The sequence below is a fragment of the Humulus lupulus genome, chromosome 3 (genome assembly GCF_963169125.1).
Source record: "Humulus lupulus chromosome 3, drHumLupu1.1, whole genome shotgun sequence".
NCBI lineage: Eukaryota > Viridiplantae > Streptophyta > Magnoliopsida > Rosales > Cannabaceae > Humulus > Humulus lupulus.
In genome coordinates this window covers 280,530,298-280,652,193 of record NC_084795.1, presented here as the reverse complement: position 1 = coordinate 280,652,193, position 121,896 = coordinate 280,530,298, and the positions used below count along the sequence as shown (strand labels likewise).

The window sequence follows — 121,896 nt, the reverse complement described above, 5'->3', positions numbered from 1 at the left end:
GGCGGAGCCTTGTAGCTCCACCACTCCTCATTCTTTATACACACATTATGCACCCACTTAACCCATAGATTGTCTTTTTTTGTTGCAATTGACCAGACATTTTTAAACATAGCTGCTTGGTTCCACTCTGAAATGCTCATGAATCCTATTCCTCCAGCCTTCTTAGGCTTACAAAGCCTACTCCAGGCCACACTTCCAGACCCAGCCATGATACTCTGCCCTTTCCAGAGGAAACTTCTACAGACCCTTTCAATTTCAGACATAATTTCCTTAGGTAGGATCATGATTTGACTCCAATAGGCATGAATAGAAAGCAGTACCGAATGAATCAATATTGATCGACCAGCAAATGATAAGTTCCTGGTACTCCAACTCTTAATCCTGGCTGTCATTTTCTCAACCAGCAGTTTACATTCAACAGTTGAGATTCGCTTGGCACAGATTGGTATACCAAGATATTTAAATGGTATAGTACTTCTACTGAATCCTGACATATCAATTACTCTTCTAATTTCCTCCTCACTTATACCACTACAGTAGATGGCAGATTTTTTGAAGTTTGGGATCAATCCAGAGGACTTTGAGAACAACTTTAGCCCCTGCAACATTAGATATATGCTCTTGAAATCACCCTTGCAGAACAATAACACATCATCGGCAAAGCTGAGATGGTTAAGCTTTAAGTCCCTGCATCTGTCATGAAACTGAAACTCCTCCTTCTCCCCAACTTTTTGCATGATTCTACTCAAGTATTCCATTCCAAGGACAAAAAGCAAAGGGGACATTGGGTCCCCTTGCCTCAAACCTCTTTTCGCTGCAAAGAAACCATGCATAGATCCATTAAACATTAGAGAATACTTAGGTGTAGATATGCAAGCCATTATAAGCCTAATGAATTTTGCAGGGAATTTAAAAGCTTGCAATATCTCTTCTAAGAATCCCCATTCCATGGTATCATAAGCCTTTTGTAAATCCAGCTTTATCATGCAGTTGGGCCTACTTGATTTCCGTCCATAATGCCTAATTAGATCCTGACAAATCATAATATTATGAGAAATTATTCTGCCTTGAATAAACCCCCCTTGGTTTTGAGCCACAAGATCAGGAAGGACTTTCAGCCTACTGCAAATCAATTTTGTAGCCACTTTGTATAGAGCATTGCAGCAAGATATAGGACGGTAATCACTGTAGAATTAATCTCTTTTAACAGCTGCCCTGTATGTAGGAATGATAATATAGCTTCACTTATCTCGTCACCAACTAACTCCCAATTGTCTTGAAAGAAGTAGCTGCAATAACCATCAGGTCCTGGAGCTTTCATACCAGGGATGCTAAACACAGCAGCTTTAATGTCTTCCTTAGTAAACTCAGCTGAAAGAAAACCTACCTGTTGCCTAGATAGCACAGGTCCGTGAGCCATAACTGAGTTTTTAACTTGATGCCTATTGTCCATTTGAGTACCCAGCAAGGTCTGATAATAGGAGAAAAAAGCTTCAGTAACCTCATCAGGATTCTCCACCCTAATCCCTGCATTGATAATATAATATATCATATTTTGGCACCTTCTTTCTTTGATACTAGAATGAAAAAATGCAGAGTTTTCGTCACCTTCTTTGACCCAAGTAACCTTAGCTTTTTGAGACAAATATGAGTTGTAGTTTTTCTGTACCTCTGCATAATGTTTTCTGGCTTCCAATTCTTGACACTGTAGAACCACATTCAAAGGGTCTCGATGCATTTTATTCTGACAATCACTCAACTTCTCTTTAGCTTGCACATAAGCCATATGAATCTCTGAAAAACCCCTCTTGTTCAGCTCTTTAAAGATGGACTTAAGATTCTTAAGTTTAGACACAACTTGGTACATTTTAGTCCCTTTAACCATTTGATGCCACCCCCTACACACTTCTTGATGGTATTGAGGATGAGAAGACCACATTCTAAAATACTTGAATGGTTTCTTTCCATTAGGAATGTCAGAATGCACTATAAGAACTGCTGGAGTATGATCAAATATGCCTTCATTAAGGAAAATAGCTTCAGCATTTGTAAATTTGTCCATCCAAGCTTGATTCGCCATAACTCTATCAATCTTGGAGTAGATTTTATCTGATCCCTGCTGTTTATTACTCCAAGTATAGAAGTTCCCACTGTATTTAACATCTTCCAACTGACAGCCATAAACACAATTAATGAACTCATTATTCAAGTTGTGTCTTGCTCTATCCCCAATTCTTTCATCCCTGTTCAAGATGTCATTAAAGTCCCCAAGCACAACCCATGGGTCCATTCTAGCCAAATCCTGTAATCCTTTCCACAAGCTTTTCCTCCCCTCCTCATCATTAAATCCATATACAAAAGTGGCGAAAAAACTATGCTTATTGTCCACAGTAGTAACAGACAAATCAATAAACTGGTTTGAACAACTTAGTATACTTACATTGAATCTCAAAGGGTTCCAAGCAATTATAATTCGTCCTCCCTTATGCCACGCACTGTTGGATGTGAAGCACCAACCTGAGAACATATGAACATACAAGGCTCCAAGCTTTGGAGCCTTCACTCTCGTCTCAAGCAGACCAACTAACCCAGCTCTCTGATGGGCAATAAATTGCCTTACTACCTTTTGCTTATGCTGGGTATTGATCCCTCGGACGTTCCAGCATATTACCATATCCATTGGAAAGAGGAGGCCCTCCCCCTCCTCCCGTTATTCCCAGTTCCTCCACTCTCTGTTGGTTCTCTTGCATAGTGTCATTCTGGCTCTCCCCAGTCAGAACACATGTTGAGACCGTAGACTCTGTTAACGCCTGAAATGAGTTCAATGTGGATGGACCAGCCATAGAAGCCTTGTCTTTGACCCTCCACCCTTTCGTAATAGCCTGAAACCCATCATCTGTTTTTTTAGGTACCTCCGTTTCTTTTTCCTCTGATTTCTGAATCACCTCTTTAGCTATCCACTGTTGCTTTCTGCTTTCTTTCCTTCTGCATTCTTTAGTAGCATGCCCCATACCCTTACAATGCCCACAAATGATTGGTTTCCATTCATATGTGACACCTACTGTAACATTAGATCCAAATTCATCCTCAAATTCAATACAACTTGGAAATTCCTGCTGGAGACTAACTTCAATCAGAACACGAGGAAAATTAAGTTTATCTCTCTCTTGTGTAATCACATCTACCATCAAAGGCTTCCCCACTTGACTTACAATCTTGAATAGAGACTTTTGACCCCAATATTTCAATTCTAAATCCTCCAACTGAACCCAAATTGGAACTGTTCGTATATCCTCTTTCTTGAAATTAGTGTTCGGATCCCAAGCTTTCATAACAACAGGCCGCTTATTGAAGAATATGTATCCCCCCGTGAGTATAGCATCTCTAAATTCAATACTATCAAATCTAATAAGGAAAATGCCATATGAAAGCATACCCACTTTATCCACTCTGTCATTCCATAATCTTCTGGCAAAACCTTCAATCACGGAGAGAGGCGAATTGGCTCTCAGAACATAACAGACGATTGAAGAATTCCAAAAAGAAATCTCCTCTTCAATGTCTTCCATAGTGATTTTAATCTTGTTAGCCTTTTTCTGAAAAGAATTTTCTAGATTCCGAACCACATTCCCAGATCTAAGAACTGGAGGAGTAGCAGAGATACCTTTCGATAGAGCATTCGAACACTTTTGAGTAGCTTCAAGGAAAGCAGCAAACTCAGAACGAACCTCATCTTGCTGCTGCATTACCTTCAGAGATGATTTCGGGGACAAAGGAGCCTGAAACACATCCTGTAATGCAGGGTCATCACCTTGGTCCTCCGTACCTTCATCCTCATCTGTGAACTCAAGTGGCTCAATTCCTAAAACTTCCTCCATAGATTTAGTTTTTTTCACGTCCGCAGTAGAATTAGGACCTCTTTTCTTCTTCTTCTTAGCAGAACCCTTCAGCTTCCCCTGCATTTTGACTCTTGTTTTCGCCATGGCACCAGCCCACGAGAGAGCTGCAAAAGCTAAAAGGCGGGAAAACCCATATAATTTCTTTTATAAAAGAATTAGTGCACATTTTTTTTCATTTACATATTTGGTGTGACGGTGTATTAGAATACAAATAATATGCATGCTATGTCGATTGACAATCTGATCGATATGTTCTCGTCTCATCTTAATAATTCATCTATTACTTAATTCGTTATTTAAGTGATTATTTCTAATAATGGTTTTTTTATAGAATAATTTAAGTCTGAATATGAATTCGAAACGTGTTAAGTATAAAACTATAACACTAGCCGACAATACAAATATATATATATATAAAGAATATATATACTATAACACTAACCCTGCAATTATTTAGATCAAATAATATGCTTAATTATGATCTAGTAGATGGTGACAAGGGATGGTAATATTAAATAATTAGCTAAAGATATATTATAAGATATTTTATATTTGTACTTTATCTATATATATGCTAGTTAGTAGTGGACTATATAATATATCATATATATATAATCTTATATATTGCTACGTTATTTATGTATATTGAGGGCACATATCATTACTAGTTTATATTTTTTTAGATTTTGTGTTTTGGCTTATTACTTGTTTGGATTCTGTGTTTTGACAAATTATTTTTTGGACCTTATATTTTATAAAATAGTTCAAATAAATCCTTAAATCTGATTTTGATGAACAAAAAATTTAATATAACAACATAATTTTTAGGCAGAATGACTGTATTTTTGTTCTGAGTTGTTAGTTTGATGAATTATTTGTGATTTTAGTTCAAAAAACGTTGATCAAAATCAGATTTAGGGATCTATTTGAACTATTTTAGAAAACATATGGTCCAAAAAATAATTTATTAAAACACAGGATCCAAACAAGTAATGAGACAAATCACAAATTCTAAAAATATATAAACCCTATCATTATTTATTATTACACATAAATTTAATAAATTTCATATATAAATTTATTTGCTAGAGAAATATAATGAAGTAAAACATATCGCCGTTTTGTGTAAACGCAATATCTATTCTTTATAAGTTTGGAAAAAAGAATATCGGGCCACTGAAAAATACATGTAAATGATTTGGGTTGGGTTTTTTTCTTAAATTTTTCCTTGTTCTGTCATTTAGTCCCTAAGAACTTTGTTGTTTTCATTCAAGTCTTTAGATTTAAAAATAAATAAATAAGACCTTCTTGTTTTATTTTTCAGCAAAACTCTCAATTTTCTAAAGACAAAATTGATATTAGTTTATGTAGATTATACTCTTATAAAAATAATTATTTATGAAAATTAAAAAAAAAAATCACTCTACATTAAAAAAAAAATTGTTGAAAATATTCATTCAAAAAATATATACTTAATTTTAAAAAATATTCTGAAAAATTATACTACCGAACAAAAAAAATTAAAAAGTATTTATGGAAATAATTTTTATATAAAGCAAAATATTACATAAATTTACCCTTTATCTCCAAATCTCAAAGAATAGTTTAACATTATTTGTATACTTGATTTGATAGACAACAAGAGAGCAATGAAAGAAGTGTTTGTATTATTGAACCCCTAAATGATACAGAGTTGTGTTTTTATATATTGATTACAAAAGGTAATAGGATGTTATATAGTCTAACAGAATGGTAACCAATATAACAGATAAGTTAACAAAAGTAAACTTAGTAACTAATCTACACTCTCCTTAATAGCCCCCCTCAAATTAAGTGTGGATAAAGATTGAACACTTAGTTTGTCTCGAAGTAGTGGAAACTTGGAGCTTGAAAGGGCTTTAGTCAGGCAATCGGCCAATTGAGCAGGAGCAGGTATGTGGTTGACTTCAATCTGATGTTGCAGCACCTTATCTTGAACGAAGTACAGATCAATTTCAATGTATTTTGTGCGAGCGTGAAGCACAGGATTAGCTACCAACATGATCGAGCTTAAGTTGTCACACCATATCTTTGGAACCGTTGGAAGAAGAAGCTGAAGTTCTTGAAGAAGTGACTGAATCCAGGTGAGTTCAGACACAACCGTTGCCAAGCTTCTGAACTCTGCTTCAGTAGAAGACCTGGAGATTGTTTGTTGTTTCTTTGATTGCCACGTGACAAGGTTTGGCCCAAAGAAAACACAAAAACCAGAGGTGGACCTCCTGTCATCCGGGTCCGAGGCCCAATCAGCATCACAAAATGCGTCTAAGGAGTAAGAATAAAATTTTGTATACGTAAGACCATAGTCAAGAGTACCAGCTAGGTACCGTAGTATTCTCTTGACAGCAATCCAGTGGGATAGCAGTGGAGCATGCATAAATTGTGCTACTTTGTTGACACAAAAAGCTATGTCAGGTCTTTGTTCCCAATAAGAAGAGACTCTAGGGTACTCTGATCCTTAAAACAACAAAAAGAAGGATGAAATTCAAAAAACACATTATTGTCTTTAGAAAATTGGGAAACACTGAGCAGATTCTTTGTTATAGAAGGAACATGTAAAATATTCTTTAGCACTAAAGGAGAAGTAGAGTTAGGTGTAAGAAAGGAAGAAAAACCAATATTATTAATGCGCAAACCTGTCCCGTTTCCATATGGATCTGCTCATCATCATAGTACTCAAAGTTGGTGGCAAGATTGCTCAAATCTGATGTGAGGTGATTGGTTGTCCCTGAATCTGGGTACCAACTTAAGTATGAGACTGTTTCAGGGGTAGCAGACATGGCTTGGAGCTCGGCAAGAGCAGCCGTGGCTTGAAATGGTTGAAAAGATTCTGGTCCGGTGAATGACTTGTCAAAACGGTAGAAACACTGTCTGACTATATGCCCAATTTTCATACACATGGCATTGAGGACGTTGCCCCCATGTGTGAGTCGGACCACATCCAGAAGAGGAACTGCCTCTGAATCCAGGGGGAGGGAAAGAGCCACGAGTAGGACCAGGGACCTGACCTCGAAAGGAATTAGAGGAAACACCTGCATTGTATTGTGGACCACCATGAAAACTACCACGCAAGGAGGAACTGCCATAGCCACCACCTTTGTAATGTGAGTTTCCATGTTGATTGTACCCTGAGCGATGACCAGATGAACCAGGATTGAAAGCAAGATTTACCTCAGATTTGTTGATGTCAAGATCTTTAACATCCTTGGCAATCTGATACTCTTGTGCCATTAGAAGCGCTTAAATCTCAGCTACCGTGTAGTCGTCTTTCTTAGTGCTGATTGAGGTGATGAATACGCCATAGTCAGAAGACAATCCATTGAAGATTGCTTCTATGTGCTCCGAGGGAGATAGTCTGTGTCCTATCGAAGCAAGAAGAATCACCAATTTCTTGATCTTGAGCAAAAAATCGGTGAGAGATCCAGTCATTCTGGTATTACGAAGGGCAGTCTTGAACTGTCCTACTTTGGCACGATTTTGAGTTGTGTAGTATTCGTTCAAGGCTTCTTGTTTGAGCTGTGGTATTACACCCCACCATTCTTGTGAGGGTGTTCTCGGACATGGACGAAAGGAGCCAAATGACGAGACAATTGTCTTGTTGCTCCCAATCTTGATACTCCTCGCTGGGATTATCGGCAATACGATCAGCTTCTGTTGTATACATAGGAGGTGCAGAGTCTGCCTTGAGGTATTTTTGAAGACGACTCCCTTTGATTGCGACAAGAACTTGGTGACGCCATTGGAGATAGTTGTGTTCGTCGAGTTTCACGGAAAGAGAATGAGAAAACGAGAAGGAATTACTTCTAGGAAGGCCAAATTGGTTCGAGGTGTTTTGGGACGAAGTTCCGCCATTGACAGGGGTGGTATTCCAAGCTGCTGGGTTTTGGGTTTCCTCCATTGCCGAAGAAATGTGCTCTGATACCATGATAGACAACAAGAGAGCAATGAAAGAAGTGTTTGTATTATTGAACCCCAAAATCATACAGAGTTGTGTTTTTATATATTGATTACAAGAGGTAATAGGCTCCCTAATATGATTCCATCACTTTATTATTATTATAATGATAAAAAATTAATATGACCAAAATACCCCTAATTTTATAAATTAGTTAATTAAGAAAATTATGGGATCCAAAACACAGGATAATGTCCCACTTGAGTACTTCGCGATGAGCCGGGTGGCAAGGGCCCCACAGAACGTTCCAACATGAAAGTCCCTATAAATAGGGAGCACTTTCTTAAATATTTGAGGGGACGAGTAATGTTTTATTGTAACTAATATTAACTGTCAAACAAAGTTCTTTCTCTAATAAATATCAAATGTTAAAAAGATATATGCAAATGTCTCCATTGGTCAACAAAATCCTATATGGTATTTCATCAACTTTTTTTGGTAGATTTTTGCAAGTATTCCTGTTATCTCCATATTATCCACATTTTACCACATTTATTTTGCTTTGTTTGTCTACCACGTGTAACAACCCCATTTGTTGTTCCCCATGTTATCATGATAAACAGTAATATTTAATGACAAAAAGAATTATTAATCTTACTTTTACTAGATCCTCAAAATAAACAATAAAACTTGCTAAAAATTCTCAAATTTTAAAAACCTATATTTAAACATGAAATACTCACAAAATTTGTTTCAAAAAGTGTATACATGCAAAAGGAGATTCATAATTCGTTACCCAATCAAATTGTGCCCCAAAAATATAGTAGAGTGAGTCATCACCTGTTTAGTTATAAAACACGTGTTATTTCCCACGGTCGGGTCATATGTACATTCCACAATTATAATCTCTTGACGCTCACTTGACCATTTCTATAACGTCCCAAATTTCCTAATAAGACTCAAGGCCTTGATTAGGGGGCTAGGATGACAAATTTTGAAATTATGTGATTATATGATATTTATGTGTTTCATTATGTGATTATGTGAGTTATATTATAATATAACTTGATATGCATGTTTAGGTGTATTAATTATGCATACGAGCCGATTTCTGTTTAATTGGATAATTTTCATAATTTGACCCGTTTTGGGTATATTTGGCATATATGTGATATGTGTGTGGTACTTTATTATTATTTGGTTAGTTTGGGTTACTTAGCACGAAACGATCCTAGGAGGCAAGCTAGTGGGAAAGTCACAACAGGATCCATACTTGACTGGGAGTGAGTCAAGGGATATTTAACACATTACTGGGATATTGGGTAATGGGAATAAATATTTGATGATAAATTGTGAGTTAGTGAGATTATGAGAGAATTCTGGGAATTTTGACTATTATACCCCCGGGGGCTTTTTTGGGACCCCGAGCATTTGGATTTGCTTGAGGTTACTTAAGCTTGAAGTAACCTATCAGAAAATAAAAAGAATGTTCTCTCTCTCTCTCTTGTTCCCTTTTTGACAAGAAAACTCGAGTTTTAGGACTCGGATTCAAACAAGGATCAAGGCATAGCAATTCTATGAAAAATTATAAGCTTATTAGCCGAATGATTTAGTTGGGAAATGACTTAATCAGAGGTAATTGTTGCGATATTTTTTCTATGCAAGTGCACACACAGTCGCAATTCGTAATAAAATGGTAAAAACCAAGTATCGTCCTCAAGGACTGATTTATCAATTACCAATCAATCAATCTTTTTAATTCTATTTGATTAAACAATTTCAGAGATTTCAAACAAAGAAGAATACTAACCAAGCAAAATGAAAATTTAAACAAAATAACAGAGAAAATGAAATTAGGACAATTATGATCTATTTTCCACACTTTTATTTCCTAATGCAATAATTTATATCCCCTTCTCCCTATTCAAGAATAAGTTGCAAAAACAATTCATAATCTGGTCAAGATTTACAAAATTCAATCTAAATGACAACTTCCTATATTTCTATGGTAATTTGAATCATGAAGAAGGCATTAAACACGCAACTCAGTAAAATAGGCAAACAATTTAGATACTTTCGTTCTAAATTGAATTTGCATCCAAACAATCAAAGCATATCAAATTTCACTTTTCAGATTTCAATTTGATTCATGAAATAACAATTAGAGGTGATCAATCAATAATTGTACAAGTAACACAGATTGTAAGAATTGAAAGAGATGAAGAAGAACATGAATTCTGCATTAATCCATAAAAAAGAGTTTTCAAAAGATTCACATAATAGCCCTAAAGGAGAAATTAGCCCATAATATTCATTCTAGCAATCATAGAATTCAATTACAAACATAAAAATTGAAGAAGATGATGAAAAACACAAGAATGGATCCTCCAATGGGGTTCTCCACTCTCAGCCTTCGTCTCCCTCTGTTCAGCCCCTTCCAGTCGCAACATTATGTTTCTTAAATAGCCCTCCAATGTTCCCAAGTGAATAGACCAAATTGCCCTTCAAAAAGTGGTTTAAAATCTGAAAAATACGTAACCAGCGCTGTAGCGCTATTTACAGTGCCAAAATGCTTCAAAATCTGGTGCACTAGCGCTGTAGCGCTCTTATTATGGCGCTGTAGCGCTAAAGTCAGAATGGAACGAAACTCGTTTCGAACAGCCTGCAGCGTCATCTCATCGTATTTTGATCATAACTCCTTCGATATAACTCCGAATTGAATGATTCAAAAATCTATGAAAAGATAGGAGAAATATATACAAATTCTATTTCTAGAAGTGTTTCCAGAAAGTGAATAAATCATGGTCAAAATGCGGCTTGAAGTTTTAGACTTGCGTTATAGAGCATAAACGACGTGTGTTGAGCATCTTCAATGTAGTATTTTCCACACATAATGTCTTGAAACTCCACAATCAACACGAAATCCATCTTATTAATCATATTTAACATGTTTCTTCTCATTTCACTCCATATTATGCAATTGACCATTAAAACCTGAAACAAGAAGAAAACAAGCATAAATCTGCACTAAACAATCCTAAATAACTAAAAACACAACCTAAAACGATCTCTAAAACAAACCTAAAATGACCCTAACAGTAATCCAAGTTTTAAGTTTTCAAGTTTTTAAGCTTTGATTGGACTTTATGTTTTGATGAGTTTTTGGATGATTTGAGACTTGGGTTTTAATGGTTTTGGATAATTGGAATGTTTGGGAACTTTGTTTTTGGGATTTGGATATGTTTGGATAGGTTTTTGGAAGGTTTTAAGTGGGAGAAAACAAGGCTTTTGGCTAGGTTCGTGGTCAGGCCGCGACCCTATTCTTGGGCGCTGCAGCCCAGGCTTGATGAAGGAGGAGGCTTGCTATTTGGGCAGTTAGGGCTACGGCGCAAGGTAGGAGCGTCGCGGCGCTAGGCATAGGCAGAGATGGGTTCAGCCTATATTTGGAGGAGGGCTGCAGCGCAAGTCTGGTGTGGGGTCGCGGCGCTTAAGGGCAGTTTTGCCCATATTTGGATTTTAGCCGTGGGAACTTAATTCTAAGGGCCTGGGATCGATCCTACTACCCAGTTGAGTAGGATTCGATGTCCCGGAGGCTAGGATTGAGTTTGGAAGTATTTATTTACTCATTTTTTATGAGGTTTTATATTATGGTTGTGACTAGGTTATCACTAAGGCTTCAAAACCAGGATCGTGCTCGAAGGTCGTTCATTAGTAACATGTGCTTGGTAAGAAAACTATACCCATTATGTGATGCATATGATATATGTGATTATGGCATGGCATGAATGTGAAATATGGAATTTGCCAGAGCTTGAGTCCCTGTAATTGTGCATGATTATAATTATGCTTGTGATTATTGATTAAGCATGTTGAATGTCTTATATCTGCATATTTGACATATGATATATGTTTGTTTGCATTACCTCATTGAGGAAGCACTGACTTATTAGTCAGGGAACGATAATGGTGTCAGTATTGATTGCGAAGCTATGACTTATTAGTCAAGATCAGCAGTAGTATTGAGCACTGGTCGTATGGTATTGGCTTATGAGTCAAGAACAGTATTAGCGTGTTTAACGCAAGCCGAAATTATTAGATCTAATCAACATGAGCATTAAATACTTGACCGACCCCAAGGTCGAAGAAAACTAAAGCGCTTGTCTGGTCTAAAGGCTAGTTACTTAGAGCCAGGGCCAAAAGGCTCAGGTGACTGAAACGTCACATGGCTTAGGGAGCAGATCCCCAGAGATAGACTTATCAGCCATCTATACAGAGATAGACTAGTCATCTATAAGGAGATAGACTTATCAGTCATATTTACAGAGATAAACTTATCAGTCATCTATACAGAGATAGACTTATCAGTCATCTAAACAGAGATAGACTTCATCTAAACAGAGATAGACTTATCAATCATCTAAACAAAGATATACTTATTAGTCATCTATACAGAGATTGACTTATTAATCATCTACCTCAGAGAGACTTATTAGTCAACTACCTCAGAGAGACTTATTAGTCGTCTACTCAGAGCGCAGGACTCCACAATCATTGATTTGTACCTTCCTGCATGCATGAATATGGTTATTACTGCTAGGCATACTTATTATGATTTGGTGACATGTTATTATCTGCTTATAAGAATGTGTTTGAGTTTTCTTGCTGCGCCTTGGCACATGGGTGCTATGTGGTGCAGGTAAAGGCAAAAGAAAACTGGATCATCTTTGAGTTGGAGAGCTTAGGTGACTATGTGTACACATGCAGCTGCTCGAACACCACGACCAAGGGTTTAAAGAGGAACTAGGGTTAAACCCTATTTTGCCGCTTAGGTCGGCTGGTTGTAAATCTTTTATTGTAATTAACATTTAAAAGATATTTTGGGATCCCAATATATACAGTAAACATTTTAGTAAAATGTTGTATCTTGACCAAAAAATTTAACCCTAAACCGTTAATTACACTTAGTCATACGATTATGGCCAAATGACTCGGTTAGCGAGTTTAGCACTGTTTAAAATGCACAACGTAATGGTCCCTGGGTAGTAGGGCGTTACAATATCATCCCTACCAGAACCTACAACACATATAAACTTAGGTAAGCAAAAACACTTAGTAAGTCAACACTTACAATAATACTAATATTTCAAAGGAATTCACTAATTTATAAAATCCTAATCTTGTAACATCAATTGTCCCTACCAATATGTTCCCAGCTATTTCTATCATTATCACCCATTTAAAGATTAGACGTTAACTCTAATAAGCCTTGGTTGTGTTTTCATTGAAGAAGAAGAAGTTCAAAGTGGTGTTTGCATCCTCTAACTAATCCTTTTGTTGGTCTTTGTCAATGACAATTTTGTGTAGATTCTTAATATTGTGGTGGTATAATCTCACTCTCTCCCAACGTAAAGGTGTTGATGGAGGCCATGGCAGCACATATGAGAATCAAAACTCAGAATATGCACCTGCTGAAAGAAGAACAATTTCTTTAGGTTTCCTTTTTTCTTATTAATTGTGACCCTTAGATTTCATTTGATCTAAGGAAGTGATATTGTTGTAGAAAATAATGTATAAAATGATGTGCATGGAACATGTCCCAATTTTCAAAGCGATAAAGTAAATGAAATTCTTTGAAAAAAAATAAATGTTAAAAGATTAACAAATGTCAATGTTATAAAAGAGAGTACGTTTAGAGTGCACCCCAATACGGGAATACCAGTGCACTCTTTCTGTTTTTTGATATTATGATAATTTTTGATAATTTTTTTTATGACTATATATATTATAATTATTTAAAGCATCGAATAAATTTTTAAGTATTATTGCATAAAGCATTAAAATAAGCTTTATTAATTGTTGTTGTACTAAAAAAGGTTGATACAAGAATACGCACCACATATGGTGCAAGGCATTTAGTGCTGCAAAAGCACAAAGCCTTGCACACAATTCATGACACTTAGTCACATAATTATTTCAGGGAAAGCCAGGAAATGAAAGATAAAAAGATAAAGGAAAACAACAACAACATCAATACGATGAGACAAGTTTTAGATTGAGATGCTGTTAGGAATTCCCCTGGCAGTGAGCCCTTGATCACTCGTAGGCATGAGCAAAGCATATGGGAAATTGACTGGGCCAACTCGATTCTTCATATTCACATCATTATTTCTCGTTGCAATTTTGTCTTCAATTTGAGCAAGTTTGTTTCCAAATCTTTCAAAAGCTTGCAAGGGATCAGCTTCTGAAGTCCAGTCAGGATTTTCTCTCTGACCAAGATAGAGCTCATCTGAAGCATGCCTCGAAAAAATCTCAACAAGGGAAATCCCAATAAGGCTCTGGAATTCTGGAGTAACTGTCAATAAGAAAGCCTTTTCAGGGTCAGATTTAAGCTGCTCATATTCTGGAGTACCCTCTTCAGGCATGAACCGTCGGCTTAATGTGGGACGGTTTGGAAGGTACCCTGTAAAAGCATACTGGCCAAAGTTGACAGCTGCATGAAGAGCAGAAGATATCCATATGAGTATAGTGCATGACTCAACCAGTTCCGCACGAGTTTGCATTTTCGGCCACCAAGCTTCATTTTTCTTGTCACCATGACCCACTTCCCTAACTTCCTTCCACCATGCCTGAAGCTCTGTGTCTTTTTGGATAGCAGCATCAGTCTTGTAGTAGAAGGAGCAGTATTCTTTAACCCATGTATTGATTGCAGACCAGATTTCCAGCCCATCGACAGCATAAGGATAATCCTCTACTAGCAAGCGAAGCCCATGAGGAGAATTCTGATCTTTTACTGCCATTCCTCTGCATAAAGTCATAGAATAGTATATTACTAAAAGAAAACATAACCAAAACATTTTCGGATTTCTTAAACAACCTTAATCTCTAACATATTATGTCCCCTAAAGTAATTCTCTCAAGGCTGAATTCATCAAAGATACCAATTTCTATTATTTACTTTAGATTTTATAACAGTTCATAAGACATGATTTTTGCCATCACCTAAGTCTAATAGATCGACTTGCCTTTTAAGGAGATCTGCTGGAAGTGCTTGATCAGTAAAAACCCAATCCTTATAAACTACTGCTGACGATTCCAAAGCATACTTTCCCTGAAAAAATGTGGACTCTATGATGCCATCAGCACTGACGAGACTCTGCCTAGCAAGGGCATTTATGTTCATGGTATCACGGTAATGGGGGTGCAAAAGTTTGTAGATTGGGTGGAGTGCACTTAGCTGCCTGTTCGTTGCTATCACAAACGGCTCAATCACAGCGTGTGTATTCAACCTGTATACCAACCAAAATTCAAGACCTTAAAGAGAATATTTCAAACTGAATAAAACTTATGTGATAAACTTTCTTTGACAGTTTCGTACCAATGACTATTGAGTTGATGGTAGCCAGAATCATTTACAGCCGCATAAGCTTTAGCCAGTTGCCAAATGGTACCTTCAGCACCTTCTTCAGCAGGGGTATATACTTTACTCACCACACCAAATTGATCGCCATCCGGATGTGGAAGGCTTAATTCGATGGCAACAGGCTTCAATGTGCCGTCATTAGTCAAAAAGAGGAGAGTTCGAGTTGCATAAGCCTTTGTAGAAGTTGTGTTTATCCTCCTCAGGTAGGGAATAAATGAATCGTGGTGATTCAATATAAATAATTTATTTTCATTGAGTGCCTATTCAGCCATATAATGAGGAATTACATTAGTTAATTAGTTCGTAGTAAGATTAAGATTAGATATTAATCTATAACTGCAAGCCACACTTATGAAGCTCTTGTACGAAAAATATCTTGCCAAGAAATATACCGTAAGTACGTCGAGCCCCTCCAAGTAATTCTGAATATGTTCTTCAGTAATTGTGCTAGTCTGATCACCATATAATTCTGGGTCTAGCTTGCTGGTCGGTGGGAATTTCTGTAGTCAAAATTAGGCCAAATTATATGACCAAATATGAAACAAAATTCTGTATTTGATATCACTTAACAATAATGAAAAAGTTACCTTGAGGCATTGAATGAGGATAGGGTGAACTCCAGCAACCATTTCTCTTCCAAATTCTTCGTCAGTCCTCCATGCAGATTTACTCTCTACTCCAAATCATTGAAACAATAAAATTAGAGGAAATAAAATAGACACTTAACTCTCAAAAGTATAATAATTGGATAATTGTATGAACTATGGAAAACTCTAACTTGGAAACAAGATTGGGTACCTTTAATAACGTCAGGCATAGGAAACTTAAGGAATTGTTCACCGTCGGATCGGAGTATTTCCCTGAACAGGTCAACAGGAACATTTTTCCTAATATTGTCAAGTACTGACGTTGGTAGCTTAATTCCTCCTTCATACAAGTCATGTATTTCTTTGAAGTTATCAAACTCGTTTCGGGTCTGGTCAAAGAAATGTTTCAGCGCAGGTACGATGGCTTGAGACAAAGACTTAATTGCATAAGCAAGAAAATCTGCCATCTTCAAGTGACCAAATCGTTCATCTCGTGGAACATAAATGTCTAACGATTCAATGGGATCCAGTGGTTTCATAAGGTTCACTTGTTTCAGCCTGCTCTCACTTTTAGAATCTACAAAATATAATTTAAGAAAGAAAGAAAGAAAAAACATTAGTGTTTAGAAAAAGAACCAAAATCCCAAATCAGCAATACATATATCTGAAAATAAGATACACAAATGCCTTACCTGTTTTGGTGGGTGCTCTGCCCGTTCTTCCTCTACGAGGGTAAGGGAACTCGCTATTCCCTCCAAGGGTTTTACGAACAAAGTTTGAACCTTTGTCAGGCTCACCCAAATCGTTGTACACATCGTAGTCATAGACTCTGTCCCACTCTTTGCGCTCTCCTTTTCCATTTCCTCTCAAGTTCGCAAGCTCTTCCCTTCTGTACTTGAGCAGCGATGCTGGTGTTTCATTTGGAAGATATGACTACAAAAAATAAGCACAATCAACTTTACTTGTACTAATACCTTTGTAAATAATCTGTAAAGAACAAAATTCTGATTCTTATTTATTCATTGCGTACTTTAGTCAAACACATTGCGTAAAAATTTCATGAAAAGACTACTATCGACTAATTAAAGCAACTTCAAATGATCATCAAAACACTAACAACCACTTACCTTGTTTCTGAAGAAAATACGATCATAGTTGTATTTTCTAGCTGAGTAAACCCATGAATTACAGATGAAGCGAACGACACCATGACCAGGAACGTCATCAAGGGTAATGGTCTTGAGGAAGAACTCGTCAACGTGATTGTTGTTGAAGATGATAGCTTCAGGAACTCCAATGGATTCGTCCCAGTCGAAAGTCACTCTGAACACCGAGTCTCCTGGTAACAAGGTTGGCAGAGAAGTAATCCAGTTCTCCAAGTGAGCTTCTTTACTCAACTTCCCCGCTGCAACAAAAATTAATAATAATGGCACCAGAAAAAAAAAACTATCAAGATCATATGAAACCTTAATTAATTATTTTACGTAGATATAATTAACAACAGTGATTAATAGTAATAACTTTATATATATTGACAAAAATGAATGGGATTGATCGATCGAACAACAGAACCATATATATATATATATATATTACGTACAATAGATAGTACCAACACATGCATATACTTATATATATATATATATATATAAAAGTAGGAACGTACCGACGTGACCACTGACGAGCTGTAGAGAAACTCCACTGCCTAAGAATTCGCCTAAACGATCGAAAATAGCAGAGCCAGCGTTAACGGTGGCAGCCAAAGGATTGAACTCCAACACATTCTTCTTGGTCAACACAACCGTACCCTTTATCTTTTTTCCATGGAGACCCCCAGTCAGAGTGTCCACCACTTTCCCGGCTAGAAACATCTTACTGACTTTATATGTAATTGATCAACTCTTCAGGGACCAATAAGCAATTAATTATGACTATGACAGTAGTAATAGTAGTAGTAGTAGTAGTAGTAGTAGTAGGAGTTGTAGTGAAGAGCATTACTGGAGATGGATGGTATATATAGGTAGGGAAACCATCGAGACTTGTGGAATCGATCAGATCAATACGTTTTGATGCCTTTTACAATATTATACACATGTTAATATAATGCACATGTTAAAAATATATTTATATTTATATTTTTCTGTATTATCTTCAAGACATATTTAATAATGACAAAGAAAATGGAAGTGTGCTGCCAAAGAAAATGACAGAAATTAAGATAAACGTGGATCAATTGTTTGATATCAATAAATATATATATATATATTTATACTACATATTATTTTTGTTTCTTTTTTCTTTTAGAAGTCACAAAATAGCTATACAAAAATAATGATAAATTCATCTTAATATATTTATAGAATCTAATTTATATCTAACGATGAAGATATAAAAATCTCAAAATCTAAACTTAATTACTCTTTTTTATTATTTTTGCATAATATATATTTACTTTATAGTTGAGCATAAAAACCGTTTATAATATGCATGGTAGGTATGTTCCTTAAAAACTCACATATCATACTTCTTTTTGACTAACATGATAGGTCGGTTCCTTAGGTACTGACTTATTAACATATGTTAAGTTAGTTTTTACATAACCGACCTACCATAATTGATGTTTGATGTCCAGATTGTAATAGTAAGTTCAACATTTCTTGCCATCTCAGCCATCTACATTGTCTCCAAACAACTCATCTAATAACTCTTTACTCTCTACAGCTTTTGTAGCTTCTCATAATGTACCTAATGTTCAAAAATTAAATTACCAAACAACAAAAGTTTAAAATGCATTTATGCTAATTATACATTTTATAAAGCAAAATATTTTATGTCATATATATATATCTTCTATATAATAAGTGTGTAGATAACAATTTTTTTTTATTTTAATGGTTTTTTATTTTTTTTAATGTTAACTTTTACAGAATATTCTTATATTTAACAGAATATTCTTATATTTAAGTGTAGTTTGTAAACACTTAAACTTAAATAAAATAAAATAAATAATTAAAAAAAATTAAAATTTGATATTTTTGAAATATTTTACAAAGATAATTATTTTAAAATAATAAATAATTAAACAAATTAAAATAGGATATTTTTGAGATATTTTACAATAATAATTATAAAATCATACGTTTTATAACTTAAATAAAATTTAATTAAATTTAAATTCACTTATTAGAATAATATCATATTAAAAATATAATATAATATACTATGAATTAGCAACAAATTATTTTTTTTTTATAAAAAATAAGCAAGAAACTTAAATTTAAAATCCATGTATAATATTTAAAATTACATTAAACATATAATATATAATATGTTATTATTACTCACAAATTCAAAAACTAAAACAAACATAAACTTAAACAAAAATAAATAAATTATTTAATTAAAATAAGATATTTATTTGAAATTTATATGACATTAATATAAATTTAATAAAAATAATTAATAAATTCTATAAATAAAACTAAAATAACACTTAACCAATCGTTTATAAGAAAACATATTGGAAATTTGGAATTATTAATTAAACAAGAGAGAGACAATGGAGTGCTCATACAAATAACGAAGGATAATTATTTTACATTTAATTTTCTTTTACATTAAAATCCTTCTTGTTCCCAAATCCCAGCCATCGACATTCTACAGTACTCAAAACTAAATTATTCTATGTCCCTACAGCTCTTTTTGAGTACAAGAGAAGAAATCACTCACTCACGGCTTGGACCTATATATTTTGAGTAGTTGAAGATGTGGTTTCAAGAAATGGATAATCAGTATAACCTTTAATAGGATCAGACAAGTAGAATGTGCTTCTGTCATACTTATTTAGAGGGCCATTAAGCTCAAATCTCTTTGGCAAATCTGGATTAGCCAAGAAGTGACGACCATAAGCAACAAGATCAGTACGATTTTCAGCTAAAGCATTGTTCCCATCTTCCTTGCCATAACCCCCAGCAACAATGAATGCACCATTGAAAGCCTTTCTCATGGGGACAAGACTATGAGGGGTCTCATCAATATCTCCAAGACTTTTCATTCTTGGTTCAACCATGTGGCAATACAGGATCCCATTCCCATACTTGTTCAGAGATTCCACCATGTGAACCCCCAAAGCCTCTGGGTTGGAGTCATTTGATTCCATGTAGTTTGCAAATGGTGACAATCTCATTCCAACTTTATCAGCACCTATCTCATTAACAATAGCTTCAACCACTTCAAGAGCAAAACGACACCGATTCTCTAAACATCCACCGTATTTATCTGTTCGGTCATTCACTTCATCTTTCAAAAATTGGTCAATCAGGTAACCATGAGCTCCATGGATCTCAACTCCATCAAAGCCTGAATTCAACATGTAAGACAATTATGTCAGTCAGTTGCAAAAGTTTGAACAAACTTCCTTATAAAATCACTGACTCTCTACTTTATCAGAAAAAGGAATCTACCAGCTTCCATGGCATTCCTCGCAGCTAGCCTAAAATCATTGACTATTTGAGGAATTTCATCTGTGCCAAGCCGCCTTGGAGGATCGAATTCTTCGACACCAATGCCATTTAATCGAATTTGGGGAGTCAATGACTTGTCAGTGGAAGATATTGGAGCTTGGCCATTTGGTTGGAAACCTGTTCACACCAATAAGGTAGGACACATCTGAATCAATAATTAATGATCAATTGAAAGAGAAAATCCATGGATATGACTAGAAGCACCAGAGCAACACTAAGAAAAAAAAAGAGAGTAAATTTGCCTAAACAGTTCATATATATTATTTTCTACTAGAGAATTCTGCATCTTTTTTTCTACTGGTAATTAACAATCAAGTGTCACAATTCCATTCACAATCTCATGATATTGTATATTAAGTGCTTATAGCAGATTCTAAAACGCAACGCACCTGCATTTGAAACTCTGCCCGCATGCCAAATCTGACAGAAAAAGATACCACCTTTAGCGTGAACTGCATCAACAATAGGCTTCCAAGCTTCAACTTGCTCTTTTGTCCATATACCAGGTGTATCAGGGTACCTATATATATAATCAAATCAAAACCACACAAACATTTTACAAATTTAAAGTAAATGCAAAGCATGATGAATTTAAAAATATTGTAATACATCAATAGAAATAGAATTACCCTTGAGCAGTATTAGAAATTCCAGTTGCTTCTGAAATGAGAAGACCCCCATTGGAGGTTCTTTGGGAATAGTATAAGATGGCATGTGGCTGAGGAACATTGTCGTATGACCTTTGTCGAGTCAAGGGTGCCAAAACAACCCTGGAAGTTATCAACGACAAAACATGAATCATAAAGCTTAAGAATTTATTTAAAATTAAAAAAGATGATTGATTACCTATGAGAAAGATTGAACTTTCCCATTTTGCATGGCGTCATAAGAAGATTTGTGAGAACTTGAGCAGAAGCCATTTTGGGTATTTGGGTATGTTGTTTACCAATTGTCGCAATACTAAAACGTTTGAGCTCTTTCTTAATTTATAGTTGTCGAATGACTGAATAAAGACCCAATTTGGCTATATATACGAAAATATAAGTGGCCCATTTTTTCTACAACGAAGAAAATTAAGAAATGGAGAAAACGAGTAAACGATTATTCAAAAGGGGAAAAGAAGAGCAAAAATCAACGCAATGAATTAAAATGTCAAACTTGTGGCTAATTTTTAAGCTTTAATAATGATGCTGACGTCTGTGCGTGCGCGGGCTGTAGGGGAGAAGTTAGTTTGTGATTCTTACTACTAAACTTGCTCATTGCCATCGTCATCGTCATCGTCATTGACCACCAAAAAGTGACTTGTCTCGTGGCTTTTGTTATGTTGCCGGTTTTGGATTTTATTCATTTATAGAACTGATTTTGCTTTACATTAATGAAAAAAATATTCTATTAATAATAATTTTATTACTTTTACGAAAATTTAAAAGGAAAACAAAGAGTCAGCCTACAAAGAGGCAATACTAGTATATATCTATTTATATAATAAGTGTGTATATTTATATAATAAGTGTGTAGATAACGAAATTTTTTTATTTAATGGTCTTTTATTTTTTTAAGGTTAACTTTAACATAACATTTTTATATTTAAGAGAATATTCTTATATTTAACAGTAGTTTCTAAATACTTAAATTTAAATAAAATAAATAATTAAAAATAGATATTTTGCAATAATAATTATTTAAAAATAATTAATAATTAAACAAATTAAAAATAAGATATTTTAGAATGATAATCATTTTTAAATAATAAATAATTAAATAAATTAAAATATAATATTTTTGAGATGTTTTACAATAATAATTATTTAAAAATAATAAAATCATATGTTTTATAACTTAAATAAATATTTAATTAAACTTAAACACACTTATTAAAATAATATCATATTAAACATATAATATAAACTACTGTAAATAACACCAAATTTTTTTTTTTTAAAACTTGAAAGAAACCTAAATTTAAAATCCGCATATAATATTTAATTTCTTGTTGTCACTCCCAAATTTATAAACTAGAACAAACATAAACTTAAACAAAATAAATAAATTATTTAATTAAAATACAATATTTATTTCAAAATTTATATAACATTAATATAAATTTAATAAAAATAATTAATAAATTCTATAAATAAAACTAAACAAAAGAAAAATTTTGTATCTAGTATATATATATATATTACAAACATCATAAAAATGTTATAGAAAACAAATATATATCTTATAAAAGGATCTTCTGGAAGTTCAGCCTTTATCTCAAAATCTCACTCTTCTCGTTTAATACTATTCGTAAACTTGATTTTTGAACTTTTAATATTATTATTATTATTTTATTTTTTGTATAAACAATTCCTACCTACCTTCAAAACAACGTGAACGTGTGGCTATTTATTATACATCCCTTTGAGATGAAAAGATTCGTAATTCATGTAGTAAACACAAGATATTTTCTAGAGAAGTTCATTAGAGAAAAATCCCAATTAATCACATTTAAGATTCGTAATTATTATTATTATTAGTAGTAGTAATGATTTAAGACATGTGATACACTTTCAAGAATTAATCAGATTTGAATGTATAACTAATGGGCATAATAAAACTAAAAGTAAAAATTTTAAATTGTATTAATTATGCGAGTGAAGAGCAATTATCTGAATATGATAAAAGTCAATACAAACAATATTATTATTTAATATAGCAAACTAGCTAACTCGATTAGTAAAGAATTAATGTTAAATTTAAACTATTTGAAAGATATCCAAATTTAAAAATGTGAAACTGAAAAATTAAAAGAATTTTTGTAATCTCTTCTATATAAAAAGTGTGTAGAGAATGATTTTTTTTTTTGTTTTAACGGTTTCTTTTCCGTTAATTTTAACCGGATATTCTTATATTTATCGGTAGATTATAAATATGATTTAAACTTAAATCAAATTAAATAAATAAACAAATTAAAATATAATATTTTTGAGATATTTTACAATGATAATTATTTAAAAATAATAAAATTATATATTTAATAACTTAAATAAAATTTAATTAAACTTAAACTTGATATTATATTAAACGTATAATATATAATCTTTTGTTGTCACTGCCAAATTAAAAAACTAGAACAAAAATAAATAAATTAATTAATTAAAATATAATATTTTTAAGATATTTTATGATAATTTAAACAATTAAATTATACTTATTTAAAAATAATAAAGACATACATATCATTTTTTTATCTTATAAATTTGTGTAATAATTTATTTTTTATCAAGTGATTAGAGTTTTTTTCTTCATTAAATTCACAAAACGACATTGAGAGATAAGTTAGAAACTGAAAATAGTTTATATATGTATATTTCTATCTACACTATGACTTTTTCTATTTTTATTTTATTTCTATTATTAATTTCTTTATAAATATTATTGTATTTTATCATGTTGTTATATTCCCTTTATTTTTACACTAAATTCAGCATTTATATCGAATTCTCGAATTCTCCCCATAATAATAATAATACCCACCTTCAAACGTGGCATACTTAAGTTTTTGATTAAGTATAATAATAATACCCACAATAAATTAATTTGTATTGTTACCAAAATGATACTGTGTAGTATACTACATAATTATTTTTAATAGTATCATAGTTACTTTTAAATGAAAAATTATAATATATTTTTTAGTTACTCATGTTGTTTACATGTGAATTATGAAGCTTTTTTTATTGATCAGGTAGAAAAAAACTTAGAAATTACTTTAGAATCACATTAAAAAAAGACACTAAAAGTATAAGAATTTATAGCTTATTAAAAATGTTACAATTTAATACACTACATAATAATCTTAAAAATGTAGCATTAAAATTCATATTTTAGTCACCCATGAAATCGTTTAGAAACTAAAATGTTACTTTTAAATTCGGTAACGACGAGAAAACACATGCTTCCTTCCTACTTATCAAAATGAGTACTTTGAAGAGTAGGTCGCAATGGTACCACTCTTATGCTCAAACGACCGGAGGTGTGGCCAGAATTTTGTTTTAAATATTTGGAGAAGAGATAGAATGTGTTTGAGAATGGTACGATAAGTTTAAAACTCATATGTAATATACGATAAAATCGTAAATAAAATAGCACAAGTGAATATTGTAATTAAAATACTAAAAAATGTATTACATGTAAATTTTTCATAGGGTCTTGGTGCAAAATAACTCTTAATGGTGTGTGAAAATAATTATATGTTCATGTTTTCAATTTTCTAGGAAAATAGCCCAACCACCTTCTTAATATTATATATTACCAAATATGTCATTTACTAAATTACATTAATACTATTCAATTCTAAATATATTAATATCATGGTATATGTAAATTAGTTTTGTTTAATTCATTTTTATGATTTTTTTTCATTTTTTTATGTATTGTTGGAATATTATTTTTTTGCAAAAAGAAAAAAAAAACGTGGCATACTTAAGTTTTTGTTAAAAACAAAAAAGTATAGTTGTAATTTTAATTCATGTGGGGCACACAAGATGCTTTCAGTCACCTAATTAAAACCAAAATATATGTATTTTCAATTATTTCAACATACAAGGTTTGAAATATTATATATTAATGCAACTACATGTTAGAGAAAAAACCACAATAAATTCTAAAATTGTAATAATTGTGGGACTGATGCAATTATCTGAACATATATGATGATGTTTATTTAACCATCTATATTTGCAAATGTGTTAGTTAATTCAAAACACAAAATCAAATAAAACCTAAAGCACAATTAATAATATCATTAATTTGGACTGAAAATCCAAAAAGAAACACTACAACAAAAATACCTTCTAGCTTTGCTTTTTTGCGTCGTTTTTCCACATTCTCCGTCGTAATTAGCTAAGTCAGCTTAGTAGTGTCGGTTTTAAATGGACGCTAATTTTTGTTAATTGCATCAATATCTTAACCTACGATGTTAATAAAGACTATTGGCGTCGTTTTTAAACCGATGCTTCTGATATCAATCGTGACGGTTTTCAACCAACACTTTTTGATATCAAAACGATGGTTCTGATATCAAAAAAGTATATTTGTAATTTCAATTCGTGTGGGGCACACAAGATGCTTTCAGTCACCTAATTAAAACCAAAATATATGTAATTTAAATTATTCCAACATACAAGGTTTGAAGTATTATATATTAATCAACTACATGTAAGAGTAAAAACCACAATAAATTCTAAAATTGTAATAATTGTGCGAATGATGCAATTATCTGAACATATATGATGATATTTATTTAACCATCTATATTTGCTAATGTGTTAGTTAATTCAATACACAAAATCAAATAAACCTAAATCACAATTAAAAATATCATTAATTTTGACTGAAAATCCAAAAAGAAACACTACAACAAAAATACCATCTAGCTTTGCTTTTCTGCGTCGTTTTTCCACACTCTTCGTCGCAATTGACTAAATCAGCTCAGTAGTGTCTATTTTAAACGGACACTAATTTTTGTTAATTGAATCAGTACTTTGACCGACGATGTTAATAAAGACAGCGTCAATTTTAAATCGACGCTTCTGATATCAATCGCGACGGTTTTAAACCGACGCTTTTGATATCAATCACGAAAGTTCTGATATCAATAGCATCGGTTATGCAGTGACGCTAATCAGCTAATTATAAATTTTTTAAAAAAGGCCTAAAACTAAAAAAAAATTATTATTAGCGGTGGTTCTAAACCGACGCACTAATGCTAATGGACTAAAAAAAAAGGCCAAAAGATGGGTCGAAGCCCATTATCCCTCAAAACCCTAAGATTTGTCTCAAACACTCTCATTCTCTACTACCAGCCGCCCCTCTCTCATTCTTTCTCTCTTCTCTCCCTCTCCCTCGTTCTCCATAGATCTTTCACTCTTACTTTTCTATATTATTTTTCTTGTTTTGTAGATGGTTATTTAGGGCAGTTGTGGTGGTTTAAGGCGATGGTGGGCTTAGGTATTCGTGGGTCTCGGCATCAACGACTCATGGTGGTGCTCATGTGATGCCGATGGTTTGTGGGTTTATGCAGGGCGACGAGAATCAACTATTAGTGGGTTTGGGTGTTCTTTTTTCAGTTTTATAGGTGGTGGTGCTTGCCCGGTGGCGATGGCTTGCAATGGTGATGGTTTGGGGTTAAGGGGGCTCGACATCCATTTTTAAACTCTCTCTATCTCTCACTCGATCTCTATTTCAATATGGTGGTTTGTGGTGATGAAAATGGGGCTAAGTGTCAGATTTGCGATTTTTTTTTTTTGTAATCAAACTTCAGATCATATTTTTTTCATATGTGTATAAATCTTAGATTTGGTTCACTACGCATTGATTTGTAATCTAGATTGTGTATTTTTTATTTTTTTATTTTTAGTATTAAATGGCATTGGGTTTGAGTTTTCTACTTTGATTTGTATTTGGTATTAATGTTGATTCCAACTAAAAATGGATATGGTATTTTTTTTCTAAGCGACACTTTAAAATCAACGCTATTTATATCAATAAGGTCGATTCTAAATTGACACTATTTATATCAATATCATTGGTTCTAAACGGACGTTTTTTAATGTATCAATCGCGACACCTTCAAAAGCATCAGTTTCGAAACCAATGCTATTGGCAGTAGCTTCAATTCTCCACCGATGCTAAATCTCAGTTTTTTAGTAGTGAAACAAGCTCTAAATCAACTAGAGGTATTAGCACAAAGTGGAAAAAAGATATTTGTAACACCCCAATTTCTTAGAGCATTAAATACGTGCAATTTACAAACTTATTAAAACTAAATAAAATAAATATTATTAAAATAAAGTAACTAACAACCTTAAAAACAAAAGAAATTACGAAATCTCATCATTTTGAAAATAAAATAAGTATTGTAACAAAACTTAAATAAAACATCTTTCCTAATAAAAAAACTGAAATAACATAGTTAAGCAAATAGGTATGACCTCTAACGATCGCTAAATCCCTAACATGTATACCCTCCATCAAAGTTCTCCAACTTATTGTTGTGTTGCTAACTTTTTACCTACAACACAAAGTACCCGTGAGCTAACGTCCAACAAGAAGAACTGTGTAGGACATAACCCTCTAACTTAGACTAAAACAACATATAGCCAAAACCACATATATTCATAACGACACTATTCATACATGCCATAACATATTCAAAACCTAACCATAATCATATCATAAACATAACCAGACCATTAACATACAATACTGAAATCATTTCAGTCGCAAACTAGTGTTATCTGGTCAGATGTGCAACCGAGCATGAAATAACGTAAGCATGCATTTTAATCATAACGTAAGCATGCAATTTATTGTAACGTAAACATGAATTTTCACATCGTAAGCATGTCACGCAAACATACAACATATTCACACACATCATCATCATACTTGACATAACACAATTATGCAAGACAATATAACACTTAATATGGTATTGTATAACTGACACAAACATAATCTCATCAGCATACATAAGTACGTCGAGCGTACACCATGTGTGCAGGTGTCCACTCTTCTTACCTCAGGTCCAAGCAGCAGCAATAATTCTTGTTTCCTTCAAATTCTCTTACCGAACCCTAAGTCACATAACATACAACATCACGAATCTTAAATTCCATGTCAACCCAATAACATGTTATGAATTCACTCATGCACTTCCTAAGATTGATTCATACTCAAAATATCATTAAAAAAGTCATAAAATAGTTATACACAAAGCCTCTAACCAGAAATACCAAATCCATAATCCAAAAAAATCTTGTTTATAGGCGAGTGGCGTGGTCGCACCTGACGCTAAACCCAGAAATCCCAGGTGCGATCTCATCTCGAGTTTTCCCCATAAACACGAACCCAAACATTCTTAAACTCATATTAGACCATATAATTAACTCCAAAATCAAACGACAACATCCATAAACATAATTAATCATTAATACATCATTAATTCATGCATTCATCCAAAATCCCCATAAATGCATGGTTAGGGTTCTTGACCCTAACTTCATCTTCAACCTCTATACAACTCCTTAAATTTAACCTAACCTTAATCAGTTACCACAAATCAATCCCTAACATATTTCTAACATCAAATTAATAACCACAAACAACTTAACATGCAATTCTAACAATTAATTCACAACATCTACCATTAAACCCCACGAACAAACATAAACATAACCTAGGTTCTAAAGAGTAGTTAGATCTTACCGAAAATTATTCTCTAATCATCCAAGCCCTTCTAGATCTAAATGAGAGAGTGAGAGATAACTCTAGCTCTCTCATTATTAGGATTAAATTATTTTAGTGATTTCACACTAAGCTAATAGTTTTCAAATCTCTTCATTAACTCATGGCCCAAAAATCCTCTAAATTATAATATGGCCCTTAATTACATAATTTGTGACAATTATGCCCTTACTACTTGAAGGAATTATTGTTGTTGCTAAAAAACGTACTCAAATTCAACAAATGCTCACCTGACATTTATTAATCATAATATAGTCAAATAGACATGTAAACTTGTAATCACATAAAATTATAAAAATACCCCTACAAGTTACTAGATTACGAAAAATACCAATTTTTTAAGGAAAGAGATATTACAATATTGAAAGTCAGTTAAGTATTTTTTTTTTTGGTGAAGTATGAGTATTTAGATTCAATTTCAACAATATTAAAATCCTTAAGAATCAAATATGGAAAAAAATTAAAGCAAGAACACAATTAATGGAGATGTTTGTGGTCCCTTCCCTCAAACTTTTGAAATCAGACAAGGAGATTCTCTTTCTCCTTCTTCTTCTTTTTTTTTTTTTTATCTTGCCTTATTTCTAGGGTGAAGCATAAGGAAAAATCCACATGCTTTATTTTGGTTCAGGTTATAGTTTTATTTCTCATTTGCTTTTTGTAGATGATAAGTTTTATTCGTTGAGGTCAATTTTGAGAATTGTAAATGTCATGAAAAATATAGTAATATGTGCGAGTGTATTGTTAGAGGAATATAATTTTCAATGGAAGAAATAAGACTAATTACAACTCAATAACAAGAATACAAATATGACCAATAATAGATAAAATAATGTAACACCCGCATTTATCCAATAAAATAATATAACAAATTTCAGCGTTGAAAAAAAATAATAAATGTTGTCATTTTTATTATAAACAATGCAATGGGGTACCCAGTAAAAAATAAAACATAATTTAGAATCTTTAATGCATAAAGTAATGAAAAATAAGCAACATTTATTAATCCCTATCTTAAAATAAATAAACAAAGGTAAAACCAAAAATCATGTGTGCCTTTAGACCACCATCGGCTATATGATCCCCACGGATACACACACTGTTGGCTGGAATCAACTTGCACTCATCAATCTAAGGTTCTAACTGGTTTGATCAGCACATTTAAAAATATAAGGAGTGAGCTTCTAAGCCGAGTAAGGAAACACAAGTATTACAATCACATAATTATTTGCAAAAAGTAATTTTAATATGTCTTATATCACATACAAATACCTATTAAACATAACCATGCAAAAACATACATAAACCTTACTAATACCAAAACTTAATCCAAAAGTGACCCTATGAAACCAAGGATATCCTTACATACATAATAATGAAACAGACAGTTTATGAGGGTAGAGATAACTGTAATAGGCAAACCAAAGCCACATTACCTCACGTACATATCCTTCATGTTCCTACAACGTTAGCCATACATATACCATACCATACACATCACACTTTACATATTCTAACGTAAATATCTACCTAACTTCCTTACCTTGAAAGTAGAGACAAGAGAATGATTATGCTAAGTTCCTTGATAGCCTTAGAACCACATGCCCAAAATGCCCTTTAAATCATAAATTTTACATAAACTAGCATTAGAGTCTAAACTAGCATATATATATATATATATATATCTTCAATCGAACTCTACACCTTAACTTCATGAATCAATACTCTAGTCGGGACTATGAATGAATCCTGAAACCTTGAAGAATAATGTTATCTCTCAAATGCTTTGAATAAACTAGAGTTTTAACCACTTGGAGTGTTAGGGTTTCAAATTTTGTGAAGTTAGGGTTTCAACGTAGAAATGTGTTTGCAAAGATGTATGTTTCAGATTTGAAAGAAAATGGGACAAGTTCTATGGTTCAAAAATATGATGAAGGCTCAGGGTGTAGGGTATCTCGGCCAAGAAGACTAAAAGATGAAAAATGAAAAGTGTTTATGCACCTAAACTTGTTCAAAATGGTGAGTGAAATGGAAAGCTTAAGACTCTATTTATAGGCTCCAAGCTCAACCTTTCCACATTGATGCCTTCGCCTTTTTTTCTCAAACTCTATTCAAATTTTGAAGACTTCTTCAAACCTTCCAATCACCTATGTTTCAGTCACCTCTTGTTTTGTTGAAACCAAATCCTCCATTTTCTCTTTTGATGCCACACGCCCATCACTAGTGTTCAAGACCATGTCAAGTCCGCTTAGTTGCTTGATTCTAGCCCACATGCCACTTAGCCTACTATTTATCCTAAGTTCAAGCTTTCAAATTTATTAAAACTTCCCTCCATAAAGCCTACATACTAAAGTCTAGAAATTAAAATTTAAATCGTTCAAATTTAGCTTAAATCTCTCCCTTTTTCTCTCTATGACTCACGACTAGCTTAGGCTAATTCAAAAATCAAATTTTGTCTTCTTAAATCAATGCACATGTGTATAACTAGGGTTTTTATCTATTTTGACCACCACGACCAAGAAAAAATGATTCCTTATGGAAAGTCCAAATAGTTACATTACATGTCTACTGATACTTATATTGTCTTAGATAATATACTCTTATTCTAACTAATAAAGTCCAAACTTATCATGGGCTTTAAATTAATACCATAATTAATCATAACTTAGAAAATTATCATACTTAAGCAATCATCTCATATCCACATAAAAAGTAGCGAAACATAAATAATTCTTGAAAGTAGACAAATAACTTGGTTATTACAAATAAGGTCGCAACACTTACGAATAAAATACAAATATATAAGATATATGTAGAAGATGAAGAGAATAAGAATACAAACTCAAAGCAATAAGATTACTAATAAAAATAAGAATAGGAGATATGTTACACACACAACCTTGAGTGTAGAGTAGTGTAGATCACCAACTTGAATAAGACTTTATACCTATGTCCAAAAGCTTATTTACCCCTAATCTTTAAGCACTAAGGGACTCACAAAATGGAAATAGCTATATGGGATTATCAAGATTGGTGAATTTCTAGCTGAGTGCTTTGTGGATAGAAATGGTGTATCTTACAAGTGAACACAAGGCTCCTATTTATAGAGTTTTGGATCACTCTTTGATTTTCAAATGCCACCAACCTCTTTGGATGTTACCAAACTTAATTTGGATTGTTATGGTGATAAATGGAAGATTTGGGAGTTATATGAGTTGTTTGAATTGTTGGGAAGGTTTCATACCAAGTGATGCATCGCCTGGTACAAGGTAACATGTCGCCTATCACCAAACAATGTGTCGCATGTTGTGTAACTTCGCCAATATCAGCACCCGCGATGCATCGTCTCACAATGGGAAACACGACAAATATGTCTTTGATTTGCACACCTTTTTTACACCTAAAAATTGTCACACAAAAAAAATCCCAAATCTTTCTAATATGATTTTATAACTTTCATTATCTTCATGTCTATGCCAATCTAACTTCAAGAATAATTATTCAAGTACCATTTCCACAAAAATTATGCACACTAAGCGACTAGAATTGAATAGTGTAATTGAGATCCCTCAATTACATCCAGTTGCTTGGTCAGAAAAATATGTCAAATTGAGTAATTAGTCTAAATTACACCTGATTCCAATTACACGGTGACTTTCCAACTGCACCCTAAAAGCCTTAGGCTTAACCCTTATGTACAGTTGCAAAGGACTTAGCTTGGGGAAAAGAAGTTTGGTATGGGATGGCGTGATGAGAGGACCCCCACCAATTCTTCTCGGAAGAGTAATGTGACATCTAACAATAAAGAAAAAGGTGAGGGCCCTTCGCTCAAGAACAAGAGCTAAAAAAAAGATGGAACGAGTTGTCTCAAAAATTCGAGCTAAGAGGAGCTCGAAATAACTAGATACACCTACCAATGGTAGGTGATCGATTCCCTTTTTGGGCTATCTCGATTTTCTAGGAAAAGTGACCAGTTACCAAAAAAGGAGTTCCATTGATTTTTGAGAGAAAAAGGGGGAAACCCTAATGGCAAAATACCCTATAAATCTTGTACTGTACGAAACCTATAACTCTATAGTTATATATAAAAAACCATTTTTATGGGTCTTTTTTTTTTACAAAAAATCAAATCAAACAACTATTTCCCCCCTAAAATTCTCAAGAACACTTCAAGAACCAGTACATGCATAATAGGAAAAAAAAAACAATGCAATAGCAAATGGCAAATTTGCGACAGAAACAAAGAGGAAAAAGTTAATAAAAACTTACACGAAGGGAATTGATAATGGAACTAGAGTGATGAGCGCCGCAAATTGTGAAAGGAAGCTCTTGGAAATTCTTCATGAAAAAACAGATGCTTTATGGGAAAGGTAGACTCTGGTTTTTTCTTGTTTTGAGGAAAAACATGCAAAAATGGTTGAAGTGAACAAGACGGTGGTTTTTATAAAGGAAAAAAGAAAGGTTTTGATGATTTATAATTACATGATTAAGGTTCTTTTGATCTTACGGATCTAAATTGATCTCGAAATGGTGGTAATGAGAAAGTCAAAAAGACATGGGCAGTAAGACTGTACTCGAGTACTGGGATTCCCCATTCACAAGCTGACACGTGTACACACTCGAGTGTGGTAGGTGTGGGCACGTTTTCCGATTAATGAAGTTCAAAAGTTTCTCTCTTAGAGATCGAGTAGATACTTTTAAGGGGAAAATGTTATACCCTAATTTTGTGACAAACAAATTATCTCGAAATGTAAGCTCGAAAAATAGTTTGATGAGCTCGAATGCATAAACAAATTAGGGGAAATATTGCTAATATGAAGTACTAAACCAATTCTGATCGAAATGGAAGATTAGCTCGAAAGGTCCAACCGCTATGAAAGAGCTATCTTGAAAGGTAATTGATTGCTAACTCGTATAAAGTAGGTATTAGCTCAAAGATGATACGTATTGGCTCGAAAGCGTATTTTCAAGATATCAATAAACGATTCATTTGTAATTCAAATTCTTTCAAATTTGAATATGGATTTTTATGTAACTTCCCCCTAAAATCATGGGGAAGAGTATCAAAACATAGTTTATAAATACATGAGATTAGTCGTTTGCATGGTTCACGCACAATTCTTGTACTCAAATTTTGGAAAATTGCTTTCTTAAGCTTGAACTCAGATTAATCAATAAAAGTGACTTGTAGACTAGGTAGAGTTAACTACTGAACCATGTAAAAAATCATTGTTTTTCTTTACATTTCTGGAAATCATTTTCTTTTCTGCTTAATTGCTCTTTAATTTTAGTTGACGAAAAACTGCGTCAACAAACATAGTTATGTATTTGATAAAATTTTTATGAATTTAAATTTCATCTCTTGGATCTCATTTCAACAATTGAGATTATAGTTTACTACATATTTTCTTTGACCCATTTTGGAATTAATGGGAATAATTAATGTGACCATTATCTTTCCAACTAATGTTTATTGCCTAATTAATCTAAAAAATTTGAAATTATTGATTTTATATATTTTATTTATTTATTTTCATTATCATTATAATCATTCCTCATCAAAAACTTGTTTAGTGAATTATGGTAACCATCGATAAGTCTTCTATATATCTCTTCTATATAATAAGTGTGTAGATAACGAAAATTCTTGGTTTTAATTGTTTTTTATTTTTTTTCTGTTAACTTTAACGGAATATTTATGTTTAACATAATATTTTTATATTTAACGGTAGATTGTAAACATAACTTAAACTTAAATAAAACTAAATAATTGAATAAATTAAAATATGATATTTTTGAGATATTTTACAATAATGATTATTTAAAAATAATAAAACCATATATTTTATAACTAATAAAATTTAATTAAACTTAAACTTAACATTATATTAAACATATAATATATAATCTTTTATTGTCACTACCAAATTCAAAAACTAGAACAAATATAAACTTAAACAAAAATAAATTAATTGAAAAATGATGTTTTAAAGATATTTTATGATAATTTAAATAATTAAATCATATTTATTTACAAATAATAAAGGCATACATAATTTTTTTATCTTATAAATTTGTGTGATGGTTTGTTTTTTATCAAGTGATTGATGTTTTTTTTCTTCATCAAATTCATCAAAGGACATTGTGAGATACATTAGAAATTAAAAATATTTGATGCATATATACTACTGTCTACACTATGACTTTTATATTCTTATTTTATTTATATTATTAATTTCTTTTTAAATATTATTATATTTTATATATATGCCATGTAGCTATGTAAATATATATTTATGTCAACGTTGTGTTTAGATGTCATATATGTAGAGATTATTGATATAAATATTTATATATACTATAAAATTATAACTCATTCTATTATATATATATATTTAAAAAAAAACAGTGAATAATTTTTTATTAAAATTATAGACAATGTTTATAACTTTAAAATTAAGCAAACGCGCATTACACGTTGCTTGTATCTAGTATATATAAATATATGATGAGTAATAACTATCCATGAGTAAATATATAATATTTATATATATAAATGATACATGCACTCCTAATTTGCACACTCAAATTACACACTATAATGTATAATTACCATAATCATGAATATTTTTAAGTGGGGTCTACATAATATTTTAATTATATAATTAAGATTACTTACACAACACAATGTGTAAATTGGGAGTGCATCTATCATTACTCAACCATAAATATTTTTAAGTGAGATCTACATAATATTTAATTATATAGTTGAGAATCGACCGAGGGATGGCTAGAGGCAAGAGTCGACCCTAGCACATATAATTTTTTTTGGAATATTTTTACAGTAATTTGGAAAATATGATAATGTTTTATTAGTATGAACTAAAAAAAAGAATTATAAAGTAATATTTAAGTAAATAACAAAACAAGATAGATGATGTCATATAATTTCTTTTATAAAAGAATCAGTGCACATTTTTTTCATTTACATATTTGGTGTGACGGTGTATTAGAATACAAATAATATACATGCTGTGTCGATTGACAATCTGATCGATATGTTCTTGTCTCATCTTAATAATTCATCTATTACTTAATTCGTTATTTAAGTGATTATTTCTAATAATGGTTTTTTTACAGAATAATTTAAGTCTAAATATGAATTCGAAACGTGTTAAGTATAAAACTATAACACTAGCCGACAATATAAATATATATACTATAACACTAACCCTGCAATTATTTAGATCAAATAATATGCTTAATTATGATCTAGTAGATGGTGACAAGGGATGGTAATATTAAATAATTAGCTAAAGATATATTATAAGATATTTTATATTTGTACTTTATCTTTATATATATACTAGTTAGTAGTGGACTATATAATATATCATATATATATATATAATCATATATACTAGTTAGTAATGTTCAGGTGAGTACACATATCATTATTTATTATTACTCATAAATTTAATAAATTGCATTTAGAAATTTATGTGCTAGAGAAATATATCGTCGTTTTGTGTAAACGCAATATCTATTCTTTATAAGTTTGGAAAAAAGAATATCGGGCAACTGAAAAATACATGTAAATGATTTGTTTTGGAGTTTTTTTTCGTAAATTTTTCCTTGTTCTGCCATTTTAGTCCCTAAGAACTTTGTTGTTTTCATTCAAGTCTTTAGATTTTAAAAATATAAATAAATAAGACCTTATTGTTTTATTTTTCAGCAAAACTCTCAATTTTCTAAAGAAAAAATTGATATTAGTTTATGTAGATTATATACTCTTATAAAAAAATTATTTATGAAAATTAAAAAAAATCACTCTACATTAAAAAAAATTTGTTGAAAATTTTCATTCGAAAAACATATACTTAATTTTAAAAAAATATTCTGAAAAATTAAACTACCAAACAAAAAAAATTAAAAAGTATTTATGGTAATAATTTTTATATAAAGCAAAATATTACATAAATTCACCCTTTATCTCCAAATCTCAAAGAATAGTTTAACATTATTTGTATACTTGATTTGATAGACAACAAGAGAGCAATGAAAGAAGTGTTTGTATTATTGAACCCCCAAATGATAAAGAGTTGTGTTTTTATATATTGATTACAAGAGGTAATAGGCTGTTATATAGTCTAACAGAATGGTAACCAATATAACAGATTAGTTAACAAAAGTAAACTTAGTAACTAATCTACACTCTCCTTAATAGCCCCCCTCAAATTAAGTGTGGATAAAGATTGAACACTTAGTTTGTCTCGAAGTAGTGGGAACTTGGAGCTTGAAAGGGCTTTAGTCAGGCAATGGGCCAATTGAGCAGGAGCAGGTATGTGGTTGACTTCAATCTGATGTTGCAGCACCTTATCTCGAATGAAGTACAGATCAATTTCAATGTATTTTGTGCGAGCGTGAAGCACAGGATTAGCTGCCAACATGATCGAGCTTAAGTTGTCACACCATATCTTTGGAACCGTTGGAAGAAGAAGCTGAAGTTCTTGAAGAAGTGACTGAATCCAGGTGAGTTCAGACACAACCGTTGCCAAGCTTCTGAACTCTGCTTCAGTAAAAGACCTGGAGATTGTTTGTTGTTTCTTTGACTGCCACGTGACAAGGTTTGGCCCAAAGAAAACACAAAAACCAGAGCTGGACCTCCTGTCATCCGGGTCCGAGGCCCAATCAGCATCACAAAACGCGTCTAAGGAGTAAGAATCAAATTTTGTATACGTAAGACCATAGTCAAGAGTACTAGCTAGGTACCGTAGTATTCTCTTGACAGCAATCCAGTGGGATAGCAGTGGAGCATGGATAAATTGTGCTACTTTGTTGACACAAAAAGCTATGTCAGGTCTTTGTTCCCAATAAGAAGAGACTCTAGGGTACTCTGATCCTTAACACAACAAAAAGAAGGATGGAATTCAAAAAACACATTATTGTCTTTAGAAAATTGGGAACCACTGAGCAGACTCTTTGTTATAGAAGGAACATGTAAAATATTCTTTAGCACTAAAGGAGAAGTAGAGTTAGGTGTAAGAAAGGAAGAAGAACCAATATTATTAATGCGCAAACCTGTCTCGTTGCCCATATGGATCTGCTCATCACCATAGTACTCAGAGCTGGTGGCAAGATTGCTCAAATTTGATGTGAGGTGATTGGTTGCCCCTGAATCTGGGTACCAACTTGAGTCTGAGACTGTTTCAGGGGTAGCAGACATGGCTTGGAGCTCGGCAACAGCAGCCGTGGCCTGAAATGGTTGAAAAGATTCTTGTCCGGTGAATGACTTGTCGAAACGGTAGAAATACTGTCTGACTGTATGCCCAATTTTCATACACAACTGTTATTGAGGACGTTGCCCCCAGGTGTGAGTCGGACCACGTCCAGAAGAGGAACTGCCTCTGAATCCAGGGGGAGGGAAAGAGCCACGAGTAGGACCAGGGACCTGACCTCGAAAGGAATTAGAGGAACCACCTGCATTGTATTGTGGACCACCATGAAAACTACCACGCAAGGAGGAACTGCCATAGCCACCACCTCTGTAATGTGAGTTACCATGTTGATTATACCCTGAGCAATGACCAGATGAACCAGGATTGAAAGCAAGATTTACCTCAGATTTGTTGATGTCAAGATCTTTAACATCCTTGGCAATCCGATACTCTTGTGACATTAGAAGCGCTTCAATCTCAGCTACCGCGTAGTCGTCTTTCCTAGTGCTAACTGAGGTGATAAATACGCCATAGTCAGAAGACAATCCATTGAAGATTGCTTCTATGTGCTCCGATGGAGATAGTCTGTGTCCTATCGAAACAAGAAGAACCGCCAATTTCTTGATCTTGAGCAAAAAATCGGTGAGAAATCCAGTCATTCTGGTATTACGAAGGGCAGTCTTGAATTGTCCTACTTTGGCACGATTTTGAGTTGTGTAGTATTCGTTCAAGGCTTCTTGTTTGAGTTGTGGTATCACACCCCACCATTCTTGTGAGGGTGTTCTCGGACATGGACGAAAGGAGCCAAATGATGAGACAATTGTCTTGTTGCTCCCAATCTTGATACTCCTCGTTGGGATTATCGGCAATACGATCAGCTTTTGTTGTGTACATAGGAGGTGCAGAGTCTGCCTTGAGGTATTTTTTAAGACGACTCCCTTTGATTGCGGCAAGAACTTGGTGAGACCATTGGATATAGTTGTGTTCATCGAGTTTCACGAAAAAAGAATGAGAAAACAAGAAGGAATTACTTTTAGGAAGGCCAAATTGGTTCGAGGTGTTTTGGGACGAAGTTCCGCCATTGACGGGGGTGGTATTCCGAGCTGCTAGGTTTTGGGTTTCCTCCATTGCCGAAGAAATGTGCTCTGATACCATGATAGACAACAAGAGAGCAATGAAAGAAGTGTTTGTATTATTGAACCCCTAAATGATCACTACAAGAAAAAACAGTATTCATAACACTTAAAAAGTGCTATCTGGGACTATTGATAGCACTTCTGAAAATGCTAACGTAGCCCATGTTATTAAAAGTCCAGTCTTTTCTATAACATTTTTTGAATGTTATGTTCGGTGTTATCTTAAACTATTCAATAACACATTTTTAGGTGCTATAATATTCAAATAATAACATTTAGATAGAGTTTTTGATTATAAATTTGAAGTTTAATCTTGTATTTTTTTCATAACACTTTTCAACTGTTACATTTGATTATTTTGATAACATTTTTAGTTTGTTATATTATATAAACCATAACGATTTTTTACGCTTATAATATGCTTTTAAATCATAACATATAGTAATAAAATTTTAAATTTTATTTTGATAAGTATACTTATATGTTTTTTTTTTAATTAAAAGATTTTCATTATTGTATTTTGATAAAAAAATTCAAAATTAATCATAAAATGTAATTCTCAATAGATTGATAAACCATAAGTATTACATTAAACAATAACTAATTCAAACCATAAATGTGTCTACTTCATGAGATCTTAGTTCTAACTTAAGTTTGAAAGCATAACATAATAAAGTTTTATAATCTTGAACAATTTTTACTTCAAAAATGAAAAATAGAAACAAAACTTTATAGTAATTTTCCTAAACAAGAAAAGTTTTTGGTCATTGAAGATGAGAGAAATACAATATCCATAAAGTTGACCATTACAAAAACAACAATAACAACAACATGATACCAGCCTGCCATCATTTAATTTGGAAAGGCTGAATATACATGCCATTCTCAACATAGAACAAACACTTGTGCAACATTTTCTCAGTAAATTCCGAGGATGACCCTGTACCGAACCTTCTCGCAGTACGATTTCCAGTATTTTCCATACCTACAATAACAATCACATGTCAAGATTTTATGCCTTTATCTGTATGAAAACGCGCAAACCATTATTCATTTCGTCTACTTATTTATTTTTCTCTACACTGGCATCGGTTTGTAAATTGTCTACACCTGTTGGACCAGAAACCACTAACATGATCAGAGTTTGTCTCTCCCATACAAGCAAATAAACTAGTAGCACTCGTAAGGTAAGTTTTAACTAATGAATTACCTCAACTTCGGGATCTATTTGAAAAACTAAATTTGGAAGGTTTACCTTTTCAATTTTTAAGGGACATAATTTTTCATAAACAAATGATGAGATTGTGCTTGCTTACTTGGATCGGCACCGATCATCATCCCTTTTCGCCCGGTCGAGGAGAAGGATTGTAAGAAACACCACATAAAAGTAGGGTAAAGCCTGCAGGACAAAAGTGATTCAATTCAAACACAACTTCTAACAACATAAACAAATCTAAACCCCAGAAGGAAAATTACTTACGTGGTTAAAAAGAGCTGGAACAGTCCAGAAAAATGCAGCTAATATTTCTGGGACATAGTGGAAATGTCGAGCTAATCCCCACCTGCGTGAACCAGAGAACTTTGTTTTTAGAATTTTAGCATTTGACAAATTAGGACAATGGCTCATAGAAATAGAAGAAGAAAGCACCCTCTATCAGAAAACCAAACCATCCACATGGTTAGAATGCTCATTTTATATACATAGTGTACCCATTTCAAGGTTTCCAACATCCTGTTGGAGCAAGTAGGCCAACAACAGCATGCTCACCCCCCCGCATTCATAACCAAGAAGAAAAAAAAATCCAGTTAGTTCATATTTACATGGCAGAGCCTGAAAACGTACCATCCCGAAGTTAAAAGAATGCTGCTTTTTGTTTCCCCAGTTGTGGTAGTGTAAGTGGCAGTTATCTGTGAAACAGAAAGGGAAGAATTATGCAGGATTTAGCAGCAGATATACAGAAAATTGTATGTATAATGAGAACCAAATAACGAGTTTCAGAGAACCATATACCTTTGATGGAGCTTTACCCCATACCAAAGCTTTGCCATTTGTTCTGCGAAACTCTTGCCTTTGCCTATCACAGTCGTAGTTGATGTATATGCAAAGAATGCCTGCTACTAGGATGTAGAGTGCCAACTGTGACAAAGCAAAGTAGACAACTAAAATTAAGAATTAATTTAACAGGGACAATGGGGAAATAGGACAGAAAAGAAAGTATGGTTGGTTGCAAAAAAAATCAAGTCTACGCTCATCTCATGGGCTTGGCAGCTTACAAACAAAGTTACAAGCATTCAACTTTTGCATTTGGCTGGTAGAATAGATTTGCAGCTTCTAACTCAAATCTAGAATCAAATTGCCAATATACAGCTTTTACAAGCTAATAATAATATTACTAGTGTATACCAAGGGGAGTTAGCTCAAATGGGAAGACATGTGGTTTGCTTCCATAAGGTCTAAAGTTTGAATCCCACCAAGGTATCTACATAGCCATTGCTATAGTTTCCTACTCTCTAGTAATGCAGAAAAGTGTTCACATTTTGAAAAGGTTGAAAAACATTTTGGAACTGTTCCTGAACGAAAGCAGTAATATTACATTTTATCGACCAAATAAACTTAGAATAGAAAACTTTATACCTGAGTTCCAAGGTGTACAGGATGATTGACCAGGTACATGCCAGGAGAAGTATATATAGAAGGCACCCATACAAGGCATCCCCAGCAAATATAAAAACCAGCTGTCAAAATGATAGGTACAATGATCCAAATGAGAGAAAGTATGAACAAACCAAAAGAACGGGAAAGAAGCAATAGATAAATTTAACTAAACAAGAAGACAAAACAAATAAACTCTTACTACTAAACAATTACATAGTGAACTGAGCTAGTAAACGATTATCCTGGGCAGAAAGTTTCTTTTTGCTAATACTGATAAGCCTATGATGCAATAAAAGTTTAACTTCAGCAGCTAAACTAGAAGCAGACCGAGAGCAATGATAAAAAACACAGCCATTTCAATTCCTCCAAATGCAGTACACTAGTTGCAGAGCATAAAAAGCATAAAAAATGTAGAGCATAAAAACATAAAACAAAACTAGTTGCAGAGCATAAAAAATACCACTAACAGGAGCCTGAAACAGAGATCAAAATGTAGCTGCAGGCAAGCTGTAAACAAAAGCAAACCCTACAAGCAAACAAAATTAACAGAAAACAGATGGAAATACTGAATACACCATAACAGAAGGAAATACTAATCATTTAAATGTCGCAATCTAAAAAATAGGGGACCGCCATTGATTAAACTAGAAAAGTCTGTCGCTCCTATGAGGGAAAAAAAAATCAGAAGACAAGAGAGAGGGAGAGAGATTAGAAGAAATACGTACCATCGAGCCTACACCTCGCCTTTCCAAGCCCTGCCACCATCAAACCTCACAGACACTGGTGCACCTGCAAAACAGAAAGAAATAAGCATAGCTAAGTGTCTAAGTCATTTGTAATTTATATTATGCACCCAAAAGCAAGCAATTTCTTCCACATCAATAAATTTATTGTGAAAAGCATTCTATAAATGAATAATAAATGATAGTATTCTCCATGAAACTAGAAAAGACTCAGATCATAACATTACATTATAACCAGAAAGATGCTACTTTAGTATACCATGAGAATCAATGGCTAGTTAATTACTTCTGATTTCAATTAAAAATGCATTCAAGCACAATAAAAGTTAAAGAAACCAACACTACTCAAGGCCACCAATTATAAAACTTTCAGTAAGGTTAATGTAAGATCTGGCTGATCAAATTCAATATAATTGAATATGTATGCAAACCGCACCAAATGAATCCCTCCCTACATATATTTACACATTGAAAGAATACGTGCGAGGTTTACTAACTAAAACAACTAAAATCCTAAGATACATGTCAAATCCAATGCTATAAACAAACTCTTATTTCTTTACAATCTCTAATAATAACAAAAGTATAACCTGATGAACTGTTAAGCAGCATTCTTTACAAGCTCAAGCCATCATAATGTGGTAGCATGACAGCCAATACGTGTATATTTAGATCAGTTTCATCTGCCTCACTGACCATCTTGTAAAATTCTGTCAAAAACAGAGAAAAATTTGACATAAAAATATAGCAAAACATAGATGAACCCTAACAGAACATAACTAATAACATAAATACACACAAATAGATTATAAATACATTTTTGATTGTTCAAGAGAATCAATTATATTTGTTCACCAATTTACATAATAAAATTGATAATAAAAAAATGTCAAAAGAACAGAGAAAACAACATCAATATTATTATCTCTCACATAATTCAGACTCAAAACAGAACCATTAATTGCTAATTTATTTTAAGAATTAACTACAAGCACTAAACGAAACCAAAACTGTAATTTAAATAAATAAACTTATCTTTTATCAGAGGGTAATCAAATACAAAATAAAAGGCTATGAAACTAACCAAAGCTACATTATCAAAAGCTATGAAACTATCAGCTTTCATAAACCCAATACAAAATATATTTTACATCATCAAGTTGTAATCTTTGCTTGATCAATCCCAAACAAACAATAATTCCATAAAAGGGAGAAACAGAGAACTAACATAGATATTAAAAATGATAGGTTCATATACAGTTGCTTTACCACCATGGACTGTCTTGACTCTTGAGACCAATTTTATCCCCATCTAAGCCTTTCAATGAATACTAATAATAGCCAAGTAGAAAAGAAAATGCAGAGAACACCTCCTACATTCAGACCCAGAAGAGACAGATTTTTTGGGCTGTTGTTCATACTTGTATATAAAACACAGTAAAAGCAAATTGGTATAACAAAAATGCAACTTTTTAATCCTAAATCAAAGATCAGTACAGTAAAGATCAGTACAGTAAAGATGGAAATCAAATCAAAAAAAATATTTTAATCCTAAATCAAAGATCAGTACAGTAAAGAGTTTATACTGTTCTTATTTCAAAGATCAGTACAGTTAGTTTTAATCAGGCATCAAATGCTCTTTGACAATGTAAGTTTCATTGAACAGGTTGACTCAAGGTTTCACGTATATTACTTCAAGAGTCAATCAAATTCCAGTTAATTACTTGGTATCACTCAAGATTTCACAGGTTGGCTAAAACGTAAGGAGGTCACCAACTATATCATTAATCCACATAAATAATGGAAAATCCATATAAAAATTATTTTAATAAATAAAATAATAATAATAAATTAAAAGAAAGAAAAGGAAAGGAAAGAAGAAACTGGCACAGTTGGTGTCTTTATTTCTACTTCTTTGAAAGTAAGCAAAGATAGAAATAACTTCAATGAAGAGACAAGGCTATAAGATTGAAGCCATAGGGATCAACTACAAGATTCAAACAGAAAACACATTAGAGAAATCAGGTTCTTGGTCTAGAACCATAATAGTCACTTGAAGTAATTGAAAATTCGCTCAATAAAGGAGGCAGACAAGTGTCAAAAGGGTTGTGAGCTATTAAGATAAAAAGAATTGAAAATCTAAATCATGCCATACTTATGGTTACTTCAAGGACATTTCAATTCTGTTCACACTACGATTGGGCATTCTTATGGTCTTTAGTAGAAATATCACCCAAAAAATTTCTTGTAGTAAAATTAATAAAACAGTTTCAAGGCAAATGAATGAAACACCCAGAAACAAAGCAAGTTATAGAAAAAATTATGGACTGTCCAATACTCAAAAATATAACTTATATACATTTATGGATGGAATCTTATGAAATGGAAACAAACGATACAAACACTTAATAAACTACCTGCCAATTTAATTTTCAAGATGAGATTACAATAAACAACTTTACACCTCACTGCATCACTTTTGGCAAATAAAGATAGAGTAAACATATATGTTTAAAAGTTGAAGTTGACACCCCACTGGTGAGTATTGACTCACTCATTCAGTCTATGTTTAAAAGTTGCATTTACATGCATTAAAGTTAGTGTTCCATAAAAAAAGTCAGTGTTCATAACATGGGATTTTGTCTTATCTGCAGGGTCGTTATGGAACTAGGAGCAGTGCTGCTTTGACTGCAAAAACAAATGGTGAAGTTACCTTTTACGAGACTTATCTGGACAAAGACATGTGGAAGGAACAATCTGTCAGTTACCAGATTCAGAAGCTTCAGCAGAATGGAACCAATCCAGATTCAGAGGCTCTGGCTCATATATAATTTGCTTGTTTGTGCTGTGGACTGTTTGTGAATATGTATATGCATATCTATTATCTACCATATGACTCAAGTCATGCGTATTTATGTTCTAAAAGAAAGCCTTGTCAAGGCACATTTATCTATATTAATATTAAAAAAAATAGCCCAGATTCATGTTTCAGAATGAACAAGAGTTTAAAGTATCATCAGCCATCAACTAGAAAATGATTCTATCTATTAACTTGATAATCAAAACAACCGAACACAGTCATCTGAAAAAACTATAAATGTTTGTTACACTGAATTATTATTATTTTTTATTCTTGCTGCAACTATGGTATGTTAAATTAACATCACTTTTGAAGCCTAGACTCACTTATCTGCAATTATACAAAGTACCTCAACAATCCTGAGGACTATACATCATCTGCAGCAGAAAGTCCTTGCGTTCATCAACTGGGCATCCAAAGAAGGCTCTCACCCTTGCAGCATTTGCAATTAGGAAAGTGTAGCCTAAAAATCATGACAGATTACATTAAGAGGGAGAGAACTTGAAAACAAAAATTATTACCACAATCAGATTAAGAACAAAAAATCATCACAAACTTTCTTTCTTGCTTCAAACATAGTACAGTATATTCAATCCCTAATTTAAACCAAAATTCCCACAAATAATCACAATATTATAGTTATATATACACATGAGACAAAAAATTGCAGAAATCAAAATTGATGGAGCAATATTGAGAGATGAATGGTGAGGTTTTGGAACGGGGGAGGGAGGCCAGAAAGATGACAATGGAATGAGTGACTAGGAAAGAAGAACAACACCCAGATTCAAACTTCATTAAACTCATACTCATATTCAAAAATCCACATATAATAACTAAAATGAAAGACAAAACATATACTATGAAGAAAACCTATAAGATTATTAAACACACAGTAATTAAAATACCCCATTCTAAGGCTTCGACTACCATGAACCAACCATCAACAACAAAAATAAGTCGAGAGGAAACATACCAGATCTCGCCTCCGTCGTGTGCTGAGGAGAAGAAGACCCACGCATCGTCGAACCCGTGACCTCGCCTTTGCCTCTGCCTCCGCCAGGCGCCGTCACCTATTCTTCCAAGAAAAAGAAGAATAACGGATAGGAGTGAGAGGAGGAGAGGGCAGCGGCTTAGGGCTCTCTCTCATTTACTGAAGAGTAGGAACCATTACCAGAGTGAGGTCAGGACAAGAAAGAGTACCTTTGATGTTTGCTAAGTCGAGCCGATGGGGTGGAGAGCGACTTCGTGATGTTGGAGGAGAACGACGCCGTGTGGTTTGAGCACTCTCTCGTGGAGGCTAGAGAGAATCGATGAAATGAATGGTGAGAATGAAGGGATTTAGGCGTTTAGAGAGAACCCATATTCAGAATGAGAGTGTTGTGTAAAATAATAAAAAAAATGAAAAGTAAAGGCGCCATTAATTCACTTGGCGCTAAATATTTCTCCCCAAATATTTTAGAGCTAAATCATTAATAACACTTTAAAAAAGGTGCTATATCTTAACGTAATATTTACTCAAAATTGTTGTAGTGGATACAGAGTTGTGTTTTTATATATTGATTACAAGAGGTAATAGGTTGTTATATAGTCTAACAAAATGGTACCAATATAACAAATTAGTTAACAAAAGTAAACCTAGTAACTAATCTACAATCTCCCTAATATGATTCCATCACTTATTATTATTATTATTATAAAAAATTAATATGAGCAAAATACCCATAGTTTTATAAATTAGTTAATTAAAAAAATTATGGGATCCAAAACACAGGATAATGTCCCACTTGAGTACTTCGCGATGAGCCGGGTGGCAAGGGCCCCACACAACGTTCCAACATGAAAGTCCCTATAAATAGGGAGCACTTTCTTAAATATTTGAGGGGACGAGTAATGTTTTATTGTAACTAATATTAACTGTCAAACAAAGTTCTTTCTCTAATAAATATCAAATGTTAAAAAGATATATGCAAATGTCTCCATTGGTCAACAAAATCCTATATGGTATTTCATCAACTTTTTTTGGTAGATTTTTGCAAGTGTTCCTGTTATCTCCGTATTATCCACATTTTACCACATTTATTTTGCTTTGTTTGTCTACCACGTGTAACAACCCCATTTGTTGATCCCCATGTTATCATGATAAACAGTAATATTTAATAACAAAAAGAATTATTAATCTTACTTTTACTAGATCCTGAAAATAAACAATAAAACTTGCGAAAAATTCTCAAATTTTAAAAACCTATATTTAAACATGAAATACTCACAAAATTTGTTTCAAAAAGTGTTTATATGCAAAAGGAGATTCATAATTCGTTACCCAATCAAATTGTGCCCCAAAAATATAGTAGAGTGAGTCATCACTTGTTTAGTTATAAAACACGTATTATTTCCCACGGTCGGGTCATATGTACATTCCACAATTATAATCTCTTGACGCTCACTTGACCATTTCTATAACGTCCCAAATTTCCTAATAAGGCTCAAGGCCTTGATTAGGGGGCTATGATGACAAATTTTGAAATTATGTGATTATATGATATTTATGTGTTTCATTATGTGATTATGTGAGATATATTATGTTACACCCAGATTTCGAGCTATGTTAAATATGACCTCGAAAGTTGGATTCGCAAACAAGTGGACTCATAAGGTTGGAAATATGCTCCAGGATTAAATATCGAGCCTACAGGACATAGACGACCTCGAATATGGTGACCTCGGAGTGATCATGATCTCGAAAGGTAGCTCCGGAGACGCATCCATCCTCAGGGATGACTTCGGATCGGGGGTCCCGAGCTCGACGCACATATAATCTCGAGAGCCACGTGACCTCGGGAGGTGTCTCTAGTTCGAAAGATGACGAGAAACCTGGAAAGCTAAAGCCTTGGAGATACCTGATAACCACCTTGAATATATATAAGTGATGTCTATACGAAATGTAATCCTCATTTATTATTGTAAATCCCCTAGAATGGTGGGATATTATTTGGTCAGTTATACGTCCCCTGGTCTTCAGGGGACGTTTCCTTTTATATCTGATTATAGGCATTTAAAGCCATTTATTTGATTTACACAAAAAGAGTAACTACCCAAAATATGTGGGATAGTATTCTTTGATCTTCTCTATAAATAGAGAGGCCATGCACCATTGTAAAGGACCGAAATTTTGAACCTTGAGAGAAAACTCTGGAGAATTCGTTCCTGAAGAATTTTCAGAGATAATCTTGAGTTTAATAACAGAGACTCGTGGACTAGGCAGATTTAACTGCTGAACCACGTAAAAATCGTGTGTTTGTATTGTCTTATTTCAATTGGCCATTATCAGTTATTATTTATGTGCTCTTCTTTCACTGTTTGACGAAAAACGGCGTCAACAGTTTGGTGCTTTCATTGAGAGCCTTAAGCATTCATCCCTGAGAAAATCATGGCCACAAACAATCAGAACACCCCTGAGGAAAATTACCCAAGACGTCCTGGAAAACAACCAATGGAGAACCCGGATGTTGAAGAGAGAAGTGGGTCCTCTGATTCCCGGGGACCACCTCCTCCACCAAGAGATGAGGATATGTACTACAATCCTGAGCGGTACGTTCCTATTGTGGAGCTTGAAAACCGACAACTGAAGCAGCTGTTGGCAGAAGCCAACAAACGGAATGAGGAGTTGATAAGGATAGCCGCAGAGGCGCAGGTGGCTCAGCCCCCGCCTCCGCGTGAAAACCAAGTCCCTCCTCCAAGGGACGTACATGTTCCTCCCCGGAGGCCCCGTGGGCGTCCGCGAAAGGATGCTGCCACAAGGAGGCCGACTCAACCTCCGGCACCAGCAGAGCCATCCGCTCCACCTAGGCCCTAGAGGAGTACTCGAACTCGGGCCCCGGCTAACCCGCCTGTAGAAGTGCCTGTAGGAGCTGAAAATAACCGAACCCCTGCAGAGGCTCGGACTCAGGTACCTGGGAGCGCACCTAATGCAACTGACCCATATCGGGAAAATTCTGGACCCTCCAGGCCGCGACAAGGGTGGCAGCCACCGTCGCCTATACGGTTCCCTCCGTCACCCATAAGATATCCTTCGCCCCCACACAGAAACGCTCAACCTGTTCGAGATCAGGATCAAGGGCGTGCGGGGGAAAGACAAGGAAACAGAGAGACTTTCCAGGAGCGGAGAGGCGCTCCATCTGAGAGAAGTCAGACGTCTCAGTCTCGCACTGCGGAGACGAGGCGACGTGGAAAGAATCCATCGCGAAATAACCGAGCAATGAGTTTAACCAGTGATGAGTCCGGAGAGACCAGGTCCGTCAGTAAACACGATCGAGGTCGTAAGAATACTGGAAGTCGCAAGAATCGTCCCGACCTGCGAAATCATCTGAATCAGAGTCGGGGGAATGGAGATCAAACAAATCCAAACCCGAGGGATCGCTTGAATAAACGTAGAGATCCCTTGCGGAGACGCGAGCTTGGAATCACTATCAATGACAGTCAATTCCAGACAACACCTCCTACTGACCCATTCCAAGAAAGAATCGATCAGCTCGAAAGAGCCTTTAGGATTTTAAAGAATGAACGAGGAAATGGTCGATATGAGGACTCTGATGAGGAGCTCGAGCCGTTTGCCCCCCATATTTCTGACACTCAATTTCCTCAAGGGTTTCGGATTCCTCACGTCCCTACTTTTGAAGGAAAGGCCGACCCGTGTAGTCACCTGAGCACGTTCAACACTATCATGAGAGCCAGTAACATGGGTTACGAGCTCAGGTGCATGTTGTTTCCAACATCATTGGCAGGACCTGCCAAAAGTTGGTTTGAAAAGTATAAGAGACACTCAATAACCTCATAAGAGCAGTTGTCTAAAGACTTTAAGAAGCAGTTCAGAGCAATGGTAGGGGTCAAACTAGAAGTATCCACCTTAACTAACGTCCGGCAGTAACCGGGCGAAACATTGAAGAGTTACTTAACAAGATTTAATCTGGAAGTAGCCCGAGCTCGGGATGTGGATGACAGTGGACACCTCATGGCTATCCGAGCTGGCGTATTACCGAGAAGTGCCCTTTGGGACGACATGCAAGGGAAACCAGTAAGGTCAATAACCGAGTTTAACAGACAAGCGCAGAGGTTTGTCAATGTAGAGGAAGCGAGGTCGACGCTCAAAGCGACCTCCCAGTCCGAAACTACAACGATAAACATCAACTCTGCCTCAACCTCGGCAGACCCAGCGGCACCAAAGCCTGCCTCGGAGAACCCATCCAAGAGGAAAAAGAATGAAGGAAGTAACCCCGAAGCTGAGGGAGGAAAGAAAAAGAAAGGGGAGAGGTATTTCTCCGTGTATAAGGTATACACCGAGCTCAATGAGTCTCGGGAAAACATATATCTGGCTAATGAAAACCAGGTCCCCTTTAGGCGTCCGAACCCGATGAGAAATCAAAAATCCAAGAGGGATTCCAGTAAATATTGTTAGTTCCACAGAGACACCGGACATACAACCGATGAATGTCGACAACTGAAGGACGAGATCGAAGGGTTGATCTCGAGAGGTTACTTCCGGCATTATGTCAAAAACCAGAATACTGGTCAGGCGGCCGCGAGCCAGAGAGTAACCGCGCCTCCGACCACACAAAACAATAACTCCCGATCTCGGGAAGAAGATAGGCCCCCGCCGATAGATGGAGAGGATGTAATAACCATCTCGGGAGGGCCTCATCTCGCAGGAGGGGGCAGGAATGCCCAAAAGAGGTATGTTAACGAGTTGAAGACAGGGGACGGGTCTCCTTATGAACCCGAACCCAGGGCACCAAAAAGCCAGAGGATTGAAACACAATCAATAACCTTCACCGAGGAAGACGCCTCCCATGTTCAATTCCCTCATCATGATCCGCTAGTTATTACTCTTCAGTTGGCCAATAAAAGGGTCCACCGAGTTCTCATAGATAATGGGAGCTTAGTCAACATCCTCAATAAAGCAACCCTCGAGAAGATGGGACTCTCCCTTCGCGACCTGAAAGCATGTGCAACTACTTTGTACGGCTTTTCAGGAGAAGGAACTGCCTGTATGGGATCCATTGAGCTCCCCATAACCTTGGGAGACTATCCAGTCTCAGTAACCAAGATAATGGAGTTCGTAGTAGTAGACTTACCATCTGCCTACAATGTGCTGCTCGGGAGACCCGCCCTGGTCGGGCTGGGGGCAGTTTCATCAGTAAGGCATCTGGCCCTTAAGTTCCCGACCCCTAGCGAAGTCGGGACGTTGAAAGGAGACCAATTGGCAGGGAGGGAATGCTATAGCATCTCCATGAGAGGAAAGAAACAAACGAATGCTCAAGCACTCGTCATCATACAAAACAAAGACGGAACGGTCTTAGAGGTTGACGAAGAGATCGATCCGAGGATTGAGGAGAAGGTTGACCTCGAACCTTTAGAGGAGCTCGAAGAGGTTCAGCTCGAGGAAGCTGATCCCTCGAAGAAGGTGAAGGTCGGAAAACACCTCCAAGACGAGGCCAAATAGCAATTAATCTGTTTTTTGAAGAAAAATCAGGATGTCTTCGCATGGTCACACTCAGACATGGTGGGGATAAGCCCGAATGTGGCAAGCCACGCACTAAACATAGACAAAAGCTTTCCCCCGAAGCAACAAAAGCGAAGACAACTGGATGAAGACAGAAAGAAGGCGTTAAAAGAGGAGGTTGACAGGTTAAAGGCAAACCAATTCATTAGGGATGCCTTTTACCCTGACTGGGTAGCCAATCCGGTGTTGGTCCCAAAGCCCAATGGGACGTGGAGAACCTGTATTGACTACTCAGATCTCAACAAAGCTTGCCCAAAAGACTATTTTCCGTTACCAAGGATTGACCAGCTCGTAGATGCCACAGCGGGGCATGGCCTGATGTTGTTCATGGATGCCTATTCTGGATATAATCAGATTCCCATGCATTCCCCCGACCAAGAACACACGAGCTTCATCACGGATAAAGGGCTATATTGCTATAATGTCATGCCATTCGTGCTCAAGAATGCTGGAGCCACATACCAGCGGCTCATAAACATGATGTTTTCAGAGCAAATAGGGAACAACATGGAGGTTTATGTTGATGACATGCTTGTAAAGTCTCAACTCAACAAGAACCATGTTGATGACCTCAAAGAGTGCTTCAGCGTGCTCAGGAAGTATAACATGAAGCTAAATCCTCAGAAGTGCACTTTTGGGGTATCTTCAGGAAAATTCATGGGCTTTATTGTGAACTCTCGAGGAATCGAGGCTAACCCCGACAAGAACAAGGCCCTGACTGACATGCCCTCACCTCGAAGGCACAAAGATGTCCAAATTCTGACTGGCAGGATGGCAGCCCTAAGCAGATTCATCTCGAAATCTACAGATCGTGGTCTTCCATTTTTCAACTTACTGAGAAGAGGTAAGAAATTTGAATGGACAGAGGAATGCGAGCTGGCCTTTCAGGAGCTCAAAAAGCACCTTGCGAAACCACCCATCTTGTCAAAACCTGAAACGGGAGAAATACTGTACCTATACCTTTCGACTACCGAACACGCAATAAGTGCGATGCTCGTCCGAGAAGAAGAGAGGGTGCAAAGACCTGTTTATTACATCAGTAAAAGATTACTGGGGGCAGAGTCAAGGTACCCATTGATGGAGAAACTCGCACTCAGTCTAATTCATTCATCCTGTAAGCTCCGCCCCTACTTTCAGGCACATCCCATCCATGTACTGACTGATCAACCACTTAGGCAATTCCTGTCTAAACCAGAAGCTTTAGGTCAGCTTCTTAAATGGGCTGTTGAGCTCGGAAAGTTCGAGATCACCTACCACCCGAGAACGACCATTAAGGCACAGGCATTGGCGGACTTTATAGTGGAATGTACTGGTATAGCCGACGACGAGGTAATAACCACGGCCCACGAGCTGTGGAAACTTTACGTCGACGGCTCGTCAAATGAAAATGGAGCGGAGGTAAGGGTCATTTTAGTTACCCCCGCGGGAAGCATATTTCATTCTGCCCTAAGATTTAACTTCAAAGCGTCGAATAATGAGGCCGAATACGAGGCTTTACTCGCGGGACTTCGAATAGCTAAGGAGCTCAAAGCTAAAGCTATACATTGCTACAGTGACTCCCAGCTAGTGGTTAATCAAATCTTGGGTGAATACCAAGCTCGCGGCACGAGAATGGAAGCTTATTTGGAGAAGGCAAAGTCAGCATTAGAGTGTTTCGAATTCTATACAATCGAACAGGTTCCCCGCGAGCAGGATTCAAATGCAGATGCCTTAGCTCGACTCGCTACGTCCGCCGAAAATGAAGAGCTGAATGTCGTACCCATAGAACACCTATCAGCGCCTAGCATTAACGAGCCAGAAGAGGAAGATGTGTGTATGATCGAAACAGATCCGACCTGGATGACCTCGATAGTTGATTATCTCGAAAATGGAGTTCTTCCAAAAGATCGGAACCAAGCTCGAAAGTTGATGTATCAACTTCCCCATTACACAATCTTGGATGGAAGGCTGTACCGAAGGGGATATTCCATGTCGTTACTCAAGTGCGTAACCCCTCCCGAAGCTAAGAAAGTCATTGAAGAAATTCATGAAGGGTTCTGCGGAGATCACACTGGGGGGCACAGCCTGTCCAAGAAGATCATACGCCAGGGATATTTTTGGCCAACCATTAAAGCGGATTCTTTCGAGTATGTGAAGAAATGCAACAAATGCCAGAGATTCGCCACGATACCTCGAGCCCCACCATCCGAACTGACCATGTTGACATCCCCATGGCCTTTCGCGGTATGGGGCATCGACCTCATAGGCTCTCTCCCGACTGGCAAAGGCGGAGTGAAATATGCTGTAGTCGCTGTGGATTACTTCACAAAATGGACGGAGGCTGAACCGTTGGCAACTATAACCTCAAAGAAGATCCTTGATTTCGTTGTAAAGAGCATCGTGTGTCGATACGGAGTGCCGAGGAAGATCGTATCCGACAACGAAACCCAGTTCGATTGCGACCTATTCACCAATTTTTGTGAAAAGAACGGTATAATAAAGAGTTTTTCATCAGTGGCTCACCCTCAAGCGAATGGCCAGGTCGAAGCTGTGAACAAAACTCTCAAGAGTTCTCTAAAGAAAAAGTTGGAGGAAGCAAAGGGACGGTGGCCCGAAGAATTGCCCCAAGTCCTTTGGGGATACAGGACAACAGCTCGAACCTCGACAGGACATACCCCGTTCTCTCTAGCATACGGCTGCGAGGCAATGTTGCCCATAGAAGTCGAAATCCCAACGATTCGAACTTAGATTTACGACCAAAGTTCAAACCATACTCAGCTCGAGGAAACCTTAGACTTGATTGAAGAAAAAAGAGAAGAGGCCCAGCTGAGAAACGCTGCCTACCAGCAACGAACTACCAGATATTTCAACAAGAGGGTTCGAGATCGAAAATTCGGAATGGGAGATCTGGTGTTAAGACGCGTATTCTTGGCAACTCGAGATCCGGCAGCGGGAGTGCTCGGGCCGAACTGGGAAGGACCATGCTAGATAGAGTCAGTCATCCGATCTGGTGTGTACAAACTTGCGAGATTGGACGGGAGCCTAGTACCGCGAGCATGGAATGGTGAAAACCTTAGACCTTACTATCAGTAGTGTAGGAAAAGTGTTGCCTATAACCATGAGTTTCTATTTGTATTAGCTTATTTGTTTTTGAATGTCATCAAATAAAAGACCCATTTCGTTCAAATATGTTATTTCTTTTTATTTTTGCAATCTCTCTTAATTTAATAACCTATGGTCACACTCATAGGATATTAAGGGGGCATCATTGGTACATATACCATCAGCTTAAAAAATAAAATAACATATACAAAAAAAAATATAAAGTATTTGGATGTAACCAAATACGCGAGCCTAGATAGTTCAGACATAACCGAATCATCAAAAACATATAAAGTATTTGGATGTAACCAAATACGCGAGCCTAGAAAGATCGGACATAATCGAATTATCAAAAACATATAAAGTATTTGGATGTAACCAAATACGCGAGCCTAGATAGTTCGGATATAACCGAATTATCAAAAACATATAAAGTATTTGGATGTAACCAAATACGCGAGCCTAGATAGTTCGGATATAACCGAATTATCAAAAACATATAAAGTATTTGGATGTAACCAAATACGCGAGCTTAGATAGTCCGGACATAACCGAATTATCAAAAATATATAAAGTACTTGGATATAACCAAATACGCGAGCTGAGATAGTTCGGACATAACCGAATTATCAAAAACCGAAAACGTTTGGAGTTAACCAGATGTGCAAACTTAACAGGTTTGGAACAAACCAGCCAAAAGAAAAAAACTAATCGATGGTAAGTAGGAACCTAAACCTATTTCGAAATCGAGGCTGGAATATCTTAAAGAAAATAGTTTCGAACTCTTAACCTTGGAGCGAAAACCGAGGATGAGAAAAAGTGACTAAGCAAAAAAGATATAACCAAATTATCCACATTACATACCATATAAGTACTTTTGGGTTCATGGTTGAAGTAATATCCGACTTTGAAGAATAACGAGGTCGGAAGCGGATAATTTGAACAAACTGTGCATGAATGCATTGAGCTTCGAACCTAAATCCACAATATGTTTGCATGACTAAATAAACATAACTGATTCATCAATATAAAATGTGCCAAATATTTCGAGCCAAGAAATGTAAAGCATATATAAGTAATATTTAAAGAAATTGTATCAGCCCCGAGGGCATAAATTAAAATAATTACAGAAATAAGGGGACGCAGCCCCAATAAATGGTTCCCCCGAGATCAGAGTCAAGGAAGAGGAGTCTCCTTGGCCTTCTCAGCAACTGCAGCACCGGATTCCTCAGGACGAATAACATGGCTATCCTCCTGGGCTCCCTCCGAAACGGCGTCCCGAGCAGCCTTTTCCTTCTCGAGCTGATCAACCTTCTCCTTCTCGAGCTGCTCAGCCTCTTCCTTCTCGAGCCGAGCATTCCACCTTTCAAGAAGCGGCGCCTCGTGAGGACCTAAGAAGCTGGTGTCCAGATCTTCATTGTAGGCCCACATTCGGTACATAGCAGAGTCAACCGCTTGATCCTTCTTCTCTTTGTATTCAGCAAGGAGGCGAGCTTTTTCATCCTCCATGATGTCGAAGGTGGCAACCTTTTCCTCTTCAAGCTTCTTGTTGGTCTCCTGAAGCTGGGTAATCTCCTTCTTATGCTCCTCGAGCTCAGCTTTCAGCTTCCCGAGCTCGGTGGCCATGTGCTCACGTTCCTTGACTCCTGCCTCAAGCTTCGCATTCGCTGCCTTCAGATCATCGCATGCTTTGAGCTGAAGATCCTTCGCCTCCTGAGCATGAGACTTGCTCGAGTGGATCTCATTGTTCAGCTTATAGTTGAGCTGGGCAGTGAAGGCAAGAGCCTGAAAAAGGAAGAAACCATCATTAGCTCCAGGTCAGTGTGATTATAAGCAGAAAAGGAAGGACTATAGAAGGATACTCACCGCGGCAGTATGCTCGATACTCTTCTCGTAGAGAACAGTGCAGTCTCGGGTGTCATTTAAGCACTGCCATTGGGGAGCTTCGAGACTGCCATAGCTCTGGTCGATCCGGGACATAACATCCGAGACCAGAGTAGATCCGTGGGACCCAGCGGCATTATCAACCACATATGCATCCATGTGGGTGGAAATTGATAGCTTCTGAGTTCGAGAAGCAGGAGGCCTTCTAGAAGGCGGACCTAAGGATGACTGACCTACCACAGGAGGTTGGGACTCAGCCATAATGGAGGGACCAACCAGCGAAGTCGGCACCACAGCAGAGGCGACGACCTGCGAGGACGGCGCCGTTGTGGAAGCGCCAGCCTGGGAAGTTGCCGCAGCGATGGAGCTCGAAACCGGCGGAGCAAAGGGAGGTGTTTTCTTGGACCTCTTAGGGCCTTTTCCCGGCTGGTCAGTCTTAAACGACCCCGCTCTGGGACGCTTGCTCCTCTTGGCGCCAGCACCATCGATGATGTTGTCGAGGTCGGAGTCCATCTTGCCTGCACAAGTGACAACACATAGTGAGCCAGTAAAAGAGAAGCATACAAGTTGTTTCAGTATCACAGACATATAAAGTGATGATAGAAGAAACCTAACTGGAACTCTCCCCCGAGCTCGAGCTAGGGGACCATGAAATTCCCCCGTCTTCAGAGGAGGCGGGGGGAGTGCCTTCCCTATATGTAGGTGATAACCTCGAAAGGTCCCTATAATCGTTGGTCCCGTACTGAACAGCTATCCCGTTCCACACCTCGTCCGTGATATACATGGTGTCGTATTTCCCGAGCCCACTATCAAACCTATGGACACAGTCATCTACCCAACTCCATATGTAGAAGTGGTATCTATCCTGTGGGCACGAGACTAACCTATTGGGCCTGTGTTTTAGTAAGGTGGGGGACCACATTCTCGAGGTAGGGAGGACTTTACCTTCATCCAAATCCGAGCTAGAGGCTTCATCATTAGCCTCATTCCCAGACAGCGGACTCCTCTGGCGAACTGGAAGTGGTGGCCTCGTTCCTCTCCTCGGAGGGAGGGCGCCTGTGGGCAGGGGCACCTGCTCCCAGTGTTCATATTTTATATTGGACCAGTCAAAGGTGGATTGGCCCTCCTCCAAAAGTCTGCACTTTCGGAGCTTATCCTCGTGCAAAAGGTATAGGAGAGACCTCCTGCCACGGGGGAGTTGGAGCAGGGTCTCCCTATGCTCCTTCATTGTATCGTCAGGAGTGGGACGCTGAAAATTGGCTGAAAGATAACATATTTCTACTAAGTACGGATCTAAGAGCTAAAATATCGAGCACAGAAATAAAGATAACAAGAATACTTACGAATCCGCCTGAACGAGTAGTGTCGAGACGGGGACAGACCGTCTGTCCAGAAGAAGGCCCTCTTGAAATCAGGCGGATGATTGGGAAGATCTCCAAAGACCTTCTTCTCCTTGGGATAGCTCGAGAGGTAATAAAAGCCATCCCCTCCCCGAGCTCGGGAGGGGTTACTTTTCAGGCAAAAGAGATACAAGATCTCTTGAGGCGAAGGTCCTTTCCACCCCATCTCGTGGTATAAGGACCTCAGGGCAGACTGTACCCTGTAAGAGTTGGTGTTGAGTTGGAATGGGGCCAACCCAACGAAATCCGTGAAGTCCTTGAAAAAAGACTTCAAGGGCAACAGAGCTCCTGCCCTCATGTGTTCCTGGCTCCAGGCCGCGTATTTCACACTGGCGTCGCAGCCCCCAGGGGCGAAACAGCTTCGTTCATGGTCGACCGGAGGTCGACACTTCAAGGAGCCTGACAGGCTAAGGCCATGGAAAGCTAGGATGTCAGTTATCTGACTAGTTGTGGTAACCAAGCTCCAGTAGTGCTCGGCCTCAAACATTTCTCTCCTCGGCTGCGAGGAAGAAGGTTCCCCCATTAGTGAAAATTTGAGCTCTCCTGGATGGTACGCGACAGTAACCTTTAATGCAGGATCGAGAGGAATCGGCCTAGGTCTTGAATAGGATTCCGGATAGAGGGCCTCCCGAAGAACTCTCTTCTTTCCCTCTATGACCTCGTCTATCTGGCGGCGGTAGTGAGCTCGAATGTCCTCTTGCTCGCGCGCAAGCTCGTATTCTCTTATCCGACGTTGATTCCTGGCGAACAGCGATTCTGGGCTCAGAGATTTTGGCTCGTAAGGGATTGCCAGCAACGACCCCCACCGTCTTTCCAGATTCTGTGACATCTAGCGAGAAAGAAAAAATGGTGAGGGCCATGCATGCAAGAGTTTCGAGCTCGAACTTACGAGCTCGGGGTTAAGGAGCAAAACAAGCTATATATTAAGACCCTTATTAAAGAGTCAGGACGTGCATTCCACGGGAAAGGAAGGAGAGTGGAATTTTTTTTTTAAAATCCCGAAAATCAAGGGAAAAGAGAGTGGCAGTTAACCAGGAAAGGCAGCCTTGGGTTTCGTGCATTTGTCAAGGCCTATGTTTTTTACTCGAAAACTTAGTGTACAAGAAACGTCGCCTAAAAAATTTCAAAACCCAGAAAATAGGAACCTCACTCAAATATGAAAACTGGGTATAAGCCAGTGATGTAAATCCAGTATGGAAGTCTAAAAAGCATAAGAGCTTATCGGATCAAAACCTCCTATCATATTATGCTAAGGATGTAAACTAGTATATACACATACACAGCAAGAACAGCATGAATAAAAACTGACAAAATAGAAAACAAAGATTGCATACTTACACAATAATGGCGATTGCAGAGAGATTGTCGATTGAAGAAGAGGTTGCAAATAAGAACTCACGGACTCGAACAGACCAGGGTTTCTTTGTTTCTTTGGCCGAGAAAACATGCACAGAATAGAAACTTTATAAAGAGGTCTCTGGTTTCGTTTTTCTTCTTTTCTTGCTTTTGGTGAACGAAGGTAAAAATGAAGATGATGAATGGGGTCTCGTACATATAGATGGAAAAAGGGGGATTAATCCGGGGCGTTGAATGAAATCCTTGCTAGATCGGACGGATGGGAATCAATGACAAAATGGCGCCGAAAAGGTGGCAGACGGATGATCGTGGGCATGTTTCCAAGGTACTCAAGTACCAAAAATGAGCAATACCCAGCTGACGCGTGTCCATTTTCAAAAGTGTGACGGTACAGTTCTCAAAGAAAGTAGTTCAAAAGTTTCCTTCTCTTAGGATTCGAACAAATACTTTTGAGGGGGCAAGATGTTACACCCAGATTTCGAGCTATGTTAAATATGACCTCGAAAGTTGGATTCGCAAACAAGTGGACTCATAAGGTTGGAAATATGCTCCAGGATTAAATATCGAACCTGCAGGACATAGACGACCTCGAATATGGTGACCTCGGAGTGATCATGATCTCAAAAGGTAGCTCCGGAGATGCATCCATCCTCAGGGATGACTTCGGATCGGGGGTCTCGAGCTCGACGCACATATAATCTCGAGAGCCACGTGACCTCGGGAGGTGTCTCTAGTTCGAAAGATGACGAGAAACCTGGAAAGCTAAAGCCTTGGAGATACCTGATAACCACCTTGAATATATGTAAGTGATGTCTATACGAAATGTAATCCTTATTATTGTAAATCCCCTAGAATGGTGGGATATTATTTGGTCAGTTATACGTCCCCTGGTCTTCAGGGGACGTTTCCTTTTATATCTGATTATAGGCATTTAAAGCCATTTATTTGATTTACACAAAAAGAGTAACTACCCAAAATACGTGGGATAGTATTCTTTGATCTTCTCTATAAATAGAGAGGCCATGCACCATTGTAAATGACCGAAATTTTGAACCTTGAGAGAAAACTCTAGAGAATTCATTCCTGAAGAATTTTTAGAGATAATCTTGAGTTTAATAACAGAGACTCGTGGACTAGGCAGATTTAACTGCTGAACCACGTAAAAATCGTGTGTTTGTATTGTCTTATTTCAATTGGCCATTATCAGTTATTGTTTATGTGCTCTTCTTTCACTGTTTGACGAAAAACGACGTCAACATATTATAATATGACTTGATATGCATGTTTAGGTGTATTAATTATGCATACGAGCCCATTTCTGTTTAATTGGATAATTTTCATAATTTGACCCGTTTTGGGTATATTTGGCATATATGTGATATGTGTGTGGTACTTTATTATTATTTGGTTAGCTTGGGTTACTCAGCACGAAACGATCCTAGGAGGCAAGCTAGTGGGAAAGTCACAACAGGATCCATACTTGACTGGGAGTGAGTCAAGGGATATTTAATACATTACTTGGATATTGGGTAATGGGAATAAATATTTGATGATAAATTGTGAGTTAGTGAGATTAGGAGAGAATTCTGAGAATTTTGACTATTTTACCCCCGGGGGCTTTTTTGGGACCCCAAGCATTTGGATTTGTTTGAGGTTACTTAAGCTTGAAGTAACCTGTCAGAAAATAAAAAGAACGTTCTCTCTCTCTCTCTCTTGTTCCCTTTTTGACAAGAAAACTCGAGTTTTAGGACTCGGATTCAAACAAGGATCGAGGCATAGCAATTCTATGAAAAATTATAAGCTTATTAGCCGAATGATTTGATTGGGAAATGACTTAATCAGAGGTAATCCAAGTTTTAAGTTTTCAAGTTTTTAAGCTTTGATTGGACTTTATGTTTTGATGAGTTTTTGGATGATTTGAGACTTGGATTTTAATGGTTTTGGATAATTGGAATGTTTGGGAACTTTGTTTTTGGGATTTGGATATGTTTGGATAGGTTTTTGGAAGGTTTTAAGTAGGAGAAAACGAGGCTTTTGGCTAGGTTCGTGGTCAGGCCGCGACCCTATTCTTGGGCGCTGCAGCCCAGGCTTGATGAAGGAGGAGGCTTGTTATTTGGGCAGTTAGGGCTGCGGCGCAAGGTAGGAGCGTCGCGGTGCTAGGCACAGGCAGAGATGGGTTCGACCTCTATTTGGAGGAGGGCTGCAGCGCAAGTCTGGTGTGGGGTCGCGGCGCTTAAGGGCAGTTTTGCCCATATTTGGTTTTTAGCCGTGGGAACTTAATTCTAAGGGCCTGGGATCGATCCTACTACCCAGTTGAGTAGGATTCGATGTCCCGGAGGCTAGGATTGAGTCTGGAAGTATTTATTTACTCATTTTTTATGAGGTTTTATATTATGGTTGTGACTAGGTTATCACTAAGGCTTCAAAACCAGGATCGTGCTCGAAGGTCGTTCATTGGTAAGAAAACTATACCCATTATGTGCTGCATATGATATATGTGATTATGGCATGGCATGGCATGAATGTGAAATATGGAATTGCCAGAGCTTGAGTCCCTGTAATTGTGCATGATTATAATTATGCTTGTGATTATTGATTAAGCATGTTGAATACCTTATATCTGCATATTTGACATATGATATATGTTTGTTTGCATTACCTCATTGAGGAAGCACTGACTTATTAGTCAGGGAACGATAATGGTGTCAGTATTGATTGCGAAGCTATGACTTATTAGTCAAGATCAGCAGTAGTATTGAGCACTGGTCGTATGGTATTGGCTTATGAGTCAAGAACGGTATTAGTGTGTTTAACGCAAGCCGAAATTATTAGATCTAATCAACATGAGCATTAAATACTTGACCGACCCCAAGGTCGAAGAAAACTAAAGCGATTGTCTGGTCTAAAGGCTAGTTACTTAGAGTCAGGGCCAAAAGGCTCAGGTGACTGAAACGTCACATGGCTTAGGGAGCAAATCCCCAGAGATAGACTTATCAGTCATCTATACAGAGATAGACTAGTCATCTATAAGGAGATAGACTTATTAGTCATCTTTACAGAGATAAAGATATCAGTCATCTATACAGAGATAGACTTATCAGTCATCTAAACAGAGATAGACTTATCAATCATCTAACCAGAGATATACTTATTAGTCATCTATACAGAGATTGACTTATTAATCATCTACCTTAGAGAGACTTATTAGTCAACTACCTCAGAGAGACTTATTAGTCGTCTACTCAGAGCGCAGGACTCCACAATCATTGATTTGTACCTTCCTGCATGCATGAATATGGTTATTACTGCTAGGCATACTTATTATGATTTGGTGACATGTTATTATCTGCTTATAAGAATGTGTTTGAGTTTTCTTGCTGCGCCTTAGCACACGGGTGCCATGTGGTGCAGGTAAAGGCAAAAGAAAGCTGGACCATCTTTGAGTTGGAGAGCTTAGGTGACTATGTGTACACATGCAGCTGCTCGACCACCACAGCCAAGGGTTTAAAGAGGAACTAGGGTTAAACCCTATTTTGCCGCTTAGGTCGGCTGGTTGTAAATCTTTTATTGTAATTAACATTTAAAAGATATTTTGGGATCTCAATATATACAGTAAACATTTTAGTAAAATGTTGTATCTTGACCAAAAAATTTAACCCTAAACCGTTAATCACACTTAGTCATACGATTATGGCCAAATGACTCGGTTAGCGAGTTTAACACTGTTTAAAATGCACAACGTAATGGTCCCTGGGTAGTAGGGCGTTACAATATCATCCCTACCAGAACCTACAACACATATAAACTTAGGTAAGCAAAAACACTTAGTAAGTCAACACTTACAATAATACTAATATTTCAAAGGAATTCACTAATTTATAAAATCCTAATCTTGTAACATCAATTGTCCCTACCAATATGTTCCCAGCTATTTCTATCATTATCACCCATTTAAAGATTAGACGTTAACTCTAATAAGCCTTGGTTGTGTTTTCATTGAAGAAGAAGAAGTTCAAAGTGGTGTTTGCATCCTCTAACTAATCCTTTTGTTGGTCTTTGTCAATGACAATTTTGTGTAGATTCTTAATATTGCGGTGGTATAATCTCACTCTCTCCCAACGTAAAGGTGTTGATGGAGGCCATGGCAGCACATATGAGAATCAAAATTCAGAATATGCACCTGCTGAAAGAAGAACAATTTCTTTAGGTTTCCTTTTTTCTTATTAATTATGCCTTAATTGTGGTCCTTGGATTTCATTTGATCTAAGGAAGTGATATTGTTGTAGAAAATAATGTATAAAATGATGTGCATGGAACATGTCCCAATTTTCAAAGCCATAAAGTAAATGGAATTCTATGAAAAAAAATAAATGTTAAAAGATTAACAAATGTCAATGTTATAAAAGAGGGTACGTTTAGAGTGCACTCCCTAAATATGGGAATACTAGTGCACTCTTCCTGTTTTTTGATATTATGATAATTTTTGGTGATTTTTTTATGACTATATATATTATAATTATTTAAACCATCGAATAAATTTTTAAGCATTATTGCAAAAAGCATTAAAATAAGCTTTATTAATTGTTGTTGTACTAAAAAAGGTTCATACAAGAATAAGCACCACATATGGTGCAAGGCATTTAGTGCTGCAAAAGCACAAAGCCTTGCACACAAATTCATGACACTGTCACACAATTATTTCAGGGAAAACCAGGAAATGAAAGATAAAAAGATAAGGAAAACAACAACAACAACATCAATACGATGAGACAAGTTTTAGATTGAGATGCTGTTAGGAATTCCCCTGGCAGTGAGCCCTTGATCACTCGTAGGCATGAGCAAAGCATATGGGAAATTGACTGGGCCAACTCGATTCTTCATATTCGCATCATTATTTCTCCTTGCAATTTTGTCTTCAATTTGAGCAAGTTTGTTTCCAAATCTTTCAAAAGCTTGCAAGGGATCAGCTTCTGAAGTCCAGTCAGGATTTTCTCTCTGACCAAGATAGAGCTCATCTGAAGCATGCCTCGACAAAATCTCAACAAGGGAAATCCCAATAAGGCTCTGGAATTCTGGAGTAACTGTCAATAAGAAAGCCTTTTCAGGGTCAGATTTAAGCTGCTCATATTCTGGAGTACCCTCTTCAGGCATGAACCGTCGGCTTAATGTGGGACGGTTTGGAAGGTACCCTGTAAAAGCATACTGGCCAAAGTTGACAGCTGCATGAAGAGCAGAAGATATCCATATGAGTATAGTGCATGACTCAACTAGTTCCTCACGAGTTTGCATTTTCGGCCACCAAGCTTCATTTTTCTTGTCACCATGACCCACTTCCCTAACTTCCTTCCACCATGCCTGAAGCTCTGTGTCTTTTTGGATAGCAGCATCAGTCTTGTAGTAGAAGGAGCAGTATTCTTTAACCCATGTATTGATTGCAGACCAGATCTCCAGCCCATCGACAGCATAAGGATAATCCTCTACTAGCAAGCGAAGCCCATGAGGAGAATTCTGATCTTTTACTGCCATTCCTCTGCATAAAGTCATAGAATTCTATATTACTAAAAGAAACATAACCAAAACATTTTCCAAACTCTTAAACAACCTTAATCTCTAACCTATTATGTCCCCCTAAAGTAATTATCTCAACACTGAATTCATCAAAGATGCCAATTTCTATTATTCACTTTAGATTTTATAACAACTCATAAGACATGATTTTTGCTATCACCTAAGTCTAATAGATCGACTTGCCTTTTAAGGAGATCTGCTGGAAGTGCTTGATCAGTAAAAACCCAATCCTTATAAACTACTGCTGACGATTCCAGAGCATACTTTCCCTGAAAAAATGTGGACTCTATGATGCCATCAGCACTGACGAGACTCTGCCTAGCAAGGGCATTTATGTTCATGGTATCACGGTAATGGGGGTGCAAAAGTTTGTAGATTGGGTGGAGTGCACTTAGCTGCCTGTTTGTTGCTATCACAAACGGCTCAATCACAGCATGTGTATTCAACCTGCATACCAACCAAAATTCAAGACCATAAAGAAAATATTTCAAACTGAATAAAACTTATGTGATCAACTTTCTTTGACAGTTTCGTACCAATGACTATTGAGTTGATGGTAGCCAGAATCATTTACAGCCGCATAAGCTTTAGCCAGTTGCCAAATGGTACCTTCAACACCTTCTTCAGCAGGGGTATATACTTTACTCACCACACCAAATTGATCACCATCCAGATGTGGAAGGCTTAATTCGATGGCAACAGGCTTCAATGTGCCGTCATTAGTCAAAAAGAGGAGAGTTCGAGTTGCATAAGCCTTTGTAGAAGTTGTGTTTATCCTCCTCAGGTAGGGAATAAATGAATCGTGGTGATTCAATATAAATAATTTATTTTGATTGAGTGCCTATTCAGCCATATAATGAGGAATTACATTAGTTAATTAGTTCATAGTAGTAAGACTAAGATTAGATATTAATTTATAACTGCAAGCCACTTTTGAAGCTCTTGTACAAAAAATATCTTGCCAAGAAATATACCGTAAGTACGTCGAGCCCCTCCAAGTAATTCTGAATATGTTCTTCAGTAATTGTGCTAGTCTGATCACCATATAATTCTGGGTCTAGCTTGCTGGTCGGTGGGAATGTCTGTAGTCAAAATTAGGCCAAATTATATGACCAAATATGAAACAAAATTCTGTATTTGATATCACTTAACAATAATGAAAAAATTACCTTGAGGCATTGAATGAGGATAGGGTGAACACCAGCAACCATTTCTCTTCCAAATTCTTCGTCAGTCCTCCATGCAGATTTACTCTCTACTCCAAATCATTGAAACAATAAAATTAGAGGGAATAAAATAGCTACTTAAAAGTATAATAATTGGATAATTGTATGAACTATGGAAAAATCTAACTTGGAAACAAGATTGGCTACCTTTAATAACGTCAGGTATAGGAAACTTAAGGAATTGTTCACCGTCAGATCGGAGTATTTCCCTGAACAGGTCGACAGGAACATTTTTCCTAATATTGTCAAGTACTGACGTTGGTAGCTTAATTCCTCCTTCATACAAGTCATGTATTTCTTTGAAGTTGTCAAACTCGTTTCGGGTCTGGTCAAAGAAATGTTTCAGCGCAGGTACGATGGCTTGAGACAAAGACTTAATTGCATAAGCAAGAAAATCTGCCATCTTCAAGTGACCAAATCGTTCATCTCGTGGAACATAAATGTCTAAAGATTCAATGGGATCCAGTGGTTTCATAAGGTTCACTTGTTTCAGCCTGCTCTCACTTTTAGAATCTACAAAACATAATTTAAGAAAGAAAGAAAAAACATTAGTGTTTAGAAAAAGAACCCAAAACCCCAAATCTGCAATACATATATCTGAAAATAACATACACAAATGCCTTACCTGTTTTGGTGGCTGCTCTGCCTGTTCTTCCTCTGCGAGGGTAAGGGAACTCGCTATTCCCTCCAAGGGTTTTACGAACAAAGTTTGAACCTTTGTCAGGCTCACCCAAATCGTTGTACACATCGTAGTCATAGACTCTGTCCCACTCTTTGCGCTCTCCTTTTCCATTTCCTCTCAAGTTCGCAAGCTCTTCCCTTCTGTACTTGAGCAGCGATGCTGGTGTTTCATTTGGAAGATATGACTACAAAAAAGAAACACAATCAACTTTACTTGTACTGATACGTACATTTGTAAATAATCTGTAGTGAACAAAAAATTCTGATTCTTATTTATTCATTGCGTACTTTAGTCAAACACATGGAGGCTAACTCTTCAGTACGTAGTACAAATTTCATGAAAAGACTACTATCGACAAATTAAAACAACTCCAAATGATCATCAAAACACTAACAACCACTTACCTTGTTTCTGAAGAAAATACGATCATAGTTGTATTTTCTAGCTGAGTAAACCCAAGAATTACAGATGAAGCGAACGACACCATGACCAGGAACGTCATCAAGGGTAATGGTCTTGAGGAAGAACTCGTCAACGTGATTGTTGTTGAAGATGATAGCTTCAGGAATTCCAATAGATTCATCCCAGTCGAAAGTCACTCTGAACACCGAGTCTCCTGGTAACAAGGTTGGCAGAGAAGTAATCCAGTTCTCCAAGTGAGCTTCTTTACTCAGCTTCCCCGCTGCAACAAAGATTAATAATAATGGCACCAGAAAAAACTATCAAGATCATATCAAAAATATATATATATTTTACTATATTTTAAGTACTATAGATACCAACACATGCATATACATATATAAAAGTATAGGAACGTACCAACGTGACCACTGACGAGCTGTAGAGTAACTCCACTACCTAAGAATTCGCCTAAACGATCGAAAATAGCAGAGCCAGCGTTAACGGTAGCAGCCAAAGGATTGAACTCCAACACATTCTTCTTGGTCAGCACAACCGAGCCCTTTACCTTTTTTCCATGGAGACCCCCAGTCAGGGTGTCCACCACTTTCCCGGCGAGAAACATCTTACTTTATATATATATGTAATTGATCAACTCTTCAAGGACCAATAAGCAATTAATTAATTATGACTTAATAGAAGGAGTTGTAGTGAAGAACATTGGTAGAGATGGATGGTATATATAGGGAAACTATCGATACGTACGTACGTGGTTTCGATGCCTTTTACAATATTATACTCATAAAATTTTATATTTATGTATTATCTTCAACATATTTAATAATAATGCACACATCCACATTCACAATAATTTCTTTTTTCGATTAAACTTAAAATTAGGAGAATTATACACATGTTAATATATATTTATTTATATTTATATTTTTCTGTATTATCTTCAAGACATTCACAATTCGTTTAATAATTTCTTTTTCTATTAATATATATTTTAAAATTAGCTCTAGGAGTATCAAAATGCTGTGATGCAAGGGTCAATGGAAGTGTGCTGCCAAAGAAAATGACAGAAAATAAGATAAACGTGGATCAATTTTTTGATATCAATATATCTCTTCTAGATAATAAAGGTTTAGAAGGTAGAAATTCTTGATTTTAATATTTTTTAATATTTTTTTTTGTTAATTTTAACAAAATATTCATATATATTTTATTATATATATTTTAAAAAAAAGTGAACTAGATTTTATTAAAATTATAGATCTTAATGATATTTTTCGTCAACTTAGATAAGAAGAATACTAAATACTGAATTAAGAAAACTAATAAAAAAACACACGAGATTTTACGTGGTTCAGCAGTTAAAATCTGTCTAGCCCACGAGTCAATATTGTTGAATGGTGAAATTCTCTCAAAGCTTTCCAGAAAGCAATTTTCGCAGAGTATTCTCAATATCCACTTTGTTTGTTTCTACAAATAAAATTCTTCAATCTATTTATAGACTGATTAACAAAATATCTTCCCTGTTATTTCAGGAAGTTACAATTCAAATTTGAAATAAATACAGCAAAATGCATTAGTTACATAATATCTCATCATAATAGGGATTTATTATAAGATTACAACAAATCTCCAAGGAATAGGGATTTCCAAACAGCAACTACCTTCAAACTGGATTACCAACCTCGAACATTCAATTTACACACTTTCGAGATCGACTCACTTTACGAGCTCGTCGTTCTGGTTAACCTCGTCCTTAGCCAATGACTTTACTAAACTCAACCATCGAAGATCCATCTCATCGAGCTTGCAATGAAGGTTCGAATTGCACTCAATCTTCGGAGAAGATTCTTCCTTTCGAGCTTGATGCCTAAGCTCGAACCTTCTTAATTGGTGTTCGATCGCTAATAAGAACAAATCAGGAAATTTTATACAAGTGTTGAATCCTTGCAATTATTCAGCCGTGACTTCAAGCTTAATCTTGTAACCTCGAAACGTCTTCGAGACTGCATGTAGCTCCAGGCTCACAAATTACATCGCCACCACCTTAATGCCGAGCGAAACTGCCAAACTCAATTCACGTATAAGCTGATAACGTGGTATGTTTGCTTATTTCGAGCTTACACTCTTCGAGCCTACATTTCGAGGTCATAAATTTTATTCTCGAAATTTTTGTGTAACAATAGACAATATTTACAACTTTAAAACTAAATAAATGTGCATTGGATGTTACTTCTAACTAGTATATATATATTTACCTATGTTTGTTATGGATTTTTTTTTCTATTTTAGTCCAATTTTATTATATTTCGGGTCACTCAAGTTTTTTAATCTTTTTTTTTATAGAAAGACAAAAATGTCACTCAAGTTTTAAAAGTTTATATTTTTTTTAACAGTTTTTTATTTCTAATATTTTTCAAATTTTTCAAATTGTATGGGTTGGATTTCTAAATATTATTAAAAAGCACAAAACATTATATAAAAATAATGATAATAAATTGATCTTAATATATTTAAAGAATCTAATTTATATCTAACGATGAAGATAAAAATTTCAAAATCAAAACTTATACTAATTTTTATTTTTTCTAATTAATAAATAAGAATATAATTTTGGCAACATATTTACTATATTGTTGATCATAAAATCCTTTTATTATGATTGAAATCGGTACATAAAGTCTTGAATTTAGACCGACCACGTACATAATAAGTTCTTGTTTATATAACTATTTCTAAGTGTGTGTCATCATTCAGTTGATTTTCTAAAAATAATAATTTTATTTCTTTTTTTTTTCTTCATAGATTTTAAAAATTATTCGAAAATAATAATAAATTCAAAAAATATTATTGTTTCAAGTGGTTAAAAATCTAAGAATAAAAATATAAAAAAACTTAATGCTTTTTTAGATTTTAGGTTCTTAATTTATTAAATTTATTTTTATACCATTAAAGTTACATTATTCTTTTAATATACTAGATAATATTATGTAATTAAAATAAAAACATTTTGGTCATATTAAAAATAATTTTAACTAAAATTTATTTAAAATATTTTTAAATTAATTTGGTAAATAAACCTGGTATTTTAGTATTAACTAAATAAAAAGGGTTCTGAATAAGAAGAAGAAAAATTATTCTTCAGGGGTTCTGGTATAAAAAGGGTTTTGGTATTTTAGGGGTCTGGATAAGAAGAATATAAAGGGTTCTGGTATTTTAGGGGTCTGAATAAGAAGAATAAGCAGATGGCGGTTTTGGATGTCTGCAGGTTGAATAAAGTAGGCATTGGCGCTTTGATTGAAACTAAAGTCAAGGGAGAAAAAATAAAGGATGTAACGTGTTCTAACTTTTCTGGTTGGAACTATTACAGTAGTTTGTACTTGGAGGGTCGAATATTACTAATTTGGAAAGTTAATCTGGTGAATATTGATGTTATTCAGGAGAATGATTAGTATTTACACAGTAGAGTTCGATTTTTTGGTAGAAACCAAGATTTTTGTCTTACTATTGTCTATGACTCTAATAGTTTGGAGGCTAGGAGGACATTATGGTATAATTTAACCAACTTGTAGTTGCCTGTAACGCCTTGGATTATTTTGGGAGATTTTAATGTTGTCTTTGATGTGGATGATAGGCTTGGTGGGAGACCTATTTCAGTGAAGGAAATGGAGGATTCTCGGCAGTGGCTAGCTTTAGGGTTGGCTGATGAAATGAAGACTATAGGGCCAACTTATACTTGGTCTAATAAACAAGAAGGGGGAGCTCAGATCTTCTCTAAGTTGGACAGGGTTTTTACTAATGAGGAATGGATGGATGCTTTTCCTTTGGCTATTGCCTTTTCTCAATGGAATGTGATTTCAGATCACAGTTTTATTCTTATTAAGCAAGTGGAAGTCAGAGGGACGGGGGGTGAAACCTTTTCGGTTCTACAACATGTGGTCTACTCATGCTAATTTCCGGGAGACGATTTTTGCTAGTTGGACTAAGCCTTTAGAGGGTCGTGGCTTGGTTAGTCTTGTTTGGAAACGCACTAGACTTAAACATGTTCTGAAGAAGTTTAATTGGAGGTCTATGGGAGATGTTGTTTGCAATTATGAGGAAAGCAAATGTAAATTTCTGTAGGCCCAAGCTATTCTTCATAATGATCCTACAAATACTTGTTTGCATTCTATGGAAAGAGAAGATCTATGAAAGTTTTCTTCGCCAAAAGAGTAAAATTACTTGGCTTCGTTTTGGTGATGAAAACTCCTTCTTTCATGCTAGCTTGAGGAAAAGACGTGCAGCTAATCGTATTGTGTCTTATATTAATGCTGATGGTAATCTTGTGGATGATTATGAGAAGGTCACTAATCATTTTATCTAGCATTTTAAGAGTTATTTGGGTTGTGCTAGTAAGGCTTCAGGTAGAATTGATCCCCTCTGTATTGGTTACGGTCTGGTGTTGAATATTGATGCTCAGATGGAATTAATCAAGTCGTCCCCCCCCCCCCCCCCCCAAGATGTAAGAACTGTTTATTTGGCATTCACTCGATAAAGAGTCCAGGTCCTGATGGTTATGGGGCAGGTTTTTTGAAAGCTTTATAGAAGGATATTGGCAATGAAGTGTCATTGGCTGTTTTGGATTTCTTTGAAACAGGTAGAATCCCTCACTTGCTAAATTACACCATCATTTCTCTTATACCTAAGATGGAACATCCGACTAATGCTTTTGACTTTAGACCTATAGCTTGTTGCAATACTATATATAAATGCATATCTAAAATGCTTTGTAACCGGCTTGCTATAGTTCTCCCTTCCTTGATAAATCTTAATCAAGGTGCTTTTATAAAGTATAGATCTCTAGCTTACAATGTTCTTATATTTCGAGACTTGATTAAGGGGTATAACAGGAAAAGCAGTTCTCCTCAGTGTGCAATGAAGATTGATCTGAGTAAAGCATAAGATACTATTGACTGGGATTTCTTGGAGAATTTACTAAACACTCTTTGTTTTCCTAGTAGATTCATAAGATGGACTATGGTGTACTTGAGGGGTACTTCCTATTATTTGGTGATGAATGGTAAAATTCAAGGGCATTTTAAGGGAGGACAAGGGCTTAGACAAGGAGATCCCATCTCCCATCTCTCCTTTGCTCTTTGTTATTATGATGGAGTATCTCACTCGGCTATTGATTAAAGCTTCCAAGGATAAATCTTTCAGATTCATCCAATGTGTAAATCCCTGAATTTAGTTAGTCTTTGCTTTGCTGATGACCTTATACTGTTTTGCAAAGGTAACTCTAACTCTGTGCAACTTTTGCATGGGGCATTTACTGAGTTTAGCACTTCTTCGGGTTTGGCTATTAACAAATCTAAATCTTACATTTATTTTTGGGGGATTTCAACTGACGAAAAAGCCAATATCCTGGGGTGTTCAAATCTGGTTGAGGGGTTTTTTCTGCTGAAATATCTTGGGGTTCCTCTGAGACCTACCGAATGGAAGGCCACTGATTGTGATATTATTCTCAAGAAGATTAGGCTGCAGCTAAATGTTTGGGCTAGTCGCCATCTTTCATATGCTGGTCGAGTCCAACTGATTCACTCAGTCTTGTTGGGAATTCGCAATTATTGGATGAGTATCTTCTTGCTGCCTTAGAGTGTTGTTAGAGATATTGATCGACTTTGAAGAAATTTCCTTTGGGGAGAGAAGGTTTCTCGTAGTAAATTTCATTTCACTTCTTGGGAGCAAGTGTGTCGACTGAAATCATTTGGTGGGTTAGGTTTTAGAGGGGCCATCTTGGAATAAGATCATGCTTGCTAAGTACATATGGGCTATTACTTCTAAACAAGACCACCTTTGGGTTAAATGGGTGAACTGCATTTACTTAAAAGGGGAGAGCCTTTGGATCATATATTAAAACAAGACTCTAGTTGGTATTGGCAGAAACTAATCAAATTTTGTAGCTCTTTATCTAGAAATGTTTTGGAGGCTGCTGTGGTGAATGGTAAGCTTCATTTGGGCACTCTTTACACACAGCTCCTTCCTTGTGAGAGAATTGATTATGAGAGAATCGTTTGGTGCAAACTTTTAACCCCTAAACATAGATTTATTTTATGGCAAGCTGCTAATAATCATCTTCTTACTAGAGACTTGCTTCATAATTGTCACTTGAATGTTCCCTCTATTTTATGCCTGGTTTGTGCTCAGATTGATGAAAGCCATTCCTATTTATTTTTTTAATGCATTTTTTCCAAGAAGATTATGCAGAAAGTTTATGGCTAGCTTGGTGAGGTGATTTGGCCTGAAAAATTCGAGGACCGGCTTGCGTGGATGGCTAGTAGAAAGAGCGATTGGGTGTTCCAAGTTGTAGCCGCGACTCTAGCTGCCACCATTTATTTCACTTGGTTAAATCTGAACCTTTGTTGCTTTGATGATATCTGTTTTACTATTTGTAAAATCGATAACTTGATTCGGTTCTTTGTTAAAACTAGAGTGCTTAATATTATTTCTAGGAAGTTATCTACTAGAGAACGGCAAATGCTAGAGTTTGTTAGTTGCTTGTAATCTATTGGGGCTTTTATGTTCTTGCCATTTCGTTATACTTTGCTTGTTTGATCAATAAAGTTTTCTTTTTGATAAAAAAGTAAAATAAAATAAAAAGGGTTTAAAGTAAGATAATAAAAATAAAATAATCTCTTTTTCATACCCTCAACCAATCTTTTTTGTAAAAGAATTAGAGCTCATTTAGTAAAACAGTATGATATGCACAATGTGCTTATTTAATATTATCTCATCTATAATAAAAGATTATCAACTCAGTAATCTAATCTGAATTATAATCTATTACTTAATTGGTTATTTAAGTGATTTATTATCTCTAATAATATTTGTTTTTGAGTTGTATACTTATATAAAGCTGAGGACAAGAGAAGTGAGGTAGCAGCCTAAATAACCTACTTCTCTTAATCTTTATTTTCTCAATTTTTCACCATTATATATTTTTCTTTATTATTATTTCATTTTGTATAGATTTTAATAACAATTTATAATAAAATCTCCAAAACCTTAACTCTCCAAAGCATTTGGAATCTCAAGCCTTCACTCTATTATTAGCAAGACTATTATAGAGCTGGAGGCAGAGATAAGCCTGTTTGGTATTGTTTTCTGTTTTTTGTTTTCAAAATTGTGTTCTAAGAAATGAGAACAGAAAATTGTTTTTGTAGTTTTCAAAAAACAAGAGGTGTTTGGTTAATATTTTCTAAAAGCTATTTTTTAGTTTTTTTTTTTTTTAAATCTTAAATAAAATATTAACAAATATATTTACAAAGAGAAAAATATTTTAAAAGTTTGTAAAAAATAATGAGATAAAATAATTTGAAAAAAAATGATGAAAAATAAGAAGTGAGAAAGTAAGGAGAGAAAATTTGAAGAAATAAAAATTGAGAAGAGAGAAATTGATCTAAGAAAAAATGAGAGAGAATGTGATGAAAAAGAAAGTGAAGAGAGAAAAGTGAGTAGAGAGAAAGTGATGAGAGAGGAAATGACGAGAGAGAAAAAAAGATGAGAGAGAAAATGATGATATATTAAGTGATGAGAGAGAAATTGATGTGAGAGAAACTAATAAGAGAGAAAATTATGTGACAATAAATGATGTTAGATAATAATAAATAAATAAATGATGTGAGAAAAAAAAAAGATAGACAAATTTTTTTTGAGAACAATAGAAAACAACTTTTTGTTGTTCTCAAAATTTTCTGTTTTTTGTAACTTTGTTTTTAAAAATTGTTTTCTGAAAACAATACCAAACACTCCAATTTGTTTTCAAAAAACAGTTTTTAGTTTTTAAAAACAAAAAACAATTTTTTAGTTAAGGTGCCAAACACTCTCAAAGTGTTTTTATTTATTTATTTGTTGTAAAATTAAGAGTATAACGAAATTAGCATCCAGATTCACTCATGTACCCTAATTGGAGTTTTATTTTACTGAATAATGAATATGTGGAGTTTGGCTAGGACTTAGGATTGTACTATTTTTTATTTTTTATTTCTTTTTAGGGAAATTATGGCGTCCCTCACAGGACTAAGTCCTTTATGTGGGGCTCAGAAATTTGCCAAGTGTCAAATATACATTGGTATTAAAATATTGACTTTTGAGTATTTTGACTTGGTATAACCGGCTGTGTTTTTTTAGTTGGTACTGTTTAAATAAGTGGGAGTGGAAGCGTAATTTTAGGTCCAATAAATAGTACAGTTGAGGGTTTTATAGTAAATATAGGTAAGGGTTGGGACTTATTATGATTGTGGACACGTAACTATTTGACTGGTACTAAGTAACTATTATAATTGACTTAGACAAATATATAATAAAATAACGTAACAAAAACTGAAGCTGTTATATTTTTTTTATGCTGTATAAGAAATGAATACAAAGGTGGTGACATCTACACATTTAAATGCTTAATGATAAGTCATTTAGCTAACATAATAAAATACGGTGGCCACTGCATGATCATTTTCAAAAGATAAGGTCCAGCCAATTTGTCTTGTACACACACAGACGTGTATATAGTATATTAAAAATGGCAATTTCCCTCTTCCGATGACCACAAAAGGTTATATCCATAGTGTTATACTCCATGAAAAGAACTTACTAGTTGAACCACCTACATGATTAATATCAGTAATAGCTTAATTAGATGACTGATGCATTAAGTTCAGGGTCCACTATGTCCTCCAACTCTTAGAAACACATAACCATAGTGTCAACTGCATCTTGCATTCCATTCACAGTGCACCATTTTATTCCAATCTTCTCAATTTCCTTACGCACGGATTGAGCCGCGCCATTGCTTCGTCGAACTTGCGTATTTGCTCTGCAATGAAACATTGAACATCTACTGGTTCTGCTCTCCCAGGTTTCGGTTCGACGGGGTTACGAAAAACTTCATAAGGAGCGATGGTTGTCAACTTGATCCCAGGTGCTGGTTTGCTGACTTGAACATGTACTGAGTTCCCCAGAGACTGTACGTAATTGTCGATGGTAGTATCCCAGCTTTCTGGGACAACTTTTGGACTGTTGGACTCAGCCTGGATGTGTAACTTTTCATCCTCCTTCTTTGAATCCTTCCTTGAGGAAACCATGGGGTTCTTTTCAGAATACATGTCTTATCAGAGTTGGGGAGGAGAATAACCTTGTTCGGTTAGTCAGGGAAGGGAAAGAAACTAATTCAGTTTTCAGAAGTTTTTTTGAAAAAAAAAATGCAGTTTACACGAAGACAAACCGTAGCCGGTTAATGGGTACACATATGAGGTATTTCAGTATTTTTGCACACCCAAAACCTTCACATTAAATCCAGCCGTTGAATACAAAAATTGCACACATCCAACGACTCACATCGACCTGAAGGACTAAGTCCTCTCAATATAACTGAGGGACTTTAGAAGTGCCCTTCTTTTTAATATGCTTTTTCATCTTCTTGGGAACACATTTTATGAAACTAACATTTTTATTTTTCACATATTCATTAATGTCAAATTTTGAGTTGAAAGAACCGTCGTATGATTAAAGAAATTCATGACAATATTCATAATAATTTTCATTTTATTTAAATATATGTAAACATTTTCCAAAAAAAAAAACTCATTATATATTATAAGAAGAATTAATTACAAATTTACAAAAATATATATAATGAGAGAGAATTCACCCAGAAACTATTATTCTTTTAAATAAAAAGAAATATATATTTATTAATCAATTAATATAAGCTTAAGATAAAATCAATAAGCACCACATATTTTTATACTACTAATTATATATAAATAATAATATGAGGTTTTTTTAATAGATATAATATTTATAAGTAAGAGTGCCAAAATTAAATCACAATTTATCTCTAATCATCCAATCTCCAATTCAATCCAATAATTACTAAGAACTTGATATCCCATTATTGGATTATATTTGATGACGAAATTGATTTTATTCCAATCTCCAAATCTTTAATTAGGTGTTTTTGAAATGAGGTGGAAGCTTCTTATCTTTTACATTATTTATTGTTTCCATTTTTTTTTCAAAATATATATTTTTTTTAAACAACCATTTTTTTTTCAATTTTTAGAAAACAAATAATCAGTCAAAAATAAGTATCACCTTACTAAATTAATATTATAGATATATAACGTGCAACTCCTATGTCATCAATGTTAATTAGTATATATGCCCGTTGTTAAAAAAGTAATATATCTGCAAAATAAATATTAACTAATATACATATAATGGTAACGACTCAAGAAAATATAATAATTATCATTAAGATTCATTATTATTATTATTGAGACATACCTTTGTATTAAATCACTTATATAAGTAATTTTTTTTAGGACTTAATATTGTGTCTACCAAGTAACCACTTGGCATCAGTGACTAGGTTCTTATTTAGTCAATTTTTGCTTCTCAATAATTATGAATTAGTTAATTATTCGTTTTTACTTCTTTTCTTGCAATTGCATAAAGAAAATAAATTAAAGGAATCTTCGGTTATAGTTATTGTTGGGGCAAATCAAGTGTTACTAGGAATGCACTTCTAAATTTTTGCATAAAACAACACATTTCCTTCTTCTTCTCGGTTCATTTTACTAGAATAATTTGACTACTCGAAAGAGTTAGACTTGTTTGTTTCACCATGTTCTAAACTTATTTGGATAACTAATTACTTTCATAAGCCCTCACTTAAAAAAAAATGATTTACATTTATAATCAATTTTATTAGATGCAAAGTGAAAGAAAATGGAGTACTAATTTTTTTTCTACAATAATATTATATTATTGATAAACATTATTAAATCAAATATAAATTTCTTTAAATATATATTTTTAATTATTATAAACAACTCCACCCAAAACGCAGTATCATTTCCTAGTTTTTAATAAATGAGACAATAAACAGAGATATATATAATTTGACAATAATTTCAGAATATGAACGTATTAAGTATATAATACTAACACTAACCGTCAATGTTTATATTAAAAAAACAAGTGGTAAATATTTTACTATAACACTCCAATTATTTAGATCAAATAATATTTATATTTTAATAAAAAAAACATTTTCTAATTATAGGTTATACTTTATATTGTATTTTATCTAAATATCAGTAGCTAGTGGACATCTAATTATATAAGTTTAATGAAATCCATATATATAGAAATTTATGTGCTGACAATGATCTATTATATATTTCATATATACACAAATATGAAATTTATAATAGATTGCATGTGTTATGTTGCAGCAAAGGCCTATAATAATAGAAGTAGAAATTTATATAACCGTATAATACTTTAATATCTAAAATTTAATTACTTGAAATATTATTCAATTTAGTAGTATTAACATAAATTTTTAGAAGAACGGTTGTTTGTACTAAGAAAAAAATATTTTTGATTTTGTTATTGGTGTATATATGATGATGTAAATATCTAATAAAATAAATAATAATGATTTATTTTAGGTCTGGTGTGGATCTTAGATTTTAAGAGGGAAAAAAATAAAATCAAAAGAATTCAATTTTTTCATATTTGGATTAAATCAATAAATTAAGAATTTTTTTTCTAAAAAAAATTAAAAGCTTAAATGTAGTATAATTTTTTAAATTTACAACAATTATAAATATATACAAAAAAAAATTTTAAAATCTCTAATCAAATTTGGGAAAACATTTTCCTTTATTTTTTCTCATAAAACTTTTTCTAACTAAAATTCAAGGTCCAAACAAGGTAGGGTTTCCCTTAGATTTTTCATTGATCTGTAATTTTTTTAAAAATTATATGTAAGCCCTATTGTTAAATTTTTTTTAGCAAAACTCTCAATTTATATTTATTAATTATGAAAGAACAAACTCTCAATTTTTAAAGACAAAATATATATTATTTTGAAAAAATAGAAATTATTAATATACGAAAATTAAAAAAACCAACATTAAAATTTTTGTTAAAAATATTATTAAAAAGATATACCTAATTTTCGAAAAATGGTCAAAAATTAAATTGCCAAACAACAAAAAAAATTAAAATGTATTTATGCTAATTATATTTTTTATAAAGAAAAATATTTTATGTCATATATATTACAAAAAAACATTTAAATATGATATACAAAACCAATAGCTTATAACGATTTTCTCGAAGTTCAGCCTTTATCTCGAAATCTCACTCACTTTTTTTTAATACTATTAGTAAACTTGATTTTTGAGCTTTTAATTTTATTATTATTATTTTATTTTTTGTATAAACAATTCCTACCTACCTTCAAAACAACGTGTGGCTATTTATTATATATCCATTTGAAATGAAAAGATTCGCACTTCATGTGGTAGACACAAGATATTTTGTAGATAAGTTCATTAGAGAAAAATCCCAATAATAATAATAATAATAATAATAATAATAATAATAATAATAATTATTATTATTATTATTATTAGGGTAGGGGCTTCAAAAAACCTGTGGAGCTCTTTTTGTGTTCTCAACTTATGAACAGCTTTCGGTGCGATTTTTTTTATTATTATGTATATTGTAGTTATTTAGAGATTTTTGCAAATTTTCAGAAAATTCCGAATAATTTACAATTCCGAAAACTAGTTTAAAAACAGGTTGTTGCACGCGTAGCTAATTTTTTTTATACGCGTGGAAAATAACATATTTGAACCTAATTTTTGGCACTGTAAATTATTTGGAATTTTCTAAAAATTTACAGGATACTTTAAATAACTAGAATATATACTATCATTAAAAAAATCGTGCCAAAAATTGTTCACATACTCTACCATAGAATACTCCATTATTATTATCATCATCATCATCATTATTATTATTATTTGAGTAATGATTTAAGACATGCAACACACTTTCAAAAAAGAATCAGATTTTAATGTATAACTAATGGGAATAAAAATAAAATTAAAGTTTTTAAATTGTATTAATTATGCGAGTGAAGAGCAATTATACATCTGAATATGATGATAGTCAAGACACACAATATTATTTGTTATTATATAGCAAACTAGCTAACTCGATTTGAAAATAGTTTGAAAATATAGTTATATCCACATTTAAATTGTGAAACTGAAAAAGTTAAAAGATTTTTGGCAAAATATATTGAAAATGTGAAACATGGAGATGTCAATATTATTGAGTTATTTTGATAGCAAGGAGTGCTGAAAAAAAATGTGTATAAGTGAATATAGTGTGAACATTAAAAATATATATGACCAAATTCAAATATAGGATACTAATCAACTATTATCAATAATGGAGTCACATGGTATCAAAATGTAGTTATATTCCATTTATTTTAACACTAAATTAAGCATTTATATCAAATTCTCGAATTCTTCTCCCCTAATAATAATAATATAGTACCTACCTTCAAACGTGTCATAATTAAGTTTTTGGTAAAAACAAAAAAACTATAGTTGTAATTTCAATTCGTGTGGGGTACACAAGATGCTTTCAGATAAGTGCATAGTCACCTTAAAACCAATTATTTCAACATCTTTCTTTTTTAAAATAAAGGTTTGAAATATTATATATTAATGCAACTACATGTAAGAAAAAAAAACTACATTAAATTCTAAAATTATAATAATTGTACGACTGATGCAATTATCTGAATATACATAATGACCTGAAAATATAACTACGTTTTACGTATTCTTTTGTATTTATTAAAAAATATATATTCTCTTTTCATATTTTATCCTTTGACTGTTTGGTTTCCAAAGCTATTTCCAATGTTTCTGCGTACGTGGTTATTCCTCGAACTAACTTCACGTCTCGACATATCATTGGCTTCAATCCTTTTACGAATCTTTGAGTTCTTAGCGTCTCGGTGGGTACCGTGTCCGCTGCAAACTTGGCCAGTCGATCAAATTTTCTGGCGTACTTCGTCACAGTCGAATTCTCTTGAGTAAGCGCGATGAATTCGTCCACCCTTGTGGCTAGAATCACAAGACTATAATAATTCTTGTTGAACACATGTACAAACTCGTCACATGTCATGATGTTCACATCTCATATCTGTTTTACTACATCCCACCAGATGCGGGCGTCTTTCTTGAGCAAACTTGAAGCTCACGAGACTCGGTCTTCGTTCCCCAATCGCATATGTTCTAAAATGGATTCTACCGAGCGGAGTCATTCTTCTACTTCTATTGGGTCTGATCCACCATCAAAGTTTGGTGGTTGTTGTTTCCTAAAACGTTCATATACTGCCTCGTAGCAAGGTTCTGCCAACTGTAGTAATTGTGCTAAGGGAATGATACTACACCAAATACCCCTTTTCATAACATATGAATATAATACTAATAAAAAAGTATTATGAAAAAGTATTATATGTGGCAAAGTTAATGAAAAAAGGGCGGTAATTCTTTTAGTGAGCCCGCCACTTAGCATTTTTTTCAGACTAATTCCTTCAACATTTCAGACACAAAGAACAGTGACCCATTTTCTTCTTCGACTACGTACGGTCTCCGAACTCAATCCCTGCTTCGGTCTCCTCCATCCCTGCTTCGAATCTCGGCTTCAAATCTCCTCCATCCCTCAAATCTCCTCTCTCTCTCTCTCGTCTTTCTCTATCTCTTTGTCAATCTGTTTCCAGTCGTTGGGCTTCTCGGTTTCGCTCATTCTCTTCGGTCTTGGCAAGCCAGGTAAGTATATTTAGTTTTAGATGTTATTGTAAGCACTAACCTCAAAAGTTATCAGCTTGAATCTCTCTGTCACACATTTCTTCGAACACCACATAGAATCTATAAAATCTGTCGTTTTCAAAATTAATTTTCGGTTTTGCAGATTGTTGGCGTTTTTTCAATCCGAGGCCTCACTCCCTCCACCTTGGTCTCGATCTCAGCTCAGTCTCTCAATCTCATCCACCACACGGCATCGTTTCCCACCTCCCTTCCTCACTCAGTCGCCGACCAGTTCACGACTTAGGTTACCTCAGCTACATTAGCTTTCACCAGGTGCGGTTTGGGTTTGGGTTTGATTTAACTTCGAAATCTTGGATTTTGGCTATCTGGGCACCTGTTTTTTTGGCTAGAAAATAGAAAATCAGTCATCTTTGTTAAGAAAAAAAAAATTAAAACTTACAAGAGGAGATAGTGAAAAATTAAAACTTGTGCTTATCCTACTATGAACAAAAATTAGGATCACCAAGTGTAGGTTGATCACAGTTACTTTGATTTTGTTTTTTTAAAAGTTATTAAATGTGAGTTTATGATATAGCGAAGGCTTTTTGGATTTTGGGATTGTATATATTTTCCATTGTTAGGTCTTATTGACTTGAGAGAAGAAATTGACTTGTGTGGTTTGAATTTCATGAGGGGACGTTGGATGAGAGTGAAATGGAAAGGCAGATCTATGTTTTTTGGGCATTTGCTAATTTGAAATGTTTTCAGTCTTTTTATTTGAAGCATTCATTTGATTTTGAGTTTTTTCAATTTTGTGGATCATTGTTTGAATGTAAGTTTTGGATTTTGAAAATTTTGTCATTGTTGTTGGTTATATTAATTCTTTTAGGTTTTAATTTAAGTGTTGTATTGATGCTTCAATCTAGATGTTACTGCTATGGGTGTTGAATTTATTGCTATGAGTGTTGTAGTGTTGTATTGCAATGAATATTATCTAAGCATTGGGTCGATGAACTTCAGGGAATGTTTTTTTGCTCATAGACGTTGGGAGAGAGAGAATGGAAGAGTTAGAAGGGAGAGAAAAAAATTAGTGTTTGCAAGCAGCCCTAAGAGCAGTTTTGTTGATGAAGGACTTTGGTAACGACCTTACAAAACTCTCTGTATTGGAGACAGCCTTACATTACAAATGTATTTTTTTCATTCCCTTACAAACATCTCTCTATTGGAGACAGCCTTGAATGATTGAAAATGGATTCAATAAAATTAAGCAACACTTTCACTAATTTATGCAAAAGTAGATAATATTAGCAATGTTGTTGCTTAATTAATTAAATAATTTTCGATTTCACTATTTTCTTACGCAATAGTCCTGCTTGTTATGGCAATAAAAGAAACTCCGATTTCAAGAGAATAAAATTACTGGCTTAGTGATGTCTGTCATTTTATCAAGCTCCACTGTCTAGAGGTATCTTCTAGACTACCCCCAAAAAATGTGCATAGATCTAAGTAAGCTAGAACTAAGTAAGCTACAGTCTACCATAGCTTGGTTTTCAGGTCATGATCAGTAAAGTTCAATAGTGAACTAGATATGTTTGAAAGGCGTGTGATTTAATTTATAACCATGTATGTACTAATTTCATTAAAAAATGATAGAATATGTTACAAAAAATAAAAAGACACACATGAAATGGTCTCAATTGTTGGGACCCCAACAGCTCAAATATATGACTGTTCTAAGTGATTCCTCAGATTGCTTCAACTTCTCATCTCTAAACTTATTAGACACAAGAGTCGAATACTGAGAAGTTGGGATCTTCTTGGCATAGAACTCTCTTCAATGGCAAAGAATAAGGGGCTAGTATTTTGATTACATGTATTGTTAAGTAACCTTGTTTGCTAATAATATTGCATCTGTTGAGGCTATTTCAATGAATCTGATTGGTGTAGTTTCTTTGTTTGTGTATTGATAGTTTTGCTTCTCTTTTCATTTTATAATCTGGCTCACTCTTGTGCAAAATATTGGGTTAGAGAATCCAAAAGTAGATAGAAAACTAAGCTTTGTTTTGGGTAATTTCCATGGAAATAAATGCATATATCATTTTGATTGAGATCAGACTATTGAAACGTTTTGGATTAATGAGAAGTTTCTTCTATGAAGATCAGTGAATTGAGTTTGGTGGTCCTATTGTTTGAGTTTCTTCTGTATTCCTTTCTTTCTTTTTCTCTGCTTCCTGTTTCTTCTTTGTTCTTACTCTGTAGTCCCCATTTCCACATCTGCACATCCATTCTCTTGTATAGTGTGTTCACACTCCTGGGTTGGGCTTGCTTCCCTTGTATATTCAGTTTTAAAAAATTGGACACATATCAAGTTAGGGGTCATAAGCCTAGGCTTTTGTTGGGGCTTTTTATAACTGATTTTTAAGTTATTAATAACCCAAATAACACCTAAAAACACTATTTTGACCTTCAACTCGTAAAAAGTAATTTCATGAATTTTATGGTTTTATTGTATCATTTAATTTTAATTTTGTATTAATCTTTTAGGTATTGATTATATTCTTTAGGTTGTGGATCGAATTGGCAAGGAGTATTGCAAAGTTAATTAACTTGATTATTAATTGCAAGAGGTACGGAAGTATGTTCTTTTAACTCTTTTATTAATATCAAACAAATGTTAGAGGAGTTTGAATATCTTAAATATTCATCCATAGAGAAGTGGGTTCAGAGATTAAAATTATGTGCTGCGATGATAACAGAAGGTTGAAAACTTGTATGTTTTAGAGAAGTAGGTTCTGGAAAATTTGTTTGTGTGTTGCGGTGATATAAGGAAGAAAACTTATTGTGTGTTGTTTGAATTTTTTTACTTGATATTGATAGATGGTTAGGTAAGCTTTTATATGGGAAATGATGTCAGGTTTTATCTAGAATTATGTATTATCTTCTTACAAATAAATTGTGTTTGCTTGAATTGGTTTGATTATATTGTTAGATATCTCACCTGGGGTGTGAATAAGGGTAGTTTTCACGTCCCCAACCTTAGGGTTTGAATAATAAAACATTATACATATGAGTTGTGATTAGCTTTTTTATATCTATGCTTATGATATGCACATGGATAAAACTTGGATCCATCTTAACAGGTTAGCAAATAAAATTATATAGTTTAAGTTCAAGTTCAAGTTCAAGTTCAAGTTTAAGTTTAAGTTTTGGTATTTATTTGGTTATTTGATTATATAAATGATTGTTCACCATTTTGAATTAATATTATATAAATGCTTAGTCATGTGTGTAATATAATAACTTGATTATTATTCAAACTCAATTATTGTAAATTTGGTTATGTGTCATGATATTATTGACTATATTAGATGAATGATATGATATTTCATGACCTCATTAGTTTTTCTTTTATGTTTTATTTACCAGATTCAACAAGTGAAGTGCAAAAGAAAATCTGGTTTGGAAGGCTTTGGTGTGCTGACATTTGGAAGATTATGAATTCCTACCTTCACTTTTGAATATGCAACTGTTTAAGACTATTTTGTTGACTATTGTAAGAATGTTTTGTTTATGTTAATTATGCAGTGTTGAATATCTTAAGACTTTTGTATTGTTTTTTAGATAATCTTGAATGTATTTTAACACAATTATTTGGTTATATGTGTTATGAACCATATAATTGGTACTAAAAAATATATTTGTACAATCTTAAGGGTCTCTTAAGTATATTAAATGAAGCGGGCTTGAATTAAAGCAATAAAATAATTATAATGTATAGGTTTATATAATAATAATTCAAGCTTATCCAAATATTAGAATAATACAAAAAATGTGTTATTGTATCTTTTACAATAACACTGGTTTATAAGCATAAAATTATGTTATGCAAACTATTTTTTATAATGGAGAAAATGTGTTATTAAAAAGTGTATCATAACACTACTTTATAAGTACAAAAAAGTGTTATATAATCTATTTATATATAACATAATGAAAGACTTATCTACCTATTAAAATAACACAACAAAAGTGTTATCGTAGGCTATACCATAACACATGTCTATAACTATGGAAAAGTGTTATGCAAAGTGCTCCGACCTACTATAACACTGCTTTCCTTAACACATCAAAAGTGTTATGGTATATATTTGATAATACTTTTTCAGTCTTATTGAATGTATTTTTTCTTGTAGTGACTTGTTGCACCACTTGTTGTTGTTGTCCTTGGTTTATTTGGAATTCTTCTTCTCTCCTCCTTAGCTTTGCCCTAAGACGGGCATTCTCTCTTTCTAAGTTTTCTCGAGCGGCAGCAACTGCCGGTTCTTCCACTGCATTAAGTGTTTCTGGCACTTTTGGGGTTGCTAGCATGTTTGGAGATTCTTCATAAATGGGGGTGGCGGCTACTCCTCTTCATCGCCCTCTTCCCCTTCCTCGACCTTTTCCTCGGCCTCTTCTTGGCCATTTAGTCTTTTCGGATCTTCTTGGTTCCTACTCCATATTTCTTTTTTGTTTCCCCAAAAGAGAAAATTGTAAACGCTAAGACAATCAAACAAATAGAGGTTATAAGTTAGCCTATTGTACTACTGTTTATTATGTCCATCTATCTACTAAAACTACTCTTATTACAATTAAGTCCAACTCGGGTAAATGAGCCTTAACAATTGAATCTTCCATGGAGGAGGTTTGAATTCAGTATATCGTACCCACTAGTAAGGCCCCCTAACTTCCAATTGAACCCAAAAGACAGGAATTTGAACTCTTGCTTTATTAATTGTTATTCATTCTAATTAATTAGGTATAATCTAATAATGCAAAGCAAATAGGCATTCACAAATAAGCTAACCCATAAGAGATAAATTTAAACTTAACACTTTCAATTGAATCCAAAATTCATAATATTTACTAAATAATGAAAAATAAAATAACATGTTTTATTAAAATAAGAAACTATTTACAAACTAGCAAAAAAATTCTAAAAATAACATAAATTAAAACTTAACGATGTGCTCTTATATTCATCTAATCTTCCACATCGGATCCTTCTTCTAGCATGTCCTGAGTGAAGTCCTCATAATCCTCTTGGGTGTATATAAATATTGAAGTGAAAGGGACATAACTAAGAAATCCTTCCCTAAGATTGTCTGGCAACTGATGAACATTTTCTCATATTTCTCCATATGCTAATATAAAATATATTCTAAAATTTTGTGCAAATATATCCATAAATATGTCGTATTTATCTTCAATAGGTACATCATGATAAAATAAAACTTCATTCCATGCTATCTTTAAACTTGGGTCTACTAGCGGTAGTTTGGCTCAGTACATGAGAACTATGAACTTCTCATGTGATTTTAAAAGGGTTGTATGACTATCGATAATTTTTTCTATTTCCTTGTGAAATAGGTTAATTATAAAAAAAACACCTTTTTGAACTCATTCTCATAATCAGGGTCGGGTATTCTTCTTATCGCTTTAACTTTTCTAAGCACGCTTTAGTCTATTAAGCTAAATTCTGAAAATAACACAAGAGAAATATTACAAACATAATTCGAAAATGAGTATGCTTACTTGGTAGCGAGTTGGTCCTTTGTAGTTGTTGTGTGTATTTCGTGAGAACGTTCAGGACCAATATAGTCGTGGCTCTGGTACCACTTGTAATGCCCTAATTTTTCATAAAATTATCGAGAACACAACGTTGGATCATAAACATAAATATTGGTCCTTTATTGAAGAAAATCATAATAAGCAAAGGGATCCCATGTTTTTACAAAAATAAAATAATAGTCTTTAACAAAACAAAATGAGCAACATCATAAATAAAAGAAAAAAAACTTAAAAAGGAAATGCTTTGTAAATAAAGTCATAGGCCCGTTGATCATTCCTCGACTATATGGTCCTCACGAATACATCACTAAACTCTTAGGTCCCACTCGCCACCGGCCTTTCTATCCTCAATTGTCTGCACAACAACATCATAAGGAGTGAGCTGCTAAGCCTAGTAAGGAAAATACAAACAAGAAAACATATAACCATATAGTCATAACAAATACCATAAGTTCATACAAGTGTTCATAACACCGCTAATTTACTAATCATACAAGAACATAATATATTCTAGGTCATAACATAAATCATAATCATAGGTCATAATAACAGGACAGGTATAAGAAAAAGATAAGTGCTTATATAGGGGTCACAATTAAGCCCCGGACATAAGTATGCCATACAATTTTGGCAACCTAGCCTACCGGACATCAACTTAGGTCTGTCATACATTTTTTAACACCTTAGGTCCAACCACACTTTTCTTCTTATTGTACCTGAAATGTTAGGGCCATACATATCACAAACTAGATCATAAACTAAACTACCTAATTTTCCTTACTTTTAGTGTGGAAAGGAGAAAAAAAAAAGAGAGATTGCTTTTGCTATAGAGAATCGCCCAAACCTTATATATGACATAAAATATTTAAGATTAGAGACTTATAATAAAACTAACTTCCAAAATCTCTAAACCTTATGAAAGTCATACCTTTAACCTAGAACCAAAAGATCGAAATCCTGAGCCTTCTATAATGGCTATCTCCAACACAACACCAAGAGCTTCAATACTTGGAATATTTCGGCTATAAAGTGGTTTAAAAGGGCTTAGTGTCTCAGCTATGTAGGGTTGATATTGGCTCAAGTGTTTGAGGTTTAATAAGAAAATAAATTTCTCGAGCACTTATAAAGGCTATAAGATTTCGGCTATAAGGTGTTTTGTGGGCAAAAAGAAGAGAGATTTTGGGGACCTTAGGATTTCGAAAATAAGAGAAGCTTGAAAGCTTTTAAGTGTGAAAAAGTGAAATGGTAATGAATCTATTTATAGGCTCTACCCTTAACCTTTTTCCTTGATTGTCTCCAACTAGTTCAACTATTTTTAAAAAATTCAAACTCATTTCCCTCTTAGGTAGTTCCGGCAAGCCCTAAATTGCTCATTCAAAGTGCTCCAAACTCTCTCAACATGGCACATAGCCTCTAATTGATTAAAAAATGAGTCAAAGTCCCAACTTACCCATCTTAATAACCTACACGCCCATAACCATTCAAACATCTTCCAAATGGTTCAACAAATTTTCAACTTGATAACTCTACAAAATAGAGTTATTTTACCACTTTTTATGTGCTAATTGTTGCTTAGTTCTTGAGTTCTTAATTGAATTATTAAGTTTTTAAGTAATTTTGCATTTATTAGTCTTATTGTAATTTTCTAGATTTTTATATGTTTTTATAGATATTTTATTGTGTTATGTTGTAATGACCCACTAATCTAGACTAATTGGACCATTATCGAAACTATACATAAAAACTTACATTTTACGAAAATACCATAATTTATTGAGTAACTTGAAAATAAGAGTTATTTACAAAGAAACAGAATACTAAGAAGGATTTTGGGATCCCATTGTCTTTAAAACAAAATAAGATTTAAAATAAAAGACATTACATAATAATGCGGAAAATACATGTAAAACCATAAAAAACATAAAAGGAGACTACATCCTCGAATCGATAACGCTCGGCCCCTTGACTCCATTCATCATCGATACACATCCTCCCAAGCATCACGAATCTTACCGCCTCTAAGCTTATTTTCCTGCACATAAACAGAAAGGAGTGAGCCTAATGCCCAGCAAGGAAAAACCTAACACATAGTCATATACACAATTTCATAAGAAAACATAAAGACTTAACATAATACATATAACATACACTTATTATAATGGCCATTATTACTTGGGGTCCCATAGACTAAACAAGCATATGCCCATGGGGTTAATGGGGTCCTACTAGCTAAGTAGGTCATATGCCCATAACCCATTTGGGGTCTTGTTAGTCATATGGGTCATATGCCCAAGCCTACATACACATATACATATCATAACACTTTTAATAACATAAACATATAGATAACATAAGCACATAACATATTAATTCTAGCCTATTTTCCTTACCAAAGTTACCGGGATAAAATGGACTGAGTTAGGACTTTTGGAACACTCCTAAAACCACAATGAACAAGGGTGAGTCTAAAGAAAGGAGATGAAATGAAAGAGAATAGGAAGACTAAACCATTAAACGAAAATATGCTTACCACCACTTAAGTGCTTAAGAACTTGGATTCCCTAACCAAAAATAAGAATAAGGTTAGGGGACTGAGTAGAAGGTTTTGAGAAAAGAAATAACATAGAATACAGAAAGGACTAGAGTTTTGGGTTTACCTCAAAGATTGCAAGATCAATCTAACATCCACCGAAATACTATAGCACTCACTTACTTCCCAAGTGTTTGATAAGCTTATGATGTTTAAGCTTATAGTTTTTCCCCAAACCAAGTGTTTACACTCTCTCACTCACTTAACACTAGCAGCCTCTGAACTTAGAGCAAATGGTGAATAATGGCTGGGTACTAGGTCCTATTTATAGAGTTTGGGAATGAAAATATCTTGATTTTACTTGAATAAAAATAATGGCTTTTTAGGTGAAAATCATTTGAATAATCGTTCAGCAGAGGCTGAAGACTCGTTCAGAAGATGCTGGACTGTTGAAGGAGTTTGAATGGCTGAAGGGAAAAGAATTCAAATGTATTTGAATTCATGCTGGTGGAGGCGATATATCGCCCCCTATAGGCGATATATCGTCTGGACCTTTGTTCCCGAGGCGACCGTGCATCGATTCGTGTTTTCCGTATCTACGTGCTGCGACATATCGCCCCCTATAGCTGCGATATATCGGCATACGCTGAATATTTAAACACGAATTTACACATTTTTAGCTGAGTTTGAATGGAGTAAACAGCCTTGACTAAGCCCTCAACGTGCTCAAAGCTGCTGACTGACCCTATACATTCAAACTTTTACCCTTATTTAATTTAATCCTCAAAAATACTAAATCCTTAATTACCATTCAAAACATGTGCTTAAAATCCTATTGGTTGATGTCTAAACCTTATAATATAATAATATATTCCTTAATATCACACACATTAATCAAACCTTAGGTTATACTTAATATTCTTAAACTATAGGTTAAACTTAGAAAATCTATAAGTACTACTATGAGTGTCCAAATAACTCCCGGTCTGAACCAAAAATCCAAAGTAACAATGATAACACTAAACATACTATAATACTACTAAACAATTAGCTAAGTAAAGTTCTTGGACTCTACATATGTTGTAATTGAATTATTTAAAATTGGTATTGCTAGTTTGAATGCTAAAAATATGATTTTATTGAAATTAAATGTTATGTAAATTACATTTTAATTAATGTTTTCATGGGAGTTATATGGTATATTTTATTAATGAAAATATTTAATTTTAATTTAGTTTATAATTTATTTTGTAGGAAAATTATTTCATTTGTGGCTCTTGAAAAGCAAGGAAATCAAAGGAAATGTGGTAGTTTTGAAAGAAAATAACAAGAAAAATGGCATTTTTCTTAGGCCCAAGGTGGCCTGCCGAAGCCCAGGCCCACGAAGCCTCTCCTCCCTGCCAGCCGTACGGCCCAGCACTTCCCAGCACCCACACGCCTGGCTATCCCCAGCTGCCGCCACCTGTCCCAACTCTCCTTAGCACTCAGCATCACCCCAACGCCCAGCTGCCTCAAGTCTCCCCAGCCGTGACCATTTCCTTCTCCCCAGCAGGCCCAAGCAATTCGGCCCAGCCCAAATTCGGCCCTGAAGCAGCCAGCAGCCAAAGTGCTGCCATCAGCCACCTCTTGAGCCCATCAATTTGCATGTTGTCCCCTTGTCTAAAATGCCAACTTTTTACCCATTTTTCTACACATTTTTCACCACAACATCATCATTACACCCTATAATTTACCTCTACATACCATATTTATTTTATTTAATTAATCTAATCAATTTAATTAATTTAAATTGATTATTTTAATAACCTCACTTTGGCTATAAATATGGAGTTTCAAGACCATTTTAGGGTGCTTAATTTTTTGTTACCACCTTCCTTTCTCCCATTTTCTCTCTACCATTCTCTCTTCCATTTTGGGTTTTTCAAGAGCATTTTGCAAGTATGTATGTCATTTATTTTGTAATTTCTACTCTAGTTATGTGCTTATAATCTTTTTCATAAGATTATTAAGATCATGATGAAGCAACTTGTAACTAGGTAATATTTATGTTGTATGTTGATTTCCCTTGTAATGCAACAAGTTTATGGATTTTTCTTTTTCATTTATGTCTTTCATCTTTAATATCTCATATTTTGGATTGTTAGATAATATGCACTTTGTTCTTCATTTTGCAAAAACATAATATTCTTTGTGTAATGTGTCATTAAATTGTACACATCCATGCTTAGAACAAAAATATTGTGTTTTGCCTTATAAATAATGTTCATTGATTTATTTGTTATTTCATTAGATTGATTTACACTAAATGCTTTGAAATTATAATTTTGAAAAGTGAAGAAAAATCCTATCTTTTTAGAAGTAATTTGTGCTTAAAATTATAAATCTATTTGGAAAATGATAGTTTGAATTATTTTAACTATCACTAAAACTTGGGAATCAATATACTAATAAATATTATTAAACTTACATTTTGTGGATTCTAGTATCTTAATAATATTTTCTTTTAACACTTATTTTCAAATCATTATTGCTTTATTTTTATTCTCTTAAATAACTTTATTTTTCAATCTTTTATTTTATGTTCATAATATTAAAACTCATCAATCTTTGGAGCTAGGTTAGAATTTATTACTTTTGATTTAAAATAGTTTTCTTTTTTATTTTAGACAACTCCTTTGGGTTCGATCTCGTGCTTACACGAACACTATATTCCATATACGATTCGTGCGCTTGCGAGTATAAATTTTTAAAACATACCCGTTTTGGGTCCATCATAACTTGATTTAAGCTTAGTGTGACACTTATGTAAAATTCAAAATTTAGTCTAAACCCTAGCCTAAATATGCTCCACACGCCTATGACTAAGCTAGGTCTTCAATTTAGCTTTTAACACTTAATTTAATTAATTCATAAAAAAATCCACCTAATAATACCATAGGAAAAGTTCGACCATACACTATATTTTAAATAATTGAGACTTAATTTAATCCTTAGACCACCAAAGACTATGTGCTTTAAAACTATATTCTAATTTAATTAAAAGCTTAAAAGTATACACTAATTTAAATCATAATGTAAAATCTAAAATAATTATAATGTAATAACCAAGGTTATTAATGTCTTATAAACTCCTTAAATATGATCTTAGGTTAGATTTAGTTATGACTTGAGTTGTGGAATAAAGATTGCTTTAAGTTTAAATTATTTAAGTTATGATTTTATGACTTAGAAATTGTACGCCCTAAATATCTGCAAGTTATTGGCGAGCTGAAAAATTGCATAATTCAGTCTGCCACGTGTAAATTGTCCACCTGGAGCTACTATTTCGAGTTTCCGCCTCCCCCGTCCGAACTGATCAGAGAGTTAGTAGTCTACTCGAAGGCAGCGGGTCAGCGGTATGGATACCACGAGCTGGCGCTACATCTAGCTCAAGGTACGGCATAGATCTGACACCCGAATCCTTGTAAAGGCTACCATGCAATGTAAACGTGCACATATCAGACATCACGTGTCTATTCCATTCCTGAATTCTCGGACACGCAGTATAAACGTGCGTATTCAGACACCCCACGACTGGTTTGGGCCATGCGGCCCATTATCCCCCCTTACCTATTGATTAGACCACACCTCACTATCAGGTTTTAGGAATTAATCATCAGTGTCACAGAGATGACATGATGGGTAAGAAGGTCACAGGATGACCCCCTTTACCAACGCCCCGGTATCCTCTCCCTATAAATACCAAGACCCTGGGCGTTGCAAGGGGTTGGCGTTTTTGTTGTAAGGAAACACTCTGTAAGGAATACTCAAGAGATATCAATAATATTGACTGATGGACTAGAGGGATTTTAACCTTCGAACTACCTAAAAAGAAAGGAGTGATAATGTAATGCCCCGAATTTCCTAATAAGGTTTAGAACCTTGATTAGGAGATTCGGGAGGACCATAATTGATTTATTATGGTATTTAATGATCATATGCATGTTCATGTGAATTATATTATTATATGATAGTGAATGCAAGCATATGGGAGTATTTATTATTATAAGGGTATTTTGGTAATTTGGTCGCTGTGGGCGTAATTGTGTATTTTGGGTGCATGGTTGTGATTAATTAATAAGGTCACCTTATAAGGTGGATTGGTTCGAGCTATTCGGCATGAGACGATCATGAGATGTAAGTGTTCGGTCTAGTCATAACGGGTTTAAGTTCGGGGCTCGGGGTGAGTCTCGGGGTCATTTTGATGACTAGAACATTACCGGGAATTAAAGGGTGATGGGATATAATTTATTGATGTTTGAGAATATTGAGATTAGCGGAAATTGGGAAGTGTTGATTATGATTAACGGGATAAGTGGAAAGTACCAATTTTACCCTTGAAATGGTTTTAGAGGCTTTAAGTGACTTAAGGGTATTTTGGTCATTTAGGTTTGGATTTGTATGACTTAAGTTGGCTGCTGGCTGTAGAAGCATGTGGAATCAAACATAGCCAAAATAGAGTGTCTTTCTCCTTCCCGTGCACCACCCTTCCCCATATTCTTCTTTGGTGTTCTTGAGCTCAAAGTGGGGTATTAAGCTAAGAAATCCAAGGGCTGAGGTTGTGGACTTAGTTCAACCATTGAGGAGGGTTCAAAGCTGGTTTTAAGGTGAGTTCTAGTCATTAAATTCAGGTTGTGCTCTGTTTTTCCCTTTAGTTATTCAGCTTTTGATTCTTGTTGGAAGATTGGATTTGAAGAGGTTTTAATTGATGTTTAGGTTGGGTTTTGATGAGGGGAAGTTATGGGTGATGCTTAGAGGTTTAATTGAGTGTTTGGAGAAGGTTTGGAGTTGATTAGAGGGTTTGGTTCCAAGGGAAAACGCAGGGGAAAAATCTGGTGTGCGTGCTGTCATTTTGCCTGGTCTGGGCTGGGCGCCGCGCCGCGGCTGTGGTGCGCCGCGGCCCTTGGTGTCTGGCAGGGTGGTGTGCCTCTGTCTGAAGGGCGCGCCACGGCGCAGCTAGGGAGGGCCGCGGCCCTTAGGGCAATTTTAGCCAGAATGGTGTTTTTAGCTTGAGGATTCAAGCCTTAGGCCTCGGGGTTGAACCTAGTACCCGGTTAAGTGGGGATTGGTGTCCCGGAGGCTGGATATTGGTTTGGGAACTTATGTTGATCATTTTTATTGATGATATCCTATATTTGGTTATGACTAGGTGACCGCTAAAGGACTAAAAGTTGATCATTCTCAAGGGTCGTTCTTGTTATCATTCTAGCTCGAATCTGAGGTAAGAAAACTGCACCCTGTGTATATGTGACATGCATGGCTGTTATTGATGCGTGTTGGTTGATTATTATATGTGACATGCATGGCTATTCTCGATGCATGTCGGTTGACTATTAAACGTGACATGCATGGCTGTTGTTGGTGCATGTTGGATTGTTGAATATTATGCATATGATGCACGAGAAACATGTGTTTAGGACATGCTTTGTGTACTGGGTATGATATAGTTCAGAGCTTGAGCCTCTGTGATGTGCATGGACCTAATTGTACTAGTACCTGTTAAGTAAGCATGCTGAATGCCTTGTTTATGGATATTGGACATGTGATATATGTTTGGTGGCATGGCTTACCTGTGTATGGCGCTGGCTTATTAGTCAGAATCGGCAATGGTGCTAGATCCGTCTGTGAAGCTGTGACTTATTAGTTAAGTTCACCACGGGCTGAGCACTGGTCGTGTTTCACCGACCCAAGAATCAGAAGTGGCAGTGCGTTGTGAACGCCGGGCCAAGTGAAGATTAGATCTAATCGAGGTTGGCATTGAATGACCCATATAGGGTATTAATGCTGGACCGACCGAAAGGTCAATGAGAACTATAAGCGCTTACCTGGTCTAAAACCAGATGTTTTCAGCCAAGGTATATGACCCCGGTGATTGTTTGTCACATGGCTGGGGGACGCTGTCCTTAGTTACGACTCTAGAGTCGGGAGGAGGGTTATGTTGGTGACCAATCACCATGCACCTATCCTGATCAAACTTATGAAGGAACCACTTATCAATTAAGCCCTGGTGACCCTATCGTCACATGGCTAGAGGGAGTTGTACCCACTTCTGTGACTTTTGGCTACTGTCACCTATCTGTTTTGGACCGTTGGTCTTGAATGGCTGTTATAATTATTGTTGATATTATATCATGCTTTATTAGGTTTTCTTGCTGGGCTTTAGCTCACGGGTGCTATGTGGTGCAGGTAAAGGCAAGAGGAAGCTGGACCATCCTTGAGTTGGAGAGCTTGGGTGATGATGTGTACATATGCAGTTGCTCGTCCGCCACGGCCGAGGTTTAAAGAGGAACTAGGGTTGAACCCTGTTTTGCCACTTAGAACGGCCTGTTGTAAACATTTTCTGTAATAGACTCTGAAACTATAATTTCGGGATCCCAATGTATATATTAAACGTTCTAGTAAAACGTTACATCTTAACCAAAATGTTTAATCCCTAAACTGCTAATCATACTTAGTTACACGTTTTTGGCCAAATGACTCGATTAGCGAGTTTAGCACTGTTTACAAGGCACACTGTAACAGTCCCTGGAGTTGGGGCGTTACAGATAACCTTCCCACGATACTAATTTCTCCAGTTTAGAGTTAAGTTATTTTCATATTACGGTTCACTATCTAGCACTAATCCATCCTGTTTATTCGTATAATTATCTGTTGGCGAAGAACCGCGTCAACAGAAATAATTATAGTTTGGGTAATTATAATTATTTTAGCATATGATTAAATTACTGTATATTTTTATTAAATATTAAATGCACATGTTATTTGATGGATTAAGAAGTGAACATGTGGCATTAAACTAAGTCCAAGTATTAGAATTAAAATAAAAACCAAAATAGCTTAGTCTTAGGTTTGACACAAAAATGGGAAGGATTTGACTCTTTTTAAAATTTAAAAATAGGCAAGATTAAATCTATTTGAATTAAGTGACTATATGTCAAGAAGAGTTAGATAAATGAGGATTTAAAAGATTTAATTTAAGTAGTCAAATAACTAAGTAGAGATAGTAGTGTGATGGTTGAACTAAGAGTTGGATAAGTAAATGAAGTTTTCGTAACTTTAGGGTGTTGTAACTTCAGACCTAGTTTGACCCAGTTATATTATGATTTTGGACAAAATAGTATTCGTAAAAAGTATTAGATAATTGAATTAGCTTTCCAATGGTATAAAAATGGTTTAAATCGGACTCCTCCAGATCCAGTTACATTAATTTAACAATAGAAGGGTTCAAAGTTCTGAGATATAAGAAAGTAGTTTGGACTTTGACTAAAGTTTGAACCAAATGGAGAATATGTGGCATACTTGGAGATGATGTAGCAACAAGAAGGGAGTAAGACTAGGCTAGACAAAACCATATAGTGGAGGGAAGGTTTGATTTTTAAAATTTAAGTTGAATAGTGTGGAGAAAATCAAGGAATGGAGTTGGGGTTTGAAGCCTACTAATAGAGACTTACCCTTCACCATTTTTCTCACACTCTACATGGTCATAGCCGAAACACTAGTCCTTATAGTGCTCGGGATCTTTTTCTTCTATTTTCTTTATTTTTCCTTAAACACTATTGCCTTTCTAAACCCTATTATAGCTTAAATATTGAACCCCATCAAGCCAATATATAGCCAAAATCTACCCAAGTATCCAAACTCTTGGTGTTGTTATTGGAGATAGACATTAGAGAGAAGACTCGAGATTTCATTATTTTGGTTCTATGTTGAAGGTATGACTTTCTGAGGTTTAGAAAATTCTTGAAAGTATAGTTTTATTATAAGGCTCTAATATAAATATCTTATGTTGTATTTAAGGTTGATTGGACGTTTTCTATAGCAAGAAATCTCTTCTCTTTCTTTTTCTCTCCACACTCAAGGTAAGGAAAATTAGGTAGTTTAGTTTATGACCTAGTTTATGTTTTGTATGACCTAACATTTCAGGTACAATAAATGGATAAGTGTGGCTGGACCTAAGGTGTCCAATGATGTATGACGGACCTATGTCCGGTAGGCTCGGTTGCCAAAATTTTATGACGGACCTAAGTTGATGTCCGGTGTATGACAGACTATTGTTCGAGGCTTAATTGACACCCCTGTATAAGCACTTATCTTTTTATTATATTTATGTTGTTATTGTGACCTATGACCTATGATTATGATTCATGACCTATGACTTATGACTATGAACTATGACTTAGATTATGATTTATGATTATGACTTAGGCTATGGTATGACCTAGGGTTTTATGATGTTGTATGATTAGTATAAATAAGTTTTGTTATGATGCTTGTGAAATTTATGATATGCTTGATTATATGATTATATGACTAACTCTTGTTTGTATTTTCCTTAGTAGTGGGTACGATATGATAGTATAAATAAGTTTTATGATATGCCTTAGTAGTGGGTACGATATACTGAACCCAGCTCTCCTCCATGGAATATTCAATTATTAAGGCCCATTTACCCGAGTTGGACTTAATTGTAATATGATAGTTTTAATAGATAGATGGACCTAATAGACAGTAGTACAATAGGCTAGGTTATAACTTTTGTTTGTTTGTCTTAGTTTTTATAATTTTCTCTTTCGAGGGAAACAAAAAAGAAAATTGAGCAGGAACTAAGAAGACCCAGAAGACTGAAAGAACAAGAAATCAAACAAGAAAGAAGCTAAAGAATGACTTCATTCGGTAGAATCCATATTGGAACATATGCGCTTAGGAAACGAGGACTGAATCTCATGCGCCTCAAGCTTACTCAAGAAAGACGCCCGCATCTGGTGGGATATATTGAAGCAGACCTGAGATGTTAATGTCATGACTTGGGAAGAGTTTATCCAAGTATTCCATAAGAAATACTACAACCCTGCGATTCTAGCCACAAGGGTGGACGAATTCATTGTGTTAACTCAAGGGAATTTGACTGTGACGAAATACGCTAGAAAATTTGACTGACTGGCCAAGTCCGCAGTGGACATGGTACCCACAGAGATGTTACTAATATAAAGATTCATAAAAGGGATAAAGCCAATGATAGCATGAGACGTAAAGTTGGTTCCGTGAATAACCACATACGTTGAAACGTTGGAAATAGATCGGGAAGCCGAGCAGGCGGAGGATAAAATCTGGAAAGAAGGAACGGCCAGGAAGGATGCCAAGAAAAGCAATCACGAACAAAACGACCACAAAAGGAAACATGATGGTGGTCATAACCAAAAGGTGGACAAGAAAGGGAAAACTACATCGGAAGGCAATGGGAATAGGAAGCCTTACGTAGAATATCCTCAATGCCCAATCTGTAGAGAAAAAAAATCCAGGAGAATGCCAATATGAGACTAGAGGTTGCTTCAATTGTGGAGAAGAAGGCCATCTCAAGAAAGACTGCCCAAAATTGAGAGGCCAAAAGAAGGACGAAAAGCTAATACCAGCCAGAGTTTTCACTCTTACATAAGGTGAGGCGGAAACTAGCAATACAGTAGTATCAGGTCATATCACAATCTCTGGCAAGAAATTCAATGTTTTATTCGATTTAGGAGCGGCTCATTCCTTTGTTTCTATGAATATGATTGATAGCTTAGATAATCCATGCAAACTTTTTAGAGATAAGTTTGTCACGGAATTACTCTAAGGGGAAAGAATGCTATCTAGTAGAGAGGTGCGTAGCGTTGTAGTTAGAATCGAAGGAAGAGAATTACCAGTAGATTTGATCTAATTAGACCTGAAGGACTATGATATTAGGACTGGATTGATTAGCAAAATATGGGGCAACAATTGACTATGAGGGGTAAGAAGATCAATTTTCAAACAGAAGATGGCGAGAAGTTCACTTACAGATGAGTAATTTCTAGAACTCGCATATGATAGTCTCAGCTCTCAAAGCTCACCGTTTAATCAGTAGCGGTTTCCAGGCATTTCTAGCCAACATAGTAGACAAGTCACGATAGATGCAACTCAAACCAAAGAATGTGCACATAGTATGCGGATTTTCTGAGGTATTTCCAGAAGATCTACCGGGATTACCTCCGAGTAGGGAGATCGAGTCCAGTTGCACCAGAAAGGACACCAATATCAAAAACTCCATATAGGATAGCGCTGACGGAGCTTAAGTAATTAAAGATACAACTGCAAGAGCTTTTAGATAAGGGTGTCATTAGACCAAGCTTTTCGCCTTGGGGTGCACCAGTGCTTTTTGTCAAGAAGAATGACGGGAGCATAAGGATGTGCATAGATTATCGAGAGCTAAACAAAGTGACGATCAAGAACAAGTATCATTTGCCTCAAATAGACAATTTTTTTTTTATCATTACAAGGATCTACAGTGTTCTCAAAGATAGATTTGCGGTCAGAGTATCATCAACTATGAGTACGAGAAGAAGATATCCCAAAGACAACATCTGGGAAAAGATATGGACACTACGAGTTTTTGGTAATGTCTTTTGGATTAACGAACGCACCAGCCGCATTCATGGATCTTATGAACCGAGTGTTTAAGGACTACCTGGATAAGTTCATTGTAGTGTTCATAGTTGACATATTGATCTACTCAAATACGAAAGTCGAGCATGAAGAGCACTTACGAATGACGTTGGAATGACTCAAAAGTCATCAATTGTACACTAAGTTTAATAATTATGGCTAGAAAATGTGGCTAGAAAATGTGGCATTTCTAGGACAAATTGTGTCTAAAAATGGCGTAGAAGTAGACCCAGCCAAGATCAAAGTAGTGAAAGACTGGCCCAAACCCAATAGTGCCATGGAGGTTAGTAGTTTTCTAGGGTTGTTAAGATACTATATACTATTTGTTGAAGGATTCTCCAAAATAGCTACACCCTTAACAAATTTGACACGGAAGCAACAAAAATCTATATGGACGGAGAAGTGCGAAGAAAGCTTCCAAACATTAAAGGACAATCTCATATCAGCCCCAGTTTTATGCGTCCCAAAAGATAAGGACAAGTTTGTAGTGTATTGCGACGCGTCAAAGTAGGGACTTGGATGCATTTTGATGCAAGACAAAAAAGTGGTCGCATATGCCTCAAGACAACTAAAGGAGTGCGAATAGCGGTACCCGACCCACGACTTAGAATTATCAACAGTGGTTTTCGCTCTGAAGAATTTGAGGCACTATCCGTACGGAGAAAAGTGTGAAATCTATACGGACCACAAAAGTCTAAAGTACTTCTTTACACATAAGGAGCTCAATATGAGGCAATGGAGATGGCTGGAATTAGTAAAGGTCTATGATTTTGAGATCTTGTATCATTCTGAAAAGGCTAATGTCGTGGCAGACGCACTTAGTAGGCGGAGTTACGTAAGCATATCAACACTTAAGGGAATAGCTCAACACTTACAAGATGATAATAAGAGGTCTGGAATTGAGTTAATAACTAGACAACTAGCTGACCTCACGATCAAGTCAACACTAATGGAGGAAATAAATTAGAAACAACAAGAGGACGAGTTTCTTCTTAAGATGAAGGCAACACTACAAAGCTCAGAGAATGCTGATTTCTCATTAACAAAAGAAGGCATGCTACGATATAAGAACTGAGTATGTGTGCCCGAAAGTGGTGAATTAAGAGAAAGTATTATGAAGGAAACGCACACTACTCCATATTCACTTCACCCGGGATTGACCAAGATGTACAACGATGTCAAAATAATGTACTAGAGGCCGTGGATGAAGAAAGACATAGCAGAATTTGTAGCAAAATGACTTAGATGTTAACAAGTTAAGGCTGAACATAAGAGACCCGCCGGAACTTTGCAACCATTGGAGATTCCTGAATTGAAATGGGAAGATATAGCAATAGACTTCGTGATGGGATTACCAAGGACCACCAAGCAGCATGACTCTGTTTGGGTGATAGTAGATAGACTTACAAAATCCGCTCACTTCTTGCAAGTAAGAAAAGTTTATAACGCAGAGCAGTACGCTGAGCTTTACGTGGCGAAGATAGTGAGACTACATGGAGTTCCAAAGAAGATAGTCTCCGATAGAGGATCGGTTTTCGCATCAAAGTTCTGGGAAGGTCTACAACGTGCAATGGGCACTAAGTTAAAACTAAGTACAACATTTCACCCTCAAACCGATGGTTAGTCATAAGGTACCATACAAATAGTATAAGATATGCTGAGGACGTGTGCTTTAGATTTCTCAGGATCATGGAGCAAGTATGTTCCATTAATAGAATTCTCTTACAACAACAGTTATCAAGCAACCATAGGCATGACACCTTATGAGATGCTATATGGAAGGAAATGTCGATCACCACTTCATTGGGATGAGGTTGGTGAGAGACAATATTTAGGACCTGAGGCTGTAAGAGAAGCAACTGAAGCAGTAGAAAAGATAAGACAACGAATAGTTGCAGCTCAAAGTCGCCAGAAGAGCTATGCCGACGCTAAGAGGCAAACTATTGAGTTTTTAGTAGGTGATCAAGTCTTTCTCAAGGTTTCTCCAATGAATGAGATTATGCATTTCAGAAAAAAAGGAAAGTTAAGCCGGAGGTTTATAGGTCCTTTTGAGATATTGGACAAATTAGGGCATATAGCATATCAGTTGGCCTTACCGCCATCATTAGCTTAAACGCATAACATTTTTCATGTATCGATGTTGAGAAAATACATATCAGATCCATCCCATGTGCTCGATTACAAGGCTCTGGAGTTAAAACAAGATTTCAGTTATGAAGAACGACAAGTACGCGTTCTAGAGCGGGGGATTAAGGAGTTAAGGTCCAAAAGTAACCCTATAGTTAAATATTGTGGAGTAATAGCAATGAAAGAAAGGCAACATGTAATGACCCACTAATCTAGACTAATTGGACCATTATCGAAACTATACATAAAACTTACATTTTTACGAAAATACCATAATTTATTGAGTAACTTGAAAATAAGAGTTATTTACAAAGAAACAGAATACTAAGAAGGATTTTGGGATCCCATTGTCTTTAAAACAAAACAAGATTTAAAATAAAAGACATTTCATAATAATGCGGAAAATACACATAAAAACCATAAAAACATAAAAGGAGACTATATCCTCGAATCGAATAACGCTCGGCCCCTTGACTCCATTCATCATCGATACACATTCTCCAAGCGTCACGAATCTTTCCGCCTCTAAACTTATTTTCCTGCACATAAACAGAAAGGAGTGAGCCTAATGCCCAGCAAGGAAAAACCTAACACATAGTCATATACACAATTTCATAAGAAAACATAAAGACTTAACATAATACATATAACATACACTTATTATAATGGCCATTATTACTTGGGGTCCCATAGACTAAACAAGCATATGCCCATGGGGTTAATGGGGTCCTACTAGCTAAGTAGGTCATATGCCCATAACCCATTTGGGGTCTTGTTAGTCATATGGGTCATATGCCCAAGCCTACATACACATATACATATCATAACACTTTTAATAACATAAACATATAGATAACATAAGCACATAACATATTAATTCTAGCCTATTTTCCTTACCAAAGTTACCGGGATAAAATGGACTGAGTTAGGACTTTTGGAACACTCCTAAAACCACAATGAACAAGGGTGAGTCTAAAGAAAGGAGATGAAATGAAAGAGAATAGGAAGACTAAACCATTAAACGAAAATATGCTTACCACCACTTAAGTGCTTAAGAACTTGGATTCCCTAACCAAAAATAAGAATAAGGTTAGGGGACTGAGTAGAAGGTTTTGAGAAAAGAAATAACATAGAATACAGAAAGGACTAGAGTTTTGGGTTTACCTCAAAGATTGCAAGATCAATCTAACATCCACCGAAATACTATAGCACTCACTTACTTCCCAAGTGTTTGATAAGCTTATAATGTTTAAGCTTATAGTTTTTCCCCAAACCAAGTGTTTACACTCTCTCACTCACTTAACACTAGCAGCCTCTGAACTTAGAGCAAATGGTGAATAATGGCTGGGTACTAGGTCCTATTTATAGAGTTTGGGAATGAAAATATCTTGATTTTACTTGAATAAAAATAATGGCTTTTTAGGTGAAAATCATTTGAATAATCGTTTAGCAGAGGCTGAAGACTCGTTCAGAAGATGCTGGACTGTTGAAGGAGTTTGAATGGCTGAAGGGAAAAGAATTCAAATGTATTTGAATTCATGCTGGTGGAGGCGATATATCGCCCCCTATAGGCGATATATCGCCTGGACCTTTGTTCCCGAGGCGACCGTGCATCGATTCGTGTTTTCCGTATCTACGTGCTGCGACATATCGCCCCCTATAGCTGCGATATATCGGCATACGCTGAATATTTAAACACGAATTTACACATTTTTAGCTGAGTTTGAATGGAGTAAACAGCCTTGACTAAGCCCTCAACGTGCTCAAAGCTGCTGACTGACCCTATACATTCAAACTTTTACCCTTATTTAATTTAATCCTCAAAAATACTAAATCCTTAATTACCATTCAAAACATGTGCTTAAAATCCTATTGGTTGATGTCTAAACCTTATAATATAATAATATATTCCTTAATATCAGACACATTAATCAAACCTTAGGTTATACTTAATATTCTTAAACTATAGGTTAAACTTAGAAAATCTATAAGTACTACTATGAGTGTCCAAATAACTCCCGGTCTGAACCAAAAATCCAAAGTAACAATGATAACACTAAACATACTATAATACTACTAAACAATTAGCTAAGTAAAGTTCTTGGACTCTACAATTCTCCCCTACTAAAAAGAATTTCGTCCTCGAAATTTACTTACCAAATAACTCCGGATACCGGCTCTGCATGTCCTCTTCCAACTCCCACGTTGCCTCGCGTTCAGAACTATTGCTCCACAGGACTTTAACTATAGGAAAGCTCTTGGACCGTAACTGCTTCATCCCCCTATCTAGGATGCTAATCGGTCGTTCCTCGTAACTTAAGTCCTTCTGGAGTGCTATGGTGTCGTACTTGAGGACGTGAGATGGGTCTGACACATACTTGCGTAACATCGAGATGTGGAAGACGTTGTGACTATCGGCTAGTGCTGGCGGTAGGGCTAGTCTATACGCAACTGGTCCCACTTTGTCCAATATCTCAAAAGGACCTAAGAATCGGGGACTGAGCTTGCCTTTCTTCCCGAACCGCTTGACACCCTTCATAGGAGATATCTTCAGGAAGACTTGATCTCCAACTTGGAACTCCACATCGCGTCTCTTGGTATCTGCATAGCTTTTCTGTCGGCTTTGAGCAGCAAGCATACGCTGTCTAATAAGCGTTACTGCTTCTTGAGCTTGCCTAACAGCTTCGGGCCCTAGAAGCTGCCTTTCTCCTACCTCGTCCCAGTGCAACGGTGATCGGCACCTTCTTCCATATAGCAACTCATAAGGTGCCATCTCGATCGTCGACTGGTAGCTATTGTTGTACGAGAACTCGATCAGCGGTAAGTACTTGTTCCACGATCCTCCGAAGTCAAGTACACATGCGCGTAGCATATCCTCTAAAATCTGAATCGTACGCTCTGACTGCCCATCTGTCTGAGGATGGAAAGCTGTACTAAGACTTAACTTAGTACCCATGGCTTGCTGTAAGCTTCTCCAAAATCTTGACGTAAACACTGATCCTCTATCTGATACTATCGTCTTGGGGATTCCATGCAATCGTACAATCTCTTGGATGTAGATGTCTGCATATTGGTCTGCCGTATAAGAAGTCTTAACAGGCAGAAAATGAGCCGACTTGGTTAGTCTATCTATGACTATCCAAGCAGAATCATGCTGCTTATTTGTCTCTGGCAGACCCGTCACGAAGTCCATGGCTATATCGTCCCACTTCCACTCCGGTATGCTAAGCGGTTGCAATAATCCTGCAGGTCGCTGATGCTCCGCCTTCACTTGCTGGCATACCAGACACTTAGATACATACTCTGCTATGTCCTTCTTCATCCCTGGCCACCAATAGACTGCCTTGATGTCATGAGTCATCTTGGTAGACCCTGGATGAACTGAGTACGGAGTACTGTGCGCTTCTTCTAGGATCGTCTTCTTAATACTCTGATCGTCTGGCACGCATACTCGATCCTTATATCTCAATAAACCTTGACTGGATATTGAGAAATCTGTAGTCTTGCCTTCTCGGACTGCATTCATGTGCGTTGCTAGTGAATCATCATGTCTCTGACCATTCCGTATGTCTTCTAGCAGATTCGATTGGATAGACAAGTTAGCCAGCTTGCCTACAACCACTTCTATTCCGGCACTGATAAGCTCCTGCTGTAGTGGCTTTTCTATTCCGGATAAGGCTGCTAAGTTCCCATAACTTTTTCGGCTAAGTGCATCGGCAACTACGTTTGCCTTCCCCGGGTGGTATAGGATTTCGCAGTCGTAATCCTTTACTAATTCCAACCACCGGCGCTGCCTCATGTTAAGCTCCTTCTGAGTAAAGAAGTATTTTAAACTTTTGTGGTCCGTATAAATCTCGCACCGTTCTCCGTAAAGATAATGGCGCCAGATTTTTAACGCAAAGACCACCGCTGCCAACTCCATATCGTGAGTTGGATAGCGTTGTTCATACTCCTTTAACTGACGTGACGCGTAGGCTATCACCTTGTCATTTTGCATCAGTACGCATCCCAATCCTAACTTTGATGCATCACAGTAGACAACGAACTTGTCGTTGGGTGTTGGGACACTAAGTACTGGTGTTGAGCAAAGCTTATCCTTAAGCAACTGGAAGCTTTCCTCACACTTATCACTCCAGTTAAACTTTTGTTGCTTCCGGGTCAGGTTGGTGAGTGGAGTGGCTATTTTAGAAAAGCCCTCTACAAACTTTCTATAGTAACCTGCTAGCCCTAAGAAGCTTCTTACTTCCGACGCGTTCTTTGGTCTAGGCCAATCCTTCACGGCCTCTACCTTCGATGGATCTACTGCAACTCCGTCTTTCGATATGATGTGCCCGAGGAACGCCACTTGCGAGAGCCAAAACTCGCATTTCTTGAACTTCGCGTAGAGTTGGTGCTCCTTCAATCGCGTCAAAATCATCCTCAAGTGTTCCTCGTGCACCACTTCATCCTTGGAGTAAATTAAAATGTCGTCGATGAACACAACGACGAATTTATCCAAGTAGTCCTTGAAGACCCTATTCATTAAGTCCATAAACGCGGCTGGCGCGTTAGTAAGACCAAAAGACATAACCAAGAACTCGTAATGTCCATAACGAGTCCTAAAGGCTGTCTTGGGGATATCTTCTCCCTTTACCTTGAGCTGATGATACCCGGACCGTAGATCGATCTTAGAAAATACAGTCGCGCCTCGGAGTTGATCAAACAAATCATCAATCCGAGGTAGCGGGTATTTGTTCCTAATTGTTACTTTATTCAGCTCACGGTAGTCTATGCACATGCGCATACTTCCGTCCTTCTTCTTCACGAATAGTACCGGAGCTCCCCACGGTGAATGGCTTGGCCTAATGAAACCCAAGTCTAGGAGTTCTTGTAGCTGCGTCTTTAACTCCTTGAGTTCCGTAGGTGCCATCCGGTATGGTGCCTTAGAGATAGGCTCGGTGCCGGGTACTAATTCTATCGTGAAGTCTATTTCTCTAGTTGGCGGCAATCCTGGCAAGTCATCGGGAAATACTTCTGGAAATTCTTGTATGACTCGAACATCTCCAACTTTGAGTGATGTCTCCTTCTCCACATTCGTGATGTTGGCTAAGAATGCTTGACATCCTTTCTCCATCATTCTCTGAGCTTTGAGAGATGATACTAACGGTGTGCGTAGTCCTGAAGCTTGTCCCATGAAGCACAGTTTCTGGCCGTCAGGAGTCTCGAACATCACCTTCTTGCGTCTGCAGTCGATCGTTGCGCCATGCCGTGCTAGCCAATCCATGCCTAGTATGACGTCGAAGTCCTTGATCACCAGCTCTATCAGGTCTCCTTCTAGTTCCTTGTCCTCAATCTTGATTGGTACGCCTCGTATAATTCGTGATGATAGAACTACTTTGCCCGAAGGCAACTCGGTTGCAAACCTAGTTCTAAATCTTTCACTAGGTTTGTCTAGTTTATCTATCATTCCTAACGAAATATACGAATGGGTGGCTCCTGAATCAAATAATACATGACATAATTTATTGAGGATGGAAACCTGACCTGTGACCACCTTGTTGCTAGCATCCGCCTCTCCTTGGGTTAAAGCAAAAACCCGAGCAGGAACCATCTTTTCGTCCTTCTTTCCTTCCGGCTTTTGCTGAGGACAGTCTCTTTTACGATGCCCTTCTTGACCACAGTTGAAACACTCCTTGGTGTTGGCACGGCATTCTCCAGGATGCTTCTTCTGACATTTGGCACATGGCGGGTATTCCACGTAGCCCGACCTATTTCCCCCATTACTTGGTCGTGCCCTTTTATTGTTGTCGGCTTGCTTGTTGTCAGGATGCCTTCTCTTCTGTCCGTTACCGTTGTTGTTGGACTGACTGTTGCTGGACTGATTGTTGTTCCGACTGGCCTGAGGTTGGCTCTGCTGCCTAGGTTCCGGCTTGCTGGCTTCTTCTTTGCTCACGTTGGCTTGCAACCTTTCTACTTCAATTGCCGTCTCAAGAACGTCGGCATATGAAGTGTTTCCCGGGTTTGCTAGCTTCACCCCCATCTCAATCTTCGGGCGAAGTCCTCTAACAAACTTGTTCACCCTTAGATAGTCGGTTGGAACCAACTCTGCTGCGAACTTCGCTAAGCGATCGAACTGACGAGCATATTCCGCCACTGTTAAGTTCCCTTGCTTCAGATTGGTGAACTCCTCAACTCTCGTAGCAAGCACTGCTGAATTGTAGTACTTCTTGTGGAAGAGCTCCACAAATCGGGTCCACGTCATAGTGGCAGCATCGTGGGATTGCTGGACCAAATCCCACCATATCCTGGCATCTTTCTTGAGTAAAGATGAGACGCAGGATATGCGGTCAGCATTATTGAGGTTCATGTGGGCTAGGATCGGCTCCACATTCCTTAGCCATTCTTCTGCTTCAAAGGGGTCCGTAGTCCCTTCGAAGTTCGGAGCGTGCTGCTTGCGGAACCTCTCGTACACTGGCTCCATGTGCTGAACAGGATAAGGAGCGTAGTTCGTCATAGGCCATCCCCCATACGGACCAACTTGTTGGGGTGCTGGGGCCATTGGCTGTGGCTGCGGCTGCGGCTGTGGCGGAGGCTGAGGCTGAGATTGAGCCCGTTGGCGTTGTTGCTGCAGAAGTTCCTCGACTTGCTGTCGTAGTCTGGCAATCTCTGCAGTGTTGTCAGCTGGCTGTGCCGGTGCGTTGCGGCGAGCAGTAACACGTACTCTCCTTCGGCGAACGGTAGGGACCGCATTGGTCGCTGGAACATCGTTGGAAGCGTTCCCGTTGGTGCGAGCAGATCTTCGGAGAGACATCGTAGCAGAGTTCTAATAGTTAAAAGAAACATGTTAGAACTTTTTCCTAATAGGCTCTAAGGCAAAAACTTATTCTAAAACAAACATATCTCGGACCTATTTATTATGACTTTTTATGAAAAATTATATAGGTCTTTATTTATTATTAGAGTGGGTTTCTATACTTAGAAAAACAAGTCATATTTATTTTCTAAGTGTGTTTCTAATCATCCTATATGACTTAATTCTCAGGCTCGAAACTTATCTTTGTTCCAAAGTTAACCATATTGAGGGAGGGCTGGGATCAGTAAAATCGTTCCCACTACTAAGGCCCCCTAACTCTCAATAAGGAAACTTGGTTCATTGATTTGTATCCACCCTCACTGAACTTAGTCATTTTTCATTTTATTTATTACTTATTATGATTGCGAAAATAAAATCAAACTCATACATGATGATAAAATAACATGAAATTAATTTGGAAAAAAAAATTTCACTTATTACAATCATAAAGTAAAGAAATAAACAAAACAAACAATGAAAAACTAGCTATTTCTAAAAATTGGGATCTTCTACATCCGATCCTTCATCTAGCATATCATCATCTATCTCCTTATAATCATCGTTGTCTTGAGCCTCAAAATTTCCTCGGGGAAGATTCAAGAAGATCCTATGTTGTTGCTCATTAGTGAATTGAAACTCTAAGTCATAGGTGAACTTAAGTATGAGAGAATAATATCTTAGGGCTGCTTGTAAGTCATCATCATTATTTATATTCTCCCATATTTCTTCTAAAGTTAAAATTGCTGAAGGAAAATCTTTTAAAAGCCTAATTACTAGGACATATTGTTCTGCAGCTCTCATCATGATTTTCTTAGACTCTTGAAGGTGACCTATCTCTTTGTGGAACAAGATCAATCTTCGAGTGATCTTTTCTAGTGCTCCTACGGTGTTCCTTGGCTCCCTTATTCTTTTTAAAGCCTTAATGGCTCGGATATCCTCATTGCTTAAAGCTCCGTTCATTCTTAACTGAAAACATAAACACTAAAGGTGTTAGCTATACACATAAGTAACATAACTAGTAACTTAAACACTTACTTGGCGGTCCGATTCGGAGCTTTGAGCGTGTGTATCGAGGAGAACTTCATGCAAAATAACCGTGGCTCTGATACCAACTGTAATGACCCACTAATCTAGACTAATTGGACCATTATCGAAACTATACATAAAACTTACATTTTTACGAAAATACCATAATTTATTGAGTAACTTGAAAATAAGAGTTATTTACAAAGAAACAGAATACTAAGAAGGATTTTGGGATCCCATTGTCTTTAAAACAAAACAAGATTTAAAATAAAAGACATTTCATAATAATGCGGAAAATACACATAAAAACCATAAAAACATAAAAGGAGACTATATCCTCGAATCGAATAACGCTCGGCCCCTTGACTCCATTCATCATCGATACACATTCTCCAAGCGTCACGAATCTTTCCGCCTCTAAACTTATTTTCCTGCACATAAACAGAAAGGAGTGAGCCTAATGCCCAGCAAGGAAAAACCTAACACATAGTCATATACACAATTTCATAAGAAAACATAAAGACTTAACATAATACATATAACATACACTTATTATAATGGCCATTATTACTTGGGGTCCCATAGACTAAACAAGCATATGCCCATGGGGTTAATGGGGTCCTACTAGCTAAGTAGGTCATATGCCCATAACCCATTTGGGGTCTTGTTAGTCATATGGGTCATATGCCCAAGCCTACATACACATATACATATCATAACACTTTTAATAACATAAACATATAGATAACATAAGCACATAACATATTAATTCTAGCCTATTTTCCTTACCAAAGTTACCGGGATAAAATGGACTGAGTTAGGACTTTTGGAACACTCCTAAAACCACAATGAACAAGGGTGAGTCTAAAGAAAGGAGATGAAATGAAAGAGAATAGGAAGACTAAACCATTAAACGAAAATATGCTTACCACCACTTAAGTGCTTAAGAACTTGGATTCCCTAACCAAAAATAAGAATAAGGTTAGGGGACTGAGTAGAAGGTTTTGAGAAAAGAAATAACATAGAATACAGAAAGGACTAGAGTTTTGGGTTTACCTCAAAGATTGCAAGATCAATCTAACATCCACCGAAATACTATAGCACTCACTTACTTCCCAAGTGTTTGATAAGCTTATAATGTTTAAGCTTATAGTTTTTCCCCAAACCAAGTGTTTACACTCTCTCACTCACTTAACACTAGCAGCCTCTGAACTTAGAGCAAATGGTGAATAATGGCTGGGTACTAGGTCCTATTTATAGAGTTTGGGAATGAAAATATCTTGATTTTACTTGAATAAAAATAATGGCTTTTTAGGTGAAAATCATTTGAATAATCGTTTAGCAGAGGCTGAAGACTCGTTCAGAAGATGCTGGACTGTTGAAGGAGTTTGAATGGCTGAAGGGAAAAGAATTCAAATGTATTTGAATTCATGCTGGTGGAGGCGATATATCGCCCCCTATAGGCGATATATCGCCTGGACCTTTGTTCCCGAGGCGACCGTGCATCGATTCGTGTTTTCCGTATCTACGTGCTGCGACATATCGCCCCCTATAGCTGCGATATATCGGCATACGCTGAATATTTAAACACGAATTTACACATTTTTAGCTGAGTTTGAATGGAGTAAACAGCCTTGACTAAGCCCTCAACGTGCTCAAAGCTGCTGACTGACCCTATACATTCAAACTTTTACCCTTATTTAATTTAATCCTCAAAAATACTAAATCCTTAATTACCATTCAAAACATGTGCTTAAAATCCTATTGGTTGATGTCTAAACCTTATAATATAATAATATATTCCTTAATATCAGACACATTAATCAAACCTTAGGTTATACTTAATATTCTTAAACTATAGGTTAAACTTAGAAAATCTATAAGTACTACTATGAGTGTCCAAATAACTCCCGGTCTGAACCAAAAATCCAAAGTAACAATGATAACACTAAACATACTATAATACTACTAAACAATTAGCTAAGTAAAGTTCTTGGACTCTACACAACATGGGAATTGGAAGAAGATATAAGGGAGCGGTATCCCGAGTTAGTTGGTAAGTAAAATTTCGAGGACGAAATTTCTTTAAGGGGGGAAGATTGTAATAACCAAGGTTATTAATTTCTTATAAACTCCTTAAATATGATCTTAGGGTAGATTTAATTATGACTTGAGTTGTGGAATAAAGATTTCTTTAAGTTTAAATTATTTAAGTTATGATTTTATGACTTAGAAATAATTATAGTTTGGGTAATTATAATTATTTTTGCATATGATTAAATTACGGGAAAATTTGAGAACTACCCACTTTTAGGAGTAGTTAACTAAAATTAGACACTAAATATATTTTAGTTGAACTTTACCCATTATTATCATGAGACTTCCCAAATTACCCTTATTTGAGCACATGGTTCTAAGTGTTGTTGTAATGTGTATTATATGTGTCATATTATAGTTAAATTGGAATGCATTCTAATTGTAGCGTGTTTAAAGAGAAAAAAAAAACATGTAATTGAAGGGGTATAATAGGTACATTAATTGAAAAATTGGGTACTAAAATAAGAGTTAAAAATAGTGGGTAAAAATTAAAGTAGATCATTTAAAATGGGTACCGGGTCTAATTTCCACTTAAATTACTGTATAGTTTTATTAAGTATTAAATGCACATGTTATTTGATGGATTAAGAAGTGAACATGTGGCATTAAACTAAGTCCAAGTATTAGAATTAAAATAAAAACCAAAATAGCTTAGTCTTAGGTTTGACACAAAAATGGGAAGGATTTGACTCTTTTTAAATTTTAAAGATAGGCAAGATTAAATCTATTTGAATTAAGTGACTATATGTCAAGAAGAGTTAGATAGATGAGGATTTAAAAGATTTAATTTAAGTAGTCAAATAACTAACTAGAGATATTAGTGTGATGGTTAAACTAAGAGTTAGATAAGTAAATGAAGTTTTCATAACTTTAGGGTGCTGTAACTTCAGACCTAGTTTTGACCCAGTTATATTATGATTTTGGAAAAAATAGTATTTGTACAAAGTTGTAGATAATTGAATTAGCTTTCCAACGGTATAAAAATGGTTTAAATCAGACTCTTACAAATCCAATTATATTAATTTTACCATAGAAGGGTTCAGAGTTACGATATATAAGATAGTAGTTTGGACTTTGACTAAAGTTTGAACCAAATGGAGACTATGTGGCATACTTGGAGATGATGTAGCAACAAGAAGGGAGTAGGACTAGGCTGAACAAAACCATATAGTGGAGGGAATGTTTGATTTTTAAAATTTAAGTTGAATAGTGTGGAGAAAATCAAAGAAGGGAGTTGGGGTTTGAAGCCTATAAATAGAGACTTACCCTTCACCATTTTTCTCACACTCTACATCATTGGACACCTTAGGTCTAGCCAAACTTATCCATTTATTGTACCTGAAATGTTAGGTCATACAAAACATAAACTAGGTCATAAACTAAACTACCTAATTTTCCTTACCTTAAGTGTGGAGAGAAAAAGAAAGAGAAGAGATTGCTTGCTATAGAAAACGTCCAATCAACCTTAAATACAACATAAGATCTTTATATTAGAGCCTTATAATAAAACTATACTTTCAAGAATTCTCTAAACCTCATAAAGTCATACCTTCAACCGAGAACCAGAATGATGAAATCCCAAGTCTTCTCTCTAATGTCTATCTTCAACAACAACACCAAGAGTTTGGAAACTTGGGTAGATTTTGTCTATATATTGGTTTGATGGGGTTCAATATTTAAGCTATAATAGGGTTTAGAAATGCAATAGTGTTTAAGGCAAAATAAAGAAAATAGAAGAACAAGATCCCAAGCACTATAAGGACTAGTATTTCGGCTATGGCTATGTAGAGTGTTTATATGCAAAATGGAGAGAGCTTTTTGGACTATGGATTTCAAAATTATGAGAGGTTTTTTAGAGCTTTTGAGTGTGAGAAAAATGGTGAAGGGTAAGTCTCTATTTATAGGCTTCATGTAACGCCCTAATTTCTCATAAATTATCGAGAACACGGCGTTGGATCATAATCATAAACATTGCTCTTTTATTAAATGAAAACTTAAATATATATATATATGGATCCATGGTTTTACAAAAATAAAATAATTGTCTTTAACATATTAAAAGGAGCAACATTTAAATAAAACTTTAAAAGAAAATATTCTTTAATAAAAATAAATAGATTCGCCTGATCTTCCTCGATTATATGGTCCCCACGAGTACATCACAAAGCTCCTAGGTCCCACTCGCCACCGACCTTTCTATCTTTAATTGCCTGTAATAATAATATCATAAGGGGTGAGCTTCTAAGCCCAGTAAGGAAAATACAAACAATAGTTAGTCATATAATCATTTAATCAACATACCATAAATTTCACAAGAGTCATAACAAAACTTATTTATACTAATCATACAACATCATAAAACCCTAGGTCATATCATAGCCTAAGTCATAATATAAATCATAATCTAAGTCTTAGTTCATAGTCATAAGTCATAATCATAGCTATAGGTCATAGATCATAATAACAAGTCAGATATAATAATAAAAAAAATAAGTGCTTATACAAGGGTGGCAATTAAGCCCCGTACTTCAACTTAGGTCCGTCATAAAATTTTGGCAACCGAGCCTACCAAACATAAGTCTGTCATACATCATTGGACACCTTAGGTCCAGACACACTTACCCCTTTATTGTACCTAAAATGTTAGGTCATACGAAACATAAACTAGATCATAAACTAAACTACCTAATTTTCCTTACCAAAAACCAGAATATTGGAGACAAGAGCGGGATTGGAAACTCCTAAAACCAAACATAAAGAAACCATAAGTCCTCCAGAGAGAAGAAGATGAATAGAAGATAACCTTAAGTTTCAAAGAAATTGAACACCTAACCAAAAGTCATTATAACGAGTTAGGATTTGAAGAAAATAAAAAGAATAAAAAGAACTATAATGAACTAAACCTGAGGATAAAGAATACCTTGGATATATTAGAACTTTGATCTACACTTCAATACCAAAAACTCACTCTATCTTACTTCCTGAGTGTTTATAAAAGCTTAGATTGAAAAGATTTTAACCCCAAAACCCTATTGTTTCTCTCTAGAATGAACTTAGCAGCTTGGAGGCTCTAAACTATGCTTGAAAGATGATGAAAAATGGCTGAGTGAAGGGTCTTATTTATAGAGTTCAAGGAGTGAAACTAACTCCTTTTAAAATGAATAAATAAATGATTAAAAATATATTTTTTGCTCAACAGATGCCCAGAACTCGGTCAAAAAAGTTCAGGAACAAGTCAAAGTTGTTGAGGGCTATTTCTAGTTTCGGATTCCACGAAAATTCTGAAATGGTCACTATATCGCCTCCTATAGGCGATATATCGCATGCTCCATAATCCCGAGGGTTAGTGGTTTCGTTCGTGCGAAGTCGACGTGTTTTCCGTACCAATCATAGGCGATATATTGGCCCCTATAGCTGCGATATATCGGCATACACTGATATTTCAAACACGTTTTTGCACACTTTCAGCACACTTGAATTTGTTTAAACCACTTTGACTGAGTAAAACGTGATCCTAACAGCTGGGGGAAAGTTTTAGACTTCCTAGACTTATCCATGATTATTTTTATTCATCAAGAACCTTAAATCTTTAATAAACATATATGTGACAAATGTCACATTCTTAATTATTCTATATAAACCTTAGGTTATAATAAATAATATTCTTAGGACTATCTTTATTAATCAAACCTTATGATAAAATTAATATTTCCAAATTGTAGGCTAAACTTATAAAATCCATAACTAGCTCTACGAGTTTCCAACTAAATCCTGGCTTGAACCAATAACCACGAAAACTAAAATACTAAGCTACTACTACTACTATCTAGCTATGTAAAATTCTAAGATGCTACAATTCTCCCCTACTTAAAAGAATTTCATCCTTGAAATTTACTTACCAAAAATCTCACGATATCACTCCCTCATATATTCCTCCAACTCCCATGCCGCCTTTCTTTCTGTGCTATTGCTCCACAAGATTTTAACCATAGGGACATTTTTGGACCTTAACTCCTTAGTTCCCTGCTCTAGAACGCGTACTGGCCGTTCTTCATAACTGAAATCTTGTCTTAACTCCAGAGCCTTGTAATCGAGCACATGGGATGGATCTGATATGTATTTTCTCAACATCGATACATGAAAAACGTTATGCGTTTCAGCTAATGATGGAAATAAGGCCAACTGATATGCTACATGCCCTAATTTGTCCAATATCTCAAAAGGACCTATAAACCTTGGACTTAACTTTCTTTTCTTTCCGAAACGCATAATCTCATTCATTGGAGAAACCTTGAGAAAGACTTGATTGCCTACTGAAAACTCAATAGTTCGCCTCTTAGCGTCGACATAGCTCTTCTAGCGACTTTGAGCGGCAACTATTTGTTGTCTTATCTTTTCTACTGCTTCAGTTGCTTCTCTTACAGCCTCGGGTCCTAAATATCATCTTTCACCAACCTCCTCCCAATGGAGTGGTGATCGACATTTCCGTCCATATAGCATCTCATAAGGTGCCATGCCTATCGTTGCCTGATAACTGTTGTTGTAAGAGAATTTTATTAATGGAAGATACTTGCTCCATGATCCTTAGAAGTCTAAAGCACATGCCCTCAACATATCTTCTAATATTTGTGTGGTACGTTCTGACTGACCATCAGTTTGAGGGTGAAATGTCGTACTTAGTTTTAACTTAGTGCCCATTGCACGCTGTAGACCTTCCCAGAACTTTGATGTGAATACTGATCCTCTATCAAAGGCTATCGTCTTTGGAACTCCATGTAGTCTCACTATCTTCGCCACTTAAAGCTCTGCGTACTGCTTAGCGTTATAAACTGTTCTTACTGGCAAGAAGTGAGCAGATTTTGTGAGTCTATCTATTATTACCCAAACTGAGTCATGCTGCTTGGTGGTCCTTGGTAATCCCGTCATGAAGTCCATCGCTATATCTTCCCATTTCCATTCGGGAATCTCTAATGGTTGCAAAGTTCCAGCAGGTCTTTGATGTTCGGCCTTAACTTGTTGACATGTAAGGCATTTTGCTACAAATTCCGCTATGTCTTTCTTCATCCCCGGCCACCAGTACATTGTCTTGACATCGTTGTACATCTTGGTCGATCCCGGGTGAAGTGAATACGGAATAGTGTGCGCTTCTTTCATAATACTTTCTCTTAATTCACCACTTTCAGGCACACATACTCGGTTTCTATATCGTAACATGCCTTATTCTGTCAAGGAGAAATCAACATTTTCTGAGCTTTGTAGTGTTGCCTTCATCTTAAGAAGAAACTCGTCCTCTTGTTGTTTCTCATTTATTTCCTCCATTAGTGTTGACTTGATCGTGAGGTCAGCTAGTTGTCTAGTTATTAGCTCAATTCTAGACCACTTAATATCATCTTGTATATGTTGAGCTATCCCTTTAAGTATTGATAAGTTTCGTAACTCTGCCTACTAAGTGCGTCTGCCACGACATTAGTCTTTCTTGGATGATACAAGATCTCACAATCATAGTCCTTTACTAACTTTAGCTACCTTCGTTGCCTCATATTGAGCTCCTTCTCCGTAAAGAAGTACTTTAGACTTTTGTGGTCCGTATAGATTTCACACTTTTCTCCATACAAATAGTGCCTCCAAATCTTGCTCCGTACAAATAGTGCGTCCGCAGGAGCACGAAAGAGCTGGGTTGAAGATAATTGAGCTCATTTGGCGATGAGGACGGCACTGGAATGCGGTGGTCAGACTCAAAAAATTAGTTAGGTTCATTAGGGATTGTGGCTTCAGATTGGGTGGACATAAAACAACCCAAAATGCCAAATTAAGGATAAGTGCTTGGGAATAAAGGATATGGTTCCCATTGTTTTAGAAGATGTTTTGTAATGGATAGGTGATGAGAGGTAGACTAAGAAAGAAAAATTCCATTAACGACCCAAAATGCTTGGGAATAAGGGAAAGGGATTGTGGCTTCGGATTGGGTGGACATAGAACGACCCAAAATGCCAAATTAAGGATAAGTGCTTGGGAATAAGGGATATGGTTCCCATTGTTTTAGAAGATGTTTCGTAATGGATAGGTGATGAGAGGTAGACTAAGAAAGAGAAATTCCATTAAGAAAAAAAGAGAAACGCAGAAGAATGGTGAAGAAAAATAGGAAAAGGGGAAGAAAAAGAAAATTTGTTTTTTTTATTAAACATCTTTCCTTTTGGTAATTTTAAATTTATTAATTTAGTTTAATTTTATTTTAAAATTGGATTTTTTTCATATTTATGAGATTTTTAAGGTTGTTTTACAAAAATATGGACATTTAATTTTTTTTATTTCTTTTATGGTCTTTTGATTTTGAAGCTCATATTTATGAGATTATATTTTCCATAAATTTGAAAAAATATATAATTATGCCATATTTTTTATCATAATAAAGTTTACTTTGATTTTGATGATAATTAAAAAAAATCAATTTTTTAGTTTTCCTACATTTTTTAATTAGTTTTTCAGTTTTTTTTCTTTCTTTTTTTCCTTACTTATTTTTTCTTCCATTTTTTCCTTTTTCTTTTTTTTTTACCAAATTTTTCCTTCATCATTTATTTTCTTCCCATTTTTCCATTATTCTTCTTCTTCTTTTCATATTTATTCATTTATCTATTTTTTTCTTTCATTTGTATTGTTTTGTTTTTTTGTTCATATTTTCTCAGTCTTCTTTCTTTTTTTTTTTAATTTTTTTCATCATTTTTGTATTTTTTCTCCTTCTATTTTTTTTTATTTCTTTTTTCACGCATATGAGTTTTTTCTTTCTTTTCTTCTTCTTCTTCTTCTTCCATTTTTTCCTTTTTTTTTTCATTTTTTTCTACCAATTTTTTCATTCATTTTTTTCTTTCCATTTTTTTTTTCATTATTTTTCTTAGGGAAAATACCATTTTGGCCCCTGTGTTTTGTAAAAGTTACCGATCGGACCATGTGTTTTGTTAAATAACAATTTAGACCCTACGTTTTGCAAAATGGAACAAAAGAGTACCGTGGACCATATTTTGGTCAAACTTTTTCAAATATGACCAAAATGCCCCTTGTTTTATAAATTAATGAAATTAATAATCTCCAATAAAACATTATTAAATTAAAAATTAATAAAATATTGATATAAAATTTAAAAAAAATCATATTTTAATTAATTAAACATTAATCAAAATCAAACCAAATAATCAAAACATATTCACCCAAATTTAAGACCCAAAAATAAATCAAACACATTCTTGAGTTCATATACTAAACCCATATATTCAAGTATCACTACAACAACTTCTATCAAAAAGTTAAAATTCAGAAACCATTACAGATCCAAACACCAATTTTTAATCCAAACCAGAAACCATTACATATCTAAACCCATATTTATTCGAAACTTTTCCTTTTACTTCTAACAACAAAATCAAATTAGAAACATAAATTTTTCAACACAAAGAACCCAGATATACTAATATATACCATCTTCAAATGTTCATAAACATGTATACAAATAAACTCCAAATGAATATACTTTACTTATGTAGAGTCCAAGAACTTTACTTAGCTGGTTAGATAGTAGTAGCAATAGTAATAATTGTAGTATTTTTATGACTGTGGATTTTGATTCAGACCAGGATTTAGTTGGACACTCGTAGTAACACTTGTAGATTTTCTAAGTATAACCTATAGTTTAAGAATATTAATTTAACCTAAGGTTTGATTAATATGACTGATATTGATGGTGATATTTATTATATTATAAGGTTTAGATAGACCCAATAAGATAGTAACACTTGTCATGTGTATGTTTAATGATAATTAAGTATTTTTTAGGAATAAGTTTATTAAGATCAATATTTGAATATCCTAGGGTTTGTCAACAGCTTTGAAATCGTTAGAGGACTTAGTCAAGGCTGTTTACTCAATTCAAATTAGGCTGAACATGTGCAATTTTGTGTTTAAATATTCAGCGTATGCCGATATATCGCAGCTATAGGGGGCGATATATCGTAATACGGGGATACGAAAAACACGTAACTTCGCACGACCACCTCGACGAGCCTTGGGCATATTAGCCCAGGCGATATATCGCCTACTAGGGGCGATATATCAGCTCATTTGAAGGATTTTTGAATGTTTTTAAAACCGAGCTTAATTTAATCTTTAACCTCTTGATAAGTCCAGCATCTTTCTGACCGAGTCTTCAGCCTCTGCTGAACGATAATTCAAATATTTTTCACTTAAAAAGCCAATATTTTATTCAAGTTAAATGAAGATCTTTTCATTCTTGAACTCTATAAATAGGACCTAGTGCCCAGCTATTTATTCATTCATCAAGCTAAGTTCAGAGGCTGCAAGTTGCTAGGTTATTTTTGAGTGCTTAAACACTTGGGTTGGGAATATAAGCTTTAAATTTATAAGCTTAATAAACACTTGGGAAGTAAGGTTCATAGTATTTTTCGGGTTCGAGAAGTAGTTCGGTCATAGAAGCATTAAAGGTATTCCAAATTCTAGTTCAATTTTGTATTGTTTCCTTAAGTTCTTATAGTTTTCTACTCAAATTCCTAACTCTATTCTTTATTCTTGGTTAGGAAATCTAAGATCTTGAACGTAAGATTTTTGGTAAGTATATTCTCAATGGTATAGTTCCTCCATTCTTTTCATCCCTTTTTCTTTAGTATACTCACCCTTTCTTTGATGGTTTTTAGGAGTGTTCCAAAGTCCCAATCCTGTTCGCATATCTCGGTATATTTGGTAAGGAAAATAGGATAGGATTTTATATGTTATCTTATGTGTTATCTTATGATTTATGTGTTATGTTATATGTTATATGTTATATGTATGTTTGTAGACTTGGGCATATGACTTGTATAACTAACAAGCCCCAATAAATTTATGGGCATATGACTTGCTTAGCTAGCAAGCCCCACAAATCTAATGGGCATATGACTTGTTTAGTTTACGAGCCCCAAGTAATAATGGCCATTATAGTATATGTGACATATGTTTATGATATGTTTTAGTATATGTTGCGATATGAATTTTATGTATATGATTTATGTGTTAGATTTTCCTTGCTGTGCAT

At 35.3% G+C, this 121,896-nt stretch overlaps 5 protein-coding genes and 1 long non-coding RNA gene across 6 annotated transcripts; all 6 read right to left on the bottom strand.

The window, feature by feature from the left end:
* Positions 1-1,129: 1,129 nt before the first annotated feature.
* Positions 1,130-2,527, bottom strand: LOC133825786 (uncharacterized). The gene has a single exon (XM_062258687.1). It carries the CDS (start codon positions 2,525-2,527, stop codon positions 1,130-1,132), a length of 1,398 nt encoding a protein of 465 aa, XP_062114671.1.
* An 11,152-nt stretch (positions 2,528-13,679) lies between these two features.
* On the bottom strand, positions 13,680-17,755 carry LOC133824643 (probable linoleate 9S-lipoxygenase 5). The gene is made up of 9 exons (XM_062257594.1): positions 17,504-17,755; positions 16,965-17,242; positions 16,530-16,770; positions 16,049-16,414; positions 15,838-15,923; positions 15,643-15,750; positions 15,206-15,510; positions 14,853-15,116; positions 13,680-14,631 (listed from the first exon to the last, which is right to left on the bottom strand). Exons 1-9 carry the CDS (start codon positions 17,706-17,708, stop codon positions 13,878-13,880), a joined length of 2,607 nt encoding a protein of 868 aa, XP_062113578.1. The 5' UTR covers positions 17,709-17,755; the 3' UTR covers positions 13,680-13,877.
* A 1,569-nt stretch (positions 17,756-19,324) lies between these two features.
* LOC133824641 (putative 12-oxophytodienoate reductase 11) lies at positions 19,325-21,363 on the bottom strand. Its single transcript, XM_062257592.1, has 5 exons — positions 21,207-21,363; positions 20,990-21,130; positions 20,750-20,880; positions 20,301-20,477; positions 19,325-20,196 (listed from the first exon to the last, which is right to left on the bottom strand). The coding sequence occupies exons 1-5, from the start codon at positions 21,278-21,280 to the stop codon at positions 19,580-19,582; spliced, it is 1,140 nt and encodes a 379-aa protein (XP_062113576.1). The 5' UTR covers positions 21,281-21,363; the 3' UTR covers positions 19,325-19,579.
* An 18,442-nt stretch (positions 21,364-39,805) lies between these two features.
* LOC133821694 (7-dehydrocholesterol reductase-like) lies at positions 39,806-41,755 on the bottom strand. The gene is made up of 6 exons (XM_062253852.1): positions 41,642-41,755; positions 41,018-41,143; positions 40,850-40,914; positions 40,487-40,568; positions 40,323-40,405; positions 39,806-39,991 (listed from the first exon to the last, which is right to left on the bottom strand). Exons 1-6 carry the CDS (start codon positions 41,678-41,680, stop codon positions 39,925-39,927), a joined length of 462 nt encoding a protein of 153 aa, XP_062109836.1. The 5' UTR covers positions 41,681-41,755; the 3' UTR covers positions 39,806-39,924.
* A 3,877-nt stretch (positions 41,756-45,632) lies between these two features.
* LOC133821693 (uncharacterized) lies at positions 45,633-46,525 on the bottom strand. The gene is made up of 3 exons (XR_009887742.1): positions 46,469-46,525; positions 46,242-46,338; positions 45,633-45,728 (listed from the first exon to the last, which is right to left on the bottom strand). It is a non-coding gene; the product is annotated as an uncharacterized LOC133821693 (long non-coding RNA).
* A 17,557-nt stretch (positions 46,526-64,082) lies between these two features.
* LOC133824636 (probable linoleate 9S-lipoxygenase 5) lies at positions 64,083-68,148 on the bottom strand. Its single transcript, XM_062257587.1, has 9 exons — positions 67,841-68,148; positions 67,426-67,703; positions 66,965-67,205; positions 66,487-66,852; positions 66,283-66,368; positions 66,088-66,195; positions 65,650-65,954; positions 65,297-65,560; positions 64,083-65,075 (listed from the first exon to the last, which is right to left on the bottom strand). Exons 1-9 carry the CDS (start codon positions 68,043-68,045, stop codon positions 64,322-64,324), a joined length of 2,607 nt encoding a protein of 868 aa, XP_062113571.1. The 5' UTR covers positions 68,046-68,148; the 3' UTR covers positions 64,083-64,321.
* Between the last annotated feature and the right edge of the window lie 53,748 nt (positions 68,149-121,896).

Coding starts and splice junctions, on each gene's coding strand:
- LOC133825786 (XM_062258687.1), bottom strand. CDS start 2,527: ATGTTCTCAGGTTGGTGCTTCACATCCAACAGTGCGTGGCATAAGGGA.
- LOC133824643 (XM_062257594.1), bottom strand. CDS start 17,708: ATGTTTCTAGCCGGGAAAGTGGTGGACACTCTGACTGGGGGTCTCCAT. Junction 16,415..16,529: donor CAGAGCACCCACCAAAACAG/GTAAGGCATTTG, acceptor TATATTTTGTAG/ATTCTAAAAGTGAGAGCAGG. Junction 15,924..16,048: donor TATGCCTGACGTTATTAAAG/GTACCCAATCTT, acceptor GATTTGGAGTAG/AGAGTAAATCTGCATGGAGG.
- LOC133824641 (XM_062257592.1), bottom strand. CDS start 21,280: ATGGCTTCTGCTCAAGTTCTCACAAATCTTCTTATGACGCCATGCAAA. Junction 21,131..21,206: donor AAGTTCAATCTTTCTCATAG/GTAATCAATCAT, acceptor GATAACTTCCAG/GGTTGTTTTGGCACCCTTGA. Junction 20,197..20,300: donor GAGGAATGCCATGGAAGCTG/GTAGATTCCTTT, acceptor TGTTGAATTCAG/GCTTTGATGGAGTTGAGATC.
- LOC133821694 (XM_062253852.1), bottom strand. CDS start 41,680: ATGTACCTGGTCAATCATCCTGTACACCTTGGAACTCAG. Junction 41,144..41,641: donor CTGTACACCTTGGAACTCAG/GTATAAAGTTTT, acceptor GCTTTGTCACAG/TTGGCACTCTACATCCTAGT. Junction 40,406..40,486: donor TTCCAGCTCTTTTTAACCAC/GTAAGTAATTTT, acceptor TTTGTCCTGCAG/GCTTTACCCTACTTTTATGT.
- LOC133824636 (XM_062257587.1), bottom strand. CDS start 68,045: ATGTTTCTCGCCGGGAAAGTGGTGGACACCCTGACTGGGGGTCTCCAT. Junction 67,206..67,425: donor GTATTTTCTTCAGAAACAAG/GTAAGTGGTTGT, acceptor TCTTTTTTGTAG/TCATATCTTCCAAATGAAAC. Junction 66,196..66,282: donor TCCTCATTCAATGCCTCAAG/GTAATTTTTTCA, acceptor TTTTGACTACAG/ACATTCCCACCGACCAGCAA.